This window comes from Oncorhynchus tshawytscha, unplaced genomic scaffold (assembly GCF_018296145.1).
Source record: "Oncorhynchus tshawytscha isolate Ot180627B unplaced genomic scaffold, Otsh_v2.0 Un_contig_2039_pilon_pilon, whole genome shotgun sequence".
NCBI classification, from domain to species: Eukaryota; Metazoa; Chordata; class Actinopteri; order Salmoniformes; family Salmonidae; genus Oncorhynchus; species Oncorhynchus tshawytscha.
Window position 1 is genome coordinate 2,053 of NW_024609351.1, and position 144,179 is coordinate 146,231.

At 43.7% G+C, this 144,179-nt stretch overlaps 4 protein-coding genes and 1 long non-coding RNA gene across 6 annotated transcripts; 1 reads left to right on the top strand and 4 right to left on the bottom strand.

Moving 5' to 3' along the window:
- Positions 1–16,138: 16,138 nt before the first annotated feature.
- Positions 16,139–18,012, bottom strand: LOC121844642. Its single transcript, XR_006082090.1, has 2 exons — positions 17,286–18,012; positions 16,139–17,236 (listed from the first exon to the last, which is right to left on the bottom strand). It is a non-coding gene; the product is annotated as an uncharacterized LOC121844642 (long non-coding RNA).
- Positions 18,013–20,896: 2,884 nt separating this feature from the next.
- Positions 20,897–84,724, bottom strand: LOC112239562 (tumor protein p53-inducible protein 11). 2 transcript variants are annotated; one of them, XM_042314956.1, is made up of 8 exons: positions 84,610–84,712; positions 83,550–83,612; positions 63,181–63,350; positions 44,955–45,013; positions 36,578–36,626; positions 34,134–34,224; positions 30,912–31,013; positions 20,897–21,127 (listed from the first exon to the last, which is right to left on the bottom strand). In XM_042314956.1, the coding sequence occupies exons 3-8, from the start codon at positions 63,307–63,309 to the stop codon at positions 20,970–20,972; spliced, it is 588 nt and encodes a 195-aa protein (XP_042170890.1). In that variant the 5' UTR covers positions 63,310–63,350; positions 83,550–83,612; positions 84,610–84,712; the 3' UTR covers positions 20,897–20,969. The 2 variants fall into 2 exon arrangements, with proteins under 2 accessions (XP_042170890.1, XP_042170889.1); XM_042314955.1 differs by lacking the exon at positions 83,550–83,612 and having other exon boundaries at positions 84,610–84,724.
- Positions 84,725–104,998: 20,274 nt separating this feature from the next.
- LOC112255835 (histone-lysine N-methyltransferase KMT5B-like) lies at positions 104,999–135,096 on the bottom strand. Its single transcript, XM_042314954.1, is given in 12 exon segments — positions 104,999–107,878; positions 107,881–108,680; positions 108,736–109,752; positions 110,001–110,206; positions 110,475–110,611; positions 116,750–116,769; positions 117,491–117,657; positions 119,333–119,442; positions 119,641–119,806; positions 121,630–121,777; positions 123,201–123,451; positions 134,894–135,096. Coding segments are annotated over 11 exon segments (3,081 nt in total). The 5' UTR covers positions 123,364–123,451; positions 134,894–135,096; the 3' UTR covers positions 104,999–107,731.
- Positions 135,097–136,418: 1,322 nt separating this feature from the next.
- Positions 136,419–141,156, bottom strand: LOC112256970 (heat shock factor-binding protein 1-like). The gene is made up of 4 exons (XM_042314958.1): positions 141,001–141,156; positions 140,442–140,508; positions 139,856–139,980; positions 136,419–136,836 (listed from the first exon to the last, which is right to left on the bottom strand). The coding sequence occupies exons 1-3, from the start codon at positions 141,046–141,048 to the stop codon at positions 139,859–139,861; spliced, it is 237 nt and encodes a 78-aa protein (XP_042170892.1). The 5' UTR covers positions 141,049–141,156; the 3' UTR covers positions 136,419–136,836; positions 139,856–139,858.
- Positions 141,157–141,557: 401 nt separating this feature from the next.
- LOC121844643 (solute carrier family 66 member 2-like) lies at positions 141,558–143,148 on the top strand. Its single transcript, XM_042314957.1, has 3 exons — positions 141,558–141,955; positions 142,203–142,470; positions 142,843–143,148. Exons 2-3 carry the CDS (start codon positions 142,253–142,255, stop codon positions 143,006–143,008), a joined length of 384 nt encoding a protein of 127 aa, XP_042170891.1. The 5' UTR covers positions 141,558–141,955; positions 142,203–142,252; the 3' UTR covers positions 143,009–143,148.
- The last annotated feature ends 1,031 nt before the right edge of the window (positions 143,149–144,179 follow it).

The following is a 144,179-nucleotide window of genomic DNA, read 5'->3' on the forward strand; positions in this document are numbered from 1 at the left end:
TTACTCATAGAAACAGAGTTCTACTAACTTTCTAGAATTCCATGTCTTACTCATAGAAACAGAGAGTTCCATGTCTTACTCATAGAAACAGAGTTCTACTAGAATTCCATGTCTTACTCATAGAAACAGAGTTCTACTAACATTCTAGAATTCCATGTCTTACTCATAGAAACAGAGTTCTACTAACATTCTAGAATTCCATGTCTTACTCATAGAAACAGAGTTCTACTAACATTCTAGAATTCCATGTCTTACTTATAGAAACAGAGTTCTACTAACATTCTACAATTCCATGTCTTACTCATAGAAACAGAGTTCTACTAACATTCTACAATTCCATGTCTTACTCATAGAAACAGAGTTCTACTAATTCCATGTGTTTCTAGTTCTACTAACATTCTACAATTCCATGTCTTACTCATAGAAACAGAGTTCTACTAACATTCTAGAATTCCATGTCTTACTCATAGAAACAGAGTTCTACTAACATTCTACAATTCCATGTCTTACTCATAGAAACAGAGTTCTACTAACATTCTAGAATTCCATGTCTTACTCATAGAAACAGAGTTCTACTAACATTCTAGAATTCCATGTCTTACTCATAGAAACAGAGTTCTACTAACATTCTAGAATTCCATGTCTTACTTCATAGAAACAGAGTTCTACTAACATTCTAGAATTCCATGTCTTACTCATAGAAACAGAGTTCTACTAACATTCTAGAATTCCATGTCTTACATGTGTTCATAGAAACAGAGTTCTACTAACATTCTAACATTCTAGAAACAAGTTTCCATGTCTTACTCATAGAAACAGAGTTCTACTAACATTCTAGAATTCCATGTGTTACTCATAGAAACAGAGTTCTACTAACATTCTAGAATTCCATGTCTTACTCATAGAAACAGAGTTCTACTAACATTCTAGAATTCCATGTCTTACTCATAGAAACAGAGTTCTACTAACATTCTAGAATTCCATGTCTTACTCATAGAAACAGAGTTCTACTAACATTCTAGAATTCCATGTCTTACTCATAGAAACAGAGTTCTACTAACTTTCTAGAATTCCATGTCTTACTCATAGAAACAGAGTTCTACTAACATTCTAGAATTCCATGTCTTACTCATAGAAACAGAGTTCTACTAACATTCTAGAATTCCATGTGTTACTCATAGAAACAGAGTTCTACTAACTTTCTAGAATTCCATGTCTTACTCATAGAAACAGAGTTCTACTAACATTCTAGAATTCCATGTCTTACTCATAGAAACAGAGTTCTACTAACATTCTAGAATTCCATGTCTTACTCATAGAAACAGAGTTCTACTAACATTCTAGAATTCCATGTCTTACTCATAGAAACAGAGTTCTACTAACATTCTAGAATTCCATGTCTTACTCATAGAAACAGAGTTCTACTAACATTCTAGAATTCCATGTCTTACTCATAGAAACAGAGTTCTACTAACATTCTAGAATTCCATGTCTTACTCATAGAAACAGAGTTCTACTAACATTCTAGAATTCCATGTCTTACTCATAGAAACAGAGTTCTAAACATTCTAGAATTCCATGTCTTTCTAGTTCTAACATTCTAGAATTCCATGTCTTACTCATAGAAACAGAGTTCTACTAACATTCTACAATTCCATGTCTTACTCATAGAAACAGAGTTCTACACATTCTAGAATTCTTACTCATAGAAACAGAGTTCTACTAACATTCTAGAATTCCATGTCTTACTCATAGAAACAGAGTTCTACTAACATTCTAGAATTCCATGTCTTCTCATAGAAACAGAGTTCTTACTCATTCCATGTCTTACTCATAGAAACAGAGTTCTACTAACATTCTAGAATTCCATGTCTTACTCATAGAAACAGAGTTCTACTAACATTCTAGAATTCCATGTGTTACTCATAGAAACAGAGTTCTACTAACATTCTAGAATTCCATGTCTTACTCATAGAAACAGAGTTCTACTAACATTCTAGAATTCCATGTCTTACTCATAGAAACAGAGTTCTACTAACATTCTAGAATTCCATGTCTTACTCATAGAAACAGAGTTCTACTAACATTCTAGAATTCCATGTCTTACTCATAGAAACAGAGTTCTACTAACATTCTACAATTCCATGTCTTACTCATAGAAACAGAGTTCTACTAACATTCTAGAATTCCATGTCTTACTCATAGAAACAGAGTTCTACTAACATTCTAGAATTCCATGTCTTACTCATAGAAACAGAGTTCTACTAACATTCTAGAATTCCATGTCTTACTTATAGAAACAGAGTTCTACTAACATTCTACAATTCCATGTCTTACTCATAGAAACAGAGTTCTACTAACATTCTAGAATTCCATGTCTTACTCATAGAAACAGAGTTCTACTAACATTCTAGAATTCCATGTCTTACTCATAGAAACAGAGTTCTACTAACATTCTAGAATTCCATGTCTTACTCATAGAAACAGAGTTCTACTAGAAACAGAGTTCTACTAACATTCTAGAATTCCATGTCTTACTCATAGAAACAGAGTTCTACTAACATTCTAGAATTCCATGTCTTACTCATAGAAACAGAGTTCTACTAACATTCTACAATTCCATGTCTTACTCATAGAAACAGAGTTCTACTAACATTCTAGAATTACTCATAGAAACAGAGTTCTACTAACATTCTAGAATTCCATGTCTTACTCATAGAAACAGAGTTCTACTAACATTCTAGAATTCCATGTCTTACTCATAGAAACAGAGTTCTACTAACATTCTACAATTCCATGTCTTACTCATAGAAACAGAGTTCTACTAACATTCTACAATTCCATGTCTTACTCATAGAAACAGAGTTTACTCATAGATTCCATGTGTTACTCATAGAAACAGAGTTCTACTAACATTCTACAATTCCATGTCTTACTCATAGAAACAGAGTTCTACTAACATTCTACTAGAAACAGAGTTCATTCTAGAATTCCATGTCTTACTCATAGAAACAGAGTTCTACTAACATTCTACAATTCCATGTCTTACTCATAGAAACAGAGTTCTACTAACATTCTACAATTCCATGTCTTACTCATAGAAACAGAGTTCTACTAACATTCTAGAATTCCATGTCTTACTCATAGAAACAGAGTTCTACTAACATTCTACAATTCCATGTCTTACTCATAGAAACAGAGTTCTACTAACATTCTAGAATTCCATGTCTTACTCATAGAAACAGAGTTCTACTAACATTCTAGAATTCCATGTCTTACTCATAGAAACAGAGTTCTACTAACATTCTAGAATTCCATGTGTTACTCATAGAAACAGAGTTCTACTAACTTTCTAGAATTCCATGTCTTACTCATAGAAACAGAGTTCTACTAACATTCTAGAATTCCATGTCTACTATTCTACAATTACTTCATAGAAACAGAGTTCTACTAACATTCTAGAATTCCATGTCTTACTTATAGAAACAGAGTTCTACTAACATTCTACAATTCCATGTCTTACTCATAGAAACAGAGTTCTACTAACATTCTAGAATTCCATGTCTTACTCATAGAAACAGAGTTCTACTAACATTCTAGAATTCCATGTCTTACTCATAGAAACAGAGTTCTACTAACATTCTAGAATTCCATGTCTTACTTATAGAAACAGAGTTCTACTAACATTCTACAATTCCATGTCTTACTCATAGAAACAGAGTTCTACTAACATTCTACAATTCCATGTCTTACTCATAGAAACAGAGTTCTACTAACATTCTAGAATTCCATGTCTTACTCATAGAAACAGAGTTCTACTAACATTCTAGAATGTCTTACATAGAAACAGTTCTACTAACATTCTAGAATTCCATGTCTTACTCATAGAAACAGAGTTTCTAACATTCTAATTCCATTCTAGAAACAGAGTTCTACTAACATTCCAATTCCATGTCTTACTCATAGAAACAGAGTTCTACTAACATTCTAGAATTCCATGTCTTACTCATAGAAACAGAGTTCTACTAACATTCTAGAATTCCATGTCTTACCATAGAAACAGAGTTCTACTAACATTCTAGAATTCCATGTCTTACTCATAGAAACAGAGTTCTACTAACATTCTAGAATTCCATGTCTTACTCATAGAAACAGAGTTCTACTAACATTCTAGAATTCCATGTCTTACTCATAGAAACAGAGTTCTACTAACATTCTAGAATTCCATGTCTTACTCATAGAAACAGAGTTCTACTAACATTCTAGAATTCCATGTCTTACTCATAGAAACAGAGTTCTACTAACATTCTAGAATTCCATGTCTTACTCATAGAAACAGAGTTCTACTAACATTCTAGAATTCCATGTCTTACTCATAGAAACAGAGTTCTACTAACATTCTAGAATTCCATGTCTTACTCATAGAAACAGAGTTCTACTAACATTCTAGAATTCCATGTCTTACTCATAGAAACAGAGTTCTACTAACATTCTCATAGAAAATTCCATGTCCTTACTCATAGAAACAGAGTTCTACTAACATTCTAGAATTCCATGTGTTACTCATAGAAACAGAGTTCTACTAACATTCTAGAATTCCATGTCTTACTCATAGAAACAGAGTTCTACTAACATTCTAGAATTCCATGTCTAGAATTCCATGTCTTACTCATAGAAACAGAGTTCTACTAACATTCTAGAATTCCATGTCTTACTCATAGAAACAGAGTTCTACTAACATTCTAGAATTCCATGTCTTACTCATAGAAACAGAGTTCTACTAACATTCTAGAATTCCATGTCTTACTCATAGAAACAGAGTTCTACTAACATTCTAGAATTCCATGTCTTACTCATAGAAACAGAGTTCTACTAACATTCTAGAATTCCATGTGTTACTCATAGAAACAGAGTTCTACTAACATTCTAGAATTCCATGTCTTACTCATAGAAACAGAGTTCTACTAACTTTCTAGAATTCCATGTCTTACTCATAGAAACAGAGTTCTACTAACATTCTAGAATTCCATGTGTTACTCATAGAAACAGAGTTCTACTAACATTCTAGAATTCCATGTCTTACTCATAGAAACAGAGTTCTACTAACATTCTAGAATTCCATGTCTTACTCATAGAAACAGAGTTCTACTAACATTCTAGAATTCCATGTCTTACTCATAGAAACAGAGTTCTACTAACATTCTAGAATTCCATGTCTTACTCATAGAAACAGAGTTCTACTAACATTCTAGAATTCCATGTCTTACTCATAGAAACAGAGTTCTACTAACATTCTAGAATTCCATGTGTTACTCATAGAAACAGAGTTCTACTAACATTCTAGAATTCCATGTCTTACTCATAGAAACAGAGTTCTACTAACATTCTACAATTCCATGTCTTACTCATAGAAACAGAGTTCTACTAACATTCTAGAATTCCATGTGTTACTCATAGAAACAGAGTTCTACTAACATTCTAGAATTCCATGTGTTACTCATAGAAACAGAGTTCTACTAACATTCTAGAATTCCATGTCTTACTCATAGAAACAGAGTTCTACTAACATTCTAGAATTCCATGTCTTACTCATAGAAACAGAGTTCTACTAACATTCTAGAATTCCATGTCTTACTCATAGAAACAGAGTTCTACTAACATTCTAGAATTCCATGTCTTACTCATAGAAACAGAGTTCTACTAACATTCTAGAATTCCATGTCTTACTCATAGAAACAGAGTTCTACTAACATTCTACAATTCCATGTCTTACTCATAGAAACAGAGTTCTACTAACATTCTACAATTCCATGTCTTACTCATAGAAACAGAGTTCTACTAACATTCTACAATTCCATGTCTTACTCATAGAAACAGAGTTCTACTAACATTCTAGAATTCCATGTGTTACTCATAGAAACAGAGTTCTACTAACATTCTAGAATTCCATGTCTTACTCATAGAAACAGAGTTCTACTAACATTCTAGAATTCCATGTCTTACTCATAGAAACAGAGTTCTACTAACATTCTACAATTCCATGTGTTACTCATAGAAACAGAGTTCTACTAACATTCTACAATTCCATGTCTTACTCATAGAAACAGAGTTCAACTAACATTCTAGAATTCCATGTCTTACTCATAGAAACAGAGTTCTACTAACATTCTACAATTCCATGTCTTACTCATAGAAACAGAGTTCTACTAACTTTCTAGAATTCCATGTCTTACTCATAGAAACAGAGTTCTACTAACATTCTAGAATTCCATGTCTTACTCATAGAAACAGAGTTCTACTAACATTCTAGAATTCCATGTCTTACTCATAGAAACAGAGTTCTACTAACATTCTAGAATTCCATGTCTTACTCATAGAAACAGAGTTCTACTAACATTCTACAATTCCATGTGTTACTCATAGAAACAGAGTTCAACTAACATTCTAGAATTCCATGTCTTACTCATAGAAACAGAGTTCTACTAACTTTCTAGAATTCCATGTCTTACTCATAGAAACAGAGTTCTACTAACATTCTAGAATTCCATGTCTTACTCATAGAAACAGAGTTCTACTAACATTCTAGAATTCCATGTGTTACTCATAGAAACAGAGTTCTACTAACATTCTAGAATTCCATGTCTTACTCATAGAAACAGAGTTCTACTAAGAATTCCTTGTCTTACTCATAGAAACAGAGTTCTACTAACATTCTACAATTCCATGTGTTACTCATAGAAACAGAGTTCTACTAACATTCTAGAATTCCTTGTCTTACTCATAGAAACAGAGTTCTACTAACATTCTACAATTCCATGTGTTACTCGTAGAAACAGAGTTCTACTAACATTCTACAATTCCATGTGTTACTCATAGAAACAGAGTTCTACTAACATTCTAGAATTCCTTGTCTTACTCATAGAAACAGAGTTCTACTAACATTCTACAATTCCATGTGTTACTCATAGAAACAGAGTTCTACTAACATTCTACAATTCCATGTCTTACTCATAGAAACAGAGTTCTACTAACATTCTAGAATTCCATGTCTTACTCATAGAAACAGAGTTCTACTAACATTCTAGAATTCCATGTCTTACTCATAGAAACAGAGTTCTACTAACATTCTAGAATTCCATGTCTTACTCATAGAAACAGAGTTCTACTAACATTCTAGAATTCCATGTCTTACTCATAGAAACAGAGTTCTACTAACATTCTAGAATTCCATGTCTTACTCATAGAAACAGAGTTCTACTAACATTCTAGAATTCCATGTCTTACTCATAGAAACAGAGTTCTACTAACATTCTAGAATTCCATGTGTTACTCATAGAAACAGAGTTCTAACACTAACATGTGTTTCTAGAAGTTCCATGTCTTACTAAGTTCTACTAACATTCTAGAATTCCATGTCTTACTCATAGAAACAGAGTTCTACTAACATTCTAGAATTCCATGTGTTACTCATAGAAACAGAGTTCTACTAACATTCTAGAATTCCATGTCTTACTCATAGAAACAGAGTTCTACTAACATTCTAGAATTCCATGTCTTACTCATAGAAACAGAGTTCTACTAACATTCTAGAATTCCATGTCTTACTCATAGAAACAGAGTTCTACTAACATTCTACAATTCCATGTGTTACTCATAGAAACAGAGTTCTACTAACATTCTACAATTCCATGTGTTACTCATAGAAACAGAGTTCTACTAACATTCTAGAATTCCATGTGTTACTCATAGAAACAGAGTTCTACTAACATTCTAGAATTCCATGTCTTACTCATAGAAACAGAGTTCTACTAACATTCTAGAATTCCATGTCTTACTCATAGAAACAGAGTTCTACTAACATTCTAGAATTCCATGTCTTACTCATAGAAACAGAGTTCTACTAACATTCTAGAATTCCATGTCTTACTCATAGAAACAGAGTTCTACTAACATTCTAGAATTCCATGTCTTACTCATAGAAACAGAGTTCTACTAACATTCTAGAATTCCATGTCTTACTCATAGAAACAGAGTTCTACTAACATTCTACAATTCCATGTGTTACTCATAGAAACAGAGTTCTACTAACATTCTAGAATTCCATGTGTTACTCATAGAAACAGAGTTCTACTAACATTCTACAATTCCATGTGTTACTCATAGAAACAGAGTTCTACTAACATTCTAGAATTCCATGTGTTACTCATAGAAACAGAGTTCTACTAACATTCTAGAATTCCATGTCTTACTCATAGAAACAGAGTTCTACTAACATTCTAGAATTCCATGTGTTACTCATAGAAACAGAGTTCTACTAACATTCTACAATTCCATGTGTTACTCATAGAAACAGAGTTCTACTAACATTCTAGAATTCCATGTGTTACTCATAGAAACAGAGTTCTACTAACATTCTACAATTCCATGTCTTACTCATAGAAACAGAGTTCTACTAACATTCTACAATTCCATGTGTTACTCATAGAAACAGAGTTCTACTAACATTCTAGAATTCCATGTGTTACTCATAGAAACAGAGTTCTACTAACATTCTAGAATTCCATGTCTTACTCATAGAAACAGAGTTCTACTAACATTCTAGAATTCCATGTGTTACTCATAGAAACAGAGTTCTACTAACATTCTAGAATTCCATGTCTTACTCATAGAAACAGAGTTCTACTAACATTCTACAATTCCATGTGTTACTCATAGAAACAGAGTTCTACTAACATTCTACAATTCCATGTGTTACTCATAGAAACAGAGTTCTACTAACATTCTACAATTCCATGTGTTACTCATAGAAACAGAGTTCTACTAACATTCTAGAATTCCATGTCTTACTCATAGAAACAGAGTTCTACTAACATTCTACAATTCCATGTGTTACTCATAGAAACAGAGTTCTACTAACATTCTAGAATTCCATGTCTTACTCATAGAAACAGAGTTCTACTAACATTCTACAATTCCATGTGTTACTCATAGAAACAGAGTTCTACTAACATTCTACAATTCCATGTCTTACTCATAGAAACAGAGTTCTACTAACTTTCTAGAATTCCATGTCTTACTCATAGAAACAGAGTTCTACTAACATTCTACAATTCCATGTCTTACTCATAGAAACAGAGTTCTACAATTCCATGTGTTACTCATAGAAACAGAGTTCTACTAACATTCTACAATTCCATGTCTTACTCATAGAAACAGAGTTCTACTAACATTCTAGAATTCCATGTCTTACTCATAGAAACAGAGTTCTACTAACATTCTACAATTCCATGTCTTACTCATAGAAACAGAGTTCTACTAACATTCTAGAATTCCTTGTCTTACTCATAGAAACAGAGTTCAACTAACATTCTAGAATGCCATGTGTTACTCATAGAAACAGAGTTCTACTAACATTCTACAATTCCATGTCTTACTCCTCCTAGTGACAGTGACCTTCGATGGCATCGTACTGGCAGAGATCGTGGTGTATTCAACCCCACTACTCCGGATTCTCCACTTGCACACTTCCTGCCATTGATTTAAAAGTATTGCATTGGTGGAAGAATTGGCTGGAGGGAGTTTCTGCCATTGTTAAATCCATGCGAGAAAATGTGCAAATGAATACTTTGGGTGAAGAGAGAATCAGGACGCAGCCTTTCTCTCCCTGCTCTCCCACTAGGGAACTTCTGTTGAGACTTAATGAACAGAAACACGACCATACTACCACACAGTCTAGTGTTGTGATGGAATAAAAAAAACATTGTCCCGGGGCCTCCCGAGTGGAGCAGCGATCTAAGGCACTGCGCTAGAGGCGTCACCACAGACCCGAGTTCGATCCCAGGCTGTATCACAACCGGCCGGTATCGAGTGTCCCAATGGGCAGCACACAGTTGGCCCAGCGTCGTCTGGGATAAGGGAAGGGTTTGGCCAAGGGGGCGGAGCTTTACTTGGCTTATCGCCCTCTAGAAACTCCTAGTGGTGGGCCGGGCAACTGCAGGCTGACTTCGGTTGTCAGTTGAACAGTGTTTCCTCCGACACATTGGTGCGGCTGGTTTCCGGGTTAAGCGGGCAGGTGTTAAGAAGGTGATTTGAGGGGTGATGTTTCGGAGGACGTATGACTTGACCTTCGCCTCCCGAGCTCGCCTCGTCGGGGAGTTACAACAAGACAATATCATAATTGGGGAGAAAAAGGGAGGGGGTACAAATATTGGTACAAATATTTTTTTTTAAAGGTTCCTAATATAAGTACACTGTGACACACAATGACCTCTGAACTGGGGCAGAATGTGTGAAACAATGACCTCTGAACTGGGGCAGAATGTGTGAAACAATGACCTCTGAACTGGGGCAGAATGTGTGTGATGTCATTTGAAGAACCTTGATGGAGACAAGATAACCCTTTCCTCTGACCTCTCATGATCCCATTTCCATTGGTGACTGTAGGTCCAACACACACACACACACACACACACACACACACACACACACACACACACACACACACACACACACACACACACACACACACACACACACACACACACACTGTTAGTTTCATCAGGACACTTTACTTTGCGAGGAGGAAAGAGGACTTTCCTGTACTGGAAACACAGATAATAAAACATACAGAGGAAGGAGTCATTACTGAATTACCCCTGGAGGGAGTCATTACTGTATTACCCCTGGAGGGAGTCATTACTGAATTACCCCTGGAGGGAGTCATTACTGTATTACCCCTGGAGGGAGTCATTACTGTATTACCCCTGGAGGGAGTCATTACTGCATTACCCCTGGAGGGAGTCATTACTGAATTACCCCTGGAGGGAGTCATTACTGTATTACCCCTGGAGGGAGTCATTACTGAATTACCCCTGGAGGGAGTCATTACTGTATTACCCCTGGAGGGAGTCATTACTGTATTACCCCTGGAGGGAGTCATTACTGTATTACCCCTGGAGGGAGTCATTACTGTATTACCCCTGGAGGGAGTCATTACTGTATTACCCCTGGAGGGAGTCATTACTGTATTACCCCTGGAGGGAGTCATTACTGAATTACCCCTGGAGGAGTCATTACTGTATTACCCCTGGAGGGAGTCATTACTGCATTACCCCTGGAGGGAGTCATTACTGTCATTACTGTATTACTGCATTACCCCTGGAGGGAGTCATTACTGTATTACCCCTGGAGGAGTCATTACTGTATTACCCCTGGAGGGAGTCATTACTGTATTACCCTGGAGGGAGTCATTACTGACCATTACCCCTGGAGGGAGTCATTACTGAGATTACTGCATTACCCCTGGAGGAGTCATTACTGACCATTACCCCTGGAGGGAGTCATTACTGACCATTACCCTGGAGGGAGTCATTACCATTACCCCTGGAGGGAGTCATTACTGACCATTACCAGAGAAGAGGAGTCATTACTGTGTTTACCCCTGGAGGAGTCATTACTGTTTTACCCCTGGAGGGAGTCATTACTGTATTACCCTGAGGGAGTCATTACTGCATTACCCTGGAGGAGTCATTACTGACCATTACCCCTGGAGGGAGTCATTACTGTTTTACCCCTGGAGGGAGTCATTACTGTATTACCCCTGGAGGAGTCAGTGTACTTCATTACCATTACACCTGGAGAGGAGACAGTGTGTTGACCATTACACAGAGAAGAGGGAGTCAGACAGTGTGTTGACCATTACACAGAGGAGAAGAGAGAGACAGTGTGTTGACCATTACACAGAGGGGAAGAGGTGAGAGACAGTGTGTTGACCATTACACAGAGAAGAGAGAGACAGTGTGTTGACCATTACACAGAGAAGAGAGAGACAGTGTGTTGACCATTACACAGAGAAGAGGTGAGAGAGACAGTGTGTTGACCATTACACAGAGGAGAAGAGGAGAGAGAGACAGTGTGTTGACCATTACACAGAGAAGAGGAGAGAGAGACAGTGTGTTGACCATTATACAGAGGAGAGACAGTGTTGACCATTATACAGAGAAGAGTGACAGTGTTGACCATTATACAGAGGAGAAGAGGTGGAGACAGTGTGTTGACCACTACACAGAGAAGAGAGAGACAGTGTGTTGACCATTACACAGAGGAGAGGGAGAGAGAGAGACAGTGTGTTGACCATTACACAGAGGAGAGAGAGACAGTGTGTTGACCATTACACAGAGAAGAGAGAGACAGTGTGTTGACCATTACACAGAGAAGAGAGAGACAGTGTGTTGACCATTACACAGAGAAGAGTGAGAGAGACAGTGTGTTGACCATTACACAGAGAAGAGAGAGAGAGAGACAGTGTGTTGACCATTATACAGAGGAGAGAGAGACAGTGTGTTGACCATTACACAGAGGAGAGAGAGACAGTGTGTTGACCATTACACAGAGAAGAGAGAGAGAGACAGTGTGTTGACCACTACACAGAGGAGAGAGAGAGAGAGACAGTGTGTTGACCATTACACAGAGAGAGAGAGAGACAGTGTGTTGACCATTACACAGAGAGAGAGAGAGAGAGACAGTGTGTTGACCATTACACAGAGGAGAGAGAGAGAGAGACAGTGTGTTGACCATTACACAGAGAAGAGAGAGAGAGAGACAGTGTGTTGACCATTACACAGAGAGAGAGAGAGACAGTGTGTTGACCATTACACAGAGAAGAGGTGAGAGAGAGACAGTGTGTTGACCATTACACAGAGAAGAGGTGAGAGAGACAGTGTGTTGACCATTACACAGAGGAGAGAGAGAGAGAGAGAGACAGTGTGTTGACCATTACACAGAGGAGAGAGAGACAGTGTGTTGACCATTACACAGAGAGAGAGAGAGACAGTGTGTTGACCATTACACAGAGAAGAGAGAGAGACAGTGTGTTGACCATTACACAGAGAAGAGAGAGAGAGACAGTGTGTTGACCATTATACAGAGAGAGAGACAGTGTGTTGAGAGAGAGAGAGACAGTGTGTTGACCATTACACAGAGAAGAGAGAGAGAGACAGTGTGTTGACCATTACACAGAGAGAGAGAGAGAGACAGTGTGTTGACCATTACACAGAGAAGAGAAGAGTGTGTTGACCATTACACAGAGGAGAGAGAGACAGTGTGTTGACCATTACACAGAGAAGAGAGAGAGAGACAGTGTGTTGACCATTACACAGAGAGAGAGAGAGACAGTGTGTTGACCATTACACAGAGAGAGAGAGAGACAGTGTGTTGACCATTACACAGAGAGGGAGAGAGAGAGACAGTGTGTTGACCATTACACAGAGAGAGAGAGAGAGAGACAGTGTGTTGACCATTACACAGAGAGAGAGAGAGAGAGACAGTGTGTTGACCATTACACAGAGAGAGAGAGAGAGACAGTGTGTTGACCATTACACAGAGAGAGAGAGAGACAGTGTGTTGACCATTACACAGAGAGAGAGAGAGACAGTGTGTTGACCATTACACAGAGTTGAGAGAGAGAGAGAGACAGTGTGTTGACCATTACACAGAGAGAGAGAGAGAGACAGTGTGTTGACCATTACACAGAGAGAGACCATTACACAGAGAGAGAGAGACAGTGTGTTGACCATTACACAGAGTGTGTTGAGAGAGAGAGAGAGACAGTGTGTTGACCATTACACAGAGAGAGACAGTGTGTTGACCATTACACAGAGAGAGAGAGACAGTGTGTTGACCATTACACAGAGAGAGAGAGAGAGACAGTGTGTTGACCATTACACAGAGAGAGAGAGAGACAGTGTGTTGACCATTACACAGAGGAGAGAGAGAGAGACAGTGTGTTGACCACTACACAGAGAGAGAGAGAGAGAGACAGTGTGTTGACCACTACACAGAGGAGAGAGAGACAGTGTGTTGACCATTACACAGAGAGAGAGAGAGACAGTGTGTTGACCATTACACAGAGAGAGAGAGAGACAGTGTGTTGACCATTACACAGAGGAGAGAGAGAGAGAGACAGTGTGTTGACCACTACACAGAGGAGAGAGAGAGACAGTGTGTTGACCACTACACAGAGGAGAAGAGGTGAGAGACCCATCCAGACATTAACTCTAAACATAACAACATCGCCCTCTGGAGGCGAACTACTGCACAACAGGGCTGTTTTCAGCAGGGCACAACGACGTGGAGTGTTCAGAAAGAAATAGATGACGTTTAAATCAAAACAGGAATAACAGACAATAGGAATAGCTTGGAGATAAGAACGGTTGAGTCTTGAGAAGTTAGAGCATCTCCTGGGCATAACGAGACCACACAAAGAAAAAGCAATGGAAAGAAAGAGATGTATTTATTTGTTGTTTGTCAATACATAGACACATCAAATACAGCATGTCTATACCTTTATGGTGCAATGTACATTTAAAATAGACCCCACAGTAACACGTAATCACATTTCCTAAAGCGTTGATGCCGTTCATGACGATAAATCCACCGTGGTCCCAAATGCACTGAAAGATAAAGACGCGCCTGGATGCAGAGACAGTAAACTTCCTCTATTCTAATAAGAGATATTCACATGGCTTGGTGTTCAGAGAAAGTTCAAATCAGACGTGATACCATACCACCACCCCAAAAAAAACTACATCTCTGTAGAAGTGTCAAAACAACCTTTATTTAAAGCACGTCAGATCCAACGTGTGACACAAAGTGTCCTAAACCTTCTGTTTTCTGAAGAACGCTTCTAGTATGTTCTCTCTACCTCGATGCAGAAGCAACGGCTCAGTTTCCACGACCCAAAACCTGAAGTACATCATGATTTTTAAAAAAAATGTACCTTTTTGATGCACTGCTGGAACATAAAATACCTGTTGAGTGGGAGGATTAAACTGAAACATTGTCCTGATTGATTCGTTTTCCTTGTGTCACATTATCCCAGACTGAAGAATTATCCTTCAGTCAGTCCAGCAAAAAAACATAAACACATGGAAGAATGTTTGAGTCTCACAAAACAAAACCAGTGTTATTGTCCTTTAATACAACATATATTAGTACAGAACAAAACCAGTGTTATTGTCCTTTAATACAACATATATTACAGAACAAAACCAGTGTTATTGTCCTTTAATACAACATATATTACTACAGAACAAAACCAGTGTTATTGTCCTTTAATACAACATATATTACAGAACAAAACCAGTGTTATTGTCCTTTAATAAACAACAGAACAAAACCAGTGTATACCTTCTGTTTTCTACAGAACAAAACCAGTGTTATTGTCCTTTAATACAACATATATTAGTACAGAACAAAACCAGTGTTATTGTCCTTTAATACAACATATATTAGTACAGAACAAAACCAGTGTTATTGTCCTTTAATACAACATATATTGATTCGTTTACAGAACAAAACCAGTGTTATTATCCTTCAGTCAACCAGTAAAAACAAAACACATTATTGTCCTTTAATACAACATATATTAGTCTACAGAACAAAACCAGTGTTATTGTCCTTTAATACAACATATATTAGTACAGAACAAAACCAGTGTTATTGTCCTTTAATACAACATATATTAGTACAGAACAAAACCAGTGTTATTGTCCTTTAATACAACATATATTATTACAGAACAAAACCAGTGTACAGAACAAAACCAGTGTTATTGTCCTTTAATACAACATATATTAGTACAGAACAAAACCAGTGTTATTGTCCTTTAATACAACATATATTAGTACAGAACAAAACCAGTGTTATTGTCCTTTAATACAACATATATTAGTACAGAACAAAACCAGTGTTATTGTCCTTTAATACAACATATATTAGTACAGAACAAAACCAGTGTTATTGTCCTTTAATACAACATATATTAGTACAGAACAAAACCAGTGTTATTGTCCTTTAATACAACATATATTAGTACAGAACAAAACCAGTGTTATTGTCCTTTAATACAACATATATTAGTACAAAACATATTAGTACAGAACAAAACCAGTGTTATTGTCCTTTAATACAACATATATTAGTACAGAACAAAACCAGTGTTATTGTCCTTTAATACAACATATATTAGTACAGAACAAAACCAGTGTTATTGTCCTTTAATACAACATATATTAGTACAGAACAAAACCAGTGTTATTGTCCTTTAAGTGTTACAACATATATTAGTACAGAACAAAACCAGTGTTATTGTCCTTTAATACAACATATATTAGTACAGAACAAAACCAGTGTTATTGTCCTTTAATACAACATATATTAGTACAGAACAAAACCAGTGTTATTGTCCTTTAATACAACATATATTAGTACAGAACAAAACCAGTGTTATTGTCCTTTAATACAACATATATTAGTACAGAACAAAACCAGTGTTATTGTCCTTTAATACAACATATATTAGTACAGAACAAAACCAGTGTTATTGTCCTTTAATACAACATATATTAGTACAGAACAAAACCAGTGTTATTGTCCTTTAATACAACATATATTACTACAGAACAAAACCAGTGTTGTGTTCATCAGGAAACACAACGGGGAAAAACTGACACGAGCGTTTCTTATTGGACAGGTAAGTACCTCACTGTTTCACTCTGGTTTTTTTCTTCTGTTTTGCACCAATATGAACATGACCCAGACCTACATGAAACAGGACATTAGACAACAGTAGTCGTTCTCTGACCCAGACCTACATGAAACAGGACATTAGACAACAGTAGTCGTTCTCTGACCCAGACCTACATGAAACAGGACATTAGACAACAGTAGTCGTTCTCTGACCCAGACCTACATGAAACAGGACATTAGACAACAGTAGTCGTTCTCTGACCCAGACCTACATGAAACAGGACATTAGACAACAGTAGTCGTTTTCTGACCCAGACCTACATGAAACAGGACATTAGACAACAGTAGTCGTTCTCTGAGCCAGACCTACATGAAACAGGACATTAGACAACAGTAGTCGTTCTCTGACCCAAACCTACATGAAACAGGACATTAGACAACAGTAGTCGTTCTCTGAGCCAGACCAACATGAAGGAGGACATTAGACAACAGTAGTCGTTCTCTGAGCCAGACCTACATGAAGGAGGACATTAGACAACAGTAGTCGTTCTCTGAGCCAGACCAACATGAAGGAGGACATTAGACAACAGTAGTCGTTCTCTGAGCCAGACCAACATGAAGGAGGACATTAGACAACAGTAGTCGTTCTCTGAGCCAGACCAACATGAAGGAGGACATTAGACAACAGTAGTCGTTCTCTGACCCAGACCTACATGAAACAGGACATTAGACAACAGTAGTCGTTCTCTGACCCAGACCTACATGAACAGACAAAGCTGTGTGTCTTAAAATATATATCATGTACTGCCAATTAAAGTATGTTCACTCTCTACACACAAGTTCTGCCCCCAACCCAGGGTTTTCCAAACTCGGTCCACAGGTTTATTTGGTTTTGTTGCCCCGAGCACTACACAGCTGACTCAAATGATCAACGCTTGTCCCAACCCATTAAAGTATGTTCACTGTCGACACACAAGTTCTGCCCCTAACCCAGGGTTCCCCAAACAGGCTTATACAAGTTCTACATGACTCACGCGACATGGTATCTACAGAAGAGACCGTCTGAAAACAACACTGTTCTCTGTCTGCAGGGCTTGGTATCTACAGAAGAGACCGTCTGAAAACAACACTGTTCTCTGTCTGCGGGTACATGGTATCTACAGAAGAGACCGTCTGAAAACAACACGGTTCTCTGTCTGCGGGTACATGTTCAGATCGCAAAATACAAATCACCTTATTTGGCAATCAGATTTAAAAAGATCCCTTTCCTAAACTAAATTAAACCAGAGCTTTATCTATGAACACAATGGATTTAAGTGGTTGGGGCTGTCTCAATGAAACTGGGATCGAAGTGTGCATGAAAAATGGCACCCTATTATCCCCTATATAGTGGTACAACTATAGACCAGAGCCCTATTCCCTATATAGTGGTACTACTATAGACCAGAGCCCTATTCCCTATATAGTGGTACTACTATAGACCAGAACCCTATTCCCTATATAGTGGTACTACTATAGACCAGAGTCTTATTCCCTATATAGTGGTACTACTATAGACCAGAGTCCTATTCCCTATATAGTGGTACTACTATGGACCAGAGCCCTAATCCCTATATAGTGGTACTACTATAGACCAGAGCCCTATTCCCTATATAGTGGTACTACTATAGACCAGAACCCTATTCCCTATATAGTGGTACTACTATAGACCAGAGCCCTATTCCCTATATAGTGGTACTACTATAGACCAGAGCCCTATTCCCTATATAGTGGTACTACTATAGACCAGAGCCCTATTACCTATATAGTGGTACTACTATAGACCAGAGCCCTATTCCCTATATAGTGGTACTACTATAGACCAGAGCCCTATTCCCTATATAGTGCACTACTTCTGAACAGAGTCCTATGTGGGGTAAGTATAGGGGGCCATTTGGGCAGCGTAAGCACCAAGCAGTCACGTTGACTGGAGTGCTGCTTTGGAGGCACAATCTAAAGGTTGGGTTTTATCTAAACAGACCGTCAAGGGGCAATCTGCAGTTGAAACAATAACGTGTCCACCCCACCACTGTTTTGGTTAAAAGCTGAGGGATGGGGTTGGAGATTTGTAAACACTCTCAAATTCATAAGACAGAGCTATGGATGCAAGGACTGACCATCCATGATATCAAATTGATAGTTCTAACACTGTTTGGGGAGAGAGGGTATAATAGGAACTGTATCTATGGTTCTGGGTCTAATCAGAACTATGTGTATGGTTCTGGGTCTAATCAGGACTAGATCTATGGTTCTGGGTCTAATCAGAACTAGATCTATGGTTCTGGGTCTAATCAGAACTAGATCTATGGTTCTGGGTCTAATCAGAACTAGATCTATGGTTCTGGGTCTAATCAGAACTAGATCTATGGTTCTGGGTCTAATCAGAACTAGATCTATGGTTCTGGGTCTAATCAGAACTGCAGTATCTATGGTTCTGGGTCTAATCAGAACTATGTGTAGAACTAGATCTATGGTTCTGGGTCTAATCAGAACTAGATCTATGGTTCTGGGTCTAATCAGAACTAGATCTATGGTTCTGGGTCTAATCAGAGCTATGTGTATGGTTCTGGGTCTAATCAGACTAGATCTATGGTTCTGGGTCTAATCAGAACTAGATCTATGGTTCTAGCTAATAGTATCTATGGTTCTGGGTCTAATCAGAGCTAGATCTATGGTTCTGGGTCTAATCAGAGCTAGCTATATCTATGGTTCTGGTCTAATCAGAGCTATATCTATGGTTCTGGTCTAATCAGAGCTGCTAATCTATGGTTCTGGGTCTAATCAGAGCTGCTATATCTATGGTTCTGGGTCTAATCAGAGCTGCTATATCTATGGTTCTGGGTCTAATCAGAACTATATCTATGTTTCTGGGTCTAATCAGAGCTATGTGATCTATGGTTCTGGGTCTAATCAGAGCTATATCTATGGTTCTGGGTCTAATCAGAACTAGATCTATGGTTCTGGGTCTAATCAGAGCTGCTATATCTATGGTTCTGGGTCTAATCAGAACTATATCTATGGTTCTGGGTCTAATCAGAGCTGCTATATCTATGGTTCTGGGTCTAATCAGAGCTGCTAGATCTATGGTTCTGGGTCTAATCAGAGCTAGATCTATGGTTCTGAGTCTAATCAGAGCTAGATCTATGGTTCTGAGTCTAATCAGAGCTAGATCTATGGTTCTGGGTCTAATCAGAGCTGCTAGATCTATGGTTCTGGGTCTAATCAGAGCTGCTAGATCTATGGTTCTGGGTCTAATCAGAACTATATCTATGGTTCTGGGTCTAATCAGAGCTGCTATATCTATGGTTCTGGGTCTAATCAGAGCTATATCTATGGTTCTGGGTCTAATCAGAGCTGCTATATCTATGGTTCTGGGTTTAATCAGAGTTGCTAGATCTATGGTTCTGTGTCTAATCAGAGCTGCTATATCTATGGTTCTGGGTCTAATCAGAGCTGCTATATCTGTGGTTCTGTGTCTAATCAGAGTTGCTATATCTATGGTTCTGGGTCTAATCAGAGCTGCTATATCTATGGTTCTGGGTCTAATCAGAGCTGCTAAATCTATGGTTCTGGGTCTAATCAGAGCTGCTAAATCTATGGTTCTGGGTCTAATCAGAGCTAGATCTATGGTTCTGGGTCTAATCAGAGCTGCTATATCTATGGTTCTGGGTCTAATCAGAGCTATATCTATGGTTCTGGGTCTAATCAGAGCTGCTATATCTATGGTTCTGGGTCTAATCAGAGCTGCTAGATCTATGGTTCTGGGTCTAATCAGAACTATATCTATGGTTCTGGGTCTAATCAGAGCTGCTATATCTATGGTTCTGGGTCTAATCAGAACTAGATCTATGGTTCTGGGTCTAATCCGAGCTGCTATATTTATGGTTCTGGGTTTAATCAGAGTTGCTAGATCTATGGTTCTGTGTCTAATCAGAGCTGCTATATCTATGGTTCTGGGTCTAATCAGAGCTGCTATATCTATGGTTCTGGGTCTAATCAGAGCTGCTATATCTATGGTTCTGGGTCTAATCAGAGCTGCTATATCTATGGTTCTGTGTCTAATCAGAGCTGCTATATCTGTGGTTCTGTGTCTAATCAGAGCTGCTATATCTATGGTTCTGGGTCTAATCAGAGCTGCTATATCTATGGTTCTGGGTCGAATCAGAACTAGATCTATGGTTCTGGGTCGCATCAGAACTGCTGTATCTATGGTTCTGGGTCGAGTCAGAACTAGATCTATGGTTCTGGGTCTAATCAGAGCTGCTATATCTATGGTTCTGGGTGTAATCAGAGCTATGTGTATGGTTCTGGGTCTAATCAGAACTATGTGTATGGTTCTGGGTCTAATCAGAACTATGTGTATGGTTCTGGGTCTAATCAGAGCTATGTGTATGGTTCTGGGTCTAATCAGCACTATGTGTATGGTTCTGGGTCTTCTTGGTCCTGCGACCCAGGTGGTAGTAGTAGAGGAGTGTGATGATGAGGAAGAGGACTTCACTGAGGAGGAGGAGGATGGCAGAGTTTGACATCAGACCCAGCTCCACCAGGGTGATGCTGGTCACTGCAACGAGAGAGAGAGGACACACCTTTTACAACTAGGGTTAATTAAGTACAGTGGGGCAAAAAAGTATTTAGTCAGCCACCAATTGTGCAAGTTCTCCCACTTAAAAAGATGAGAGAGGCCTGTAATTTTCATCATAGGTACACTTCAACTATGACAGACAAAATGAGAAAGAAAATCCAGAAAATCACATTGTAGAATTTTTTATTTATTTATTTGCAAATTATGGTGGATATATAGGGGACACAGTGACATCTGGGATACAGCCTATACAAATGTAATGTGTTATACTGATACAGAGGGGATATATAGGGGACATCTGGGATACAGCCTATACAAATGTAATGTGTTATACTGATACAGAGGGGATATATAGGGGACATCTGGGATACAGCCTATACAAATGTAATGTGTTATACTGATACAGAGGGGATATATAGGGGGGGACATCTGGGATACAGCATCTATACAAATGTAATCTGTTATACTGATACAGACGGTGGGATATATAGGGGGGGACATCTGGGATACAGACATCTGATACAAATGTACATCATACTGATACAGACAGGGGATATATAGGGGGGGACATCTGATATATAGGGGACACGGGACATCTGGGATACAGCCTATACAAATGTAATGTGTTATACTGATACAGAGGGGATATATATAGGGGGGGACATCTGGGATACAGCCTATACAAATGTAATGTGTTATACTGATATATAGGGGACATCTGGGATACAGCCTATACAAATGTAATGTGTTATACTGATACAGAGGGGATATATAGGGGACATCTGGGATACAGCCTATACAAATGTAATGTGTTATACTGATACAGAGGGGATATATGGGGGACACGGTGACATCTGATATATAGGGGACACGGTGACATCTGATATATAGGGGACATGGGGACATCTGATATATAGGGGACACAGTGACATCTGGGATGCAGCCTATACAAATGTAATGTGCTATACTGATACAGAGGGGACATATAGGGGACATCTGGGATACAGCCTATACAAATGTAATGTGTTATACTGATACAGAGGGGATATATAGGGGACATCTGGGATACAGCCTATACAAATGTAATGTGTTATACTGATACAGAGGGGGGATATATAGGGGACATCTGGGATGCCTATACAAATGTAATGTGTTATACTGATACAGAGGGGATATATAGGGGACATCTGGGATACAGCCTATACAAATGTAATGTGTTATACTGAGGGGACAGAGGGGATATATAGGGGACACGGTGACATCTGATATATAGGGGACACGGTGACATCTGATATATAGGGGACACGGGGACATCTGGGATACAGCCTATACAAATGTAATGTGTTATACTGATACAGAGGGGATATATAGGGGACATCTGGGATACAGCCTATACAAATGTAATGTGTTATACTGATACAGAGGGGATATATAGGGGACATCTGGGATACAGCCTATACAAATGTAATGTGTTATACTGATACAGAGGGGATATATAGGGGACATCTGGGATACAGCCTATACAAATGTAATGTGTTATACTGATACAGAGGGGATATATAGGGGACATCTGGGATACAGCCTATACAAATGTAATGTGTTATACTGATACAGAGGGGATATATAGGGGACATCTGGGATACAGCCTATACAAATGTAATGTGTTATACTGATACAGAGGGGATATATAGGGGACATCTGGGATACAGCCTATACAAATGTAATGTGCTATACTGATACAGAGCCAACAGAAAGTATTCAGACCGCTTGACTTTTTACACGTTGGTGGGTTAAAGCCTTATTCTAAAATGGATTATATCGCCCCCCCCCTCCTCTCATCAATCTACACACAATACCCCATAATGACATCACAATACCCCATAATGACATCACAATACCCCATAATGACATCACAATACCCCATAATGACATCACAGTACCCCATAATGACATCACAATACCCCATAATGACATCACAATACCCCATAATGACATCACAGTACCCCATAATGACATCACAATACCCCATAATGACATCACAATACCCCATAATGACATCACAATACCCCATAATGACATCACAATACCCCATAATGACCAAGCAAACACAGGTATATATATATATATATATATATATATATATATATATTTTAAACGGACATATTACATTTACATAAGTATTCAGACCTTTTACTCTGTACTTTGTTGAAGCACCTTTGGCAGTGATTACAGCCTTGAGTCTTCTTGGGTATGATGCTACAAGCTTGGCACACCTGTATTTGGGAAGTTTCTCCCATTCATCTCTGCAGATCCTCTTATGCTTTGTCAGGTTGGATGGGGAGCGTCACTGCACAGCTATTTTCAGGTCTCTCCAGAGATGTTCGACCGGGTTCAAGTCCAGGCTCTGGCTGGGCCACTCAAGGACATTCAGAGACTTGTCCCGAAGCCGCTCCTGCGTTGTTTTGGCTGTGTGTTTAGGGTCGTTGTCCTGTTGGAAGGTGAAGCTTCGCCCTAGTCTGAGGTCCTGAGTGCTCTGGAGCAGGCTTTCATCAAGGATCTCTCTGTACTTTGCACCGTTCATCCTTGCCTCAATCCTGTCTAGTCTTCCAGTCCCTGCCGCTGAAAATCATCCCCACAGTATGATGCTGCCACCACCATGCTTCACCATAGGATGGTGCCAGGTTTCCTCCAGACATGACGCTTGGCATTCAGGCCAAAAAGTTCAATCTTGGTTTCATCAGACCAGAGAATCTTGTTTCTCATAGTCAGAATCTTTAGGTGCCTTTTGGCAAACTCCAAGCGGGCTGTCGTGTGCCTTTTACTGAGGAGTGGATTCCGTCTGGCCACTCTATCATATTGGCCTGATTGGTGGAGCGCTGCAGAGATAGTTGTCTTCTGGAAGGTTCTCCCATCTGCACAGAGGAACTCTGGAGCTCTGTCAGAGTGACCATCAGGTTCTTGGTCACCTCCCTGACCAAGGCCCTTCACTGATTGCTCAGTTTGTCAGGGCGGCCAGTTCTAGGAAGAGTCTTGGTGGTTCCAAACTTCTTCCATTTAAGAATGATGGAGGCCAGCTGTGTTCTTGGGGACCTTAAATGCTACAGAAATGTTTTGGTACCCTTCCCCAGATCTGTGCCTCGACACAATTCTTATCTCTGAGCTCTACGGACAATTCCTTTGACCTCATGGCTTGGTTATTGCTCTGACATGCACTGTCAACTGTGGGACATTATATACAGGTGTGTGCCTTTCCAAATCATATCCAATCAATTGAATTTACCACAGTTGGACTCCAATCAAGTTGTAGAAACATCTCAAGGATGATCAACGGAAACAAGATGAACCTGAGCTCAATTTCGAGTTTCATAGCAAAGAGTCTGAATACTAATGTAGATAAGGTATTTCAGTTTAATTTGTTATAAAATTTGCAAAAATGTTCTAAAAACCTGTTTACGCTTTGTCATTATGGGGTATTGTTTTTTATTTTACCTTTATTTAACTTCAGTTAAGTTCAGCAAGTCAGTTAAGAACAAATTCTTATTTTCAATGACGGCCTAGGAACAGTGGGTTAACTGCCTGTTCAGGGGCAGAACGACAGATTTGTACCTTGTCAGCTCGGGGATTTGAACTTGCAACCTTCTGGTTACTAGTCCAACACTCTAACCACTAGGCTACCTGCTGGTTACTAGTCCAACACTCTAACCACTAGGCTACCTGCTGGTTACTAGTCCAACACCCTGCCGCCCCCCTACACTCTAACCACTAGGCTACCCTGCCACCCCTACACTCTAACCACTAGGCTACCCTGCCACCCCTCCACTCCAACCACTAGGCTACCCTGCCGCCCCTCCACTCCAACCACTAGGCTACCCTGCCACCCCTCCACTCCAACCACTAGGCTACCCTGCAGCCCCTCCACTCCAACCACTAGGCTACCCTGCCGCCCCTCCACTCTAACCACTAGGCTACCCTGCCGCCCCTCCACTCCAACCACTAGGCTACCCTGCCACCCCTCCACTCCAACCACTAGGCTACCCTGCCGCCCCTCCACTCCAACCACTAGGCTACCCTGCCGCCCCTACACTCCAACCACAAGGCTACCCTGCCACCCCTACACTCCAACCACTAGGCTACCCTGCCGCCCCTCCACTCCAACCACTAGGCTACCCTGCCGCCCCTCCACTCCAACCACTAGGCTACCCTGCCACCCCTCCACTCCAACCACTAGGCTACCCTGCCGCCCCTCCACTCCAACCACTAGGCTACCCTGCCACCCCTCCACTCCAACCACTAGGCTACCCTGCCGCCCCTCCACTCCAACCACTAGGCTACCCTGCCCCCCTCCACTCCAACCACTAGGCTACCCTGCCGCCCCTACACTCCAACCACTAGGCTACCCTGCCGCCCCTACACTCCAACCACTAGGCTACCCTGCCGCCCCTACACTCCAACCACTAGGCTACCCTGCCGCCCCTCCACTCCAACCACTAGGCTACCCTGCCGCCCCTACACTCCAACCACTAGGCTACCCTGCCCCCCTACACTCCAACCACTAGGCTACCCTGCCGCCCCTACACTCCAACCACTAGGCTACCCTGCCGCCCCTACACTCCAACCACTAGGCTACCCTGCCGCCCCTACACTCCAACCACTAGGCTACCCTGCCGCCCCTACACTCCAACCACTAGGCTACCCTGCCGCCCCTCCACTCCAACCACTAGGCTACCCTGCCGCCCCCCTCCAACCACTCCACCCTGCCGCCCCTACACTCCAACCACTAGGCTACCCTACCCTGCCGCCCCTACACTCCAACCACTAGGCTACCCTGCCACCCCTACACTCCAACCACTAGGCTACCCTGCCGCCCCTACACTCCACTCCAACCACTAGGCTACCCTGCCACCCCTACACTCCACTCAACCACTAGGCTACCCTGCCACCCCTACACTCCACTCTAACCACTAGGCTACCCTGCCACCCCTACACTCCACTCTAACCACTAGGCTACCCTGCCACCCCTACACTCCACTCTAACCACTAGGCTACCCTGCCGCCCCTACACTCCACTCTAACCACTAGGCTACCCTGCCGCCCCTACACTCCAACCACTAGGCTACCCTGCCGCCCCTACACTCCAACCACTAGGCTACCCTGCCACCCCTACACTCCAACCACTAGGCTACCCTGCCGCCCCTACACTCCAACCACTAGGCTACCCTGCCGCCCCTCCACTCCAACCACTAGGCTACCCTGCCGCCCCTACACTCCACTCTAACCACTAGGCTACCCTGCCACCCCTACACTCCACCAACCACTAGGCTACCCTGCCGCCCCTACACTCCACCAACCACTAGGCTACCCTGCCGCCCCTACACTCCACCAACCACTAGGCTACCCTGCCGCCCCTACACTCCACTCTAACCACTAGGCTACCCTGCCACCCCTACACTCCACTCTAACCACTAGGCTACCCTGCCGCCCCTACACTCCACTCTAACCACTAGGCTACCCTGCCGCCCCTACACTCCACTCCAACCACTAGGCTACCCTGCCGCCCCTACACTCCACTCTAACCACTAGGCTACCCTGCCACCCCTACACTCCACTCTAACCACTAGGCTACCCTGCCGCCCCTACACTCCACCAACCACTAGGCTACCCTGCCGCCCCTACACTCCACTCTAACCACTAGGCTACCCTGCCGCCCCTACACTCCACTCTAACCACTAGGCTACCCTGCCGCCCCTACACTCCACTCTAACCACTAGGCTACCCTGCCGCCCCTACACTCCACTCTAACCACTAGGCTACCCTGCCGCCCCTACACTCCACTCTAACCACTAGGCTACCCTGCCGCCCCTACACTCCACTCTAACCACTAGGCTACCCTGCCGCCCCTACACTCCACTCTAACCACTAGGCTACCCTGCCGCCCCTACACTCCACTCTAACCACTAGGCTACCCTGCCGCCCCTACACTCCACTCCAACCACTAGGCTACCCTGCCGCCCCTACACTCCACTCTAACCACTAGGCTACCCTGCCGCCCCTACACTCCACTCTAACCACTAGGCTACCCTGCCGCCCCTACACTCCACTCTAACCACTAGGCTACCCTAACCCGCTACCCCCCTCCACTCTAACCACTAGGCTACCCTGCCGCCCCTACACTCCACTCTAACCACTAGGCTACCCTGCCGCCCCTACACTCCACTCTAACCACTAGGCTACCCTGCCGCCCCTACACTCCACTCTAACCACTAGGCTACCCTGCCGCCCCTACACTCCACTCTAACCACTAGGCTACCCTGCCGCCCCTACACTCCAACCACTAGGCTACCCTGCCGCCCCTACACTCCACCAACCACTAGGCTACCCTGCCGCCCCTACACTCCAACCACTAGGCTACCCTGCCGCCCCTACACTCCAACCACTAGGCTACCCTGCCGCCCCTACACTCCACCAACCACTAGGCTACCCTGCCGCCCCCCTCCACTCCAACCACTAGGCTACCCTGCCGCCCCTACACTCCACCAACCACTAGGCTACCCTGCCGCCCCTACACTCCACCAACCACTAGGCTACCCTGCCACCCCTACACTCCACTCTAACCACTAGGCTACCCTGCCGCCCCTACACTCCACTCTAACCACTAGGCTACCCTGCCACCCCTACACTCCACTCTAACCACTAGGCTACCCTGCCGCCCCTACACTCCACTCTAACCACTAGGCTACCCTGCCACCCCTACACTCCACTCTAACCACTAGGCTACCCTGCCACCCATACACTCCACTCTAACCACTAGGCTACCCTGCCACCCCTACACTCCACTCTAACCACTAGGCTACCCTGCCGCCCCTACACTCCACTCTAACCACTAGGCTACCCTGCCGCCCCTACACTCCACTCTAACCACTAGGCTACCCTGCCGCCCCTACACTCCACCAACCACTAGGCTACCCTGCCGCCCCTACACTCCAACCACTAGGCTACCCTGCCACCCCTCCACTCCAACCACTAGGCTACCCTGCCGCCCCTACACTCCAACCACTAGGCTACCCTGCCGCCCCTCCACTCCAACCACTAGGCTACCCTGCCGCCCCTACACTCCACTCTAACCACTAGGCTACCCTGCCGCCCCTACACTCCACTCTAACCACTAGGCTACCCTGCCGCCCCTACACTCCACTCTAACCACTAGGCTACCCTGCCGCCCCTACACTCCACTCTAACCACTAGGCTACCCTGCCGCCCCTACACTCCACTCTAACCACTAGGCTACCTGCCGCCCCTACACTCCACTCTAACCACTAGGCTACCCTGCCGCCCCTACACTCCACTCTAACCACTAGGCTACCCTGCCGCCCCTACACTCCACTCTAACCACTAGGCTACCCTGCCGCCCCTACACTCCACTCTAACCACTAGGCTACCCTGCCGCCCCTACACTCCACTCTAACCACTAGGCTACCCTGCCGCCCCTACACTCCACTCTAACCACTAGGCTACCCTGCCGCCCCTACACTCCACTCTAACCACTAGGCTACCCTGCCGCCCCTACACTCCACTCTAACCACTAGGCTACCCTGCCGCCCCTACACTCCACTCTAACCACTAGGCTACCCTGCCGCCCCTACACTCCACTCTAACCACTAGGCTACCCTGCCGCCCCTACACTCCACTCTAACCACTAGGCTACCCTGCCGCCCCTACACTCCACTCTAACCACTAGGCTACCCTGCCGCCCCCACTCCACTCTAACCACTAGGCTACCCTGCCGCCCTACACTCCACTCTAACCACTAGGCTACCCTGCCGCCCCTACACTCCACTCTAACCACTAGGCTACCCTGCCGCCCCTACACTCCACTCTAACCACTAGGCTACCCTGCCGCCCCTACACTCCACTCTAACCACTAGGCTACCCTGCCGCCCCTACACTCCACTCTAACCACTAGGCTACCCTGCCGCCCCTACACTCCACTCTAACCACTAGGCTACCCTGCCGCCCCTACACTCCACTCTAACCACTAGGCTACCCTGCCGCCCCTACACTCCACTCTAACCACTAGGCTACCCTGCCGCCCCTACACTCCACTCTAACCACTAGGCTACCCTGCCGCCCCTACACTCCACTCTAACCACTAGGCTACCCTGCCGCCCCTACACTCCACTCTAACCACTAGGCTACCCTGCCGCCCCTACACTCCACTCTAACCACTAGGCTACCCTGCCGCCCCTACACTCCACTCTAACCACTAGGCTACCCTGCCGCCCCTACACTCCACTCTAACCACTAGGCTACCCTGCCGCCCCTACACTCCACTCTAACCACTAGGCTACCCTGCCGCCCCTACACTCCACTCTAACCACTAGGCTACCCTGCCGCCCCTACACTCCACTCTAACCACTAGGCTACCCTGCCGCCCCTACACTCCACTCTAACCACTAGGCTACCCTGCCGCCCCTACACTCCACTCTAACCACTAGGCTACCCTGCCGCCCCTACACTCCACTCTAACCACTAGGCTACCCTGCCGCCCCTACACTCCACTCTAACCACTAGGCTACCCTGCCGCCCCTACACTCCACTCTAACCACTAGGCTACCCTGCCGCCCCTACACTCCACTCTAACCACTAGGCTACCCTGCCGCCCCTACACTCCACTCTAACCACTAGGCTACCCTGCCGCCCCATTGTGTTTAGATTGGTAAGGATTTTTTTTTAATGACTCCATTTTAGAATAAGGCTTTAACGTGGCAAAATGTAGAAAAAGTCAAAGGGGTCTGAATACCCTCTGAAGGCTGTGTATGTGATCATCTGGACCACTAGATGGAGCTTCACTCTCAGTCAATTCAATTCAAGGGGCTTTACTGTCAGGGGAAACATGTGTTTACATCGCCAAAGCAAGTGAAATAGATAAACAAAACAATCAAAAAAATGAACAATAAACATTACACTCACAAAAGTTCCAAAATAATTTCAAAATGTCATATTATAATGTCTATATACAAGTGTTGTCACGATGTGCAAATAGTTAAAGTACAAAAGGAGAAAATGAATAAACAAACGTAAATAAGGGTTGCATTTACAATGGTGTTTGTTCTTCACTGGTTGACCTTTTCTCGTGGCAACACCCTCATCCTGGCAGTTCACTTCAGGGCTCATATATATCAAGCATCTCAGAGCGGGAGTACTGATCTAGAATCAGATCCCTCGTTGTCTCTGTGATCTTACTCATAACACTCTAAAAGGTTAAACTGATCCTAGATCAGCAGTCCTACTTTGATACAGTACATACGGCTCCTGGTCCCCTCGTCCATGTAATGTTATTCGTTACACTCTAAAAGGTTAAACTGGTCCCAGATCAGCAGTCCTACTTTGATACAGTACATATACGGCCCCAGACTTCCCTTCAGTCGACACTGCAGGACTGAACAGAGATTGATTTTCCACTGATGTGTGAATGTCTCTTATTGAAGTATTAGAGGAGACGGGAGGAGATAACATGGACTCGTCTGGACTCAGTCCCTCCCTAAATACACACTACTGTTACTGATCATAGACACTACTATTACTGATCATAGACAATCCTGTTACTGATCATAGACAATCCTGTAACCTACAGATCGTTTGTAAAGAACAACTCCGATAACATGTTCCAATCATAAACCAATAGGTGAAGCCCAGTACATCCTTACTGCACAGTCGTTAGTGTTGTTAGTAAATGGATATTAGGACAGAACAACGGATCCCTCACCCAGGAACTGGACAGACAAGAGGCAGGCCTCGGTCAGCAGGGTCCACTGGATAATGGCCTTCTCTGATGTGTACAGACCTTTCCACATGATCAATGAGACACCTGGTGGGGGGGGGGAGAAAAAAGAGAGAGCGAGAGAGAGACAGAGAGAGAGAGAGAGAGGAGACAGAGAGAGAGAGGAGACAGAGAGAGAGATGTTTAGCATTAGGGTGAGGACTACAGTTGTCTAGTGTAGCCAGCCTTCTAAAACCCTGTTGTCTCGATCACTCCACTACTGAAAGTACTGTGAGAAGTCTGGGTTTCCGAGGTCAGGTCCACATCGGTTCACATCAGAACGGATCCAGACAACCAGATCTCTCAGCTACTAATTCCTTCCTTCCTGGAAGTGGCTGGATTTTAACACTGTACTAGAGTAGGGAGGACATCCTGTCCATCAGGAAGTAGTGAGCCCTTCTGATGACCCCAGCCCACACAGAGCCTTGGATAGATACAGTATAATACTATATTTAGAACTATATAGTACATCTGTGGCTCCGCTCCAACCAAGGCCGTTACTGAACAGACAGTAGAGGAACTGTGTCTGTGTTCCAAAAGGCACCCTATTCCCTATTAGTGCGCACTACTTTCAACCAGAGCTCTATGGAACCTGGACAAAAGTAGTGCACTATAAAACATGGAATAGGGTGCCATTTGGGACGGACCCTGTATCTTCACCCCTTGTTTCCTACAGCCTTCCGCTGTTAAGGGATTATCCTCTCTTCCTTCCTGTCTTTCTCAGTCGGGTTCCGCCTTCCATCCATCCCTCTCTCTCTCCCTCCATCAGAGGGGGACTGTACAGTCACGCCTTGCTGTACTCAAATGCACTCACTCATCATGTAATACTGTAAAACATGGCGGACTGAATACGAACGTCTTAATACCCTGTGACAAAAACTATTAAAGCATTCATGATTATTACCATTTTATTACGCTAGGTAATTCCTCAGCTGGTCCTACCTGTTATTTAGCTAGGTAAGCCCTCAGCTGGTTCTACCTGTTATTTAGCTAGGTAAGCCCTCAGCTGGTTCTACCTGTTATTTAGCTAGGTAAGCCCTCAGCTGGTTCTACCTGTTATTTAGCTAGGTAAGCCCTCAGCTGGTCCTACCTGTTATTTAGCTAGGTAAGCCCTCAGCTGGTCCTACCTGTTATTTAGCTAGGTAAGCCCTCAGCTGGTTCTACCTGTTATTTAGCTAGGTAAGCCCTCAGCTGGTTCTACCTGTTATTTAGCTAGGTAAGCCCTCAGCTGGTTCTGGTCCTACCTGTTATTTAGCTAGCTAAGCCCTAAACTGGTTCTGGTTCTACCTGTTCCATCTAAAAGGAGATACAAAGTGAGATTCCATGACATAATGTATTCTCATTGTGATCTGGAGATGAACATGTTTGATGTATAATTGAATAAGGTTATATAGCAGGCGGTCTTTTCAACCCAGTTAAATAGATGTGTTTCTTTACCGGCATGAAAACCCCCTCTAGACATCTGAATGTTGTCCTCTTATCATACCTGGTGCCTCTTTCTGGGCCAACAAGTCACTCAACACGAACTACAGGATCCAGAATGCATTGCTTCATGTCCTCACTTTAACACTGTTCATCAACAACAAGTGTACTCTACCCTAGAGGAGTTAGTCAGGAACTCGACAGGACCATTAAATATTAAGAAGTACAGATGTTAAATCATTAATAGCTGCTAGAGTCTGATACTGTCACAGTAGACAGCCCTTACTGAGTAGTGCTCCTCCTCCCTAGAGTCTGATACTGTCACAGTAGACAGCCCTTACTGAGTAGTGCTCCTCCTCCCTAGAGTCTGATACTGTCACAGTAGACAGCCCTTACTGAGTAGTGCTCCTCCTCCCTAGAGTCTGATACTGTCACAGTAGAGAGCCCTTACTGAGTAGTGCTCCTCCTCCCTAGAGTCTGATACTGTCACAGTAGAGAGCCCTTACTGAGTAGTGCTCCTCCTCCCTAGAGTCTGATACTGTCACAGTAGAGAGCCCTTACTGAGTAGTGCTCCTCCATAGAGTCTGATACTGTCACAGTAGAGAGCCCTTACTGAGTAGTGCTCCTCCATAGAGTCTGATACTGTCACAGTAGACAGCCCTTACTGAGTAGTGCTCCTCCTCCCTAGAGTCTGATACTGTCACAGTAGACAGCCCTTACTGAGTAGTGCTCCTCCTCCCTAGAGTCTGATACTGTCACAGTAGACAGCCCTTACTGAGTAGTGCTCCTCCATAGAGTCTGATACTGTCACAGTAGAGAGCCCTTACTGAGTAGTGCTCCTCCTCCATAGAGTCTGATACTGTCACAGTAGACAGCCCTTACTGAGTAGTGCTCCTCCTCCATAGAGTCTGATACTGTCACAGTAGACAGCCCTTACTGAGTAGTGCTCCTCCCTAGAGTCTGATACTGTCACAGTAGACAGCCCTTACTGAGTAGTGCTCCTCCTCCCTAGAGTCTGATACTGTCACAGTAGAGAGCCCTTACTAAGTAGTGCTCCTCCTCCCTAGAGTCTGATACTGTCACAGTAGAGAGCCCTTACTGAGTAGTGCTCCTCCATAGAGTCTGATACTGTCACAGTAGACAGCCCTTACTGAGTAGTGCTCCTCCTCCCTAGAGTCTGATACTGTCACAGTAGACAGCCCTTACTGAGTAGTGCTCCTCCTCCCTAGAGTCTGATACTGTCACAGTAGACAGCCCTTACTGAGTAGTGCTCCTCCTCCCTAGAGTCTGATACTGTCACAGTAGACAGCCCTTACTGAGTAGTGCTCCTCCTCCCTAGAGTCTGATACTGTCACAGTAGACAGCCCTTACTGCGTAGTGCTCCTCCTCCCTAGAGTCTGATACTGTCACAGTAGAGAGCCCTTACTGAGTAGTGCTCCTCCTCCCTAGAGTCTGATACTGTCACAGTAGACAGCCCTTACTGAGTAGTGCTCCTCCTCCCTAGAGTCTGATACTGTCACAGTAGACAGTCCTTACTGAGTAGTGCTCCTCCATAGTCTGATACTGTCACAGTAGACAGCCCTTACTGAGTAGTGCTCCTCCTCCCTAGAGTCTGATACTGTCACAGTAGACAGTCCTTACTGAGTAGTGCTCCTCCATAGTCTGATACTGTCACAGTAGACAGCCCTTACTGAGTAGTGCTCCTCCTCCCTAGAGTCTGATACTGTCACAGTAGACAGCCCTTACTGAGTAGTGCTCCTCCATAGAGTCTGATGGAGATCCTGGTGGTCCTGAGCTCAAACACAAACTCATAGAGCTGACTGGGGAACACTAGAGCCTGTAGAGACAGACAGGGAGGAAGAGAGAGAGAAAGAGAGAGAGGGGAAAGAGGTGGGAGAGAGAGGAAGAGGGGAAAGAGGTGGGAGAGAGAGGGAGAGAGATGGGAAAGAGGTGGGAGAGAGGGAGAGAGAGAGGAAAGAGGTGGGAGAGAGAGAGAGCACAATATTAGAGAGACATATTTCCCCTCAGATTACACAGATCCACAAAGAATTCGAAAACAAATCCAATTTTGAAAAACTCCCATATCTACTGGGTGAAATTCCACAGTGTGCCATCACAGCAGCAAGATTTGTGACCTGTTGCCACGAGAAAAGGGCAACCAGTGAAGAACAAACACCATTGTAAATACAACCCATATTTATGCTTATTTATTTTATCTTGTGTCCTTTAGCCATTTGTACATTGTTAGAACACTGTATATATATATAATATGACATTTGTAATGTCTTTACTGTTTTGAAACTTCTGTATGTGTAATGTTTACTGTTAATTTTTGTTGTTTTTCACTTTATATATTCACTTTGTATGTTGTCTACCTCACTTGCTTTGGCAATGTTAACACATGTTTCCCATGCCAATAAAGCCCTTGAATTGAATTGAATTGAATTGAGTGGGAGAGAGAGGGAGGGGAGCGAGCGCAAGAGAGAGATTTGTTTTGAGAGAGGGAGAGAGAGAGCAAGAGAGAGATTTGTTTTGAGAGAGGGAGAGAGAGAGAGAGAGAGGGAGGAGAGAGTGAGGGAGAGAGCGGGAGAGAGAGAGGGGTAGGAGAGAGAGAGAGGTGGGAGAGAGAGGGGGAGGGAGGAGAGAGAGAGAAGAAGAGCTCAGTGTTACAGATGCTGTAAAATAATAATAACAACATGGTATAATAAGGCTTTTGATAGACCCAGAGACACCTGACAACCCATACAGCAGTAGTGTCTTCTGTCCTGGTTCTGGGTTCACCGGGGTTACAGGCTTTTCCCCCAACCAGGTAATAACACTCCTGATTCAACTAATCAACAAGCCCTTGATGAGTCAAATCAGATGTTGTTGTTGTTAGTGTGGGGCTGGAGAACAAGCCTGCACACCCTGTCCATTCCCCAGGACCAAGGAGATTGGGATTTCTATACAGTACAGCAGAGGTCAAGCTAAGTCCAGTTGACTAATGTACATTACTTACCAGTAAGGATATGGTTTAGTCCAGTTGACTAATGTACACTACTAAGGCTATGGTTTAGTCCAGTTGACTAGTGTACACTACTAAGGCTATGGTTTAGTCCAGTTGACTAGTATACACTACTTACTATTAAGGCTATGGTTTAGTCCAGTTGACTAGTGTACACTACTTACTATTAAGGCTATGGTTTAGTCCAGTTGACTAGTGTACACTACTTACTATTAAGGCTATGGTTTAGTCCAGTTGACTAGTGTACACTACTTACTATTAAGGCTATGGTTTAGTCCAGTACTTACTATTAAGGCTATGGTTTAGTCCAGTACTTACTATTAAGGCTATGGTTTAGTCCAGTACTTACTATTAAGGCTATGGTTTAGTCCAGTACTTACTATTAAGGCTATGGTTTAGTCCAGTACTTACTATTAAGGCTATGGTTTAGTCCAGTACTTACTATTAAGGCTATGGTTTAGTCCAGTACTTACTATTAAGGCTATGGTTTAGTCCAGTACTTACTATTAAGGCTATGGTTTAGTCCAGTACTTACTATTAAGGCTATGGTTTAGTCCAGTACTTACTATTAAGGCTATGGTTTAGTCCAGTACTTACTATTAAGGCTATGGTTTAGTCCAGTACTTACTATTAAAGCTATGGTTTAGTCCAGTACTTACTATTAAAGCTATGGTTTAGTCCAGTACTTACTATTAAAGCTATGGTTTAGTTCAGTACTTACTATTAAAGCTATGGTTTAGTCCAGTACTTACTATTAAAGCTATGGTTTAGTCCAGTACTTACTATTAAAGCTATGGTTTAGTCCAGTACTTACTATTAAAGCTATGGTTTAGTCCAGTACTTATTATTAAGGCTATGGTTTAGTCCAGTACTTACTATTAAAGCTATGGTTTAGTCCAGTACTTACTATTAAAGCTATGGTTTAGTCCAGTACTTACTATTAAAGCTATGGTTTAGTCCAGTACTTACTATTAAAGCTATGGTTTAGTCCAGTACTTACTATTAAAGCTATGGTTTAGTCCAGTACTTACTATTAAAGCTATGGTTTAGTCCAGTACTTACTATTAAAGCTATGGTTTAGTCCAGTACTTACTATTAAAGCTATGGTTTAGTCCAGTACTTACTATTAAAGCTATGGTTTAGTCCAGTACTTACTATTAAAGCTATGGTTTAGTCCAGTACTTACTATTAAAGCTATGGTTGTGAACAGAACAGCAGACATGAGAATCCATATCCTAGAAAAAAAACACAGAAGAAAGACATAAATACATTGTATTGATCAGAAACACAGGAGAGGAATAAACACAGATATTGATCATCAGAAACACACTAGACAGAGCTCAGAGAACAATGGGATCCGTTGGGCCATTCAGGACGCAGACAGAGAGAGACTGATCCAGCTGCCTGTACTTCATCCTGTATTCTCCCACAGTACAACTATCATATCAAATAGGTAACAGGAAGTAACTGCTGAATATTCTGTCTGTTGATGGTTCTATAAGGATTCTATATTCTGTCTGATGGTTCTATAAGGATTCTATATTCTGTCTATTGATGGTTCTATTAGGATTCTATATTCTGTCTGTTGATGGTTCTATAAGGATTCTATATTCTGTCTGTTGATGGTTCTATAAGGATCCTATATTCTGTCTGTTGATGGTTCTATAAGGATCCTATATTCTGTTGATGGTTCTATAAGGATCCTATATTCTGTTGATGGTTCTATAAGGATCCTATATTCTGTTGATGGTTCTATAAGGATCCTATATTCTGTTGATGGTTTTATAAGGATCCTATATTCTGTTGATGGTTCTATAAGGATCCTATATTCTGTTGATGGTTCTATAAGGATCCTATATTCTGTTGATGGTTCTGTAAGGATTCTATATTCTGTTGATGGTTCTATAAGGATTCTGTATTCTGTCTGTTGATGGTTCTATAAGGATCCTATATTCTGTTGATGGTTCTATAAGGATCCTATATTCTGTTGATGGTTTTATAAGGATCCTATATTGTGTTGATGGTTCTATAAGGATACTATATTCTGTCTGATGGTTCTATAGGGATCCTATATTCTGATGATGGTTCTAATAAAGATCCTATATTCTGTTGATGGTTCTATAAGGATCATATATTCTGTTGATGGTTCTATAAGGATTCTATATTCTGTTGATGGTTCTATAAAGATCCTATATTTTGTTGATGGTTCTATAAAGATACTATATTCTGTTGATGGTTTTATAAGGATCCTATATTCTGTTGATGGTTCTATAAGGATCCTATATTCTGTTGATGGTTCTATAAGGATCCTATATTCTGTTGATGGTTCTATAAGGATCCTATATTCTGTTGATGGTTTTATAAGGATCCTATATTCTGTTGATGGTTCTATAAGGATCCTATATTCTGTTGATGGTTCTGTAAGGATTCTATATTCTGTTGATGGTTCTATAAGGATTCTGTATTCTGTCTGTTGATGGTTCTATAAGGATCCTATATTCTGTTGATGGTTATATAAGGATCCTATATTCTGTTGATGGTTTTATAAGGATCCTATATTGTGTTGATGGTTCTATAAGGATACTATATTCTGTCTGATGGTTCTATAGGGATCCTATATTCTGATGATGGTTCTAATAAAGATCCTATATTCTGTTGATGGTTCTATAAGGATCATATATTCTGTTGATGGTTCTATAAGGATTCTATATTCTGTTGATGGTTCTATAAAGATCCTATATTTTGTTGATGGTTCTATAAAGATACTATATTCTGTTGATGGTTCTATAAAGATACTATATTCTGTTGATGGTTCTATGAGGATCCTATATTCTGTTGATGGTTCTATGAGGATCCTATATTCTGTTGATGGTTCTATAAGGATCCTATATTCTGTTGATGGTTCTATAAGGATCCTATATTCTGTTGATGGTTTTATAAGGATCCTATATTCTGTTGATGGTTCTATAAGGATCCTATATTCTGTTGATGGTTCTGTAAGGATTCTATATTCTGTTGATGGTTCTATAAGGATCCTATATTCTGTTGATGGTTCTATAAGGATCCTATATTCTGTTGATGGTTCTATAAGGATCCTATATTCTGTTGATGGTTCTATAAGGATCCTATATTCTGTTGATGGTTTTATAAGGATCCTATATTCTGTTGATGGTTCTATAAGGATACTATATTCTGTCTGATGGTTCTATAGGGATCCTATATTCTGATGATGGTTCTATAAGGATTCTATATTCTGTTGATGGTTCTATAAAGATCCTATATTTTGTTGATGGTTTTATAAAGATCCTATATTCTGTTGATGGTTTTATAAAGATCCTATTCTCTTCACACTACAACAACCATATGAAAGGGCCTACTGGTAGTAGAGAATGTAAGCCTACCAAATGGCACACCTATCCCCTTATTAAGTACACTACTTTTGAACAGGGTTCTTGTAAAAAAAAAGAAAGTAGTGCACTATATAGGGAATAGGGTGCAATTTGGGACACAGAAGGTGAGAAGGAACTAAATGAGAGAGTAAATCTAATGTCTGCAAAAGTCTGTATAATGGATCTTCTGTAAAGATCACAACACCTTTTTATGTCTGGCAGCTGAGAGCAGTAAACACTGGGAGCAGCCCAAATGGAATCCTATACCCTACATAGTCCCTTTGGGTCCAGGTCTGAAGTAGTGCACTATATAGGGAATAGGGTGGCATTTGGCCTGGAAGTCAGTGGACATTCATTTTCTTTTCATGTCCTGCTTCTCCATCACTCACGCTTTGATGTGTACACTTTCCATTACCTTAGTGGGGGGGGGGTACGGCCGGCGAGACATTTAAAAAAAAAGTATTAAATATGATTATATTTGAGTTAAAATTACTCATTCCATGATATACAAACTTCTTCCATTAGATGGCGCTGTAGCCTGGTAACGTGCACTGTGTTTCAGCCTACAGTCGGATTCAGAATGCGCTCAGTCATCGTGGCCACTTCATTGCTTGACGACTTTTGATGTGAAAAATAAGTGCTGCGAAAATGGACTCTGAATGTTGTATATTTAATAATTAAAGAAAAATGGACAGCAACATTTATTTTTTTTTCAAAACTAATATTGGACATAAGGCCTGATATGCCAAGAAAGTGTTGCCGTTTTTAAAGAATATAATCTCAAATCGTCATTTTTCAAGCAAGCATGCTAACTACGCTAGCTATCTGTCCTCTCAGGAACTAGCCAGGAAATAGCCAAAACTAGTTTTATACCATTATACAAGCATGCTAACTACGCTAGCTATCTGTCCTCTCAGGAACTAGCCAGGAAATAGCCAAAACTAGTTTTATACCATTATACCAGCATGCTAACTACGCTAGCTATCTGTCCTCTCAGGAACTAGCCAGGAAATAGCCAAAACTAGTTTTATACCATTATACCAGCATGCTAACTACGCTAGCTATCTGTCCTCTCAGGAACTAGCCAGGAAATAGCCAAAACTAGTTTTATACCATTATACCAGCATGCTAACTACGCTAGCTATCTGTCCTCTCAGGAACTAGCCAGGAAATAGCCAAAACTAGTTTCATACCATTATACCAGCATGCTAACTACGCTAGCTATCTGTCCTCTCAGGAACTAGCCAGGAAATAGCCAGTTTTTTTATAAAATGCCTAGCGCTAGCTATCTGTCCTCTCAGGAACTAGCCAGGAAATAGCCAAAACTAGTTTTATACCATTATACCAGCATGCTAACTACGCTAGCTATCTGTCCTCTCAGGAACTAGCCAGGAAATAGCCAAAACTAGTTTTATACCAGCATGCTATACTAGCAGTCCTCTCAGGAACTCCTACTAGCTATCTGTCCTCTCAGGAACTAGCCAGGAAATAGCCAAAACTAGTTTCATACCATTATACCAGCATGCTAACTACGCTAGCTATCTGTCCTCTCAGGAACTAGCCAGGAAATAGCCAAAACTAGTTTTATACCATTATACCAGCATGCTAACTACGCTAGCTATCTGTCCTCTCAGGAACTAGCCAGGAAATAGCCAAAACTAGTTTCATACCATTATACCAGCATGCTAACTACGCTAGCTATCTGTCCTCTCTGAAATAGCCAAAACTAGTTTTATACCTCAGGAACTAGCCAGGAAATAGCCAAAACTAGTTTTATACCATTATACCAGCATGCTAACTACGCTAGCTATCTGTCCTCTCAGGAACTAAATGAACTAGCCAGGAAATAGCCAAAACTAGTTTTATACCATTAACCAGCATGCTAACTATGGCTATCTGTCCTCTCAGGAACTAGCCAGGAAATAGCCAAAACTAGTTTTATACCATTATACCAGCATGCTAACTACGCTAGCTATCTGTCCTCTCAGGAACTAGCCAGGAACTAGCCAGGAAATAGCCAAAACTAGTTTTATACCATTATACCAGCATGCTAACTACGCTAGCTATCTGTCCTCTCAGGAACTAGCCAGGAACTAGCCAGGAAATAGCCAAAACTAGTTTTATACCATTATACCAGCATGCTAACTACGCTAGCTATCTGTCCTCTCAGGAACTAGCCAGGAAATAGCCAAAACTAGTTTTATACCATTATACCAGCATGCTTCTAGCTATCTGTCCTCTCAGGAACTAGCCAGGAACTAGGAAATAGCCAAAACTAGTTTTATACCATTATACCAGCATGCTAACTACGCTAGCTATCTGTCCTCTCAGGAACTAGCCAGTTTTATACCATTATACCAGCATTTAAAACTAGCCAGTAGCCAAAACTAGTTTTATACCATTATACCAGCATGCTAACTACGCTAGCTATCTGTCCTCTCAGGAACTAGCCAGGAAATAGCCAAAACTAGTTTTATACCATTATACCAGCATGCTAACTACGCTAGCTATCTGTCCTCTCAGGAACTAACCAGGAACTAGCCAGGAAATAGCCAAAACTAGTTGTATACCATTATACCAGCATGCTAACTATGCTAGCTATCTGTCCTCTCAGGAACTAGCCAGGAAATAGCCAAAACTAGTTTTATACCATTATACCAGCATGCTAACTACGCTAGCTATCTGTCCTCTTAGCCAGGAAATAGCCAAAACTAGTTTTATACCATTATACCAGCATGCTAACTACGCTAGCTATCTGTCCTCTCAGGAACTAGCCAGGAACTAGCCAGGAAATAGCCAAAACTAGTTTTATACCATTATACCAGCATGCTAACTAGCTAAAATCAGGAACTAGCCAGGAAATAGCCAAAATTTATACCATTATACCAGCATGCTAAAACGCTAGCTATCTGTCCTCTCAGGAACTAGCCAGGAAATAGCCAAAACTAGTTTTTATACCATTATACCAAGCTAATAGCTATCTGTCCTCTCAAATAGCCAAAACTAGTTTTATACCATTATACCAGCATGCTAACTACGCTAGCTATCTGTCCTCTCAGGAACTAGCCAGGAAATAGCCAAAACTAGTTTCATACCATTATACCAGCATGCTAACTACGCTAGCTATCTGTCCTCTCAGGAACTAGCCAGGAAATAGCCAAAACTAGTTTTATACCATTATACCAGCATGCTAACTACGCTAGCTATCTGTCCTCTCAGGAACTAACCAGGAACTAGCCAGGAAATAGCCAAAACTAGTTTTATACCATTATACCAGCAGGAATGCCTAGCCAAAACTAGTTTTATACCATTATACCAGCATGGCTAGCTATCTGTCCTCTCAGGAACTAGCCAGGAACTAGCCAGGAAATAGCCAAAACTAGTTTTATACCATTATACCAGCATGCTAACTATGCTAGCTATCTGTCCTCTCAGGAACTAGCCAGGAAATAGCCAAAACTAGTTTTATACCATTATACCAGCATGCTAACTACGCTAGCTATCTGTCCTCTCAGGAACTAGCCAGGAAATAGCCAAAACTAGTTTTATACCATTATACCAGCATGCTAACAACACTAGCTATCTGTCCTCTCAGGAACTAGCCAGGAACTAGCCAGAAAATAGCCAAAACTAGCCTCAAACTTAAAAGCCCAACAAAATCTGTTTACTTAAACGGTGCTCTCCTCCAGCCTCCGTAACTAAGGCAACCTACGTAGCGGCACATACAAATATAGTATAGCAAACCTTTTACTGAAGGGGAGTCTGTGGTAGAGACTGCTGGTATAATTTTGTCCTGAGAGAAAAAGCCAATTTGAGAAAATGAGTTTATCACGCAGAACCATCACCAGGCGCGCGTGGCAGTGATAGGGGAGGAGCTCATCTCCGAGTTGAAGAGAGAAAGGAAAGCAGATGGCTTTGATGAGATATGTATGAGAGTAGTGACATCAGAGACACCGCTCCACTTAACATGTTCCTCAGAGGAATTAAAACGAGAACTTTTGAGACAACAAGAGGAACTTCTTGTGATGGAATCAATGGTGGGAACAACCAGGGGGCTCTGACTTTTCTGACAGCGTGTCTTGTCTGCATGGGGGGGGGGAATAAAAACTGACAAACGTCACAACAGATGGATCACCAAATCTAACCGGTAAAAACATTGGGCTACTAAAAAGATTATAAAAGACAAAGTAAAAGAAGAAATATTGATATTTCTTCACTGTATTACAGTGGGGAGAACAAGTATTTGATACACTGCCGATTTTGCAGGTTTTCCTACTTACAAAGCATGTAGAGGTCTGTAATTTTTATCATCGGTACACTTCAACTGTGAGAGACGGAATATAAAACAAAAATCCAGAAAATCACATTGTATGATTTTTAAGTAATTAATTTGCATTTTATTGCATGACATAAGTATTTGGTACAGAAACCTTAGTTTGTAATTACAGAGATCATACGTTTCCTGTAGTTCTTGACCAGGTTTGCACACACTGCAGCAGGGATTTTGGCCCACTCCTCCATACAAACCTTCTCCAGATCCATCAGGTTTCGGGGCTGTCGCTGGGCAATACGGACTTTCAGCTCCCTCCAAAGATTTTCTATTGGGTTCAGGTCTGGAGACTGGCTAGGCCACTCCAGGACCTTGAGATTTTCCACCATAATTTGCAAATAAATTAATTTAATTAAAAATCCTACAATGTGATTTTCTGGATTTTTTCCCCTAATTTTGTCTGTCATAGTTGAAGTGTACCTATGATGAAAATTACAGGCCTCTCATATTTTTAAGTTGGAGAACTTGCACAATTAGTGGCTGACTAAATACTTTTTTGCCCCACTGTATATACATATAGTATGTGGCCCTTCAATTGGTCTCAAAAAGTCAATGTGGCCCTTGAGCCAAAAGGTTTGCCCACCCTGCCTTAGACTAAACCACTATACCACTTCATTACCTTAGACTATACCACTGTGATAAAACATACTTCATTACCTTAGACTAAACCACTATACCACTTCATTACCTTAGATTATACAACTATACCACTATACACTTCATAACCTTAGACTATCCCACTTCATTACCTTAGATTATACCACTATAACACCTCATTACCTTAGACTATACCACCTCATTACCTTAGACTAAACCACTATACCACCTCATTACCTTAGACTAAACCACTATTCCACTTCATTACCTTAGACTATACCACTATACACTTCATTACCTTAGACTAAACCACTAAACCACTATATTACCTTAGACTATACCACTTCATTACCTTAGGTTATACAACTATACCACTATACACTTCATAACCTTAGACTATACCACTTCATTACCTTAGATTATACCACTATAACACCTCATTACCTTAGACTATACCACCTCATTACCTTAGACTAAACCACTATACCACCTCATTACCTTAGACTAAACCACTATTCCACTTCATTACCTTAGACTATACCACTATACACTTCATTACCTTAGACTAAACCACTAAACCACTATATTACCTTAGACTATACCACTTCATTACCTTAGATTATACCACTATACCACTATAACACCTCATTACCTTAGACTATACCACTTCATTACCTTAGATTATACCACTATACCACTATAACACCTCATTACCTTAGATTATACCACTTCATTACCTTAGACTATACCACTTCATTATCTTAGACAGTACCACTATACCACTTCATTACCTTAGACTAAACCACTATACCACTTCATTACCTTAGACTAAACCACTATACCACTTCATTACCTTAGACTAAACCACTATACCACTTCATTACCTTAGATTATACAACTATACCACTATACACTTCATAACCTTAGACTATACCACTTCATTACCTTAGACTATACCACCTCATTACCTTAGATTATACCACTTCATTACCTTAGACTATACCACTTCATTATCTTAGACTATACCACTTCATTACCTTAGACTATACCACTGTGATAAAACACACTTCATTACCTTAGACTACAACACTATGATCAATACACTTCAGGGGGGCTGATCCTAGATCAGGAATCTTACTCTGAGATGTTTGTTATATACAATCTCCGGTCTTACCTGAGGACCAATGACTACAGTAGATCAGGAATCTTACTCTGAGATGTTTGTTATATACAATCTCCGGTCTTACCTGAGGCCTATTGGCTCTCGTACGCCAAACCTCATCTGATTTCCGAGCATCTGACTGATCTGTAAGATGAATAGAAAACACAATACATCTTGATTTAATAAACCATTTAAACATTCTACAAGCAAAGGGACTCATAAGCCCAACGTCAAGCACTTGGTGACAACTGTATCAGTTGAAAGTGCTATACAAATATACACTGATTGATGGACTTGCCTTTAACACAGCAACAAACAGTAATACTACTGTTATCTCTTCACTATTCAATATCCCTTTCAGCTCACGTCAACAGGGTGGAACCCCAGCTAGTAAGGGTCAGGGTTCAGCTGGAGAGACAGAGACAGTAACACAGACAGTAACAGAGACAGAGTAACACAAACACAGACAGAGTAACAGGCAGAGTAACACAGGCAGGGTAACAGAGAAACACAGGCAGAGTAACAGAGTAACACAGGCAGGGTAACAGAGAAACACAGGCAGAGAAACACAGGCAGGGTAACAGAGACAGAGTAACACAGGCAGAGTAACAGAGTAACAGGCAGAGTAACAGAGTAACACAGGCAGGGTAACAGAGAAACACAGGCAGAGTAACAGAGAAACACAGGCAGCGTAACAGAGACAGAGTAACAGAGAAACACAGGCAGAGTAACAGAGAAACACAGGCAGGGTAACAGAGACAGAGTAACAGAGATAGTAACACAGAGTAACACAGACAGAGTAACACAGGCAGAGTAACAGAGAAACACAGGCAGAGTAACAGAGAAACACAGGCAGAGTAACAGATAAACACAGGCAGGGTAACAGAGACAGAGTAACAGAGATAGTAACACAGAGTAACACAGACAGAGTAACACAGGCAGAGTAACAGAGAAACACAGGCAGAGTAACAGAGAAACACAGGCAGAGTAACAGATAAACACAGACAGAGTAACACAGGCAGAGTAACACAGGCAGAGTAAGAGAAACACAGGCAGAGTAACAGAGAAACACAGGCAGAGTAACAGATAAACACAGGCAGAGTAACAGAGATAGTAACACAGACAGAGTAACACAGGCAGAGTAAGAGAAACACAGGCAGAGTAACAGAGAAACACAGGCAGAGTAACAGAGATAGTAACACAGACAGAGTAACACAGGCAGAGTAACAGAGAAACAGGCAGAAAAACAGAGAAACAGGCAGGGTAACACAGGTAGAGTAACACAGGCAGAGTAACAGAGTAACACAGGCAGAGTAACAGAGAAACACAGGCAGAGTAACAGAGAAACAGGCAGAGTAACAGAGGCAGAGTAACAGAGAAACACAGGCAGAGAAACAGAGTAACACAGGCAGGGTAACACAGGTAGAGTAACACAGGCAGAGTAACAGAGAAACACAGGTAGGGTAACAGAGTAACAGGCAGGGTAACACAGGTAGAGTAACACAGGCAGAGTAACAGAGAAACACAGGTAGGGTAACAGAGAAACACAGGCAGAGTAACAGTGAAACAGGCAGAGTAACAGAGGCAGAGTAACAGAGAAACACAGGCAGAGAAACAGAGAAACACAGGCAGAGTAACAGAGTAACACAGGCAGGGTAACAGAGTAACACAGGCAGAGTAACAGAGAAACACAGGCAGGGTAACAGAGTAACAGGCAGGGTAACACAGGTAGAGTAACACAGGCAGAGTAACAGAGAAACACAGGTAGGGTAACAGAGAAACACAGGCAGAGAAACAGAGAAACACAGGCAGGGTAACAGAGTAACACAGGCAGAGAAACAGAGAAACACAGGCAGAGTAACAGAGAAACACAGGCAGGGTAACAGAGTAACAGGCAGGGTAACACAGGTAGAGTAACACAGGCAGAGTAACAGAGAAACACAGGCAGGGTAACAGAGAAACACAGGCAGAGTAACAGTGAAACAGGCAGAGTAACAGTGAAACACAGGCAGAGTAACAGTGAAACAGGCAGAGTAACAGAGTAACAGAGGCAGAGTAACAGAGAAACACAGGCAGAGAAACAGAGAAACACAGGCAGAGTAACAGAGAAACACAGGTAACAGAGTAACACAGGCAGAGTAACAGAGAAACACAGGCAGGGTAACAGAGAAACACAGGCAGAGTAACAGAAACACAGGCAGGGTAACAGAGACAGAGTAACAGAGAGAGTAACAGAGAGAGTAACAGAGAGAGTAACAGAGAGAGTAACAGAGAGAATAACAGACAGAGTAACACAGGCAGAGTAACAGAGAAACACAGGCAAAGTAACAGAGACAGAGTAACAGAGAAACACAGACAGAGTAACAGAGACAGTAACAGAGAGAGTAACAGAGACAGAGTAACAGAGACAGTAACAGAGACAGTAACAGAGAGAGTAACAGAGACAGTAACAGAGACAGAGTAACAGAGAGAGTAACACAGACAGAGTAACAGAGAGAGTAACAGAGAGAGTAACAGAGTAACAGAGAGAGTAACAGAGAGAGTAACAGAGAAACAGACAGAGTAACACAGACAGAGTAACAGAGACAGAGTAACAGAGAGAGTAACAGAGAAACACAGACAGAGTAACAGAGAGAGTAACAGAGAGAGTAACAGAGTAACACAGACAGTAACACAGACAGAGTAACACAGACAGAGTAACACAGAGAGTAACACAGACACAGACAGAGTAACAGAGAGAGTAACAGAGAAACAGACACAGACAGAGAAACAGGCAGAGTAACAGATAAACACAGGCAGAGTAACAGATAAACACAGGCAGAGTAACAGACTAACACAGGTAGAGTAACACAGGCAGAGTAACAGACTAACACAGGTAGAGTAACACAGGTAGAGTAACACAGGTAGAGTAACACAGGCAGAGTAACACAGTGACACAGGCAGAGTAACAGAGAAACACAGGCAGAGAAACACAGGCAGAGTAACACAGGCAGAGTAACAGAGAAACACAGAGAAACACAGGCAGAGTAACAGAGTAACACAGGCAGAGTAACAGAGAAACACAGGCAGAGTAACAGAGAAACACAGGCAGAGTAACACAGGCAGAGTAACAGAGAAACACAGGCAGAGTAACAGAGAAACACAGGCAGAGTAACAGAGTAACACAGGCAGAGTAACAGAGTAACACAGGCAGAGAAACACAGGCAGGGTAACAGAGAAACACAGGCAGAGTAACAGAGAAACACAGGCAGAGTAACAGAGTAACACAGGCAGAGAAACACAGGCAGGGTAACAGAGAAACACAGGCAGAGTAACAGAGAAACACAGGCAGAGTAACAGAGAAACACAGGCAGAGTAACAGAGCAACACAGGCAGAGAAACAGAGAAACACAGGCAGAGTAACACAGGCAGAGTAACAGAGAAACACAGGCAGAGAAACACAGGCAGAGTAACAGAGAAACACAGGCAGAGTAACACAGGCAGGGTAACAGAGTAACACAGGCAGAGTAACAGAGAAACACAGGCAGGGTAACACAGGCAGGGTAACAGAGAAACACAGGCAGAGTAACAGAGAAACACAGGCAGAGAAACAGAGTAACACAGGCAGGGTAACAGTGAAACAGGCAGAGTAACAGTGAAACAGGCAGAGTAACAGAGAAACACAGGCAGAGTAACAGAGAAACACAGGCAGAGTAACACAGGCAGAGTAACAGTGAAACAGGCAGAGTAACAGAGAAACACAGGCAGAGTAACAGTGAAACAGGCAGAGTAAGAGTGAAACAGGCAGGGTAACACAGTAACACAGGCAGGGTAACACAGTAACACAGGCAGGGTAACAGAGAAACACAGGCAGGGTAACAGAGAAACACAGGCAGGGTAACAGTGAGACAGGCAGAGTAACAGAGAAACACAGGCAGAGTAACAGAGAAACACAGGCAGGGTAACACAGGCAGAGTAAGAGAAACACAGGCAGGGTAACACAGACAGTACGAGAGACAGTAACAGAGTATTGGAACCAGGGACTGTAGTGATGCCTCTTGCACTGAGATGAGGTGCAGTGCCCTAGAAAGCTGCGCCACTGGGGAGCCCAGGGTTCCCTCCATCCCTGGTACAATCTAATACACCTGGTACAGGTCCCCTCCATCCCTGATACAATCTAATAGACATGATACAATCTAATAGACCTGGTACAGGTCCCCTCCACCTCTGGTACAATCTAATAGACCTGATACAGGTCCCCTCCACCCCTGATACAATCTAATAGACCTGATACAGGTCCCCTCCACCCCTGATACAATCTAATAGACCTGATACAGGTCCCCTCCACCCCTGGTACAATCTAATAGACCTGATACAGGTCCCCTCCACCCCTGGTACAATCTAATAGACCTGATACAGGTCCCCTCCATCCCTGATACAGGTCCCCCCCACCCCTGGTACAATCTAATACACCTGGTACAGGTCCCCTCCAACCCTGGTACAATCTAATACACCTGGTACAATCTAATAGACCTGATACAGGTCCCCTCCAACCATGATACAATCTAATAGGCCTGATACAGGTCCCCTACAACCCTGGTACAGTCTAATAGACCTGATACAGGTCCCCTCCACCACTGATACAATCTAATAGACATGATACAGGTCCCCTCCACCCCTGATACAGGTCCCTCCCCCCCACCCCTGATACAGGTCCCCCCCCCCCACCCCTGATACAATCTAATAGACCTGATACAGGTCCCCTCCAACCATGGTACAGGTCCCCTCCACCCCTGATAAAGGTCCCCTCCAACCATGGTACAGGTCCCCTCCAACCCTGGTACAATCTAATAGACCTGATACAGGTCCCCTCCACCCCTGATACAGGTCCCCTCCAACCATGGTACAGGTCCCCCTCCAACCCTGGTACAATCTAATAGACCTGATACAGGTCCCCTCCAACCCTGATACAATCTAATAGACCTGATACAGGTCCCCTCCAACCATGGTACAGGTCCCCTCCACCCCTGATACAATCTAATAGACCTGGTACAGGTCCCCTCCAACCCTGGTACAATCTAATAGACCTGGTACAGGTCCCCTCCACCCCTGGTACAATCTAATAGACCTGGTACAGGTCCCCTCCACCCCTGATACAATCTAATAGACCTGGTACAGGTCCCCTCCAACCATGATACAATCTAATAGACCTGGTTCCTGCTGTCTTCGTCCCCTGGTATAATCTAATAGACCTGGTTCCTGCTGTCTTCGTCCCCTGGTATAATCTAATAGACCTGGTTCCTGCTGTCTTCGTCCCCTGGTATAATCTAATAGACCTGGTTCCTGCTGTCTTCGTCCCCTGGTATAATCTAATAGACCTGGTTCCTGCTGTCTTCGTCCCCTGGTATAATCTAATAGACCTGGTTCCTGCTGTCTTCGTCCCCTGGTATAATCTAATAGACCTGGTTCCTGCTGTCTTCGTCCCCTGGTATAATCTAATAGACCTGGTTCCTGCTGTCTTCGTCCCCTGGTATAATCTAATAGACCTGGTTCAGTTGAAACAATAACAAAGTGTACTATTTCGGTAAGAAGCTGAGGGGCAGGGCTGGAGAAATGTACCTCCTCTCAAATTCGTAGACCGAGCTGTGGATGCAGGGACTAACCTGATCGTTTTAACCATGTTTTGAGTCTATACAGCAATTGTTTACATTAACTTTGTCTACCAACATTGGAGTAAAACAAGCTTGTATTTTGGGTTGAACTTTGGGCTGATGAGGCATTTATAAAAGTGATGTTCTTTTAAGAATCAAATGGGTACATGTCATTCACAATGGGTACATGTCATTCAAAACGGGTACATGTCATTCACAATGGGTACATGTCATTTACAATGGGTACATGTCATTCACAATGGGTGCATGTCATTCACAATGGGTGCATGTCATTCACAACGGGTACATGTCATTCACAACGGGTACATGTCATTCACAACGGGTACATGTCATTCACAACGGGTACATGTCATTCACAACGGGTACATGTCATTCATGTCAACGGGTACATGTCATTCACAACGGGTACATGTCATTCATTCACACATGGGTACATGTCATGTCATTCACAATGGGTACATGTCATTCACAATGGGTACATGTCATTCACAATGGGTACATGTCATTCACAATGGGTACATGTCATTCACAATGGGTACATGTCATTCACAATGGGTACATGTCATTATCAATGGGTACATGTCATTATCAATGGGTACATGTCATTCACAATGGGTACATGTCATTCACGATGGGTACATGTCATTAACAATGGGTACATGTCATTAACAATGGGTACATGTCATTAACAATGGGTACATGTCATTAATGTATAAGTTCACAATGGATGTAGCAACACTATTGAAGGTCAGGTCCAAAACCCCCAGCATGCATCTCTATCTGACTGGGCTAAATCACTTCTTTAGTCAATCTTCTCCTCCCATTTCCTCCATTATGTTTATTTCCAGATTTGGTGCCTGATATAACTCTGATATCAGGGATATCAGAGTATTTCTCAAGAGGAGTGAGGAGATTCAGACACAGTAGACGGAGGGATCCAGGATTGACGTGATATCCTCACAATTGGTTGTGAGGCTGAGAGAGAAAATAGTGAACAGGAAGTGGCACAAACAGTAAAAAAAATATAAAACTCAGAGCTGTTTGGCTTTGTGGACATGTTCACACACCCGTTAGATATTTATTTACAATGAGGTTTAGCAGCGTAGTATAATACCACATTTGTTTTATTTTATTTAAAATGTTTATTTAACGAGGCAAGTCAGTTAAAGAACAAATTATTATTTAGAATGACGGCCTACACCCGGCCAAACACGGACGACGCTGGGCCAATTGTGTGCAGACCCTATGGGACTCCCAATCACGGCCCGGTTGTGACTTGGAAGGGTGAGAAAATGAAATGGTGTGTGTTGAAAAGGGGCCACATCTCTCACAAAATAGAAGGAAACACAAGAGAGGTTTTGGCCTGATATAAGAGCCAAGAACATCTCCAGCTCTCAGGCAGAGAGAAGAACTACAGCATGTCAAAAACCATGTGATTCCTTCTGCGAATGTAAACATGTCCCCAAAGTCAAATACATATATTGTAGGCCTATCTGGGTGAAATACATTCCAGGCCTATCTGGGTGAAATACATTCCAGGCCTATCTGGGTGACTAAATACATTCCAGGCCTATCTGGGTGACTAAATACATTCCAGGCCTATCTGGGTGACTAAATACATTCCAGGCCTATCTGGGTGACTAAATACATTCCAGGCCTATCTGGGTGAAATACATTCCAGGCCTATCTGGGTGAAATACATTCCAGGCCTATCTGGGTGACTAAATACATTCCAGGCCTATCTGGGTGAAATACATTCCAGGCCTATCTGGGTGACTAAATACATTCCAGGCCTATCTGGGTGACTAAATACATTCCAGGCCTATCTGGGTGACTAAATACATTCCAGGCCTATCTGGGTGACTAAATACATTCCAGGCCTAAATACATTCCAGGCCTATCTGGGTGAAATACATTCCAGGCCTATCTGGGTGAAATACATTCCAGGCCTATCTGGGTGAAATACATTCCAGGCCTATCTGGGAAATACATTCCAGGCCTATCTGGGTGAAATACATTCCAGGCCTATCTGGGTGAAATACATTCCAGGCCTATCTGGGTGAAATACATTCCAGGCCTATCTGGGTGACTGAATACATTCCAGGCCTATCTGGGTGACTGAATACATTCCAGGCCTATCTGGGTGACTGAATACATTCCAGGCCTATCTGGGTGACTGAATACATTCCAGGCCTATCTGGGTGACTGAATACATTCCAGGCCTATCTGGGTGACTGAATACATTCCAGGCCTATCTGGGTGACTGAATACATTCCAGGCCTATCTGGGTGACTGAATACATTCCAGGCCTATCTGGGTGACTGAATACATTCCAGGCCTATCTGGGTGACTGAATACATTCCAGGCCTATCTGGGTGACTGAATACATTCCAGGCCTATCTGGGTGACTAAATACATTCCAGGCCTATCTGGGTGACTAAATACATTCCAGGCCTATCTGGGTGACTAAATACATTCCAGGCCTATCTGGGTGACTAAATACATTCCAGGCCTATCTGGGTGACTAAATACATTCCAGGCCTATCTGGGTGACTAAATACATTCCAGGCCTATCTGGGTGACTAAATACATTCCAGGCCTATCTGGGTGACTAAATACATTCCAGGCCTATCTGGGTGACTAAATACATTCCAGGCCTATCTGGGTGTGCCTACTGGGTGAAATACATTCCAGGCCTATCTGGGTGACTAAATACATTCCAGGCCTATCTGGGTGACTAAATACATTCCAGGCCTATCTGGGTGACTAAAATACATTCCAGGCCTATCTGGGTGACTAAAATACATTCCAGGCCTATCTGGGTGACTAAATACATTCCAGGCCTATCTGGGTGACTAAATACATTCCAGGCCTATCTGGGTGACTAAAATACATTCCAGGCCTATCTGGGTGACTAAAATACATTCCAGGCCTATCTGGGTGACTAAATACATTCCAGGCCTATCTGGGTGACTAAAATACATTCCAGGCCTATCTGGGTAAATACATTCCAGGCCTATCTGGGTGACTGAAATACATTCCAGGCCTATCTGGGTGACTAAATACATTCCAGGCCTATCTGGGTGACTAAATACATTCCAGGCCTATCTGGGTGACTAAACTATTCCAGGCCTATGACTAAATACATTCCAGGCCTATCTGGGTGACTAAAATACATTCCAGGCCTATCTGGGTGACTAAAATACATTCCAGGCCTATCTGGGTGACTAAAATATTATTCCAGGCCTATCTGGGTGACTAAAATACATTCCAGGCCTATCTGGGTGACTAAAATATTATTCCAGGCCTATCTGGGTGACTAAAATATTATTCCAGGCCTATCTGGGTGACTGAATGGGTGACATTCCAGGCCTATCTGGGTGACTAAAATATTATTGCAGGCCTATCTGGGTGACTAAAATACATTGTAGGCCTATCTGGGTGACTAAATATATTATTGTAGGCCTATCTGGGTGACTAAAATATTATTGTAGGCCTATCTGGGTGACTAAATATATTATTGTAGGCCTATCTGGGTGACTAAAATATATTGTAGGCCTATCTGGGTGACTAAATATATTCCAGGCCTATGACTGGGTGACTAAATAATTACAGGCCTATCTGGGTGACTGAATGTATTGTAGGCCTATCTGGGTGACTAAATATATTCCAGGCCTATCTGGGTGACTAAATACATTCCAGGCCTATCTGGGTGACTAAATACATTCCAGGCCTATCTGGGTGACTAAAATATTATTCCAGGCCTATCTGGGTGACTAAATACATTCCAGGCCTATCTGGGTGACTAAATATATTATTCCAGGCCTATCTGGGTGACTAAATATATTATTCCAGGCCTATCTGGGTGACTAAAATATTATTCCAGGCCTATCTGGGTGACTAAAATATTATTCCAGGCCTATCTGGGTGACTAAAATATATTCCAGGCCTATCTGGGTGACTAAATATATTATTGTAGGCCTATCTGGGTGACTGAATATATTGTAGGCCTATGTGGGTGACTGAATATATTGTAGGCCTATGTGGGTGACTGAATATATTGTAGGCCTATGTGGGTGACTGAATATATTGTAGGCCTATGTGGGTGACTAAATATATTATTGTAGGCCTATCTGGGTGACTAAATATATTATTGCAGGCCTATATGGGTGACTAAATATATTATTGTAGGCCTATCTGGGTGACTAAATATATTATTGCAGGCCTATCTGGGTGACTAAATATATTATTGCAGGCCTATATGGGTGACTAAATATATTATTGAATACATTCCAGGCCTATCTGGGTGATAAATACATTAGGCCTATCTGGGTGACTAAATACATTCCAGGCCTATCTGGGTGACTAAATACCTTCCAGGCCTATCTGGGTGACTGAATATATTGTAGGCCTATGTTGGTGACTGAATATATTGTAGGCCTATGTGGGTGACTAAATATATTATTGTATGCCTATCTGGGTGACTAAATATATTGTAGGCCTATGTGGGTGACAAAATATATTATTAGGCCTATCTGGGTGACTAAATATATTATTGCAGGCCTATCTGGGTGACTAAATATATTATTGCAGGCCTATCTGGGTGACTAAATATATTATTGCAGGCCTATCTGGGTGACTAAATATATTATTGTAGGCCTATCTGGGTGACTAAATATATTATTGCAGGCCTATCTGGGTGACTAAATATATTATTGCAGGCCTATCTGGGTGACTAAATATATTATTGTAGGCCTATCTGGGTGACTAAATATATTATTGTAGGCCTATCTGGGTGACTAAATATATTGTAGGCCTATCTGGGTGACTGAATATACTGTAGGCCTATCTGGGTGAATACATTTGTAGGCCTATCTGGGTGACTGAATATACATTGTAGGCCTATCTGGGTGACTGAATACTGTCCAGGCCTATCTGGGTGACTGAATATATTCCAGGCCTATCTGGGTGACTAAAATGTATTGTAGGCCTATCTGGGTGACTAAAATGTATTGTAGGCCTATCTGGGTGACTAAATACATTACAGGCCTATCTGGGTGACTAACTGTACATTCCAGGCCTATCTGGGTGACTAAAATGTATTGTAGGCCTATCTGGGTGACTAAAATACATTCCAGGCCTATCTGGGTGACTAAATACATTCCAGGCCTATCTGGGTGACTAAATACATTCCAGGCCTATCTGGGTGACTAAATACATTCCAGGCCTATCTGGGTGACTAAATACATTCCAGGCCTATCTGGGTGACTAAATACATTCCAGGCCTATCTGGGTGACTAAATACATTCCAGGCCTATCTGGGTGACTAAATACATTCCAGGCCTATCTGGGTGACTAAATACATTCCAGGCCTATCTGGGTGACTAAATACATTCCAGGCCTATCTGGGTGACTAAATACATTCCAGGCCTATCTGGGTGACTAAATACATTCCAGGCCTATCTGGGTGACTAAATACATTCCAGGCCTATCTGGGTGACTAAATACATTCCAGGCCTATCTGGGTGACTAAATACATTCCAGGCCTATCTGGGTGACTAAATACATTCCAGGCCTATCTGGGTGACTAAATACATTCCAGGCCTATCTGGGTGACTAAATACATTCCAGGCCTATCTGGGTGACTAAATACATTCCAGGCCTATCTGGGTGACTAAATACATTCCAGGCCTATCTGGGTGACTAAATACATTCCAGGCCTATCTGGGTGACTAAATACATTCCAGGCCTATCTGGGTGACTAAATACATTCCAGGCCTATCTGGGTGACTAAATACATTCCAGGCCTATCTGGGTGACTAAATACATTCCAGGCCTATCTGGGTGACTAAATACATTCCAGGCCTATCTGGGTGACTAAATACCTTCCAGGCCTATCTGGGTGACTGAATATATTGTAGGCCTATGTGGGTGACTGAATATATTGTAGGCCTATGTGGGTGACTAAATATATTGTAGGCCTATGTGGGTGACTAAATACATTCCAGGCCTATCTGGGTGACTAAATACATTCCAGGCCTATCTGGGTGACTAAATACATTCCAGGCCTATCTGGGTGACTGAATACATTCCAGGCCTATCTGGGTGACATTCCAGGCCTATCTGGGTGACTAAATACATTCCAGGCCTATCTGGGTGACTAAATACATTCCAGGCCTATCTGGGTGACTAAATACATTCCAGGCCTATCTGGGTGACTAAATACATTCCAGGCCTATCTGGGTGACTAAATACATTCCAGGCCTATCTGGGTGATACATTCCAGGCCTATCTGGGTGACTAAATACATTCCAGGCCTATCTGGGTGACTAAATACATTCCAGGCCTATCTGGGTGACTAAATACATTCCAGGCCTATCTGGGTGACTAAATACATTCCAGGCCTATCTGGGTGACTAAATATATTCCAGGCCTATCTGGGTGACTAAATACATTCCAGGCCTATCTGGGTGACTGAAATAATAGGCCTATCTGGGTGACTGAATGTCCAGGCCTATCTGGGTGACTGAATGTATTGTAGGCCTATCTGGGTGACTGAATGTATTGTAGGCCTATCTGGGTGACTGAATGTATTGTAGGCCTATCTGGGTGACTGAATGTATTGTAGGCCTATCTGGGTGACTGAATGTACTGTAGGCCTATCTGGGTGACTATTGTAGGCCTATCTGGGTGACTGAATGTATTGTAGGCCTATCTGGGTGACTGAATATAATATCTGGGTGATATTGTAGGCCTATCTGGGTGACTGAATGTATTGTAGGCCTATCTGGGTGACTGAATATATTGTAGGCCTATCTGGGGGACTGAATATATTGTAGGCCTACCTGGGGGACTGAATATATTGTAGGCCTACCTGGGGGACTGAATATATTGTAGGCCTATCTGGGGGACTGAATATATTGTAGGCCTATCTGGGGGACTGAATATATTGTAGGCCTATCTGGGGGACTGAATATATTGTTGGCCTATCTGGGGGACTGATGGATTCTGCCAAGTGAAACAGACTGTCTGGAAAACAACATCACATCTTCAGCCCGTATGATTGAGAGCAGAGAGTTGACTGTGACAGGCAACATGGTTGCCTTGGCTACCTGGGTCTTTAACACTCAGGGTTCTATGTTCCTCTGGAGCGAAGGAGGCGCACGTGGTCAAGCGCACATTAGTTTGCAATTTCATCGTGTGAAAAAAATTGCCGCACTTGCATTTTCCAGCCTTTACCTCAGGTTCGGAAACCCATCTGTCTAATATCAGCTTCTGCTGAGGTGGGACAGGTACAAATATGAGATATCTCCGAAAGAAAGAAAGATAGATATATATTTCAGTCAGCGCAACTAGAGATATTTAAGAACGACTAACAGCTGGTCTGAGCGGTAACTGGGTTAGTTACGTCATTGGTTTAGCCAGTCACAGGCCCACTGCGTTCCTCACAAATATTTTATTAAAACATCGCTAGCAGCAAAACAGTCAGACATTCCCCCCCCCTTTTTCATTCATAAATTGGGACATTATGTTTGTCCAGCATCTGGGAAAAGGTTCGGACTCATCATTGTGCGACGCCCATTGCATGAAAGGTGTCAGTGACCCGTCGGAAGCCGGTTGGCGAACATCAGGTTATTTAAACAGACGTCTTATTGTGTTTAGTTCTTCCTCCGTTTGACCCAACTGTCAAATCGCAGGAATTCTGATCTCTGTCCGTGGTGCTGAATCCACTTGTAAAGGCCTCAACTGAAAGCTTTGTTAAATAATACCCGCAAAACACCAGTCTCAACGTCAACAGTGAAGAGGCGACTCCGGGATGCTGGCCTTCTAGGCAGAGTTCCTCTGTCCAGTCTCAACGTCAACAGTGAAGAGGCGACTCCGGGATGCTGGCCTTCTAGGCAGAGTTCCTCTGTCCAGTCTCAACGTCAACAGTGAAGAGGCGACTCCGGGATGCTGGCCTTCTAGGCAGAGTTCCTCTGTCCAGTCTCAACGTCAACAGTGGCCAGGCGACTCCGGGATGCTGGCCTTCTAGGCAGAGTTCCTCTGTCCAGTCTCAACGTCAACAGTGAAGAGGCGACTCCGGGATGCTGGCCTTCTAGGCAGAGTTGGAAAGAAAAAGCCTTCTCAGACTGGCCAATAAAAATAAAAGATTAAGAAAAGGCAAAAGAACACAGACACTGGACAGAGGAACTCTGCCTAGAAGGCCAGCATCCCGGTGTCGCCTCTTCACTGTTAATGTTGAGACTGGACAGAGGAACTCTGCCTAGAAGGCCAGCATCCCAGAGTCGTCTCTTCACTGTTGACGTTGAGACAGGTGTTTTGCGGGTACTATTTAATGAAGCTGCCAGTTGAGGACTTGTGAGGCGTCTGTTTCTCAAACTAGACACTCTAATGTACTTGTCCTCTTGCTCAGTTGTGCACCGGGGCCTCCGACTCCTCTTTCTATTCTGGTTAGGGCCAGTTTGCGTGGTTCTGTGAAGGGAGTAGTACACAGCGTTGTACGAGATCTTCAGTTCCTTGACAATTTCTCACATGGAATAGCCTTCATTTCCCAGAACAAGAAGAGACTGACGAGTTACAGAAGAAAGTTTTGTTTCTGGCCATTTTGAGCCTGTAATCGAACCCACAAATGCTGATGCTCCAGATACCCAACTAGTCTAAAAAAGGCCAGTTTTATTGCTTCTTTATATCAGGACAACAGTTTTCAGCTGTGCTAACATAATTGCAACAGGGTTTTCTAATGATCAATTAGCCTTTTAAAATTATAAACTTGGATTAGCTAACACAACGTGCCATTGGAACACAGGAGTGATGGTTGCTGATAATGGGCCTATGTAGATATTATCCATTAATTTTGTATTATTTATTTTTTTAATCAGCCGTTTCCAGCTACAATAGTCATTCACAACATTAACAATGTCTACACTGTATTTCTGATATAATTTATGTTATTTTAACGGACAACAAATTTGCTTTTCTTTCAAAAACAAGCACATTTTAAAGTGACCCCACATTTTTGAAAGGGTAGTGTATATATATTTTTAAGTTGGTTGAGTGCCTTCTATTCCTTTCCCAATCGAATGCATTTACACTGTTGAGGAAGGGCAGTAGGGTATCTCACTGTATCGTTACACCCTCTGTGTTCTGTGCACGTGACAAACAAACTCAGATTGTGTCATAAAGACTTGATCTCCAGAAATATTTCAATAATAATTATATAACGAATCCAAAAATCACACCATGCTGACAGAGCATGAATATTCCTCCCAAAACTGTGTTCAGCATTTCATTTATTTATTTAATACCTGTTGTGTCTTTGGCCCTGGGAAGCTTTCATCATCACATGGTAGGAAAACATGTTTGTACTGTCAACAACATAATCCATAGGAGCGAGAGACAGGGAGAGGGAGCGAGAAACACAGAGAGAGATGGAGAGAAAGAGAGAAACAGAGAGAGAGATGGAGAGAAACAGAGAGAGAAACACAGAGAGAGATGGAGAGAGAGAAACAGAGAGATGTGGAGAGAAAGAGAGAGATGGAGATAAACAGAGAGAGAAACAGAGAGAGAGATGGAGATAAACAGAGAAACAGAGAGAGAGATGGAGAGAGAGAAACAGAGAGAGGTGGAGAGAAAGAGAGAGATGGAGAGAAAGAGAGAGATGGAGAGAAAGAGAGAGATGGAGAGAAAGAGAGAGAGATGGAGAGAAAGAGAGAGAGATGGAGATACACTGAGAGAAACAGAGAGAGAGATGGAGAGAAAGAGAGAGATAAACAGAGAGAGAAACAGAGAGAGAGAGATGGAGAGAAACAGAGAGAGATGGAGAGAAAGAGAGAGATGGAGAGAGTGTATGTACGTGCAGCGATAGAGGTGAGGTGACATGGAGTCAGGTGTTTGATGCCTGATCAAAGGCCATCTCTGTCCACAGAGAGCCATCTGCTGTGTCTGCTGTTGACACTATGAACATGTGTCCATGCTATCAAATTCACTTTCAAAAGGCTCTCTACAAGCAAGGCCACTGGATTGAATTCCATACCAAGTCTCCATGTCTGCTATGACTCTAACATGCAGACCACACCGCTCGCGTCGCAAAATAAATGGACACGTTATTCTAATCACCCACACTGCTCGCGAGCGTCTGGCACTAAAATAGTAATAGGTTCTATTTGTGACGCTCAACTCGCTGCAAGTCTGGCCTCTCCCATCTCCTCATTGGTTTTTAGGAGCATTTACCCACGTGGGTGATTGAAAGATGAACTGAGGTTCACACTCCAGGTCGGTTGTAGTAATGCGCCGTAAAGTTGGTTGCCAACCGCCATATAAAGTGCAAAGAAGAAAAAGAAGCCTGAAGGAAGGAGGAGAGATGACGAGAAACGAATTCAGTTGACAGTTTTATCTGTGGATTAATTGTCGGAGTAGAGGACCTTGTGCATTTCAGGTACATTAACAACCCAATGTTTATTTCCCAGGGTAAATTAGCTAGCAACAGCAAGCTAACTAGCGAAATTGCCACAAATGTTAACTGCTTTTTTGACCTGTCCCCAAATTAATAATTGGTTCAGAGTTTATTTTGATATTTCAACCTGTGTGTCCTGATCGCTTCTGTGGATGTGGATGTGTGGATGAACAAAATCAACTTGCGGACGCACGGGCGCGTGCGGATTGGTCAGCATGTAAGGAGGCAGGTATCCTAGCGGTTAGTGCGTTGCGCCAGTAACTGAAAAGTCGCTGGTTTGAATACCCACGCCACCAAAATCTGTCGACGTGCCCTTGAGCAAGGCACTTAACCCTTATTTGCGCCAAGGGTGCCGTGCTACCATGGCTGATACCATTTCACTGCACCTATCGGGTATAAAACAAAACAACTTTGGTATATGAGACGACAAAACACGTTTTGTTTTTCTATTGACACTCTCAGTAAGTGTTTTTTAAAGAAAATAAAATGTATAGCCTTCAGAAAGTATTCACACCCCTTGACTTATTTCACATTTTGCTGTGTTACCGCCTGAATTCAAAATATAATACTTTCTAAAATATTTGTTATACTAATCTACACAGTAATAACAAAGTGAACACGTCTTTTATTTTAGAAGCACCTTTGGCCTTTAAAGCTATGAGCCTTTTAGTCTCCTGGGTTGTGCAACATTTGCCCATCATTCTTTTTAAAAAATTCTTCAAGCTCTGTCAAATTGGTTGTTGATCATCGCTAGACAACCATTTTCAGATCTTATCGTAGATTTTCAAGTAGATTAAAGTAGATTTAAGTGAAAACTGTAACTTGGTCACTCAGGAAACATTCACTGTCTTCTTGGTAAGCAACTCTTTTTTTATTTTTTTTATCCTGAAAAACTCCCCAGTCCTTAACAAAAAGCATGCCCATAACATGATGCAGCCACCACTATGCTTGAAAATATGGAGAGTGGTACTCGGTAATGTGTTATATTGGATTTGCCCCAAACATAACACTTTTTATTCAGAACAAAAAGTAAATTTCTTTGCCACATTTTTTTGCAGTATTACTTTAGTGCCAGTATGCATGTTTTGGAATATTTTTATTATGTACAGGCTTCCTTCTTTTCACTCATTTAGGTTAGTATTGTGGAGTAACTACAATGTTGTTGATCCATCCTCAGTTTACTCCTATCACAGCCATTAAACTCTAACTGTTTTAAAGTCACCATTGGCTTCATGTTGAAATACCTGAGCAGTTTCCTTCCTCTCCGGCAACTGAGTTAAGAAGGACGCCTGTATCTTTGTAGTGAATTTGGTGTATTGATACACCATCTAAAGTGTAATTAATAACTTTACCATGTTCAAAGGGATATTCAATGTCTGCTTTTTGTTTTTACGAGCCATTGGAAAACCTCCCTGGTCTTTGTGGTTGAAACAGTGTTTGAAATGCTCGACTGAGAGACCAGACTGCATGTGTTAAAACACTATTATCACAGTGAGTCCATGCAACTTATTATGTGACTTGTAAAACACATGTTTACTCCTGATGTTATTTAGGCTTTTCAGCTTTTCATTTTTCTATTAATTCGTAAATGTTAAACATAATTACACTTTTACATTCTGGGGTAGTGTGTGTGTAGGCCAGTGACACCCCTCCCAACACTTTTACATTCTGGGGTATTGTGTGTGTAGGCCAGTGACACCCCTCCCAACACTTTTACATTCTGGGGTATTGTGTGTGTAGGCCAGTGACACCCCTCCCAACACTTTTACATTCTGGGGTATTGTGTGTGTAGGCCAGTGACACCCCTCCCAACACTTTTACATTCTGGGGTAGTGTGTGTGTAGGCCAGTGACACCCCTCCCAACACTTTTACATTCTGGGGTAAGGCCAGTGACACCCCTCCCAACACTTTTACATTCTGGGGTATTGTGTGTAGGCCAGTGACACCCCTCCCAACACTTTTACATTCTGGGGTATTGTGTGTAGGCCAGTGACACCCCTCCCAACACTTTTACATTCTGGGGTATTGTGTGTGTAGGCCAGTGACACCCCTCCCAACACTTTTACATTCTGGGGTATTGTGTGTGTAGGCCAGTGACACCCCTCCCAACAAAAAAAATATCTAAATTTGATCCGTTTTAAATTCAGGCTGTAACACAACAAAATGTGGGGAAAGAAAATGGGGTGTGAATCTGCATACTACTGACCTTCGACCTGTGTATCTCTCCGTCATCGTCCTCTCCTCCAACGCCCAGTATCTTCCTGGTCTTCAGCCGGCTCACCAGATCTGTCTGGCTGTGTTTCTTCATCAGAGGGGGTTGGGGTTTGCTGCTCATGGCTGATAGGGGGGGCGGTTACCACCTATGACTCCTAAAAACTACAACATAACAAGAAAAAGATGGAGAACATGGGTCATTTATGAACATTTGAACATCTTGGCCATGTTCTGTTATAATCTCCACCCGGCACAGCCAGAAGAGGACTGGCCACCCCTCATAGCCTGGTTCCTCTCTAGGTTTCTAATCTCCACCCGGCACAGCCAGAAGAGGACTGGCCACCCCTCATAGCCTGGTTCCTCTCTAGGTTTCTAATCTCCACCCGGCACAGCCAGAAGAGGACTGGCCACCCCTCATAGCCTGGTTCCTCTCTAGGTTTCTAATCTCCACCCGGCACAGCCAGAAGAGGACTGGCCACCCCACATAGCCTGGTTCCTCTCTAGGTTCACCAGATCTGTCTGGCTGTGTTTCTTCATCAGAGGGGGTTGGGGTTTCAATCTCCACCCGGCACAGCCAGAAGAGGACTGGCCACCCCTCATAGCCTGGTTCCTCTCTAGGTTTCTAATCTCCACCCGGCATAGCCAGAAGAGGACTGGCCACCCCTCATAGCCTGGTTCCTCTCTAGGTTTCTAATCTCCACCCGGCACAGCCAGAAGAGGACTGGCCACCCCTCATAGCCTGGTTCCTCTCTAGGTTTCTTCCTAGGTTTTGGCCTTTCTAGGGAGTTTTTCCTAGCCACTGTGCTTCAACACCTGCCTTGCTTACTGTTTGGGGTTTTAGGCTGGGTTTCTGTACAGTACTTTGAGATATCAGCTGATGTACGAAGGGCTATATAAATACATTTGATTTGAGTACACAAGTATATATTTTTAAACCAGCATATTCAGTTAATATTGCCTGCTAACATGAATTTCTTATAATTAGGGAAATTGTGTTATGTCTCTTGCGTTCCGTGCAAGCAGTCAGGGTATATGCAGCAGTTTGGGCCGCCTGGCTCGTTGTGAACTGTGTGAAGACCTTTTCTTCCTAACAAAGACCGTAATTAATTTGCCATAATTGTACATAATTATGACATAACATTGAAGGTTGTACAATGTAACAGCAATATTTAGACTTCGGGATGCCACCCGTTAGATAAAATACGGAACGGTTCCGTATTTCACTGAAAGAATCAATGACCAAAGGCTCGTATTTCTGTGTGTTATAATTAAGTCTATGATTTGATAGAGCAGTCTGACTGAGCGGTGGTAGGCAGCAGCAGGCCTGTAAACATTCATTCCAACAGCACTTTCCTGCATTTGCCTGCAGCTCTTCGCAATGCTTCAAGTATTGAGCTGTTTATGACTTCAAGCCTATCAACTCCCGAGATTAGGCTGGTGTAACCGATGTGAAATGGCTAGTTGGTTAGCGGGGTGCACGCTAATAGCGTTTCCAATCAGTGACATCACTCGCTCTGAGACGGAGTAGTTGATCCCCTAGCTCTGCAAGGGCTGCAGCTTTTGTGGGACGATGGGTAACGATGCTTCAAGGGTGGCTGTTGTCGATGTGTTCCTGGTTCGAGCCCAGGTAGGGCAGAGGAGAGGGACGGAAGCTATACTGTTACACTGGCAATACTAAAGTGCCTATAAGAACATCCAATAGTCAAAGGTTAATGAAATACAAATGGTATAGAGGGAAATAGTCCTATAATTCCTATAATAACTACAACCTAAAACGTATTACCTGGGAATATTGAAGAGCTTTCATATGTTCTCATGTTCTGAGCAAGGAACTCAAACGTTAGCTTTTTTACATGGCACATATTGCACTTTTACTTTCTTCTCCAACACTTTGTTTTTGCATTATTTAAACCAATTTGAACATATTTAATTATTTATTTGAGGCTAAATTGATTTTATTGATGTATTATATTAAGTTAAAATAAGTGTTCATTCAGTGTTGTTGTAATTGTCATTATTAAAAACAAATAAAAATCGGCCGATTAATCGGTATCGGCTTTTTTGGGTCCTCCAATAAATGGGTATTTAAAAATCATAATCGGTCGACCTCTATACAGTACTACCATGGATTTATGTGGAGAGAGAAATGGATCAATCTGGAGTGTTTGTCTGTGTAATCCCAAATAGAGCCCAACCCAACTCCACAGAAGGCTGAGTGTGTGTCAGTGCTTTCTGTAAAACAGAGCCAGGAGTTGTTTCACTCTTCAGTCTGATCTCTCTCGCTCATCAAACTGTCTCCATACAAAGCAAGTAGCAGCCTGTTTCCACTCCTAGAATAACAGAGGACCTACAACACATATCTACAGTTGAAGACATCTCATGTGTCATCAGATTCCCTCTGGAAAGCCAAAAACACCATGTTTACATTTATTTATTTTTAACCAGGCAAGTCAGTTAAGAACAAATTCTTATTTTCAATGACGGCCTAGGAACTGGTGGGTTAAACTGCCTGTTCAGGGGCAGAATGACAGATTTGTACCTTGTCAGCTCGGGGGTTTGAACTTGCAACCTTCCGGTTACTAGTCCAACTCTCTAACCACTAGGCTACCCTGCCTCCCCATCAGGACAACAGGTAGTTATTAGGGAAAACAAAGCTCGTATTTACTAAAGTAAAGTTCTCATTTCAATAATCCATGTTCAGTACTATTACCGATGGGGAAAGTATTTTTGGAGACTGGGGAATGTTTATGAGAGTGGGCCTGAGGTAAATGTTCAGTACTATTACCGATGGGGAAAGTATTTTTGGAGACTGGTGAATGTTTATGAGAGTGGGCCTGAGGTAAATGTTCAGTACTATTACCGATGGGGAAAGTATTTTTGGAGACTGCTTCTCAACGAGACGAAGGAAGGAAACTACTTCCATTTCTAGGGACAGTTTCTTTTCTTCTTAGAAACCATTTCTTTTCCCCCAGTCAGCCATCTTCACCTTTTCATAAAGGAGTGTTTTGATTTTTCTTTTTAACGTTTTCAAGTGCATGGAGTTGCTTGAATGGTTATGGAAACTATTGGAATTCAACATGTAATTAGATTGTACCGTGAATGATGAAAGGGAGTGTTTCTTCTGCCCTAGTTGTTGAAATGTAGGAGACGTTTCTAGATTACTCAGAGTAAACTTGCCCTTTAGGCTCTGTGTCTTTTCAACCCTGAACACATACGAGAACAAGCCTCTGGCCACGCTCCAAATACTGGTTCCCCTGCCTGGTTTCATTTAGAACACACACACACACACACACACACACACACACACACACACACACACAGAGGGCCCATGCAATATGCATGTCCCTGAATCCACCCAGATCAACGCTGACCTTTCAGCTGAGCGGAAACAGTAGTTGCCATGGTGTCGAGGGCGGTATGTGTGTGTGGTTTGGGATTGGGAACAGAGAATTTGACACATTAAAGATTAGGCCTAAAAAAAATCCACATGTTTTTCTCTTCTTAGTATAATTTAGTATAGCTGTTGTTTTAGTATTCGTTTTTCATACAGGAAGACATCGTTATGGTCCTGATGTTTTCCAGAAGTTCATCTGACCGACTTCAGTCAGACTTCCTGGGTCGGCAGCCGTGTTTAAACAGCAGCAGGAGGTTAATGACCAGATTACTGCCAACCTGTTTACTCCGGGTCAAGGTACCAATGGCACTGGGACTGCCCGTTACCAAGCAACCACAACCAAGGAAAAAAAGGGAACGCAGCACTCGTTCCTGTCCTCCCTGTCCCCCGTACCCTCTATCCTCCCTGTCCCCCGTACCCTCTATCCTCCCTGTCCCCCGTACCCTCTATCCTCCCTGTCCCCCGTACCCTCTATCCTCCCTGTCCCCCGTACCCTCTATCCTCCATGTCCCCCGTACCCTCTATCCTCCCTGACCCACCCCCCGTACCCTCTATCCTCCCTGTCCCCCCCCCCCCCCGTCCCCCTCTTCCCTCCCTGTCCCCGTACCCTCTTTCCTCCCTGTCCCCGTACCCTCTTTCCTCCCTGTCCCCCGTACCCTCTTTCCTCCCTGTCCCCCGTACCCTCTATCCTCCCTGTCCCCCCGTACCCTCTATCCTCCCTGACCCCCCCCGTACCCTCTATCCTCCCTGACCCCCCGTACCCTCTATCCTCCCTGACCCCCGTACCCTCTATCCTCCCTGACCCCCCGTACCCTCTATCCTCCCTGTCCCCCCCCGTACCCTCTATCCTCCCTGTCCCCCGTACCCCTATCCTCCCTGTCCCCCTACCCTCTATCCTCCCTGTCCCCCATACCCTCTTTCCTCCCTGTCCCCCCCCATACCCTCTTTCCTCCCTGTCCCCTGTACCCTCTTTCCTCCCTGTCCCCGTACCCTCTTTCCTCCCTGTCCTCCGTAACCCTCTTTCCCCCTGTACCCTCTTTCCTCCCTGAACCCCCGTACCCTCTTTCCTCCCTGTCCCCCCCGTACCCTCTTTCCTCCCCGTACCCTCTATCCTCCCTGAACCCCCCGTACCCTCTATCCTCCCTGAACCCCCGTACCCTCTATCCTCCCTGTCCCCCGTACCCTCTATCCTCCCTGTCCCCCCCGTACCCTCTATCCTCCCTGAACCCCGTACCCTCTATCCTCCTTGTCCCCCGTACCCTCTATCCTCCCTGTCCCCCCCGTACCCTCTATCCTCCCTGTCCCCCGTACCCTCTATCCTCCCTGTCCCCCCCGTACCTTCTTTCCTCCCTGTCCCCCCCGTACCCTCTTTCCTCCCTGTCCCCCCCCCCGTACACCATGACCCCCTTGTACTCTCTGACACAAGCCCCCCCCTCCCCTCTTTGCTGTAGTAACTACTACCACTGGGGTCTTTAGTGAAAGGATTGATCCATCAGGGAAATGGCTGTTATTCCATGGATCATTACACCTAAAGAGGATCCATGTGGACTCTCAGAATGGGACAATATATTGACCAAATGGCTGTGAGGGAGTCCCATATGGCACCCTATTCCCTATATAGCGCACTACTTTTGCCCAGGGCCTAATAGGACTCAGGTCAGAAGTAGTGCACTATATAGGGGCCCAGTTGGGACGTACCATGTACACAGACTGTAAACAGACTGCCATTAGTTGGTTCAGCAGTGTGACGTATAGCCACTACCACCCAGCCATACTGTATGGAAAATAGAAGGCTGCAATAGCTTGTATCCTAAATAGCACCATATCACCTATAAAACTAAACTGCCTTGATCCAATGCAGTGCACTATAAAGAGAAAAGGATGCTATTTGGAACACAGCCACTGGTTTAGTACACAAGCCTCTGGTTTAGAACACAAGCCTCTGGTTTAGAACACAAGCCTCTGGTTTAGAACACAAGCCTCTGGTTTAGAACACAAGCCTCTGGTTTAGAACACAAGCCTCTGGTTTAGAACACAAGCCTCTGGTTTAGAACACAAGCCTCTGGTTTAGAACACAGCCTCTGGTTTAGAACACAGCCACTGGTTTAGTACACAAGCATATTAATAATGCCCATCTAAACGCATGTTAGAGTGTTGAGCCGTCTAACGCACCTTGGCCTCCTGAGTGGCGCAGCGGGCTAAGGCACTGCATCTCAGTGCAAGAGGCGTCACTACAGTCCCTGGTTCGAATCCAGGCTGTATCACATCCGGCCACGATTGGGAGTCCCATAAGGCGGTGCACAATTGGCCCAGTTTCATCCGGGTTATGGTTTGGCCGGTGTAGGCCGTCATTGTAAATAAGAATTTGTTTACTTTGTTGCCTAGTTAAATACAGGTTTGAATAAATGTAAAAAAATATTGAGAAAGTCGTAATTATTATCGTTGAACCACAATGTATTTCAATCTATCTAAAGCTAGAATCAGAATGACAATCAGACATGTAGTCCACACACATTGTGCCTGGGTGTGTGTGTGTCTGTCTGTCTGTCTCTACCTGGGATGTGAATGGGCTCAGAGGGAAGGTAATGCAAGTTGGTTGGAGATGAATCACATTAATGCTTCTGTTAATGTTCTTCCCCTTGTTTAGAATCACCATCAAACACTACATGAACAAAAGTCCAAGGTGTTCCATGGGGGTTGAGGTCAGGGCTTTGTGTAGGCCAGTCAAGTTCTTGTGTGGCCTACCACTTCACGGCTGAGCCGTTGTTGCTCCTAGATGTTTCCACTTCACAATAACAGCACCTCCAGTTGACTGGGGGCAGCTCCAACAGGGCAGATATTTGATGAACTGACTTGTTGGAAAGGTGGCATCCTATGACAGTGCCACGTTAAAAGTCACTGAGCTCTTCAGTACGGCCCATTCTACTGCCAATGTTTGTCTATGGACATTGCATGGCTGTGTGCTTGATTTTATACACCTGTCAGCAAATGGATGTTGCTGAAATAGTCGAATCCACTAATTTGAAGGGGTGTCCACATACTTTTTTAAATTTATTGTTTATTTCACCTTTATTGAACCAGGTAGGCCAGTTGAAAACACCTTTATTTAACCGGGTAGGCTAGTTGAGAACACCTTTATTGAACCAGGTAGGCTAGTTGAGAACACCTTTATTGAACCAGGTAGGCTAGTTGAGAACACCTTTATTGAACCACCAGGAACACCTTTATTTAACCGGGAGGCTAGTTGAGAACACCTTTATTAACCAGGTAGGCTAGTTGAGAACACCTTTATTGAACCAGGTAGACTAGTTGAGAACAAGTTCTCATTTGCAACTGCGACCTGGCCAAGATAAAGCATAGCAGTGTGAACAGACAACACAGAGTTACACATGGAGTAAACAATTAACAAGTCAATAACACAGTAGAAAAAAAAGGGGAGTCTATATACATTGTGTGCAAAAGGCATGAGAAGGTAGGCAAATAATTATAATTTTGCAGATTAACACTGGAGTGATAAATGATCAGATGGTCATGTACAGGTAGAGATATTGGTGTGCAAAAGAGCAGAAAAGTAAATAAATAAAAACAGTATGGGGATGAGGTAGGTAAAAATGGGTGGGCTATTTACCGATAGACTATGTACAGCTGCAGCGATCGGTTAGCTGCTCAGATAGCAGATGTTTGAAGTTGGTGAGGGAGATAAAAGTCTCCAACCTCAGCGATTTTTGCAATTCGTTCCAGTCACAGGCAGCAGAGTACTGGAACGAAAGGCGGCCAAATGAGGTGTTGGCTTTAGGGATGATCAGTGAGATACACCTGCTGGAACGCGTGCTACAGGTGGGTGTTGTTATCATAAACGTATGACTGACTGAAGAGGCGTCTTTCTGGGTGAAGTGAACATGTCATTGTAGCAGACGCCTTTATCCATTCAGTCCATTCAGTCCATTTAGTCCACGTGACCCCAGGCAGAATCAAACCCACGACCCTGACGCCTTTATCCATTCAGTCCATTCAGTCCACGTGACCCCAGGCAGAATCAAACCCACGACCCTGACCTGGACGCCTTTATCCATTCAGTCCACGTGACCCCAGGCAGAATCAAACCCACGACCCTGACCTGGACGCCTTTATCCATTCAGTCCACGTGACCCCAGACGGAATCAAACCCACGGCCCTGACCTTGACGCCTTTATCCATTCAGTCCATGTGACCCCAGACGGAATCAAACCCACGACCCTGGCCTTGATGCCTTTATCCATTCAGTCCACGTGACCCCAGGCAGAATCAAACCCACGACCCTGACCTGGCTAACGCCTCGCGCTTACCAACAAAGCTACACAGGAGCACCACTGAATCCAGGGATTGACTACAGTGAGTGTGATAGAAGAGTTGCCACACAGTTCCACACTTCGGCCTAATGGGTTTGGCATATGAATATTTGGTCCATTAATATGGTCCATTAACAATGCATTTTCACTGTGAATGTATTTTTAACAAAACTAATGCATTTTCACTCTGAATGTCTTGCTTATAAAGTCTCCTGCCCCTCTACCTAACTTAAATCAATTGTTTTTTAGATGGAGAGGCTAGCCAGGGCTCCAGATATACCACTTTGTATCACATCTCAGAATGTCATTTTTCATCTCAGTAGGTCTCCTGTATGCTGCATGACGATGTCGCCACTCCTATTTGCCATAGCTTCTTCAATCTATGCCTACTAGAAAGTGTGTGCCCTCAGGCCTGGAGGGAAGCTAAAGTTATTCCCCTACCTAAGAATAGTAAAGTCATTTTACTGGCTCAAATAGCCAACAAATCAGCCAGTTACCAACCATCAGTAAACATTAGGAAAAAACATGGTGCTTGACCAAATACAATGCTATTTTACTGTAAACAAATTGACAACAGACTTTCAGCACGCTTAAAGGGAAGGACATTCAACAAGCACAGCACTTACACAAATCACCGATTGGCTGAGAGAAATTGATGATAAGAAGATTGTGGGGGCTGTCTTGTTAGACATTTTAGTGTGGCTTATGGCATTATCGATCATAGTCTTCTGATGGAAATACGTAAGTGTTATGGCTTTACATCCCCTGCTATATTGTGGATAAAGAGTTACCGGTCTAACAGAACGCAGAGGGTGTTCTTTAATGGAAGCCTCTCCAACATAATCCAGTTAGAATCAGGAATTCCCCAGGGCAGCTGTCTAGGCCCCTTAGTTTTTAAAATCTTTACTAATGACATTCCACTGGCCTTACGTAAAGCCAGTGTGTCTATGCATGCAAATTGGTGGCAAGGAATAAGTTTGTCCTAAATATTTCAAAAACTAAAAGCATTGTATTTGGGAGAAATCATTCACTAAACCCTAAACCTCAACTAACTCTAATTCGATAGAGTCCGCTCCGCTGGCCATTCGGTCAGTCCGCTCCGCTGGCCATTCGGTACAGTCCGCTCCGCTGGCCATTCGGTCAGTCCGCTCCGCTGGCCATTCGGTCAGTCCGCTCCGCTGGCCATTCGGTCAGTCCGCTCCGCTGGCCATACGGTCAGTCTCCTCTCCGCTGGCCATTCGGTCAGTCCGCTCCGCTGGCCATTCGGTCAGTCCGCTCCGCTGGCCATTCGGTCAGTCCGCTCCGCTGGCCATACGGTCAGTCTCCTCTGCTGGCCATTTGGTCAGTCTGCTCCGCTGGCCATTCGGTCAGTCTGCTCCGCTGGCCATTCGATTCAGTCTGCTCTGCTGGGCATTCGGTCAGTCTGCTCTGCTGGCCATTCAGTTACCTATTCTCTGTCTCACACCAGTGGACAGGGTTAATCCACACACAGTATCAGCACTTTTTCTCTCTCACTAACACCGTCACACTTCACTGTCCTCAGAGAGGCTTCAAAACCGGTCAGAATAACAGGTCTGCCAAGCACCACCATCCTGGCAGACACCTTGTGATTCACCTGACAACATTACCAACACCTCAGAGAAATAGAGAGACAGAGAGGGAGAAGGAGACAAGAGACAGAGAGAGGGAGAAGGAGACAGAGACAGAGAGAGGGAGAAGGAGACAGAGAGAGGGAGACAGAGACAGAGAGAGGGAGACAGAGTTTGTAAAAGAGAGAGAAATGAAAACAGAGAAATAAAGAGAGACATGGAGAGATAAAGAGAGTGAGACAGAGAGAGGAGAGAGAGAACAAGATTAAGAGAGAGAGAGACAGAAAGTGAAAGAGAGCAACGGAGAGAGATGCCACACAGCACTACACAGTCACTAAATTACTCTCAATAGGTTTGTCAAGTGGCAGAACTAGCAGCACTTGAATTGATAAGTCCTACTGTCTGTGAATGATAAAGACCTTTGTAAAGGGCAGTGACGACACAACGACTAGCCGAAGCAGAGATCAGAAGTATTTTAGTTGGTCCAATTCTAACCCACATTCACACTGATAGGTCGGTAGTAATGTACACAGAGTGGACGAAATATTAGGAACACCTGTTCTTTCCATGACATAGACTGACCAGGTGAAGCTATGATCCCTTATTGATGTCTCTTGTTAAATCCACTTCAATCAGTGTAGATGAAGGGGAGGAGACAGTTTGAAGAAGGATTTTTAAACATTGAGACAATTGAGACATGGATTGTGTATGTGTGTCATTCAGAGGGTGAATGGACAAGACAAAAGATTGAAGTGCCTTTGAACAGTATGGTAGTAGGTGTCAGAACACTGGTTTGTGTCAAGATCTGCAACGATGCTGGGTTTTTCATGCTCAACAGTTTCCTGTGTGTATTGAGAATGGTCCACCAACCAAAGGACATCCAGCCAACTTGACACAACTGTGGGAAGCATTGGAGTCAACATGGGCCAGCATCCCTGTGGAAGGCTTTCGACACCTTGTAGAGTCCATGACCCGACGAAGTGAGGCTGTTCTGAGGCTAAAGGGAGGAAGGTGTTCCTAATGTTTTGTACACTCAGTGTTGATGTCCACACTATGAGGTTGGAATAATATTGTGAATTGTAAAAATGATGATAATGCCCTTTTAGTTTAAGTGCTGTTTGAGTCTGGGATGGAGTTCTGGTCAGCCCGGTAACATCCTCTTTAACCATGATGAGACCATGCTGTTTGAGTCTGGGATGGAGTACTGGTCGGCCCAGTTACATCCTCTTTAACCATGATGAGACCAGGCTGATGGAGTTCTGGTCGGCCCGGTAACATCCTCTTTAACCATGATGAGACCAGGCTGATGGAGTTCTGGTCGGCCCGGTAACATCCTCTATAACCATGATGAGACCAGGCTGATGGAGTTCTGGTCGGCCCGGTAACATCCTCTATAACCATGATGAGACCATGCTGATGGAGTTCTGGTCGGCCCGGTAACATCCTCTATAACCATGATGAGACCATGCTGATGGAGTTCTAGGCGGCCCGGTAACATCCTCTATAACCATGATGAGACCATGCTGATGGAGTTCTGGCGGGCCTGGTAACATCCTCTTTAACCATGATGAGACCAGGCTGATGGGAGTTCTGGTCGGCCCGGTAACATCCTCTAAAACCATGATGAGACCAGGCTGATGAGAGTTCTGGTCGGCCCGGTAACATCCTCTATAACCATGATGAGACCAGGCTGTTTGAGTCTGGGATGGAGTTCTGGACGGCCCGGTAACATCCTCTTTAACCATGATGAGACCATGCTGTTTGAGTCTGGAATGGAGTTCTGGTCGGCCCGGTTACATCCTCTTTAACCATGATGAGACCAGGCTGATGGGAGTTCTGGTCGGCCCGGTAACATCCTCTTTAACCATGATGAGACCAGGCTGTTTGATGGGAGTTCTGGTGGCCCGGTAACATCCTCTTTAACCATGATGAGACCATGCTGTTTGAGTTCTGGTTGGCCCGGTTACATCCTCTTTAACCATGATGAGACCATGCTGTTTGAGTTCTGGTTGGCCCGGTTACATCCTCTTTAACCATGATGAGACCATGCTGTTTGAGTTCTGGTTGGCCCGGTAACATCCTCTTTAACCATGATGAGACCAGGCTGATGGAGTTCTGGTCGGCCCGGTTACATCCTCTTTAACCATGATGAGACCAGGCTGTTTGAGTCTGGGATGGAGTTCTGGTCGGCCCGGTAACATCCTCTTTAACCATGATGAGACCAGGCTGATGGGAGTTCTGGTCGGCCCGGTAACATCCTCTTTAACCATGATGAGACCATGCTGTTTGAGTTCTGGTCGGCCCGGTTACATCCTCTTTAACCATGATGAGACCATGCTGTTTGAGTTCTGGTTGGCCCGGTTACATCCTCTTTAACCATGATGAGACCATGCTGTTTGAGTTCTGGTCGGCCCGGTTACATCCTCTTTAACCATGATGAGAACATGCTGTTTGAGTTCTGGTCGGCCCGGTTACATCCTCTTTAACCATGATGAGACCATGCTGTTTGAGTTCTGGTCGGCCCGGTTACATCCTCTTTAACCATGATGAGACCATGCTGATGGAGTTCTGGTCGGCCCGGTTACATCCTCTTTAACCATGATGAGACCAGGCTGATGGAGTTCTGGTCGGCCCGGTTACATCCTCTTTAACCATGATGAGACCAGGCTGTTGCTGCTTCTTGTTCTCTGCTCCTTCAATACTGTAATATTTCAGTTCCAGAAGATGCAGAGGGAGTCGGTTATGGACCAGGGATACTACAGTTCAACTGACAAGGACCGACGGATAAAGAAAGAGAGACAAACAGAGAAAGACAGACACAGACAGAGAGAGAGAGACAGAGAGAGAGAGAGACAGAGAGACAAACAGAGAAAGACAGACACAGACAGAGAGAGAGACAGAGAGAGAGAGACAGAGAGAGAGACAGAGAGAGAGAGAGAGAGAGACAGAGAGAGAGAGCGAGACAGAGAGAGAGAGAGAGAGAGAGAGAGAGAGAGAGAGAGAGACAGAGAGAGAGAGAGAGAGAGAGAGAGAGAGAGAGAGACAGAGAGAGAGAGAGACAGAGAGACAGAGAGAGAGAGACAGAGAGAGACAGAGAGAGAGAGAGAGAGAGAGAGAGAGAGAGAGACAGAGAGAGAGAGACAGCTCCTTCAAGACAGAGACAGAGAGAGAGAGACAGAGACAGAGAGAGAGACAGAGAGAGAGAGAGAGAGAGAGAGACAGAGAGAGAGACAGAGAGAGAGAGAGAGAGAGAGAGAGAGAGAGACAGAGAGAGAGAGACAGAGAGAGAGAGAGAGAGAGAGAGAGAGAGAGAGAGAGAGAGAGAGAGAGAGAGAGAGAGACAGAGAGAGAGACAGAGAGAGAGAGAGAGAGAGAGAGAGAGAGACAGAGAGAGAGAGAGAGAGAGACAGAGAGAGACAGAGAGAGAGACAGAGAGAGAGAGAGAGAGAGACAGAGAGAGAGACAGAGAGAGAGACAGAGAGAGACAGAGAGAGAGAGAGAGAGAGAGAGAGAGAGAGAGAGACAGAGAGAGAGAGAGAGAGAGAGAGAGAGAGAGAGAGAGAGAGAGAGAGACAGAGAGAGAGAGACAGAGACAAACAGAGAAAGACAGACACAGACAGAGAGAGAGAGACAGAGAGAGAGAGACAGAGAGAGACCATGGGTCTGGGGTCCGCTCACCAACCAAGACTTCACAAAATGGGACAAACACCAAATTGAGACTCAGCACGCAGAATTCTGCAAAAATATCCTCCGTGTACAACGTAGAACACCAAATAATGCATGCAGGCAGAATTAGGCCGATACCAACTAATTATCAAAATCCAGAAAAGAGCCGTTAAATTCTATAACCACCTAAAAGGAAGCGATTCCCAAACCTTCCATAACAAAGCCATCACCTACAGAGAGATGAGCCTGGAGAAGAGTCCCCTAAGCAAGCTGGTCCTGGGGCTCTGTTCACAAACACAAACACACACTACAGAGCCCCAGGAGAAGCAGCACAATTAGACCCAAGCAAATCATGAGAAAACAAAAAGATAATTACTTGACACATTGGAAAGAATTAACAAAAAAAACAGAGCAAACTAGAATGCTATTTGGCCCTAAACAGAGAGTACACAGTGACAGAATACCTGACCACTGTGACTGACCCAAACTTAAGGAAAGCTTTGACTATGTACAGACTCAGGGAGCATAGCCTTGTTCTCAAGAGAAGACAGGCTATGTGCTCACTGCCCACAAAATTAGGTGGAAACTGAGCTGCACTTCCTAACCTCCTGCCAAAATTCGAAAACAAACCCGATTTTGATGAACTCCCATATCTATTGAGTGAAATTCCACAGTGTGCCATCACAGCAGCAAGATGTGTGACCTGTTGCCACAAGAAAAGGGCAACCAGTGAAGAACAAACACCATTGTAAATACAACCCATATTTATGCTTATTTATTTTCCCTTTTGTACTTTAACTATTTGCACATCATTACAACAATGTATATAGACATATAATATGACATGTAAAATGTATATTAATTTGGAACTTTTGTGATGTTTACTGTTTATATTTGATTGTTTTGTTTATCTATTTCACTTGCTTTGGCGATGTAAACATATGTTTCCCATGACAATAAAAACCCTTGAATTGAAAATGAGAAAGAGAGAAAGACAGACAGAGAGAGAGACAGGGAGAGAGAGACAGGGAGACAGAAGAGGGAGAGACAGAGACGAGACAGAGAAAGTGACAGAGAGACGAGGCAGAGAGACGAGGCAGAGAGATCAGGCAGAGAGATCAGGCAGAGAGACGAGGCAGAGAGATCAGGCAGAGAGACAGAGGGAGAGAGACAGAGGGAGAGAGACAGAGGGAGAGAGACAGAGGGAGAGAGACAGAGGGAGAGAGACAGAGGGAGAGAGATGAGGTAGCGAGACAGAGGGAGAGACAGAGACAGAAACAGGGAGCGACAGACACAGGGAGAGAGAGAGACAGAGACAGGGAGAGAGAGAGACAGAGCTAGGCTTTGTTTCCTGATCAAAGCTAATCAACAACAGAAGGTTATATGTCCTGCCAGTTTTAACGTATTTACTTCCTGGTCTTTGATGTTTTGACGGTGTTACTGTAGTTCTAACACATTCATCTATTCACGCTTCCACAACATGGTTCCTCAGAGAGCTCAGAGAGAAGCACTCAGGACGAGATGAGTAGGCAGACAGGACGTGTGAATCAATCAGTGAGAAGCTCTCTCCTCTCTCTCTTTCCTTCTCCCTCGTCTCCTGTCTCTCTGTCCTTCCTCCCTCTGTCTTTCTCCCCCCCATCCCATCTCTCTCACTCTCTCAATTCAAGGGTTTTTATTCACATGGGAAACATGTGTTAACATTGCCAAAGCAAGTGAGGTAGATAATATACAAAAGTGAAATAAACAATAAAAATTAACAGTAAACATTACACATACAGAAGTTTCAAAAGAATAAAGACATGACAGACGTCATATTACGTCTATATACAGTGTTGTCTCTCCCTTTCTCCCTGTCCTGAATGACGTGGCACCTTCAGCCTGCCAGACACGTGGCTAGTTGGCTCTATCAGACACATAATGAGTGGCTTTGTAAGAAGCACAAAGCCAAACACATTACTAGCTGTGTCAGAACCAGATGAATAGAACTGGCTCAGTTGGCACCAGAATACTGCTGCTATTGAGATTAAATTACAACCCAAGTCTGAGTCAGGATCATTTTTTTTTTTTTTACTTTTAAATTAATGATGTCTAGCCTAATAGATTCTTCAAGAATATGACTTCCAAATTCTTCACGAGCAAAAAGTGTATTTCACCACCAGAAACCATTATAATCTTAGTTCAACTGTAATTCCACCACCAGAACCCATTATAATCTTAGTTCAACTGTATTCCACCACCAGAACCCATTATAATCTTAGTTCAACTATATTCCACTACCAGAACTGGTACTGGGACTGGGACTCCCTGTATATAGCTCCACATTGATCTGGTACTGGTACTTCCTGTATATATCTCCACAGTAATGTGGTACTGGTACTTCCTGTATATATCTCCACAGTAATCTGGTACGGGTACTTCCTGTATATAGCTCCACAGTGATCTGGTACTGGTACTTCCTGTATATATCTCCACATTGATCTGGTACTGGTACTTCCTGTATATATCTCCACATTGATCTGGTACTGGTACTTCCTGTATATATCTCCAGTAATCTGGTACTGGTACTTCCTGTATATATCTCCAGTAATCTGGTACTGGTACTTCCTGTATATATCTCCAGTAATCTGGTACTGGTACTTCCTGTATATAGCTCCACAGTAATCTGGTACGGGTACTTCCTGTATATAGCTCCACAGTAATCTGGTACGGGTACTTCCTGTATATAGCTCCACAGTGATCTGGTACTGGTACTTCCTGTATATATCTCCACATTGATCTGGTACTGGTACTTCCTGTATATATCTCCACATTGATCTGGTACTGGTACTTCCTGTATATATCTCCACATTGATCTGGTACTGGTACTTCCTGTATATATCTCCACAGTAATCTGGTACGGGTACTTCCTGTATATATCTCCAGTAATCTGGTACTGGTACTTCCTGTATATATCTCCACATTGATCTGGTACGGGTACTTCCTGTATATAGCTCCACAGTAATCTGGTACTGGTACTTCCTGTATATATCTCCAGTAATCTGGTACTGGTACTTCCTGTATATAGCTCCACATTGATCTGGTACTGAGACTTCCTGTATATAGGTCCACATTGATCTGGTACTGGGACTTCCTGTATATAGCTCCACAGTAATCTGGTACTGGTACTTCCTGTATATATCTCCAGTAATCTGGTACTGGTACTTCCTGTATATAGCTCCACATTGATCTGGTACTGAGACTTCCTGTATATAGGTCCACATTGATCTGGTACTGGGACTTCCTGTATATAGCTCCACAGTAATCTGGTACTGGTACTTCCTGTATATATCTCCACAGTAATCTGGTACTGGTACTTCCTGTATATATCTCCACATTGATCTGGTACTGGTACTCCCTGTATATAGCTCCACATTGATCTGGTACTGGTACTTCCTGTATATATCTCCACAGTAATCTGGTACAGGTACTTCCTGTATATATCTCCAGTAATCTGGTACTGGTACTTCCTGTATATATCTCCACATTGATCTGGTACGGGTACTTCCTGTATATAGCTCCACAGTAATCTGGTACGGGTACTTCCTGTATATAGCTCCACAGTAATCTGGTACGGGTACTTCCTGTATATATCTCCACATTGATCTGGTACTGGTACTTCCTGTATATATCTCCACATTGATCTGGTGCTGGTACTTCCTGTATATATCTCCACATTGATCTGGTACTGGTACTCCCTGTATATAGCTCCACATTGATCTGGTACTGGTACTTCCTGTATATATCTCCACAGTAATCTGGTACGGGTACTTCCTGTATATATCTCCAGTAATCTGGTACTGGTACTTCCTGTATATATCTCCACATTGATCTGGTACGGGTACTTCCTGTATATAGCTCCACAGTGATCTGGTACTGGTACTTCCTGTATATATCTCCACATTGATCTGGTACTGGTACTTCCTGTATATATCTCCACAGTAATCTGGTACAGGTACTTCCTGTATATATCTCCAGTAATCTGGTACTTCCTGTATATATCTCCACATTGATCTGGTACGGGTACTTCCTGTATATAGCTCCACATTGATCTGGTACGGGTACTTCCTGTATATAGCTCCACAGTAATCTGGTACGGGTACTTCCTGTATATAGCTCCACAGTAATCTGGTACGGGTACTTCCTGTATATAGCTCCACAGTAATCTGGTACGGGTACTTCCTGTATATAGCTCCACAGTGATCTGGTACTGGTACTTCCTGTATATATCTCCACATTGATCTGGTACTGGTACTTCCTGTATATATCTCCACATTGATCTGGTACTGGTACTTCCTGTATATATCTCCACAGTAATCTGGTACAGGTACTTCCTGTATATATCTCCAGTAATCTGGTACTGGTACTTCCTGTATATAGCTCCACATTGATCTGGTACGGGTACTTCCTGTATATAGCTCCACAGTAATCTGGTACGGGTACTTCCTGTATATAGCTCCACAGTAATCTGGTACGGGTACTTCCTGTATATATCTCCACATTGATCTGGTACTGGTACTTCCTGTATATATCTCCACATTGATCTGGTACTGGTACTTCCTGTATATATCTCCACATTGATCTGGTACTGGTACTCCCTGTATATAGCTCCACATTGATCTGGTACTGGTACTTCCTGTATATATCTCCACAGTAATCTGGTACGGGTACTTCCTGTATATATCTCCAGTAATCTGGTACTGGTACTTCCTGTATATATCTCCACATTGATCTGGTACGGGTACTTCCTGTATATAGCTCCACAGTGATCTGGTACTGGTACTTCCTGTATATATCTCCACATTGATCTGGTACTGGTACTTCCTGTATATATCTCCACATTGATCTGGTACTGGTACTTCCTGTATATATCTCCATATTGATGTGGTACTGGTACTTCCTGTATATATATAAGAGAGAGAGATAAAGCCCTGAACATAGAGGATGAACAGCAGAGAGAGAAATAAAGCCCTGAACAGAGAGGGTGAACAACAGAGAGAGAGATAAAGCCCTGGAGAGAGAGATAAAGCCCTGAACAGAGAGGGTGAACAACAGAGAGGGTGAACAACAGAGAGAGAGATAAAGCCCTGAACAGAGAGTGTGAACAACAGAGAGAGAGATAAAGCCCTGAACAGAGAGAGAGAGAGAGAGAGATAAAGCCCTGAACAGAGAGGGTGAACAACAGAGAGGGAGATAAAGCCCTGAACAGAGAGGGTGAACAACAGAGAGAGAAATAAAGCCCTGAACAGAGAGGGTGAACAACAGAGAGAGAGATAAAGCCCTGAACAGAGAGGGTGAACAACAGAGAGAGAGATAAAGCCCTGAACAGAGGGTGAACAACAGAGAGAGAGAGATAAAGCCCTGAACAGAGGGTGAACAACAGAGAGAGAGAGATAAAGCCCTGAACAGAGAGGGTGAGCAACAGAGAGAGAGATGAAGCCCTGAACAGAGAGGGCGAGCAACAGAGAGAGAGAGAACAGCAGAGAGAGAGATAAAGCCCTGAACAGAGAGGGTGAACAACAGAGAGAGAGAGACAGAGAGAGAGATAAAGCCCTGAACAGAGAGGGTGAGCAACAGAGAGAGTGAACAGCAGAGAGAGAGAACAGCAGAGAGAGAGATAAAGCCCTGAACAGAGGGTGAACAACAGAGAGAGAGAGATAAAGCCCTGAACAGAGGGTGAACAACCGAGAGAGAGAGATAAAGCCCTGAACAGAGGGTAAACAACCGAGAGAGAGAGATAAAGCCCTGAACAGAGGGTGAACAACAGAGAGAGAGATAAAGCCCTGAACAGAGGGTGAACAACAGAGAGAGAGAGAGATAAAGCCCTGAACAGAGGGTGAACAACCGAGAGAGAGAGATAAAGCACTGAACAGAGGGTGAACAACCGAGAGAGAGAGATAAAGCCCTGAACAGAGGGTGAACAACCGAGAGAGAGAGATAAAGCGCTGAACAGAAAGGGTGAACAACAGAGAGATAAAGCCCTGAACAGAAAGGGTGAACAACAGAGAGAGAGATAAATCCCTGAACAGAGAGAGAGAGAGATAAAGCCCTGAACAGAGAGGGTGAACAACAGAGAGGGTGAACAACAGAGAGAGAGATAAAGCCCTGAACAGAGAGAGAGAGAGACACAGAGAGAGAGAGAGAGAGAGACAGAGAGAGAGAGTGACAGAGAGAGAGAGAGAGACAGAGAGAGAGACTGCCCACAAAATGAGGTGGAAACTGAACTGCACTTCCTAACCTCCTGCCCAATGTATGACCATATTAGAGAGACATATTTCCCTCAGATTACACAGATCCACAAAGAATTCGAAAACAAATCCAATTTTGAAAAACTCCCATATCTACTGGGTGAAATTCCACAGTGTGACATCACAGCAGCAAGATTTGTGACCTGTTGCCACAAGAAAAGGGCAACCAGTGAAGAACACACACCATTGTAAATACAACCCATATCTATGCTTATTTATTTTATCTTGTGTCCTTTACCATTTGTACATTGTTAAAACACTGTATATATATATGACATTTGTAATGTCTTTATTGTTTTGAAACTTCTGTATGTGTAATGTTTACTGTTAATTTGTATTGTTTATTTCACTTTATATATTCACTTAAAATATTATCTACCTCACTTGCTTTGGCAATGTTAACACATGTTTTCCATGCCAATAAAGCCCTTGAATTGAATTGATAAAGCCCTGAACAGAGAGGGTGAGCAACAGAGAGAGAGATAAAGCCCTGAACAGAGAGGGTGAGCAACAGAGAGAGTGAACAGCAGAGAGAGATAAAGACCTGAACAGAGAGGGTGAACAACAGAGAGAGAGAGAGAGAGAGAGAGAGGGAGAGAGATAAAGCCCTGAACAGAGGGGGGATAGTGTAGTATGACTTCACTCCCAGTCACAGTCAGTCTCACAAAGGGACATTGATTTGAGATGTAACCAATGAAAGGACTCAGCTCAGCATGGTCCAACAGTAGCCTACACTGTGACAATCTCAGAAGGTGCAACTGTTTGGATATGTCCCAAATGGAACAGTATTCCCTATATAGTACACTACTATAGACCAGAGCCCTCACTACCTGACTAAAAGGAGAGGCCAAACTCCCTACCCGACTAAAAGGAGAGGCCAAACTCACTACCTGACTAAAAGGAGAGGCCAAACTCACTACCTGACTAAAAGGAGAGGCCAAACTCACTACCTGACTAAAAGGAGAGGCCAAACTCACTACCTGACTAAAAGGAGAGGCCAAACTCCCTACCTGACTAAAAGGAGAGGTAAAACTCCCTACCTGACTAAAAGGAGAGGTAAAACTCCCTACCTGACTAAAAGGAGAGGTAAAACTCCCTACCTGACTAAAAGGAATCCACGGATTACGGTACATACTTCTGCGCGTGAAATCCTCTTGTCATACCTGAACAGCAGACATTTTGAACATATAAGCAATGGTTCATTGGATCAGTCTAAAACGTTGCACATACACTGCCGCCATCTAGTGGCCAACATCTCAATTGCGCCTGGGCTGGAATAATACATTATGGCCTTTCTCTTGCATTTCAAAGATGTTACAAAACAAATGTCTTTGGCCAATTTCTTTGTATTTTCTGTTACCAGATCTATTATGTTATATTCTACTAAATTAATTTAACATTTCCACAAACTTCTAAGTGTTACCTTTCAAATGGTACCAAGAATATGCATATCCTTGCTTCAGGTCCTGAGCTACAGTCAGTTAGATTTGGGTATGTCATCTCAGGCGAAAATAGAAAAAAATAAAAGGGGCGGATGCTTGGTTAATGTACATGACATGACATGATGACTGTATAGTGTTAATGTATAGGCAGCTGTCCAACATCATTGGATGTGGATGAGAGGAGGACGAGAAGGGGATGACAAGGAGGACATACCACATTATTAACCCGGAGATATCCGCCTCCTGGCTGTTGTAAAACACGTGGGAATGAGAACAATTCAGGCTGCGTAGTCTGGTGTAGTAAAGAGTAGACGGTTCTCCATAGTAAGAATTAGCCATTCAATTACAAGACAACAGCAAACAAGTGTACTGTAATATACACACGCGGGAAAACAGTCAAATGCGGATGAAAAGCCAAATGACATGTTGAAATCAATGAAAACCTATCAACAAAGATGTTGTTTTCTCTGTAATATTTAGGAGGATTTGATATATATTTACGAGTTGTTCAATGCGTAAATACAATCATTTAGTCCATGTCGCCCAGTCTGTATGAAAGTTAAGTCATGTGTGTACAAACACAACATTGTTTACATAAATCGTCAGTTCACTTCGTGTCTATAAATGAAACCTTGTAACGTTTCATAAAATAACACCACGAACACCTATTCTATTTTTTTTTAAAGTAGTAAACGTAGTTGTTTTTCGAGCGCCTTACCTTGTAGACAAGGAACTTTCCTTCCAATAGTTTACAGATCCAAGGCAGTATGTCTCTCGCAGAGCGCCACGCTGCCTACAGTCCAAACAGAACCCAACACGTTTACCGTAAAGGTATGACAACCGGATTGCGCGGCGCAAAGGTATGTACCGTAATCCGTGGACTACACAACGCCAAGGAATAATTATTGATTGACAGGTTGAATTAATGCCATATTTCACGAATCCATGTCGTCCATTTTAGTTTTTAATCTGAATATATACAGTTATAATACAGAAGTAATAGTACAGGTATATGCAATATATAGAGCTTACTTTGCATAAAAATATATTGACAACCTTGCTATGATTAACATATCCAGTATTATAGCTCGTTTTTTCAGTTCGCTGCAGCTAGCGACAGGAAAGAGCTGCAACAAAACACTCAAACTGGGCAGTTTTATCTCCATCTCTTCATTCAAAGACTCAATCATGGACACTCTTACTGACAGTTGTAGCTGCTTTGTGTGATGTATTGTTGTCTCTGCCTTTGTGCTGTGGTCTGTGCCCAATAATGTCTGTACCATGTTTTGTGTTGCCATGTGTTGTTGCCTTGCTATGTTGTTGTCTTGGGTCTCTCTTTATGTAATGTTGTGTCTCTCTTGTCCTGATGTGTTTTTATCCCAGCCCCTGGTCCCGCAGGAGGCCTTTTACCTTTTGGTGGGCCATAATTGTAAATAATAATTTGTTCAACTGACTTGCCAAGTTAAATAAAGATTAAATAAATCAAATAGCTTGTGGGGGAAAATTGATGTTGAGAAAGGGTAATGAAGGGAAGGTAGAAATATATAATAGATACCACAGATACAATATAGATTGTAGGTAAAATATATATATATATAATAGATATAATATAGATAATAGGTAAAATATACTATATATATATAATAGATATAATATAGATAATAGGTAAAATATACTATATATATATATAGATATAATATAGATAATAGGTAAAATATACTATATATATATATAATAGATATAATATAGATAATAGGTCAAATATACTATATATATAATATAGATAATAGGTAAAATATACTATATATATATATAGATAGATACAATATAGATAATAGGTAAAATATACTATATATATATAATAGATACAATATAGATAATAGGTAAAATATACTATATATATAATAGATACAATATAGATAATAGGTAAAATATACTATATATATAATAGATACAATATAGATAATAGGTAAAATATACTATATATATAATAGATATAATATAGATAATAGGTAAAATATACTATATATATAATAGATATAATATAGATAATAGGTAAAATATACTATATAATAGATACAATATAGATAATAGGTCAAATATACTATATATATAATAGATATAATATAGATAATAGGTCAAATATACTATATAGACATAGACAATAGATATATAGATATAATATACGATATACACTACCAGTAAAAAGTTTTAGAACACCTACTCAAGGGTTTTTCTTTATTTTCTACATTGTGTAATAATAGTGAAGACATCAAAACTATGAAATAACACATATGGAATCATGTAGTAACCAAAAAAAGTGTTAAACAAATATATATATTTTATATTTGAGATTCTTCAAAGTAGCCACCCTTTGCCTTGATGACAACTTTGCACACTCTCAGCATTCTCTCAACCAGCTTCACCTGGAATGCTTTTCCAACAGTCTGGAAGGAGTCCCCACATATGCTGAGAACTTGTTGGCTGCTTTTCCAACTCATCCCAAACCATCTCAATTGGGTTGAGGTCAGGGGATTGTGGAGGCCAGATCATCTGATGCAGAACTCCATCACTCTCCTTCTTGGTCAAATAGCCCTTACACAGCCTGGAGGTGTGTAAGGGCAAATGATAGTCCCACTAAAACAAATGATAGTCCCACTAAGCCCAAACCAAATGGGATGGCGTATCGCTGCAGAATGCTCTGGTAGCCATGCCGGTTAAGTGTGCCTTGAATTCTGTAGACTGTCTCATCGTCGCTGGTGATTAGGCCTACCACCGTCATGTCGTCAGCAAACTTGATGATGTTGTTGGAGTCGTCGTGGTTACACAGGGAGTACAGGAGGGGACTAAGCACATACCCCTGTCAGCGATGCCTACCCTCCCCACCCGGGGCCAGCCTAGCAGGAAGTCTAGCATCGAGTTGCAGAGGGAGGTGTCCAGCCCCAGGGTCTCAAGCTTGGTGATGTTGTTGGAGTCGTCGTGGTTACACAGGGAGTACAGGAGGGGACTAAGCACATACCCCTGTCAGCGATGCCTACCCTCCCCACCCGGGGCCAGCCTAGCAGGAAGTCTAGCATCGAGTTGCAGAGGGAGGTGTCCAGCCCCAGGGTCTCAAGCTTGGTGATGTTGTTGGAGTCGTCGTGGTTACACAGGGAGTACAGGAGGGGACTAAGCACATACCCCTGTCAGCGATGCCTACCCTCCCCACCCGGGGCCAGCCTAGCAGGAAGTCTAGCATCGAGTTGCAGAGGGAGGTGTCCAGCCCCAGGGTCTCAAGCTTGGTGATGAGCTTGGAGGGGACTATGGTGTTAAACACTCTGTAGTTAATGAACAGCATTCTCTCACGTAGGTATTTTCCTCTCATCTAGGTGGGTGAGGGCAGTGTGGAGTTGCAACTGAGATTGCGTAGTCAATGGGTCTGATGGGGCGGTATGCAAATCGGAGTGGGTCTGGGATGATGGAGTTGATGTGTGCCATAGCCAGCCTTCCAAAGCACTTCCTGATTACTGATTGTGAGTGCTGCTGTAGTCGTTGTGGCAGGAAGCCCTTAAAGAGCTCTTGGGAACAGGAACGAGGGTGGTCAACTTGAGGACGTGGGGATTAACAGACTGGGACAAGGACAGGTTGAAAAAAATGACCATGAATATGCCTGCCAGCTGTTTTCTTCGCGTGCTCTGAAAACGCGCCATGGGATACCGTCCGGCCTTGTGAGTGTTGACCTGATTAAAGCCTCACGGCCCCGCGGCCTTGTGAGTGTTGACCTGATTAAAGCCTCACGGCCCCGCGGCCTTGTGAGTGTTGACCTGATTAAAGCCTCACGGCCCCGCGGCCTTGTGAGTGTTGACCTGATTAAAGCCTTACGGCCCCGCGGCCTTGTGAGTGTTGACCTGATTAAAGCCTTACGGCCCCGCGGCCTTGTGAGTGTTGACCTGATTAAAGCCTTACGCCCCGCGGCCTTGTGAGTGTTGCCCTGATTAAAGCCTTACTTGTGAGTGTTGCCCCCCGCGGCCTTGTGAGTGTTGCCCTGATTGTGCGGCCTTGTGATTAAAGTGTGAGTGTTGACCTGATTAAAGCCTCACGGCCCCGCGGCCTTGTGAGTGTTGACCTGATTAAAGCCTGTTGCCACGGCCCCGCGGCCTTGTGAGTGTTGACCTGATTAAAGCCTTACGGCCCTGCGGCCTTGTGAGTGTTGACCTGATTAAAGCCTTACGGCCTTGTGAGTGTTGACCTGATTAAAGCCTTACGACACGTCGGCCTCGGAGAGTGAGATCACCCAGTCCCCTGGCTCGGGCCGGGGGGGGACCCTCATGCACGGTTCTGTGTTTTTTGTTCAAAGTGTGCGTAAAATTAATCTGGTAGAGAGGCCTTTTGGTAGATGACGGCTGGGTCTTCCTTTGAATTCCGTAATGGACTCTAGCCCCTGCCACATGGGTCGGGCATCAGGGCCTGTGTAATAGGATTCCACCCTTGTTCCTATACGGTCCTTTTGCTTGTTTGATGGCTCTGCGGAGGACGTAGAGAGACTTTTTGTACCTGTTCGTATCTTCAGCCGTAGCCTCTGGGTTGGCTGCGATAGCCTTGTGTGCAGTAGCAGTCCTGTAGCGTAGCCTCTGGGTTAGCTGCGATAGCCCTGTGTGCAGTAGCAGTCCTGTAGCGTAGCCTCTGGGTTAGCTGCGATAGCCCTGTGTGCAGTAGCAGTCCTGTAGCGTAGCTTCTGGGTTAGCTGCGATAGCCCTGTGTGCAGTAGCAGTCCTGTAGCGTAGCCTCTGGGTTAGCTGCGATAGCCCTGTGTGCAGTAGCAGTCCTGTAGCGTAGCCTCTGGGTTAGCTGCGATAGCCCTGTGTGCAGTAGCAGTCCTGTTGCGTAGCCTCTGGGTTAGCTGCGATAGCCCTGTGTGCAGTAGCAGTCCTGTAGCGTAGCCTCTGGGGCTGCGATAGCCCTGTGTGCAGTAGCAGTCCTGTAGCGTAGCCTCCCTAGCCCTGTGTGCAGTAGCAGTCCTGTAGCGTAGCCTCTGGGTTAGCTCTAGGTGTGCAGTAGCAGTCCTGTTGCGTAGCCTCTGGGTTAGCTGCGATAGCCCTGTGTGCAGTAGCAGTCCTGTAGCGTAGCCTCTGGGTTAGCTGCGATAGCCCTGTGTGCAGTAGCAGTCCTGTAGCGTAGCCTCTGGGTTAGCTGCGATAGCCCTGTGTGCAGTAGCAGTCCTGTAGCGTAGCCTCTGGGTTAGCTGCGATAGCCCTGTGTGCAGTAGCAGTCCTGTAGCGTAGCCTCTGGGTTAGCTGCGATAGCCCTGTGTGCAGTAGCAGTCCTGTAGCGTAGCCTCTGGGTTAGCTGCGATAGCCCTGTGTGCAGTAGCAGTCCTGTAGCGTAGCCTCTGGGTTAGCTGCGATAGCCCTGTGTGCAGTAGCAGTCCTGTAGCGTAGCCTCTGGGTTGGCTGCGATAGCCCTGTGTGCAGTAGCAGTCCTGTAGCGTAGCCTCCGATTCAGAGGACCATTTCTCTACGGAACATGTCACGGGTACTTCCTGTTTGAGCTTTTGCTTGTAGACAGGAAGCAGGAGACACGGTCATGATCTAACTTGCCCAATGGGAGACGAGATAGATGGGAAGATGGATAGATGGATAGACAGACTATAATGTGTCCAAGAGGACGAAGTGGCAAATATAAGCAGTCAAATAGATATTGGACAGAATACAAGTGTGGGTGAAGTACATCTATCTGCTTGTCCAGCTGCATCTTTACACTTCACAATAATTCTACACAGGTGGTTTACCAGCAGTCTCCCCGTGGATGAGTTCTGACAAGCATAGACGTGTTTGTTTTATATTGTGTGTGTGTGTGTGTGTGTGTGTGTGTGTGTGTGTGTCTTCTAGGAGATGTACTGTGATGTGAGTAGCCCCTCTTAATTGCATATGACTGTTCAGTTATGTCCCAAATGGCACCCTATTCCCTATATAGTGGTACTACTATAGACCAGAGCCCTATTCCCTATATAGTGGTACTACTATAGACCAGAGCCCTATTCCCTATATAGTGGTACTACTATAGACCAGAGCCCTATTCCCTATATAGTGGTACTACTATAGACCAGAGCCCTATTCCCTATATAGTGGTACTACTATAGACCAGAGCCCTATTCCCTATATAGTGGTACTACTATAGACCAGAGCCCTATTCCCTATATAGTGGTACTACTATAGACCAGAGCCCTATATAGTGGTACTACTATAGACCAGAGCCCTATATAGTGGTACTACTATAGACCAGAGCCCTATATAGTGGTACTACTATAGACCAGAGCCCTATATAGTGGTACTACTATAGACCAGAGCCCTATATAGTGGTACTACTATAGACCAGAGCCCTATATAGTGGTACTACTATAGACCAGAGCCCTATATAGTGGTACTACTATAGACCAGAGCCCTATATAGTGGTACTACTATAGACCAGAGCCCTATTCCCTATATAGTGGCACTACTATAGACCAGAGCCCTATTCCCTATATAGTGGCACTACTATAGACCAGAGCCCTATTCCCTATATAGTGGCACTACTATAGACCAGAGCCCTATTCCCTATATAGTGGCACTACTATAGACCAGAGCCCTATTCCCTATATAGTACACTACTATAGACCAGAGCCCTATTCCCTATATAGTGGTACTACTATAGACCAGAGCCCTATTCCTTATATAGTGGTACTACTATAGACCAGAGCCCTATTCCCTATATAGTGGTACTACTATAGACCAGAGCCCTATTCCCTATATAGTGGCACTACTATAGACCAGAGCCTATTCCCTATATAGTGGCACTACTATAGACCAGAGCCCTATTCCCTATATAGTGGCACTACTATAGACCAGAGCCCTATTCCCTATATAGTGGCACTACTATAGACCAGAGCCCTATTCCCTATATAGTGGCACTACTATAGACCAGAGCCCTATTCCCTATATAGTGGTACTACTATAGACCAGAGCCCTATTCCTATATAGTGGTACTACTATAGACCAGAGCCCTATTCCCTATATAGTACACTACTATAGACCAGAGCCCTATTCCCTATATAGTGGTACTACTATAGACCAGAGCCCTATTCCCATATAGTAGTACTACTATAGACCAGAGCCCTATTCCCTATATAGTGGTACTACTATAGACCAGAGCCCTATTCCCTATTTAGTGGTACTACTATAGACCAGAGCCCTATTCCCTATATAGTGGCACTACTATAGACCAGAGCCCTATTCCCTATATAGTGGCACTACTATAGACCAGAGCCCTATTCCCTATATAGTGGCACTACTATAGACCAGAGCCCTATTCCCTATATAGTGGCACTACTATAGACCAGAGCCCTATTCCCTATATAGTGGCACTACTATAGACCAGAGCCCTATTCCCTATATAGTGGCACTACTATAGACCCCATTCCCTATATAGTGGTACTACTATAGACCCTATTCCCTATATAGTGGTACTACTATAGACCCTATTCCCTATATAGTACACTACTATAGACCAGAGCCCTATTCCCTATATAGTGGTACTACTATAGACCAGAGCCCTATTCCCTTTATAGTACACTACTATAGACCAGAGCCCTATTCCCTATATAGTGGTACTACTATAGACCAGAGCCCTATTCCCTATTTAGTGGTACTACTATAGACCAGAGCCCTATTCCCTATATAGTGGCACTACTATAGACCAGAGCCCTATTCCCTATATATTCCCTAGTGGCACTACTATAGACCAGAGCCCTATTCCCTATATAGTGGCACTACTATAGACCAGAGCCCTATTCCCTATATAGTACACTACTATAGACCAGAGCCCTATTCCCTATATAGTACACTACTATAGACCAGAGCCCTATTCCCTATATAGTGGTACTACTATAGACCAGAGCCCTATTCCCTATATAGTGGTACTACTATAGACCAGAGCCCTATTCCCTATATAGTGGTACTACTATAGACCAGAGCCCTATTCCCTATATAGTGTACAGAATATGATGTATTTGTGAAGAACAGAATACGAGTTGTCCTTCTGTTTGTTACCTGGCTATGTTCCATGCCATATATGGGCTGTAGGCTGACAAGATGTGATTATAAGTCCCGGGACAATATTTTACTGTACTTCCACCGCCACGGGAGTAGGTCTCTGACCAGGGAGTAGTTCTCTGACCAGGGAGTAGTTCTCTGACCAGGGAGAAGGTCTCTGACCAGGGAGAAGGTCTCTGTGTAGCTGAGCGTCAGAAGATGGGTTGACCAGGGAGTAGTTCTCTGAGTATATCCTTGTCTGAATGGATGGTTCTCATACCCTGGTCTGATATTCTGGTCTGGATGGTTCTGATATCCTGGTTCTGATATCCTGGTCTGGACGGATGGTTCTGATATCCTGGTCTGGACAGATGGTTCTGATATCCTGGTCTGGACAGATGGTTCTGATATCCTGGTCTGGACAGATGGTTCTGATATCCTGGTCTGGACAGATGGTTCTGATATCCTGGTCTGGACAGATGGTTCTGATATCCTGGTCTGGACAGATGGTTCTGATATCCTGGTCTGGACAGATGGTTCTGATATCCTGGTCTGGACGGGATGGTTCTGATATCCTGGTCTGGACAGATGGTTCTGATATCCTGGTCTGGATGGATGGTTCTGATATCCTGGTCTGATATCCTGGTCTGGACAGATGGTTCTGATATCCTGGTCTGGACAGATGGTTCTGATATCCTGGTCTGGACAGATGGTTCTGATATCCTGTCTGGACAGATGGTTCTGATATCCTGGTCCAGATGGTTCTGATATCCTGGTCTGGACAGATGGTTCTGATATCCTGGTCTGGACAGATGGTTCTGATATCCTGGTCCAGATGGTTCTGATATCCTGGTCTGGACAGATGGTTCTGATATCCTGGTCTGGACAGATGGTTCTGATATCCTGGTCTGGACAGATGGTTCTGATATCCTGGTCTGGACAGATGGTTCTGATATCCTGGTCTGGACAGATGGTTCTGATATCCTGGTCTGGACAGATGGTTCTGATATCCTGGTCTGGACAGATGGTTCTGATATCCTGGTCTGGACAGATGGTTCTGATATCCTGGTCTGGACAGATGGTTCTGATATCCTGGTCTGGACAGATGGTTCTGATATCCTGGTCTGGACAGATGGTTCTGATATCCTGGTCTGGACAGATGGTTCTGATATCCTGGTCTGGACAGATGGTTCTGATATCCTGGTTCTGATATCCTGGTCTGGACGGATGGTTCTGATATCTTGGTCTGGACGGATGGTTCGGATATCCTGGTCTGGACAGATGGTTCGGATATCCTGGTCTGATATCCTGGTCTGGACAGATGGTTCTGATATCCTGGTCTGGACAGATGGTTCTGATATCCTGGTCTGGACAGATGGTTCTGATATCCTGGTCTGGACAGATGGTTCTGATATCCTGGTCTGGACAGATGGTTCTGATATCCTGGTCTGGACAGATGGTTCTGATATCCTGGTCTGATATCCTGGTCTGGACAGATGGTTCTGATATCCTGGTCTGGACAGATGGTTCTGATATCCTGGTCTGAACGGATGGTTCTGATATCCTGGTCTGAACGGATGGTTCTGATATCCTGGTCTGGACAGATGGTTCTGATATCCTGGTCTGGACAGATGGTTCTGATATCCTGGTCTGATTTCCTGGTCTGGACGGGTGGTTCTGATATCCTGGTCTGGACAGATGGTTCTGATATCCTGGTCTGGATGGATGGTTCTGATATCCTGGTCTGGACAGATGGTTCTGATATCCTGGTCTGGACAGATGGTTCGGATATCCTGGTCTGATATCCTGGTCTGGACAGATGGTTCTGATATCCTGGTCTGGACAGATGGTTCTGATATCCTGGTCTGAACGGATGGTTCTGATATCCTGGTCTGAACGGATGGTTCTGATATCCTGGTCTGGACAGATGGTTCTGATATCCTGGTCTGGACAGATGGTTCTGATATCCTGGTCTGATTTCCTGGTCTGGACGGGTGGTTCTGATATCCTGGTCTGGACGGATGGTTCTGATATCCTGGTCTGGACAGATGGTTCGGATATCCTGGTCTGGATGGATGGTTCTGATATCCTGGTCTGGACAGATGGTTCTGATATCCTGGTCTGGACAGATGGTTCTGATATCCTGGTCTGGACAGATGGTTCCGATATCCTGGTCTGATATCCTGGTCTGGACAGATGGTTCTGATATCCTGGTCTGATTTCCTGGTCTGGACGGGTGGTTCTGATATCCTGGTCTGGACGGATGGTTCTGATATCCTGGTCTGGACAGATGGTTCGGATATCCTGGTCTGGATGGATGGTTCTGATATCCTGGTCTGGACAGATGGTTCTGATATCCTGGTCTGGACAGATGGTTCGGATATCCTGGTCTGATATCCTGGTCTGGACAGATGGTTCTGATATCCTGGTCTGGACAGATGGTTCTGATATCCTGGTCTGGACGGATGGTTCTGATATCCTGGTCTGAACGGATGGTTCTGATATCCTGGTCTGGACAGATGGTTCTGATATCCTGGTCTGGACAGATGGTTCTGATATCCTGGTCTGATTTCCTGGTCTGGACGGGTGGTTCTGATATCCTGGTCTGGACGGATGGTTCTGATATCCTGGTCTGGACAGATGGTTCTGATATCCTGGTCTGGACAGATGGTTCCGATATCCTGGTCTGATATCCTGGTCTGGACAGATGGTTCTGATATCCTGGTCTGGACGGGTGGTTCTGATATCCTGGTCTGGACAGATGGTTCCGATATCCTGGTCTGATATCCTGGTCTGGACAGATGGTTCTGATATCCTGGTCTGGACGGGTGGTTCTGATATCCTGGTCTGGACGGATGGTTCTGATATCCTGGTCTGGACAGATGGTTCTGATATCCTGGTCTGGACGGATGGTTCTGATATCCTGGTCTGAACGGATGGTTCTGATATCCTGGTCTGAACGGATGGTTCTGATATCCTGGTCTGGACAGATGGTTCTGATATCCTGGTCTGGACAGATGGTTCTGATATCCTGGTCTGATTTCCTGGTCTGGGCGGGTGGTTCTGATATCCTGGTCTGGACGGATGGTTCTGATATCCTGGTCTGGACGGATGGTTCGGATATCCTGGTCTGGACAGATGGTTCTGATATCCTGGTCTGGACAGATGGTTCTGATATCCTGGTCTGATTTCCTGGTCTGGACGGGTGGTTCTGATATCCTGGTCTGGACGGATGGTTCTGATATCCTGGTCTGGACAGATGGTTCTGATATCCTGGTCTGGACAGATGGTTCTGATATCCTGGTCTGGACAGATGGTTCTGATATCCTGGTCTGGACAGATGGTTCTGATATCCTGGTCTGGACGGGATGGTTCTGATATCCTGGTCTGGACAGATGGTTCCGATATCCTGGTCTGATATCCTGGTCTGGACAGATGGTTCTGATATCCTGGTCTGGACGGGTGGTTCTGATATCCTGGTCTGGACGGATGGTTCTGATATCCTGGTCTGGACAGATGGTTCTGATATCCTGGTCTGGACAGATGGTTCTGATATTCTGGTCTGGACAGATGGTTCTGATATCCTGGTCTGGACAGATGGTTCTGATATTCTGGTCTGGACGGATGGTTCTGATATTCTGGTCTGGACGGATGGTTCTGATATCCTGGTCTGGACGGATGGTTCTGATATCCTGGTCTGGACGGATGGTTCTGATATCCTGGTCTGGACGGATGGTTCTGATATCCTGGTCTGGACGGATGGTTCTGATATCCTGGTCTGGACGGATGGTTCTGATATCCTGGTCTGGACGGATGGTTCTGATATCCTGGTCTGGACGGATGGTTCTGATATCCTGGTCTGGACGGATGGTTCTGATCTGAACAGCCAGTAGAATGCTGGGCTTTATGACCAAAGCCATTCTACTCAGAGATGTCTGGCTGACGGTAACATACACGTCTCTCTCTCTGCTTCTGTTTAAGATATAACACATACAAGCCAGTGGATCTTATATGAATGCTTCCTGTGACCTTTCCACTTTGAAAACGCAGTTTACCATCTCTTTTCATCCGTTTTCCTCTGAGATGGCGACAAATTGATGCTTTTTTAAAAACTTTGTGGTCCGATGATTCTGTATCTACTGCTGGGCAAAGGCCATTTATTAGATTCAGTGTTAATCTGTTTTATTACATCTTACAAAGAAACATCTGCCGACAGTTTCCCCCCAACCATTATTTTTACAGGTTACTCTACTGGGAGGCAAGAGATGGAGGGAGGGCTGTCTGTCTCTGTCTGTCTCTAGGAGAGAGGGCTAAGTACATGTGTCTGTCTGTCTCTAGGAGAGAGGGCTAAGTACATGTGTCTGTCTGTCTCTAGGAGAGAGGGCTAAGTACATGTGTCTGTCTGTCTCTAGGAGAGAGGGCTAAGTACATGTGTCTGTCTGTCTCTAGGAGAGAGGGCTAAGTACATGTGTCTGTCTGTCTCTAGGAGAGAGGGCTAGTACATGTGTCTGTCTGTCTCTAGGAGAGAGGGCTAAGTACATGTGTCTGTCTGTCTCTAGGAGAGAGGGCTAAGTACATGTGTCTGTCTGTCTCTAGGAGAGAGGGCTAAGTACATGTGTCTGTCTGTCTCTAGGAGAGAGGGCTAAGAACATGTGTCTGTCTGTCTCTAGGAGAGAGGGCTAAGAACATGTGTCTGTCTGTCTCTAGGAGAGAGGGCTAAGAACATGTGTCTGTCTGTCTCTAGGAGAGAGGGCTAAGTACATGTGTCTGTCTGTCTCTAGGAGAGAGGGCTAAGAACATGTGTCTGTCTGTCTCTAGGAGAGAGGGCTAAGTACATGTGTCTGTCTGTCTCTAGGAGAGAGGGCTAAGTACATGTGTCTGTCTCTAGGAGAGAGGGCTAAGTACATGTGTCTGTCTGTCTCTAGGAGAGAGGGCTAAGTACATGTCTGTCTGTCTCTAGGAGAGAGGGCTAAGTACATGTGTCTGTCTGTCTCTAGGAGAGAGGGCTAAGTACATGTGTCTGTCTGTCTCTAGGAGAGAGGGCTAAGTACATGTGTCTGTCTGTCTCTAGGAGAGAGGGCTAAGTACATGTGTCTGTCTGTCTCTAGGAGAGAGGGCTAAGTACATGTGTCTGTCTGTCTCTAGGAGAGAGGGCTAAGTACATGTGTCTGTCTGTCTCTAGGAGAGAGGGCTAAGTACATGTGTCTGTCTGTCTCTAGGAGAGAGGGCTAAGTACATGTGTCTGTCTGTCTCTAGGAGAGAGGGCTACGTACATGTGTCTGTCTGTCTCTAGGAGAGAGGGCTAAGTACATGTGTCTGTCTGTCTCTAGGAGAGAGGGCTAAGTACATGTGTCTGTCTCTAGGAGAGAGGGCTAAGAACATGTGTCTGTCTGTCTCTAGGAGAGAGGGCTAAGAACATGTGTCTGTCTCTAGGAGAGAGGGCTAAGAACATGTGTCTGTCTGTCTCTAGGAGAGAGGGCTAAGAACATGTGTCTGTCTGTCTCTAGGAGAGAGGGCTAAGTACATGTGTCTGTCTGTCTCTAGGAGAGAGGGCTAAGTACATGTGTCTGTCTCTAGGAGAGAGGGCTAAGTACATGTGTCTGTCTGTCTCTAGGAGAGAGGGCTAAGTACATGTGTCTGTCTGTCTCTAGGAGAGAGGGCTAAGTACATGTGTCTGTCTGTCTCTAGGAGAGAGGGCTAAGTACATGTGTCTGTCTCTAGGAGAGAGGGCTAAGAACATGTGTCTGTCTGTCTCTAGGAGAGAGGGCTAAGTACATGTGTCTGTCTCTAGGAGAGAGGGCTAAGAACATGTGTCTGTCTCTAGGAGAGAGGGCTAAGAACATGTGTCTGTCTGTCTCTAGGAGAGAGGGCTAAGAACATGTGTCTGTCTGTCTCTAGGAGAGAGGGCTAAGTACATGTGTCTGTCTGTCTCTAGGAGAGAGGGCTAAGTACATGTGTCTGTCTCTAGGAGAGAGGGCTAAGTACATGTGTCTGTCTGTCTCTAGGAGAGAGGGCTAAGTACATGTGTCTGTCTGTCTCTAGGAGAGAGGGCTAAGAACATGTGTCTGTCTGTCTCTAGGAGAGAGGGCTAAGAACATGTGTCTGTCTGTCTCTAGGAGAGAGGGCTAAGTACATGTGTCTGTCTGTCTCTAGGAGAGAGGGCTAAGTACATGTGTCTGTCTCTAGGAGAGAGGGCTAAGTACATGTGTCTGTCTCTAGGAGAGAGGGCTAAGAACATGTGTCTGTCTCTAGGAGAGAGGGCTAAGAACATGTGTCTGTCTCTAGGAGAGAGGGCTAAGAACATGTGTCTGTCTCTAGGGAGAGGGCTAAGAACATGTGTCTGTCTCTAGGAGAGAGGGCTAAGTACATGTGTCTGTCTCTAGGAGAGAGGGCTAAGTACATGTGTCTGTCTCTAGAAGAGAGGGCTAAGTACATGTGTCTGTCTCTAGGAGAGAGGGCTAAGTACATGTGTCTGTCTCTAGGAGAGAGGGCTAAGTACATGTGTCTGTCTGTCTCTAGGAGAGAGGGCTAAGTACATGTGTCTGTCTGTCTCTAGGAGAGAGGGCTAAGTACGTGTCTGTCTGTCTCTAGGAGAGAGGGCTAAGTACATGTGTCTGTCTCTAGGAGAGAGGGCTAAGTACATGTGTCTGTCTCTAGGAGAGAGGGCTAAGTACATGTGTCTGTCTCTAGGAGAGAGGGCTAAGAACATGTGTCTGTCTGTCTCTAGGAGAGAGGGCTAAGTACATGTGTCTGTCTGTCTCTAGGAGAGAGGGCTAAGTACATGTGTCTGTCTGTCTCTAGGAGAGAGGGCTAAGTACATGTGTCTGTCTGTCTCTAGGAGAGAGGGCTAAGTACATGTGTCTGTCTGTCTCTAGGAGAGAGGGCTAAGTACATGTGTCTGTCTGTCTCTAGGAGAGAGGGCTAAGTACATGTGTCTGTCTGTCTCTAGGAGAGAGGGCTAAGTACATGTGTCTGTCTCTAGGAGAGAGGGCTAAGAACATGTGTCTGTCTGTCTCTAGGAGAGAGGGCTAAGAACATGTGTCTGTCTGTCTCTAGGAGAGAGGGCTAAGAACATGTGTCTGTCTGTCTCTAGGAGAGAGGGCTAAGTACATGTGTCTGTCTCTAGGAGAGAGGGCTGTACATGTGTCTGTCTCTAGGAGAGAGGGCTAAGAACATGTGTCTGTCTCTAGGAGAGAGGGCTAAGAACATGTGTCTGTCTCTAGGAGAGAGGGCTAAGAACATGTGTCTGTCTCTAGGAGAGAGGGCTAAGTACATGTGTCTGTCTCTAGGAGAGAGGGCTAAGTACATGTGTCTGTCTCTAGAAGAGAGGGCTAAGTACATGTGTCTGTCTCTAGGGAGAGAGGGCTAAGTACATGTGTCTGTCTCTAGGAGAGAGGGCTAAGTACATGTGTCTGTCTGTCTCTAGGAGAGAGGGCTAAGTACATGTGTCTGTCTGTCTCTAGGAGAGAGGGCTAAGTACATGTGTCTGTCTGTCTCTAGGAGAGAGGGCTAAGTACATGTGTCTGTCTCTAGGAGAGAGGGCTAAGTACATGTGTCTGTCTCTAGGAGAGAGGGCTAAGTACATGTGTCTGTCTCTAGGAGAGAGGGCTAAGAACATGTGTCTGTCTGTCTCTAGGAGAGAGGGGTACATGTGTCTGTCTGTCTCTAGGAGAGAGGGGTACATGTGTCTGTCTGTCTCTAGGAGAGAGGGGGTACATGTGTCTGTCTGTCTCTAGGAGAGAGGGGTACATGTGTCTGTCTGTCTCTAGGAGAGAGGGGACATGTGTCTGTCTGTCTCTAGGTCTGAGGGCTAAGTACATGTGTCTGTCTGTCTCTAGGAGAGAGGGCTAAGTACATGTGTCTGTCTCTAGGAGAGGGCTAAGAACATGTGTCTGTCTGTCTCTAGGAGAGAGGGCTAAGGATGTGTCTGGCTAAGAACATGTGTCTGTCTGTCTCTAGGAGAGAGGGGAACATGGTCTGTCTGTCTCTAGGAGAGAGGGCTAAGTACATGTGTCTGTCTCTAGGAGAGAGGGCTAAGTACATGTGTCTGTCTCTAGGAGAGAGGGCTAAGAACATGTGTCTGTCTCTAGGAGAGAGGGCTAAGAACATGTGTCTGTCTCTAGGAGAGAGGGCTAAGAACATGTGTCTGTCTCTAGGAGAGAGGGCTAAGTACATGTGTCTGTCTCTAGGAGAGAGGGCTAAGTACATGTGTCTGTCTCTAGAGAGAGGGCTAAGTACATGTGTCTGTCTCTAGGAGAGAGGGCTAAGTACATGTGTCTGTCTCTAGGAGAGAGGGCTAAGTACATGTGTCTGTCTGTCTCTAGGAGAGAGGGCTAAGTACATGTGTCTGTCTGTCTCTAGGAGAGAGGGCTAAGTACATGTGTCTGTCTGTCTCTAGGAGAGAGGGCTAAGTACATGTCTGTCTGTCTCTAGGAGAGAGGGCTAAGTACATGTCTGTCTGTCTCTAGGAGAGAGGGCTAAGTACATGTGTCTGTCTCTAGGAGAGAGGGCTAAGTACATGTGTCTGTCTGTCTCTAGGAGAGAGGGCTAAGTACATGTGTCTGTCTGTCTCTAGGAGAGAGGGCTAAGTACATGTGTCTGTCTGTCTCTAGGAGAGAGGGCTAAGTACATGTGTCTGTCTGTCTCTAGGAGAGAGGGCTAAGTACATGTGTCTGTCTGTCTCTAGGAGAGAGGGCTAAGTACATGCTAAGTCTGTCTGTCTCTAGGAGAGAGGGCTAAGTACATGTGTCTGTCTGTCTCTAGGAGAGAGGGCTAAGTACATGTGTCTGTCTCTAGGCTAAGTACAGAGAGGGCTAAGAACATGTGTCTGTCTCTAGGAGAGAGGGCTAAGTACATGTGTCTGTCTGTCTCTAGGAGAGAGGGCTAAGAACATGTGTCTGTCTCTAGGAGAGAGGGCTAAGTGCCTTTCAAGGCCTTGTAACTGTAGTTTTACTCTAAACCATGTTAAAAAAAATACCAATAATTACTTTTTTCCTTGGAAAAATCCCCCCATTTTGGAATGTCCCATGTCATTTTCCTGACTTCTAGGAAGATTTTAACCCAGTTAACCCCAAACTTCCAACTTTCCACCATCATCTCCATCTCCCCGTGCAGCCCGAACAGAGGGTCTAGAGACCTAACAGAGGGTCTAGAGACCTAACAGAGGGCCTAGAGGCCTAACAGAGGGCCTAGAGGCCTAACAGAGGGCCTAGAGGCCTAACAGAGGGTCTGGAGGGGTCTAGAGGCCTAACAGAGGGTCTAGAGGCCTAACAGAGGGTCTAGAGGCCTAACAGAGGGGATGGAGGCCTAACAGAGGGGATGGAGGCCTAACAGAGGGGATGGAGGCCTAACAGTGGGGATGGAGGCCTAACAGTGGGGATGGAGGCCTAACAGTGGGGATGGAGGCCTAACAGTGGGGATGGAGGCCTAACAGAGGGGATGGAGGCCTAACAGCCTAACAGTGGGGATGGGGATGGAGGCCTAACAGAGGGGATGGAGGCCTAACAGTGGGGATGGAGGCCTAACAGATGGAGGCCTAACAGAGGGGATGGAGGCTAACAGAGGGGCTGGAGGCCTAACAGAGGGCCTAGAGGCCTAACAGAGGGCCTAGAGGCCTAACAGAGGGCCTAGAGGCCTAACAGAGGGCCTAGAGGCCTAACAGAGGGGATGGAGGCCTAACAGAGGGGATGGAGGCCTAACAGAGGGGATGGAGGCCTAACAGAGGGGCTGGAGGCCTAACAAGAGGGGCTGGAGGCCTAACAGAGGGGATGGAGGCCTAACAGAGGGGATGGAGGCCTAACAAGTGGGGCTGGAGGCCTAACAGAGGGGCTGGAGGCCTAACAGAGGGTCTGGAGGCCTAACAGTGGGGTCTAGGCCTAACAGTGGGGATGGAGGCCTAACAGAGGGTCTGGAGGCTAACTAACAGAGGGGATGGAGGCCTAACAAGAGGGGGATGGAGGCCTAACAGAGGGGATGGAGGCCAGGGGATGGAGGCCTAACAGAGGGGATGGAGGCCTAACAGAGGGGATGGAGGCCTAACAGAGGGGATGGAGGCCTAACAGATGGGGAGGGGATGGAGGCCTAACAGAGGGGATGGAGGCCTAACAGAGGGGATGGGATGGAGGGGATGGAGGCCTAACAGAGGGGATGGAGGCCTAACAGAGGGGATGGAGGCCTAACAGAGGGGATGGAGGTCTAACAGAGGGTATAGAGGCCTAACAGACGGTATAGAGGCCTAACAGAGGGTCTAGACGCCCAACAGAGGGTCTAGATGCCCAACAGAGGGTCTGGAGGCCTAACAGTGATCCCCAGATTTATAAAGAGGGTATGAACTGCCAGGAGATGCTCCAGTCTGAGGAGGGTGGGTAACAATGTTCACACAATTAAGAACAACAAATCTCAATGGTCACAACACACACACACAATCAATTAAGGGCAATCAGTAGGTCAACTAAGGTCAATCAGTAGGTCAACTAAGGTCAATCAGTAGGTCAACTAAGGTCAATCAGTAGCTCAACTAAGGTCAATCAGTAGCTCAACTAAGGTCAATCAGTAGCTCAACTAAGGTCAATCAGTAGCTCAACTAAGGTCAATCAGTAGCTCAACTAAGGTCAATCAGTAGCTCAACTAAGGTCAATCAGTAGGTCAACTAAGGTCAATCAGTAGGTCAACTAAGGTCAATCAGTAGGTCAACTAAGTTCCATCATAAGTGAAAACATGCATCAGATTATTGAAAAGTCTTGAAGCTGAAATCCCCCCCCCCTTCTGTTACACAGGTTCATTATAGGAGGATGCAACCTGTGTGGTAAAGACAGAGACTGCTCCCTCCATTGGGTAAGGTTGTCCTTTCCTCCTGAATCCTCACTATTCTGGAATTAAACCTCCCTCTTTCTTTGGACTGACAAGTCCATTGTATTTCAGCTGTCTGTCACAGCCTGATCATTATAAATACAGGATCAACATGGCAGACTGATTGACAGGTCCAGTTGTTTGGCAGTTTCAGATTAAGATGTTCTCTGTTCCAGGAACATTTGAGTCATTTAGTATAATGTTCTTATCCAGAGTGACTCACAGTCAGTGTATTGAACTAAGCTAGGCTACCACAGTCATTGTATTAAACTAAGCTAGGCTACCACATATCACAGTCAGTGTATTAAACTAAGCTAGGCTACCACATATCACAGTCATTGTATTGAACTAAGCTAGGCTAGGCTATCACAGTCAGATATATTAAACTAAGCTAGGCTAGGCTACCACATATCACAGTCAGTGTATTGAACTAAGCTAGGCTACCACATATCACAGTCAGTGTATTGAACTAAGCTAGGCTAGGCTATCACAGTCATTGTATTGAACTAAGCTAGGCTAGGCTATCACAGTCAGTGTATTGAACTAAGCTAGGCTAGGCTATCACAGTCAGTGTATTGAACTAAGCTAGGCTAGGCTATCACAGTCAGTGTATTGAACTAAGCTAGGCTACCACATATCACAGTCAGTGTATTAAACTAAGCTAGGCTAGGCTATCACAGTCAGTGTATTGAACTAAGCTAGGCTACCACATATCACAGTCAGTGTATTAAACTAAGCTAGGCTACCACATATCACAGTCAGTGTATTAAACTAAGCTAGGCTAGGCTACCACAGTCAGTGTATTAAACTAAGCTAGGCTAGGCTACCACATATCACAGTCATTGTATTAAACTAAGCTAGGCTAGGCTACCACATATCAGTCAGTGTATTAAACTAAGCTAGGCTACCACATATCACAGTCATTGTATTAAACTAAGCTAGGCTACCACATATCACAGTCATTGTATTAAACTAAGCTAGGCTACCACAGTCATTGTATTGAACTAAGCTAGGCTAGGCTACCACAGTCATTGTATTGAACTAAGCTAGGCTAGGCTACCACAGTCATTGTATTGAACTAAGCTAGGCTAGGCTACCACAGTCATTGTATTGAACTAAGCTAGGCTAGGCTACACACAGTCATTGTATTGAACTAAGCTAGGCTAGGCTACCACAGTCATTGTATTGAACTAAGCTATTGGCTAGGCTACCACAGTCATTGTATTGAACTAAGCTAGGCTAGGCTACCACAGTCATTGTATTGAACTAAGCTAGGCTAGGCTACCACAGTCATTGTATTGAACTAAGCTAGGCTAGGCTACCACAGTCATTGTATTGAACTAAGCTAGGCTAGGCTACCACAGTCATTGTATTGAACTAAGCTAGGCTAGGCTACCACAGTCATTGTATTGAACTAAGCTAGGCTAGGCTACCACAGTCATTGTATTGAACTAAGCTAGGCTAGGCTACCACAGTCATTGTATTGAACTAAGCTAGGCTAGGCTACCACAGTCATTGTATTGAACTAAGCTAGGCTAGGCTACCACAGTCATTGTATTGAACTAAGCTAGGCTAGGCTACCACAGTCATTGTATTGAACTAAGCTAGGCTAGGCTACCACAGGCATTGTATTAAACTAAGCTCGGCTGAGTTGCAGCTAAGACATGGTCAGTTCCAGGAGGTGATACATTAGTCATGTAAAACCTGCCAGGGGCTGTTGTTATGGAATAGGTCAAACCAGACTAACATCCCCACTCACTACATAGAAAACAACTTCCTGCTTAACCGCTGTATCCAGGCAACAGAGCCTAGTGAAAAATACATTAGTCCCAAGACTTAAAAAAAATAAAAAAAATTAAAGCCCTTTCAAAAAGACCTCGATCATGAATGCCAGGGGTACTCCGTACAACTTAGACGTCCACTTCTACAGTCCTACTTAGTGTTCATTCTCCCTGGTAGTTTGATCATATATATTGATTGGCTGGGAAGTGCATTCACTTGGGGTAGTATTCATTAGTGTACACCATAGGGAAAAACGTTTCTTATTGGATAAATTTTGGTAGATCCCTGCCGTTTGGTTCCTAGTGAATACGAGACCCAGGCTCCACGCTCAGTAGGCTTAAAAGTATTGGAAACATTTCAGATTTAAAAAAATATATAAAAAATGAGTTGAATAATTCCTTATTCTAACATGTTTAGAAGCAAGACATTAACCACAGAAAAATAGTTTATTCTCACAAAGAAACTTTATGTTTTCAAGTATTCCAAAACGGTTAAATAAGTACAGGGTGTGTTCACGTGATTTTTGTTTTACATACTGGACATAAAAGCACTGCTCTGGTTTAAAGGTCTGTTTTAAGTGTTTTTCCCCCACTAACCCAACGCAACACTAAAAATGTCTGCAAACGATTCACATTTCTTTCTTTCATTTGTTTGTTTGTTGTTATTATTGAACTTCATCAAATCAGAAATGTCGACAGCTGGCTATTGAACAAAGATCACACAGTAACACCTGGAACAGTACAGAATGGAGAGTGACTGGCGTCCATACAGGGGGAGGTACACGTATAGCCAGGGTTGTGTTCATTAGGGCACACAACAGAAAATGTTTTGCAATAGAAAAAAAAAAAAAAAAAAAGTGACAATTTCTTATTGGACAAGTCATGGAAGCCCCGCCCCTCCCCTCCCCTCCCCTTTTTGTGCCTAAATGAACACAACCCTTGTTTATCACTGTGATTCGCTGCTTGCTGGTGATATGAACAGTACAGGACAACAGAAAGTGGAGTTAACATTCATCTCCAGTTGATCCCTTGATTAAATTTGGCAGTTCAGTACTTCCACACTAAAAAGACTAGTTTCCCAGACAATGATTAAAGACTTTAAAAAAAACACGGTCGATGGAGAATAGCTTGGTAGTTCGAGGCTAGTCTGAATATGTCTGGGAAACCAGCCCTAAAATAACTCAAATAGAAAGACTATACAGAAAGACTGGGGGGGAGAGAGAAAGTGTTCCCGTAGTTACAGTTACCGAGGGACGACCTACAGTTCTTCACCTTCTGATAATATTTTTTTCTAAAAACTAGGCCTTCAACAGATACCCCAAGAGTTGTTGGTAAAGCACCTAATACTGTTTGTGAAAATGACTATTTTCGTTGGGGATAATATTCTATGAAGTTGTCATGTGTTCATTATGTATGATTTGGATCTAAGAAAAACAACAACTAAATAGTCTAGTGAGTTTGAACTCGTTTTCCAGAACATGATTCAGTCTTTCTGTCACATGACTTCTGGGTCTTCTTCGTGTTACTTCCTGATGACGTGTTTAAAAACAGCGTACACGCCGTGTATCTATTTAACTGATTAGTGTTTAAAACGTTAAACCTCTTGTGGCTAGACGGTATACAGCATGTGTCCTACCTACGGAGGGCTAAAGTGTATGCAGGTTTTCGCTCCTCCACTTGTACTCGATTGATGAATCAAGGTCACCTAATTAGTAAGGAACTCCCTTCACCTGGTTGTCGAGGTCTTAAAGGAACAACCAACAAAAACAGCAGACACTTTGGCCCTCCGTGGAATGAGTTTGACACCCCTGGTATACAGCAACAGTAAAAAAATTCAACGTTGCACGTTGGAGTCGGGTAGAAAATTAGCATTTCAGCTAACCCCAACCCTTTTTCTAACCTTTAACCTAATTCTCCTAACTTGCTAGGAAGTTAATTCTGTCCGTAGCTGTATACAATCTAGTCAAAACCAATCAGAGACTCCAGAAATCAGAAATGAAGCTTAAAAATGACCAAAATATTGGTCCATTTGTTGGCTTGTCAATGACCCATTACCCATGTTGCTGTAAACAGTACTGTGTGAGCTTTAAACACATTTGGGATATTGCAGCCAGGGTCAACGTTCTCTTAGAGAATAACAAAAAACACAGCCAGGAGGACAGGAGGAGCAGGGTTGGACTCAATTCCATTTCAATTCAGACAAGGAAGCAAACTGAGATTCCAATTCCAATTCGGAATTCCTGTTTGTTTCCGGAATTGGAATGGAGCTCAACCCTGATGAGCAGCTGATAGAATCCACTATGATTCCAGTGTGTTGGTGGGACTGAGTTCATTCATAAGTTGAACAGTTATAGAAACCTGTCATTATTACTACAACTGAACTGTTTGATCCCTATCAGAACGTTACTGGACCCATATCCCCATATCATATGGGTTTTTACAAAAACTAAATTAAAAATAAAACAAAACAAAAAAAGTCTGGTTTGCCAACAGAGTTTAGAATTGCGTACTGTGAGACAAAATCTAAAATAAAAAGTTCAATAAGTCTGTCTGTGGGACAGAGGATAGTCACCATAATAACTGTACACCTTCTACAATATTCATGTTCATTATGAATATTAATCATGACAGAAGTGCATTCACTTTTCATTTATACAAACATCTTCCTTCTGATTCTCTTAGTTTTTTTTTTGCAACTTTTTAAGTTTTTTAAAATTTATTTTTTAAATGACTGTACTTCTTTAAACATCATCAACACAACAGTTGATTAGTGAGTCAGTGTTCTCTGTACATATAAAGGTGGAGTGATGGACTGCACCCTATTCCCTACCTAGTGTCCTGCTATTTACAACACATACAAAGTAGTGCACTGCACAGGGAACAGTTTGACATTTGGGACGCAGATATGAACTCCATTCAGAGAGCTTTATCAGGCGTTTAGCCTCAGAGACTGGTCCTCTCTCCTCCGGGATGAGATATCAGATATGAACTCCATTCAGAGAGCTTTATCAGGCGTTTAGCCTCAGAGACTGGTCCTCTCTCCTCCGGGATGAGATATCAGATATGAACTCCATTCAGAGAGCTTTATCAGGCGTTTAGCCTCAGAGACTGGTCCTCTCTCCTCCGGGATGAGATATCAGATATGAACTCCATTCAGAGAGCTTTATCAGGCGTTTAGCCTCAGAGACTGGTCCTCTCTCCTCCGGGATGAGATATCGATGTCTATTGAGTCTTTTCCCACGATGAGACGTAACCGCTTCGCCGGCGGGAGTGGAATGAAATCGTCCTCAAACTCATCGTCAAAGTAGTCATCGTCGTCATCCTCTCCTCCTCCTCATCATCATCAGACGAAGACTCATCTACCACAATGTTTTGTATCCTGTGCCCTCCGTGGTTCCCACCATTCCTGGCTTCCAGGCCGAAGGCCCCGTCACCCAGACCGCAGCCCTCCGTGTCCCCCCTGTTGTCGGTGTGCGTCTGGGCCCGTCCGTCGTCCTCCCTCTTCAACTGGATCTTCAGCTTGGTGGAGCTGCTGGTGCTGTGGAGCCCGGGAGGCCCAAACCCGTTCAGCTTGGACACGTGGTAGGAGCTGCAGGAACTGCCCTTCTCCCTGTCCTGAGACGGGTCCTTCCTGAACATAATGCTGATCTTGGACGTTGATGAGGAGGAAGATGACGAAGAGGAGTTGACCGAGGGTTGGGCGGTAGGCTGCGGCGTGGTGGTGGTGCTGCTAGCCTGCTGCTGCGTGCTGATTGGCTCGCTGGGCTCGTTGGTCTTGCTGCTGCTGCTGTCTCTGCGCCGGCGGAGCGTCAGTTTGGGGATCCCTCCACTGTTCTCCAGGATCAGCTGGGCGTCGTAGCGCGTGATCCTCTGTTTCTTCTTCCCTTTGCTCTGCGCTCTGTCCCCCCTGTGGCTCCGGTAACCTCCCTTCCCTTTATGCCGACGCCCTTTCTCCCTCCCCTTGTTCCTGTTCCTGTCCTTCCCCCGCAGGGCCTCCCTCCCCTTGTTCCTGTCTCTGTCCTCCCCCCGCAGGGCCTCCCTCCCCTTGTTCCTGTCTCTGTCCTCCCCCCGCAGGGCCTCCCTCCCCTTGTTCCTGTCTCTGTCCTCCCCCGCTCCTTCCGGAGGGCCTCGCTCCCCCTGTCCTCCCTCCCCTTGTCCCTGTTCCTGTCCTCCCCCGCTCCCTCCGGAGGGCCTCACTCCCCCTGTCCTCCCCCCGGAGGGCCTCACTCCCCCTGTCCTCCCTCCGGAGGGCCTCACTCCCCCTGTCCTCCCCTCGCTCCCTCCGGAGGGCCTCGCTCCCATTGTAGTCCCAGTGGCGCTCTGGGACAGAGAGGCCCAGCAGCATCTTGTCGCAGTCTGCCGTGTCGGCAGTACTGTGGTGGTGACGGGGTTGTTGGGAGGACGCCACCGGGGCCACCGCTACCGGCGGGAACAGCTCGCCGTACGATGAGTCCTCGCGCTTTATCGTCCGTTCGGGCCGGAGCTGGGTGAGCTGGCTGCGTCTGGTACAGACCCCTCTGCTCGTGTAGCCAGCACCCAGACCTCCGCCCAGCTCCGAGCCCAACCCGTGGCCCAGGTACTGCTCCAGGTCAGCAGGCTCCGTTTTAATTTCCACCCCTCCAGGGATGGTGCCGTGGCCCTCCAGGCCCCCAGGCTCCAGTTTAACCCCAGCTGACCCGGGTACAGCGTCCTGGACCTTTACCAGGGTCCTGGTAGACCTGCGAGTCCTGTAAGTGCAAGGCTGGTTCTGGCTGCCCTCGCGGACTGCCGGGGTGTTGTTCTCCTTAGCCGCATGGCGGGTCAGACACCCCCGCTGGCCCAGTGCTGTCTGGACCGGTCCCTGTGCATCCTTCTCCTTTTTCCCTGACACGCCTGCCTTACACAGCGACGACGTTCTCGGCTCCCGGAGACCCAGGCGACCAGGCCCAGTGGTACCCAGCACCTCCCCTCGGGCCACCACAGACGCTTTGGGCTCCGAACCTCTGCCCCTGCTGCATCTACTGCGCAACCGGACCTTGGAGAGCGAAGGCGTGGCAGGTTTGGATCGGAGTCTCTTTGGTATCCTGCCAGTGTTTCTGTGACTTTGTTTAGAAGGTGAGGTAGAGGTTAGTGCTCTGGAAAGAGACGATCTGCTTTGAGTTCTGGTTCTGCTGAACTTCATATTGGAGGAAGTCCTTTTCCTTCCAGCTGAGGGGGGTAGAAGAGTGGGAAACTAAACATCAGATAATTTCTAAATTCAATTTAAACGTCATTCTTGAAGTAACTGTTAAAATTGTGGTTCGTTTTACACATTTCAAATAAAATGTAAAAAAAATCCCCAAATTCAGCATAGAGAATTCTAACAATACAAGGGGAGGGGATCCACCTAAAACCCCAAACTGAATGAACCCCAAACCTCAGCCCTAATTTCAACCCTGGTTTCAACCTGTTCTTACATGTGTGTGTGTTTGGTATGTCCTGAGAGTCTATGTCGGTGTGGGAGCCCACAGAGTGGCTGTCGGAGTTTCTGCTGCCCTCTCCTGCCTCCATCTTCTTCAGCCGGTTCAGACGCTTGTCCGTCTCCCGTAACCCGTACGTGCTGTTGATCACCGGAGCCTCCGCCGGGAGCCCGGCCTTGGATTTGAACGCGCCAGTGAGACGTCTGAAACAACAAACAAACAAACAAACAAACAAAGGAACAGTAAAGGTCACAACATGTTCCTTGGGTAACACCTTGTTTTCATATTCCTCCAGCCAAATGAATAAACACTGCTTATTAAAAAAAGTGTTTTTATGGTTGTTTTTTTTGTATTTAATTGTGCCGTTACGTCGCATTACCTCAAACGATGTACAAAAAAATGGAGAGATGGAAAACCAGATGTTTGTTGTTATTCAAAGCAATAGAAAACGGACGTCAAGACCATACGTACCGTTCACACGTGTAGCATTCACAATATTCGTTGTTCTCCCCGAAGAATCCGTCACCGTAGTAACAGGAGATCTCCTCTCCCGGTTCGATGTCCCGTAGCACCTTGACACAGGCCGTGTCACGGCCCGTCGACACAAACTGGAACACACCAAGACACTCATTAAAGCCATCAGCCATCTAGACACACAACTAAAACGGTTAGAGATTCATTAAACACCTTCAGCCATCTAGACACACAACTAAAACGGTTAGAGATTCATTAAACACCTTCAGCCATCTAGACACACAACTAAAACGGTTAGACACTCATTAAACACCTTCAGCCATCTAGACACACAACTAAAACGGTTAGACACTCATTAAACACCTTCAGCCATCTAGACACACAACTAAAACGGTTAGACACTCATTAAACACCTTCAGCCATCTAGACACACAACTAAAACGGTTAGACACTCATTAAACACCTTCAGCCATCTAGACACACAACTACTTTTACTGTCTGTTTATTATCTATACATAGTCACTTTACCCCTACCTACACTGCTGTTACTGTCTGTTTATTATCTATATATAGTCACTTTACCCCTACCTACACTGCTGTTACTGTCTGTTTATTATCTATATATAGTCACTTTACCCCTACCTACACTGCTGTTACTGTCTGTTTATTATCTATAGTCACTTTACCCCTACCTACACTGCTGTTACTGTCTGTTTATTATCTATATATAGTCACTTTACCCCTACCTACACTGCTGTTACTGTCTGTTTATTATCTATATATAGTCACTTTACCCCTACCTACACTGCTGTTACTGTCTGTTTATTATTATATATAGTCACTTTACCCCTACCTACACTGCTGTTACTGTCTGTTTATTATCTATATATAGTCACTTTACCCCTACCTACACTGCTGTTACTGTCTGTTTATTATCTATATATAGTCACTTTACCCCTACCTACACCTACACTGCTGTTTATTACTGTACACTGTTTATTATCTGTTTATTATCTATATATAGTCACTTTACCCCTACCTACACTGCTGTTACTGTCTGTTTATTATCTATAGTCACTTTACCCCTACCTACACTGCTGTTACTGTCTGTTTATTATCTATATAGTCACTTTAGTCACTGTTTATTATCTATATATAGTCACTTTACCCCTACCTACACTGCTGTTACTGTCTGTTTATTATCTATATATAGTCACTTTACCCCTACCTACACTGCTGTTACTGTCTGTTTATTATCTATATATAGTCACTTTACCCCTACCTACACTGCTGTTACTGTCTGTTTATTATCTATATATAGTCACTTTACCCCTACCTACACTGCTGTTACTGTCTGTTTATTATCTATATATAGTCACTTTACCCCTACCTACACTGCTGTTACTGTCTGTTTATTATATATATATAGTCACTTTACCCCTACCTACACTGCTGTTACTGTCTGTTTATTATCTATATATAGTCACTTTACCCCTACCTACACTGCTGTTACTGTCTGTTTATTATCTATAGTCACTTTACCCCTACCTACACTGCTGTTACTGTCTGTTTATTATCTATATATATAGTCACTTTACCCCTACCTACACTGCTGTTACTGTCTGTTTATTATCTATATATATAGTCACTTTACCCCTACCTACACTGCTGTTACTGTCTGTTTATTATCTATATATATATAGTCACTTTACCCCTACCTACACTACTGTTACTGTCTGTTTATTATCTATATATAGTCACTTTACCCCTACCTACACTGCTGTTACTGTTTATTATCTATATATAGTCACTTTACCCCTACCTACACTGCTGTTACTGTCTGTTTATTATCTATATATAGTCACTTTACCCCTACCTACACTGCTGTTACTGTCTGTACTGTTATCTGTTTATTATCTATATATAGTCACTTTACCCCTACCTACACTGCTGTTACTGTCTGTTTATTATCTATATATAGTCACTTTACCCCTACCTACACTGCTGTTACTGTCTGTTTATTATCTATATATAGTCACTTTACCCCTACCTACACTGCTGTTACTGTCTGTTTATTATCTATATATAGTCACTTTCTGTTTATTATCCTACCTACACCTACTGTTACTGTTCTGTTTATTATCTATATATAGTCACTTTACCCCTACCTACACTGCTGTTACTGTCTGTTTATTATCTATATATAGTCACTTTACCCCTACCTACACTGCTGTTACTGTCTGTTTATTATCTATATATAGTCACTTTACCCCCCTACCTACACTGCTGTTACTGTCTGTTTATTATCTATATATATATAGTCACTTTACCCCTACCTACACTACTGTTACTGTCTGTTTATTATCTATATATAGTCACTTTACCCCTACCTACACTACTGTTACTGTCTGTTTATTATCTATATATAGTCACTTTACCCCTACCTACACTGCTGTTACTGTCTGTTTATTATCTATATATATATAGTCACTTTACCCCTACCTACACTGCTGTTACTGTCTGTTTATTATCTAGTCACTGTTACCTACACTGCTGTTACTGTCTGTTTTTATTATCTATAGTCACTATACCCCTACCTACACTGCTGTTACTGTCTGTTTATTATCTAGTCACTTTACCCCTACCTACACTGCTGTTACTGTCTGTTTATTATCTATATATAGTCACTTTACCCCTACCTACACTGCTGTTACTGTCTGTTTATTATCTATATATAGTCACTTTACCCCTACCTACACTGCTGTTACTGTCTGTTTATTATCTATATATAGTCACTTTACCCCTACCTACACTGCTGTTACTGTCTGTTTATTATCTATATATAGTCACTTTACCCCTACCTACACTACTGTTACTGTCTGTTTATTATCTGTTACTGTCTGTTTATTATAGTCACTTTACCCCTACCTACACTGCTGTTACTGTCTGTTTATTATCTATATATAGTCACTTTACCCCTACCTACACTGCTGTTACTGTCTGTTTATTATCTATATATAGTCACTTTACCCCTACCTACACTGCTGTTACTGTCTGTTTATTATCTATATATAGTCATCTTTACCCCTACCTACACTGCTGTTACTGTCTGTTTATTATCTATATATAGTCACTTTACCCCTACCTACACTGCTGTTACTGTCTGTTTATTATCTATATATAGTCACTTTACCCCTACCTACACTGCTGTTACTGTCTGTTTATTATCTGTTTATTATATAGTCACTTTACCCCTACCTACACTGCTGTTACTGTCTGTTTATTATCTATAAATAGTCACTTTACCCCTACCTACACTGCTGTTACTGTTTATTATCTATATATAGTCACTTTACCCCTACCTACACTACTGTTACTGTCTGTTTATTATCTATATATAGTCACTTTACCCCTACCTACACTGCTGTTACTGTCTGTTTATTATCTATATATAGTCACTTTACCCCTACCTACACTGCTGTTACTGTCTGTTTATTATCTATATATAGTCACTTTACCCCTACCTACACTGCTGTTACTGTCTGTTTATTATCTATATATAGTCACTTTACCCCTACCTACACTACTGTTACTGTCTGTTTATTATCTATATATAGTCACTTTACCCCTACCTACACTGCTGTTACTGTCTGTTTATTATCTATATATATATAGTCACTTTACCCCTACCTACACTGCTGTTACTGTCTGTTTATTATCTATATATAGTCACTTTACCCCTACCTACACTGCTGTTACTGTTTATTATCTATATATAGTCACTTTACCCTGAACCCTCCGCACACTGAATTGGTTCCCATGTATATAGCCTTGTTATTGTTATTTTTTCTTTAGTTTATTTTGTTAATATTCTTTATCCCCTTACACTAACATTGAGTGGCTGCTGCCAACACACTGACACTGACTCAACTCCAGCCACTTTAATAATGGGAATTGATGGGAAATGATGTAAATATATCACTAGCCACTTTAAACAATGCTACCTTATATAATGTTACTTACCCTACATTATTCATCTCATATGCATACGTTGATACTGTACTCTATATCATCGACTGTATCCTTATGTAATACATGTATCACTAGCCACTTTAACTATGCCACTTGGTTTACATACTCATCTCATATGTATATACTGTACTCGATATCATCTACTGTATCTTGCCTATGCTGCTCTGTACCATCACTCATTCATATATCCTTATGTACATATTCTTTATCCCCTTACACTGTGTATAAGACAGTAGTTTTTTTGGAATTGTTAGTTAGATTACTTGTTGGTTATTACTGCATTGTCGGAACTAGAAGCACAAGCATTTCGCTACACTCGCATTAACATCTGCTAACCATGTGTATGTGACAAATAACATTTGATTTGATTTTGATTTAATATTTTGTTAAAACTGCATTGTTGGTTCAGGGCTTATAATATAATTATAATTAAGCATTTAACGGTAAGGTTGGTGCTGGGTAACGGTGCATTTAACGGTGCTGGGTACCGGTTGTATTCAGCGCATATGACAAAATACAATTTGATGAATAAAATTATATGGAGGGGAAGGACATGATCCTAAAGTCAGCACTCTATAAATATGGACCCTGAGGTAACCTTTAATCATGGTGGGTAGCAGAATTATATGGAGGGGAAGGACATGATCCTAAAGTCAGCACTCTATAAATATGGACCCTGAGGTAACCTTTAATCACAGGTGGGTAGCAGAATTATATGGAGGGGAAGGACATGATCCTAAAGTCAGCACTCTATAAATATGGACCCTGAGGTAACCTTTAATCATGGTGGGTAGCAGAATTATATGGAGGGGAAGGACATGATCCTAAAGTCAGCACTCTATAAATATGGACCCTGAGGTAACCTTTAATCATGGTGGGTAGCAGAATTATATGGAGGGGACATGATCCTAAAGTCAGCACTCTATATACCAAGTATATTGTGTTAACCTCATTCCACACCAAGGGTAGCAGCCTATTGTATTGAGCCCTGGGCTTCATCACTCTCACCAAGGGTAGCAGTGATCCTAAAGTCAGTACTCTATATACCAAGTATATTGTGTTAACCTCATTCCACACCAAGGGTAGCAGCCTATTGTATTGAGCCCTGGGGGCTTCATCACTCTCACCAAGGGTAGCAGCCTATTGTATTGAGCCCTGGGGGCTTCATCACTCTCACCAAGGGTAGCAGCCTATTGTATTGAGCCCTGGGGGCTTCATCACTCTCACCAAGGGTAGCAGCCTATTGTATTGAGCCCTGGGGGCTTGGTCACTCTCACCAAGGGTAGCAGCCTATTGTATTGAGCCCTGGGGGCTTGGTCACTCTCACCAAGGGTAGCAGCCTATTGTATTGAGCCCTGGGGGGTCACTCTCACCAAGGGTAGCAGCCTATTGTATTGAGCCCTGGGGGCTTGGTCACTCTCACCAAGGGTAGCAGCCTATTGCATTGAGCCCTGGGGGCTTCATCACTCTCACCAAGGGTAGCAGCCTATTGTATTGAGCCCTCACCAAGGGGGCTTCATTGAGCCCTGGGGGCTTGGTCACTCTCACCAAGGGTAGCAGCCTATTGTATTGAGCCCTGGGGCTTGGTCACTCTCACCAAGGGTAGCAGCCTATTGTATTGAGCCCTGGGGGCTCACCAAGGGTAGCAGCCTATTGTATTGAGCCCTGGGGGCTTGGTCACTCTCACCAAGGGTAGCAGCCTATTGTATTGAGCCCTGGGGGCTTGGTCACTCTCACCAAGGGTAGCAGCCTATGTATTGAGCCCTGGGGGCTTGGTCACTCTCACCAAGGGTAGCAGCCTATTGTATTGAGCCCTGGGCTTGGTCACTCTCACCAAGGGTAGCAGCCTATTGTATATTGTAGCAGCCTATTGTATTGAGCCCTGGGCTTGGTCACTCTCACCAAGGGTAGCAGCCTATTGTATTGAGCCCTGGGCTTGGTCACTCTCACCAAGGGTAGCAGCCTATTGTATTGAGCCCTGGGGGCTTGGTCCCTCACCAAGGGTAGCAGCCTATTGTATTGAGCCCTGGGCTTGGTCACTCTCACCAAGGGTAGCAGCCTATTGTATTGAGCCCTGGGCTTGGTCACTCTCACCAAGGGTAGCAGCCTATTGTATTGAGCCCTGGGCTTGGTCACTCTCACCAAGGATAGCAGCCTATTGTATTGAGCCCTGGGGGCTTGGTCACAATCACCAAGGGTAGCAGCCTATTGTATTGAGCCCTGGGCTTGGTCACACTCACCTTGCAATTTGGCCGGCAATCTGAAAAAAAGCAAAGCAACACAGAAGATTAGGATCCTCGTTTCCTCACAGAGAGAGAGACTGCAGCATAACTTCAATGGTTCTTCTGGAACACTTGACAAAGGACCCGCCCCAAACAGCACCCTAGTACTTATTTAGTGCACTACTTTAGACCAGGGTCTGATATTAAACACCTATTATCTGTTTCCGTGTTGGAGACGGACCCAAACATCCATTGTAACTACCCAGAATACATCTGTCCATTGTAACTACCCAGAATACATCTGTCCATTGTAACTACCCAGAATACATCTGTCCATTGTAACTACCCAGAATACATCTGTCCATTGTAACTACCCAGAATACATCTGTCCATTGTAACTACCCAGAATACATCTGTCCATTGTAACTACCCAGAATACATCTGTCCATTGTAACTACCCAGAATACATCTGTCCATTGAATACATCTGTCCATTGTAACCCAGAATACATCTGTCCATTGTAATCTGTCCATTGTAACTACCCAGAATACATCTGTCCATTGTAACTACCCAGAATACATCTATCGGTAAACTCTATTTGGGAGTGCTGGCTGTATTTTTTCATTTAAGTTGTTTTACTTGTTATATTTTGATTAATTTAAAATGTGGTGTAGTAATTTATACAGGTAAGAGAATGAAGATCCCCGTTGGTATTTCCAATGACAACCTGTACTGTGTTGGCAGTGGAGACGGTCGTACCGTGGTTGATGAAGGCTGCAGGCCCCAGCCACAGCTGAGCACAGTTCTTGCGTGTGGAGTACATGACACTGAAGTCATTCTCCCCGTGACGCAGCAGCATGTTCTCCTCGCTCTCCGACAGCTCGGCGATGCAGCCCACCAAGTACTCTATCTTATCGGTCCTTTTCCTGAAGTACAACAGACAGGAAGAGAGAAAGGAAGGAAGAGAAGGAGAAATAAAGAGAAATAAATAAAGAGAAATAAAGAGAGAAAGAGAAGGAGAAAGAAAGAGAGAAAGAAAGAGAAAGAAAGAGAGAAAGAAAGAGAAATAAAGAGAGAAAGAAAGAGAAATAAAGAGAAAGAGAGAAATAGAGAAAGAGAGAGAAATAAAGAGAGAAAGAGAGAGAGAAAGAGAAATAAAAGAGAAATAAAGAGAGAAATAGAGAAAAGAGAAATAAAAGAGAAATAAAGAGAGAAAGAAGAGAGAGAAAGAGAGAAAGAAAAGAGAAAGAAAGAGAGAAAGAGAGAAATAAAGAGAGAAAGAGAGAGAGAAAGAAAGAAAGAGAAAGAAAGAAAGAAAGATGGAAGAGAGAAAGAGAAGAGAAAGAGGAAAGAAAGAAAGAAATGTCGATCCAAATAAGGGACGTGATCAATACGACACAGAAAATCAAGGACTAAAGAGCATAGTGATTTTAGTGGTTTGAAAGAAGATCGGTCCATTTCAATGATGAAGATGTCAGAACAGTGGGGAGTGTAGGTCGGTCCATTTCAATGACGATGATGTCAGAACAGTGGGGAGTGTAGGTCGGTCCATTTCAATGATGAAGATGATGTCAAAACAGTGGGGAGTGTAGGTCGGTCCATTTCAATGATGACGATGATGTCAGAACAGTGGGGAGTGTAGGTCGGTCCATTTCAATGATGAAGATGATGTCAGAACAGTGGGGAGTGTAGGTCGGTCCATTTCAATGATGAAGATGATGTCAGAACAGTGGGGAGTGTAGGTCGGTCCATTTCAATGATGAAGATGTCAGAACAGTGGGGAGTTTAGGTCGGTCCATTTCAATGATGAAGATGATGTCAGAACAGTGGGGAGTTTAGGTCGGTCCATTTCAATGATGAAGATGATGTCAGAACAGTGGGGAGTGTAGGTCGGTCCATTTCAATGATGAAGATGTCAAAACAGTGGGGAGTGTAGGTCGGTCCATTTCAATGATGAAGATGATGTCAGAACAGTGGGGAGTGTAGGTCGGTCCATTTCAATGATGAAGATGATGTCAGAACAGTGGGGAGTGTAGGTCGGTCCATTTCAATGATGAAGATGATGTCAAAACAGTGGGGAGTGTAGGTCGGTCCATTTCAATGATGAAGATGATGTCAAAACAGTGGGGAGTGTAGGTCGGTCCATTTCAATGATGAAGATGATGTCAAAACAGTGGGGAGTGTAGGTCGGTCCATTTCAATGATGAAGATGATGTCAGAACAGTGGGGAGTGTAGGTCGGTCCATTTCAATGATGAAGATGATGTCAGAACAGTGGGGAGTGTAGGTCGGTCCATTTCAATGATGAAGATGATGTCAGAACAGTGGGGAGTGTAGGTCGGTCCATTTCAATGACGATGTCAGAACAGTGGGGAGTGTAGGTCTGTCCATTTCAATGACGACGATGTCAGAACAACAGGAAGTGTGAAGGTCGGTCCATTTCAATGACGACGATGTCAGAACAACAGGACGTGTGAAGGTCGGTCCATTTCAATGACGACGATGTCAGAACAACAGGACGTGTGAAGGTCGGTCCATTTCAATGACGACGATGTCAGAACAACAGGAAGTGTGAAGAAGAAGAAAACCCAGCGTTCCTCACCATTCCTTTGTGGCCACGATCTTGGCTCCGTTCTGCTCAGAGGAGTAGCGATTACACGGGAGAATCTCAAACCCACTGTCAGCCGCAAACATCCTCAGATACACAAACACCTGGAACAAAATGGAAAAAAAAACAAACAAAGTTACAAGGAAAAGAAGGGACTGGATCTTGTGGATAACCAACCTAATAAAAGATATGTTGTTCGATCAGTTGATTGAAGTAGAGTCTGCACCACTTATTATTCTTTGTTCAACCTTTGTGACCTGGCATAGAGTGTAATTTGTGACTCTGTGGTGTTGTAATCTCACGTGCTGTTTGAAGAGCTTCTCCTGGGCTTTAGACTTGTGTAGGAAGTGGTGTCTGGACCAGTCTCCAGAGGTGAGTGCTCTGAAAGCCTTCTCCAGGTTGTCGTGCTTCTTGAACCGCTCGATAATCTCCTTCAGCTCTTCCTGTCTTCCCTTGATTGGTCGAAACCTGTCACGACATCACAGGTGTCGTCGATAACAACAAAACATTCCGGTTTCCGAATACCATTCATATTATCTAGCAAAAAGGTCTAGAAGGAAGACTATAAAGTGAATAAGAGACAACATTTCACATACAAAAACATTTCCTGATCATTCTATAGTGCTCATTGTGAGTAACTGCAATTGATTCGATATCTGTACTGCTTTTCCAGACAGTAGCACTCTGACAGAGATGAGAGAGGAGGTCCAGACCTGGCTCAGTGATGAGAGAGGAGGTCCAAACCTGGCTCAGTGATGAGAGAGGTCTAAACCTGGCTCAGTGATGAGAGAGGAGGTCTAAACCTGGCTCAGTGATGAGAGAGGAGGTCTAAACCTGGCTCAGTGATGAGAGAGGAGGTCTAAACCTGGCTCAGTGATGAGAGAGGAGGTCTAAACCTGGCTCAGTGATGAGAGAGGAGGTCTAAACCTGGCTCAGTGATGAGAGAGGAGGTCTAAACCTGGCTCAGTGATGAGAGAGGAGGTCTAAACCTGGCTCAGTGATGAGAGAGGAGGTCTAAACCTGGCTCAGTGATGAGAGAGGAGGTCTAAACCTGGCTCAGTGATGAGAGGAGGTCTAAACCTGGCTCAGTGATGAGAGAGGAAGAAAGAGGAGGTCTAGGCCTGACTCAGTGATGAGAGAGGAGGAAAGAGGAGGTCTAGGCCTGACTCAGTGATGAGAGAGGAGGAAAGAGGAGGTCTAGACCTGGCTCAGTGATGAGAGAGGAGGAAAGAGGAGGTCTAGGCCTGACTCAGTGATGAGAGAGGAGGAAAGAGGAGGTCTAGGCCTGACTCAGTGATGAGAGAGGAGGAAAGAGGAGGTCTAGGCCTGACTCAGTGATGAGATGAGGAGGAAAGAGGAGGTCTAGGCCTGACTCAGTGATGAGAGAGGAGGAAAGAGGAGGTCTAGGCCTGACTCAGTGATGAGAGAGGAGGAAAGAGGAGGTCTAGACCTGGCTCAGTGATGAGAGAGGAAGAAAGAGGAGGTCTAGGCCTGACTCAGTGATGAGAGAGGAGGAAAGAGGAGGTCTAGGCCTGACTCAGTGATGAGAGAGGAGGAAAGAGGAGGTCTAGACCTGGCTCAGTGATGAGAGAGGAGGAAAGAGGAGGTCTAGGCCTGGGTCCATATTCGCAGTGTCCCCGAGTGCTGATCTAGGATCAGTTTGGCCTTTTAAATCCTATTGAATAAGAGGGGGAACCTGATCCTAGACCAGCACTCCTACTTTGAGATGCTTTGTAAATACAGTTCGGGATATAGGCAGGTTGCCTGGCAACACCACACAAATGATGCAAAGATCTTCTGGGGACTTTTTAAAACGCACATTCTACTTCAAAAACACATGAAAAATGTAATGATGTCGACACCATCTGGAATCTGTGATGCGACCCGCCGCGCTGCCGGGGAGACGAGGCCCGCCGCGCTGCGGGGAGACGAGGAGGAGCATGCGGTGGCTGGATACTAACCTGTTTTGGGAAACTTACCCAGATGAACTCATGGACAACCATGTTTATGTCTCTGCGTGCAGCTGGAAGGAAGTGGAAGGCTGTTTCAGGAGCCGTTGCTAACTAGTGTTAGCACAATGACTAGAACTCCATAGACATCCAGTCATTGAGCTAACGCTAGCTAGCAACCTTCAAACTGCACACAGACATAAAAATGATATCCATGAGTTTAATTGCAAAAATCTCACACTCTTTAAAATCAGTCTAGAGTTTAGCAGGGGAAGCCCAGGTATTGGATGAGGATGAGGGTCAGAGTCAGGTTTAAGGTTAGGGTTAAGGCCCCAGACTGACCTGGTGTTCATCTTGTGTGTCTGGAAGCCCAGATAAGGGTCGAGGATGAGGCTGGTGGTGAGGTCATCGTGCTCACACAGCTCCTTGGCGGTCATCCCAGAGGACGGGATACAGCGTCGCTCCGCCTCCAGGCTGGCCGCACTGAACCCTGGGAAAAACATGAGAGTAAATGAGTACGGTGAAGTTACCCCTAAGACCAGCGGTTCCCAACCTTTCCCATTCCGGGGAACACACAAATCAATATTTAAAAGCTCGAGGACACCATACTCGGAACCATTTTAACATGTCTTGGCGGTCATATTATGATTAACAATTTGCATTGTGAAGCGTAATGTAATATCGATTATAATACGATTAAAACTCCCAACTGTAATTAATTTAAAAAAGAACAATAAAAAAAATTAGGGGGTAAAAATAAATCATTTAAATCGCGGACCACCTGCAGCACCACTGTGGACATTGGTCAAATTATTATTATGATTTATAAATGTTTTCTTCCACAAAATGAATAACAATTGGGAGTATAAAATCATAAGCAATGTTACATTACTTTTCACAATGCGAACTGTTAATAATAATAATAAACCTGTAATTTGTTATATTCACTGCAAAAATTGACAAAATTTGACCGCCAATATATGTTGTTAAGATGGAGAATCGTTATTGTCTTTACTGGAGAAAAATACCAAAGAACGCGCTCTCTTCCACGTGCTTGGAAACACTACAGCCAAAATGGGAGCCACCTAGAAAAACTACAATTTCTGTCTCATTTTTCCAAAAACCAGCATGAAACTCTTTCTAAAGACTGCAGTTCCTAGGGCTTCCACTAGATGTCAACAATCTGGGAGGATTTTGCCTTATAATTAAAGTGACATCCATTGAAAACAGTGGTAGGCTGAACATTTTTTGGGGGGGATGGTTTGTCCTCAGGGTTTCGCCTGCCATATCAGTTCTGTTCTACTCACAGACATCATTTTAACAGTTTTAGAAACTTTAGAGTGTTTTCTATCCAAATCTACCAATTATATGCATATCCTAGCCTCTGGGCGTGAGTAACAGGCAGTTTACTTTGAGCACACTTTTCATCCGGACGTGAAAATACTGCCCCCTACCCAAGAGAGGTTAAAATGGTTCCGTGAATGGTGGAGCTTTTGACAGTGATTTGGTGTTCCCCGGAAACGGAAAAAGGTTGGGAACTGCTCCCAAGACGCTAATCTCGTTGCATTTTCCCCACTATTGGTTAAGGTTAGGATAAGTGGGTCATTCCATAGCGAAACATTTTGCAACAGAAAGCTAAAAACCTGTGCTGTTATTGGACAGTATCAAGTACACAGTAGGCCTACGGCTCCGTTTCAAAATGTTGTGTCCTAACTGAACTAGGCCCAGGGTCATTCACGAGGAAACAAACTGAAGCCAACGGACTGAAAATGGGACAGGATTACCTGACCGTGTCCAATAAGAAACACTTTGTTTTTGCAAAATGTTTTCCCATTGTAAAATGTTTTGATACGGTGTACACTTATGAATATGACCCACATATGATAGAATATAGTCCCAGTCCCAGTACTCACGGCGGCTACATCTCCTGCTGCCAGTCCCTGGTCGGAGAGAGCTCCTCTGTGGGTGTAGCTGCTGCTGGGAGCGGGTCTGGCTCTGGCTCACGGGCTGCTGCTCACTGGTGGAGTACCTGCTGCCATTCAACACCATGCTCTTGGATTGGCCCAGCCACTTCATACCCACAAGCCCCCTGGTCCAGTTGCATTGAGTCTCTGAGTTGAGGGAGCACTCAGAGTGGGGAAGACTGGAAGCTAGGGGCTGTCACCTGGGGTGGGAAGAGGAATGGATGAAGGCCCGGTTAGAGACCACACACACCATCTCATTACATCATCCAGTCATACTGAAGACATGGTCTCCACCCTGAAGAGATGGGTGTGGGCCCGATCAAAGTGCCTGCGTACCCATATTTTCAGTCCAAGCCAGCCCTAGCATTTTGGGACCCCTACAAGAAATTGTTGCCCCCCACCTTGTGAGCAAATCACTTTAGCCCCCCCCTCCGGACAGCAGAGAAGAAAATGTTTTAGAATTAATTTCCAGACATTCTACACATTTTGCCATGGGGCGAAGAGAAGATTTAGCAATTTTATAACTCCATGCAATTATATATATATATTGCCAGGTGAAACCTGATTATTTCCAGAATTATCCGTTTCGATAACCGAGACACCAGACCAGCTTGTAAGTGTATACGGAGAAGCCAGATGGAGGAGCCCCTGAGAAGAACCAAGGGATGCGGGCTGTCCTGGACGGGACACAGGGACTGGACGTTTAACATGTTTTACCTTGCCACAAAGTAGCCTAGGCAAAATCCGACCATGTCAAAGGAGGCAATTATTTTTTAGAAAGACTCCCATATGCCATTGAAACCAGTAGTCTATTGTTTTCTAGACATCTACCATTGAAACCAGTAGTCTATTGTTTTATAGACATCTACCATTGAAACCAGTAGACTCTTTCTCTCAGGTTCTGTTGGTTTTCAACATTCTCTCATTGTCTGGTAGCCAGATGCCCATTCACCCATACCCTACTGCACTAATAATGTTAACAAATAATAGTTGCTCAACATTTGAAGCTAAAACGTTCTGATCATTTTAATTTTATGTAGCCTAGGCCTACTGGTTGTATGAATTTGTGATCTATCATCCCAGAGTCTGGTTGGGCCATTTCTTTCTGAACAATAGAATAGAGCAACTTTTCTACAATGGGGGGGTGGTAGATTGACATAGCTTTCCCTATGAGTCTTTCTTATAGACACACCGCCTAAGTAAATTGAATTAAATTGCCAAAAATCACAGCCTAATTAGCCTACTCCTGTCTGTACAGAACTAAATCCAATCACTCATATAAGCTACTAGAGCATGATTTGGCCACAGAGGGTCATTAGCTTCCCCTAGCCGTAATTAATATATTTTAAATCACATTGCCTACAGTTGGAAGGAAAGGCAGCCCGTTTGGTAGATACCTTAATAGATGATTGAGTTGTGACAGTCAGTGTAAAGTAAAAGACAGCCCAGCCAGGCATATCGCAATATTTAACAATTCAATGGCGGGAAAACCCGAGTTTGGAAAGCAAAATGGCTACTGTTTTAAAAAGAGAAGAAAATGAAAAGACCAACCTATCGTTTAGTTCTAAACTTAATAGATGGGAACAACAGTAGGCCTATAGCCCATCTCCCAAGCACCAGCGGAGAGCATCGGCCATATCCCCGGATGAGTGCTTACTGAGCATTATTCATCATTGTGGGGTCGGTGCCATTTAAAATGTTATAATATATATATATATATAGAAAGAAAAAAAAATTATGCACACATATGCAGTAAACATTTTGGGATTACATAATGAAATATTGGACAGCAGAATTACGCAGCATTGACGCGTTAGTTCCCTCCGGTACTTCCTGTTCACCCCATGATTGCGTCGCCAGGCACGACTCCAAAAACACCATCATCAAGTTCTCTGACGACACGACGGTGTTAGGCCTGGTCACCAACAACAAGACCGGGTGTTAGACCGCCTGTAGGGGAGGTGGTCAGTGACCTAGCAGTGTGTTTCCAGGACAACAACCTTTCCTTCAACGTGTCAGCAAGACAAAAAGGAGCCGATGGTGGACTACAGGAAACGGAGGGCCGAGCCACGCCCCCAATCTACATCGACGGGGCTGTAGTGGAGCGGGTTGAAAGTTCCTGTGTCCACGTCACTAATCAATTATCATGGTCCACACACACCAACACGGTCGTTAAGAAGGCACGACAACGCCCCTTCCCTCTCAGGAGGCTGCAAAAAGATTTGTCATGGTTCATCAGATCCTCCAAAAGTTCTACAGCTGCACCATTGAGAGCATCTTGACTGACTGCGTCACCGCTTGATATGACAACGGCTTGGCATCCGACCACAAGATGCTACAGGGGGTAGTGTGTACGGCCCAGTACATCCATGGTGTCGACCACAAGGTGCTACAGAGGGTAGTGGGTACGGCCCAGTACATCCATGGTGTCGACCACAAGGTGCTACAGAGGGTAGTGTGTACAGCCCAGTACATCCATGGTGTCGACCACAAGGTGCTACAGAGGGTAGTGTGTACAGCCCAGTACATCACTAGTGTTGACCACAAGGTGCTACAGAGGGTAGTGTGTACGGCCCAGTAAATCCATGGTGTCGACCACAAGGTGCTATAGAGGGTAGTGTGTACGGCCCAGTACATCCATGGTGTTGACCTCCCTGCCATCCAGGACCTCTATATCAGTTGGTGTCAGAAGGCCCTAAAAAATGTCAGACTCCTGCCACCCAAGTCATAGACTGTTCTCTCCGCTACCGCACGGCAAGCAGTACCGATGCACCAAACCTGGAATAGGGCGGTATCCATTTCTCCCCAATACCTTCATACCATCCTTGGGTTTACGCTATTACCAAATGTTTATATAAACTAGAAGACCGCAGATAGGGTGGGAATCAAAGCTTTAACTCAGCATGCTGGCAAACGAACAAACAGCATTACGTTTCTTCAAAACACGCAACTTCCTATTGCAAATAGATAGTAAATATTTAATAAGGAAAACAACTAAGTGAGAGAAAGTTTAGAATGGAATGGAAATGACTAGCAGTTGCTGCTTCCAAAAACAGGACAAAACAGTGTAGCCTGCGACACAAGATACAAAATATAACAAAACTATTAAATAAGAAATAACACAGAGACCTGCAATCAGACTTTTGTTCAGCAGCATGAATATTGCACCTATTGATCAACAATAATATATAAATAAAAGACTCAGGCCTTTGAAATTACCAGCAGCTTAGATGCCAGGTACAATAGGACAGTCAAAATAGCTAATTGTTAGCATGTTCACCGACCGGTCTTAAAAACAAATAATACCAAATAGTAGTAAACAATAAGAATAGTTCAGCACTGAATTGCACAGAGGAATTACACATGTTGAGGTATATAAAAGCTACTATATAAGGCTATCAAATTCCTGAAAGAAATTGCACAAGTAGACTAACGGAAGGTTGCGAGTTCAAACCCCCGAGCTGACAAGGTACAAATCTGTCGTTCTGCCCCTGAACAGGCAGTTAACCCACTGTTCCCAGGCCGTCATTGAAAATAAGAATGTGTTCTTAACTGACTTGCCTGGTTAAATAAAAGGTAAAATTAAAATCTACATTCACTGCTGCTGGATGCAGCTAAAAACCATCCAAGTTCTTTACCAGAAAGACCAGCACGTCCACCTTTCAGGAATCGATCCCTGAAGAGTGACGACATTCCCTGCCGTGCCAAAAGACTCGCTCTGAAGCTGAGCGTGTGGCACATCTACACAATGACTTGTGGGCAACCTTTCTGCGAGTAAAAGGAAAACTGTGTTCATTTCTCTGCCACCAGAGCAGTGGGTCCTCCTCTCCTTCAATGGATGGTTCATGCAGGTAAGCTGTCAGTTTCTTCAATGGCGGGAGGCAGCTAGTGCAACAGCTGAGCCCTTCTTCCCAATTAGACTGCCCAACCCCTTCCACCCTTATTCTGACAGGAGCTCGTCCGAGGATGATTACCTCATGCTCAACCTTTTGTTTTCAGTCTCGTCCAGTGTGCTATCATTGTCCCAACGGCAGCGAGGGTCGATGAAGGTGATGTTTTTTGTCCCCCCCACCACCACCAAGCCTTCAGATCAGTGCAGTGCCTCCATCTTTGTCCACTAAGATTTCTTCCTTTAACAGGGTGAGCATTGGGATGGAATGAGGAGATGGTGACATATTGCTCTGTGGCTTCAGCGCTTGGTTGATGGGACTCGGGTTACGTACCTCGCCTACCTTACGGTATACGGGTTACGTACCTCGCCTACCTTACGGTATACGGGTTACGTACCTCGCCTACCTTACGGTATACGGGTTACGTACCTCGCCTACCTTACGGTATACGGGTTACGTACCTCGCCTACCTTACGGTATACGGGTTACGTACCTCGCCTACCTTACGGTATACGGGTTACGTACCTCGCCTACCCTACGGTATACGGGTTACGTACCTCGCCTACCCTAATTACAATATAGCAATTAAACACTGGAATGGTGGATTGGCAGAAGATGAATGTGCAGGTAGAGATACTGGGGTGCAAAGGAGCAAAATAAATAAATAAATACCAGTATGGGGATGAGGTAGGTAGATAGCCTATCTGTAAACAGCCCATCTATGTACAGGTGCAGTGATCTGTAAGCTGCTCTGACAGCTGGTGCTTAAAGATAGTGAGGGAGATATGAGTCTCCAGCTTCAGAGATTTTTGCAATTTGTTCCAGTCATGGGCAGCAGAGAACTGGAAGGAAAGACAACCAAAGGAGGAATTGGCTTTGGGGTTGACCAGTGAGATATACCTGGTGGAGCGCGTGCTACGAGTTTGCAGCGCGTGCCAGAAGTATACAGAATGGTGTCGTCTGCGTAGAGGTGGATCAGAGAATCACCAGCAGCAAGAGCGACATCATTGATGTATACAGAGAAGAGAGTCGGCCCGAGAATTGAACCCTGTGGCACACCCATAGAGAATGTCAGAGGTCAGGCCCTCCGATTTGAAACACTGAACTCTATCAGAGAAGAGTACATACATACATTTACATAAGTATTCAGACCCTTTACTCAGTACTTTGATGAAGCACCTTCTCTGCAGATTCTCTCAAGCTCTGTCAGGTTGTATGGGGAGCGTTGCTGCACAGCTATTTTCAGGTCTGTCCAGAAATGTTTGATTGGGTTGATTGTTCTTTTTGGAAGGTTCTCCCATATCCACAGAGGAACTCTGGAGCTCTGTCAGAATGACCATCGGGTTCTTGGTCACCTCCCTGACCACGGTCCTTCTCTCCCGATTGTTCAGTTTGGCCGGGCGTCTTGGTGGTTCTAAACTTTTCCCATTCAGAATGATGGAGGCCACTGTGTTCTTGGGGACCTTCAATGCTGCAGAAATGTTTTGGTACCCTTCCCCATATCTGTGCCTAAACAAAATCCTGTCTCGGAGCTCTACTTGGTTTTGGCTTGGTTTTTGCTGTGACATGTACTGTCATCTGTGGGACCTTATTTAGACATGTGTGTATCTTTCCAAATCATGTCCAGTCAATTGAATTTACCACAGGTGGACTCCAATCAAGTTGTAGAAACATCTCAAGGGTGATCAATGGAAACAGGATGCACCGGAGCTCAATTTTGAGTCTCATAGCAAAAGGTTTGGATACATTTGCTAAAATTTCTATTAAAAAAACGGTTTTCACTTGGTCATTATGGTGTATTGTGTGTAGACCGAGGGAACATTTTATTTGAAAATGTTATTTAATCCATTTTAGAATAAAGGCTGTAACGTAACAAAATGTGGAAAAAGAGGGTACTGAATACTTTCCAAATGCAGTCTAAATAAAAAAGCCAATATGTCAAAAAAGTGTAGGTGATCTGCATATTGGCTACAAGCCTCATGTCCAAAGAGATGCAGACATGAGGGCGGTGCCATAAAATGAGGGCGGTCCCAGAAAATGAGGGCGGTCCCAGAAAATGAGGGCGGTGCCAGAAAGTGCAGTTAATCTTTAATGAGACTTTTAATGACATAAATATAGGCATGTTAGACGAATATAACAAAGGATAATTACTGTTAACGTCTTTCGGATGGGACGTTAAACCGGTGTCCTGGCTCTGTGGTTACTTAAAGATCCCATGGCACTTATAAAGAGTAGGGGAGTTAACCCTGGTGTCCTGACTCTCTGTGGTCACTACAGATCACATGGCACTTATAAAGAGTAGGGGAGTTAACCCTGGTGTCCTGACTCTCTGTGGTCACTACAGATCACATGGCACTTATAAAGAATAGGTGTGTAAACCCTGGTGTCCAGGGGCAGAACGACAGATTTTCACCTCGTCAGCTCGGGGGATCCCAATCTTGCAACCTTACAGTTAACTAGTCCAACGCAATAACGACCTGCCTCTCTCTCGTTGCACTCCACAAGGAGACTGCCCGTTACACGAATGCAGTAAACCAAGGTAAGTTGCTAGCTAGCATTAAAATGATCATATAAAAAACAATCAATCATAATCACTAGTTAACTACACATGTTTGATGATATTACTAGATATTATCTAGCGTGTCCTGCGTTGCATATAATCTGACTGAGCGGTGGTAGGCAGAAGCAGGCGCGTAAACATTCATTCAAACAGCACTTTTGTGCGTTTTGCCAGCAGCTCTTCGTTGTGCGTCAAGCATTGCGCTGTTTATGACTTCAAGCCTATCAACTCCCGAGATGAGGCTGGTGTAACTGAAGTGAAATGGCTAGTTAGTTAGCGCAGGCTAATAGCGTTTCAAACGTCACTCGCTCTGAGCCTTCTAGTAGTTGTTCCCCTTGCTCTGCATGGGTAACGCTGCTTCGATGGTCACTGTTGTCGTTGTGTTGCTGGTTCGAGCCCAGGGAGGAGTGAGGAGAGGGACAGAAGCTATACTGTTACACTGGCAATACTAAAGTGCCTATAAGAACTAGAGGTCGACCGATTCTGATTTTTCAACGCTGATATCGATTAAGCTGTACCGATTATTGGAGGACCAAAAAAGCCGATACCGATTAATCTGCTGATTTTTTTATATTTATTTGTAATAATGACAATTACAACAATACTGAATTAACTTATTTTAACTTAATATAATACATCAATAAAATCAATTTAGCCTCAAGTAAATAATGAAACATGTTCAATTTGGTTTAAATAATGCAAAAACAAAGTGTTAGAGAAAAAGTAGAAGTGCAATATGTGCCATGTAAGAAAGCTAACATTTCAGTTCCTTGCTCAGAACATGAGAACATATGTAAGCTGGTGGTTCCTTTTAACACGAGACGTCAATGTTCCCAGGTAAGATGTTTTAGGTTGTAGTTATTATAGGAATTATAGGACTATTTCCCTCTATTTGTGCACTTCACAAAATGAATGGCATCATGAGGGAGGAGAATTATGTGGATATATTGGAGCAACATCTCAAGACATCAGTCAGCTTGGTCGCAAATGGGTCTTCCAAATGGACAATGACCCTAAGCATACTTCCAAAGTTGTGGCAAAATGGCTTAATTAAGGACAACAAAGTCAAGGTATTGGAGGGGCCATCACAAAGCCCTGACCTCAATCCTATAGAAAATGTGTGGGCAGAACTGAACTGGCCAAAATTCACCCAACTTATTGTGGGAAGCTTGTGGAAGGCTACCCGAAACATTTGACCCAAGTTAAACAATTTTAAGGCAACGCTACCAAATACTAATTGAGTGTATGTAAACATTTGACCCACTGGGAATGTGATGAAAGAAATAAAAAGCTGAAATAAAATCACTCTACTATTATTCTGACATTTCACATTCTTAAAATAAAAGTGGTGATCCTAACGGACCTAAGACAGGTTATTTTTACTATGATTAAATGTCAGGAATTGTTAAAAACAGTTTAAATGTATTTGCCTAAAAGGTGTATGTAAACATCCAGCTGTACATACCCCAACCAGAAGACATGGATTACAGGCAACATCCGCACTGAGCTAAAAGCTAGAGCTGCCCCTTTCAAGGAGCGCGACTCTAACCCGGAAGCTTATAAGAAATCCTGCTATCCCCTCTGCTGAACCATCAAACAGGCAAAGCGTCAATACAGGACTAAGATTGAATCGTACAACACCGGCTCTGATGCTCGTCGGATGTGGCAGGGCTTGCAAACTATTACAGACTACAAAGGGAAGCACATCCGAGAGCTGCCCAGTGAAACGAGCTTACCAGATGAGCTAAACTACTTCTATGCTCGCTTCGAGGCAAATAACATTGAAACATTCTTGAGAGCACCAGCTGTTCCGGAAGACTGTGATCATGCTCTCCGCATTCGATGTCAGTAAGAACTTTAAACAGGTCAACATTCGCAAGGCGAACATGTGCTGACCAACTGGCAAGTGTCTTCACTGACCTTTTCAACCTCTCTCTGTCCGAGTCTGTAATACCAACATGTTTTAAGCAGACCACCATAGTCCCTATGCCCAAGAACACTCAAGTAACCTGCCTAAATCTGTAGCCATGGAGTGCTTTGAAAGGCTGGTCATAGCTCACTTCATGACCATTATCACAGAAACCCTAGACCTACTCCAATTTGCATACCACCCTAACAGATCCACAGATGATGTAATCTCTATTGCACTCCACACTGCCCTTTCCCACCTTGACAAAAGGAACACCTGTATGAGAATGCTATTCATTGACTACAGCTCAGTGTTCAACACCATAGTGCCCTCAAAGCTCATCACTAAGCTATGGACCCTGGGACGAAACACCTCCCTCTGCAACTGGATCCTGGACTTCCTGATGGACCGCCCCCAGGTGGTAAGGGTAGGTAAGAACACATCTGCCATGCTTATCCTCAACACAGGGACCGGGGTGCATGCTCAGGCCCCTCATGTACTCCTTGTTCAGTCATGATTGCCCGGCCAGGCACGACTCCAACACCATCATCAAGTTTGCCGATGACACAAGTGTGGTAGGCCTGATCACCAACAACGACGAGACAGCCTATAGGGAGGAGGTCAGAGACCTGACCGCATGGTCAGTGGAGCAGGTTGAGAGCTTCAAGTTCCTTGGTGTCCAAATCAACAAGCTAAGTAGGTGAATGCATGATCTCTGCATGTGTGGTTCCCACTGTGAAGCATGGAGGTGGTGGTGTGATGGTATGGGGGTGCATGGCTGTGACACTATTGGTGATTTATTTAGAATTCAAGGTACACTTCACCAGCATGGCTACTACCGCATTCTGAAGAAACATGCCATCCCATCTGGTTTGCGCTTAGTGGGACTATCATTTGTTTTTCAACAGGACAATGACCCAACACACCTCCAGGCTGTGCAAGGGCTATTTTACCAAGAAGGAGAGTGATGGTGTGCTGCATCAGATGACCTGGCCTCCACAATCACCCGACCTCAGCCGAATTGAGATAATTTGGGATGAGATGGACCACAGAGTGAAGGAAAAGCAGCCAACAAGTGCTCAGTATATGTGGGAACTCCTTCAAGACTGTTGGAAAAGCATTCCAGGTTAAGCTGGTTGGCACAATTCCAAGAACGTGCAAAGTTGTCATTAAGGCAAAGGGTGGCTACTTTGAAGAATCAAACATATATTTTGATTTGTTCAACACTTTTTTGGTAACTACATTATTCCATTTGTTATTTCATAGTTGATGTCTTCACTATTATTCTACAATGTAGAAAATAGTTTAAAAACAAATAAAAACCCTTGAATGAGTAGATGTCCAAACTTTTGACTGGTACTGTATATCTTATTGTCCCAGGGAAGACAGGATGGCCTCAATTTCAAGCCCTGGAGGGTATTATTTTAGAAAAAGACCAAAAGCATTTAGGTGTAATTGTAACGTTGCAATATTTCACAGGCAACAGAGGGTGGTGCACTAACCTACAGGCAAGTCTTAAAGGGGCCATGTTGTATTTTGAGACAGGCTTACATTGTCTGATGCTCTATGGGAAGAAAGATAGTAATGCATTTGATTTGTGTTAGACCTTTTATATGTGTGTGTGTGTGTGTGTGTGTGTGTGTGGGGGGTGGGGCTTGAGCTTTCGGACAAGTAAAAAAAAAAAAAAATCATATTTCCTACTTGCTAAAAACGTTAAACCCTGATAGCTTTCTATAATTCTTCTATTTTTCTCTCTGCATTGTTGGGAAAGTCCATAAGTAAGCATTTCACTGTTAGTCTACACCTGTTGTATTTACAAAGCATGTGACAAATAAAAAAGTTATTTATAGTTTAACTCTCAACAGTAAATTGAGACCCAGACTGAGTGTCCCCCCCCAAAAAAAATCGATATAATAATCTAAAATATAAATGGTGTAGAATCTTCAGATTCTGATTTAGATTATATCTGCAGCGCCACTTAGTGGTCGAATGAGGGAAGCCGCTTTGGCCGACTCAAATTTGATACGTTTGAGACGTGCGTGATGATGTCTTATTTGCCAGCCAGATACACACATAACAATACAATATTGATCGGAAGTTAAACTAAAGGGCAATAGAAGCCATGCATTTATGTTATGGAACAATGGATTTGGTAACACTTCTTTAGCTAGCTACACCCTTGAACACTTAGCAACTGAAATACGCCCCGGCGTAACGTCAGTACAAGCTAACAACAACACAAGAGGTTGTGCTGACAGGGCCTCGTCAAAAACCAGCTGGCAAATGTAGTGCAACACCTCATTCTGAGGGGTATATCAATGTCAGAAACGTTACCACATCATGTGCGAGTTAACGTTCGCTAGTTAGTGGACTGTTTTGAGAAAAGTGTTCAACGAGGAACCCGGAAGGACACCACTGATACATGTTTGCCAACTTTCCATTTCAAACAGAGGCCTGATGATAGCCAACTCGCCGTTAATGTAGTCTATTTGCATGTCAGAGGGTGGATATTACACAATATTTAGCGATGTTACATAGCTTATGTAGGTTGGCCCGGCATTAGTTTAACAAATTATGGATGGCTTGAAAACTTGAAAGCGACTGACGATTTACAGAAAGTTGACATACACATCTCACTCACCGGCACTGACAATATTCGTTTCAATGCCTTGGTGTTAACAGGGTTTAGTAATGTCAGTTAGCTAACATTAATCAATAACAGTAAAGTAAAACACCCGTGTTAAGTAGCTAAAGCAAATCATCTGTATAGCTAGCTAATTATCTACCAGTTAAGATAGGTACCGAAACAATCTAGCTAAGTGATTTTCAACACAAAAGTCGAGCGTAAATACACCTCTAAATATACAAACAATGTACGATAAACACGTAGCTAAACGTTAACTATCTGTTTTTGAAAAGCAAACTAGACAAAACACTCGCCCAGGCCCAACAACCGAGGTTAGCTAGCCAGCTAGCATCGCTAACGCTAGTTCAGGAAAACGGACTAGCTTGTCCACATCTCGTTTGTTTTCTTTATTACTAGGTAACTTACTATCATGGCTGAGTTTGGATGTTTAATAGCACTCTAGTTATCTACATTATCTGACAACAAAAAAAAAATGTTACAGTAACTAGCTGGCTACAAAACGGTACAGTTGTTAGCGAGGTTAACTTACGTTCTGAAAAACGTTTTTTTTTCCACCCATAGAAAAGTGTCAGGGACGTCTTGCAACGACCATTCACCGATTGAACAAATAACGTTAAAAAAAAAAAAAATACTCACTAAATATTTATTCCAAGATGAGCAGGAACATTAGAATAATCCTTCAACAACAACAAATAATCCAGAATTGGTACGATAAAACTGTAATCGGGAAAAGAAAAAAAAATATCGTCGGAAACAAAACATTTCAGAAATTAAGATTAAAATTCAAGATGGCGGCTATAAGCACAGGGAGCGAGGAGAAAGGCGAAGCACTGCCATCCAGAAGAAATAGACCCGAGGAATACTCCAGCCATTCGGCATCAATCATGTCCAATAGTTTAACATTAAACATAATGTAATTGTCAAAACGACTTTAATATAAGTTAACTGATGATTTCGAGAAATAAAACACTATTAATTCCTGACTTTGTAAAAAAATATATATCGGATGTACACAAAAGTAGTGCTGCATAAACAAACCTCTAAAGCGCATCCTAAGAATCCAAACGACAGCTGATAGGATCTACACTCTTCTGCAATCACACTCCGATAGAAAGCAAGTGAAGAGCAGCAAATATCGTGCAATAAGTCTATCTGCATAAAGATGGCATGTGAGCACAAAGGACTATTCTATACGGCAATACTACATTGACTCTCACCACTACTCTTTTTTTTTCTTCCCCCAAGTACAATTTAACCAGTTGTTCAGAAACCGGTTTCCCGGTCGACCTATCTATGGCACAAGTTGATGTGCGGTAGCTATTGGTTCTAAGGTACTTGTAGTTAAATCCATACACGACAGCAAACGATATATCTATAAATCTGGGCACAGAGGGGCAATACAGAAATCTGCAATATAAACGACATTATTTGTCTAATCTCAGCTGTAAAGACACCTCTGCTGATGTCATGTTCAAAGCATAATATTCTTAATCATACAAACCATAAAGAAGCTAACGCTGCCACCTGCAAGACTTTCTCTCACACACACAGCCGGGCCGATTTGGCTACAATGGGTGAATTGCCCTGTCCTTGATGGACTTGCAAGACATCCTGCATCACATTTTCAAACGAAGCAAGATATTTCAGGGTTGTTGTCCTTTCTTATTTGCCAGTGTAGATCAGTGCCCAAACCCATGTAATTCAATGGTAGTCGGAGTAATGACACATTTGTAACATGTACCAGTTTGCAATGTGTCATACAATGACTTTCCAATTGAAAATATTAGAATAAATTGCAGTAGCATACAAGTTGGGCATTTCCATTTCACGCTTCGCTCTGTTACATTTTTAAAACCCAACTCCTTGAGTATGGTGGATGTGGGTGTTCACTGCTTTTTAAACTGGGCATTATATCCTTCCCTCTGTTACATTTTTAAAACCCAACTCCTTGAGTATGGTGGATGTGGGTGTTCACTGCTTTTTAAACTGGGAATTATATCCTTCCCGAGGGGGCATTTATTCAGAGATATTGACAGCTTCTTTGAAAATAGGAAAATATACAGTGCCTTGCAACAAACATAAAAAAATGCACATTTTGTGCACAACTCATGTCCTCGAGGCACTGCCCTTTTCAACCTGTATGAGAGAAGAGGAACAAAAGTGTATGCAAGCCCTGGTTTATTGTGAAAAACACTGAAAGTAAATACATCTTAACACACAACATGTTTTTAGAACATTTGAATAGCAGTAAATGTTTTGTGTTGAAATATTGTTAAAAAATGTTCAATTGGCTAAGTTGACATAATCAAGTTACTGGCCCAGCGAGTCACCTGAGTGAGAGCCCGAGTCACCTGAGTGAGCCATTATTCAGGATAGTGTCTCAAGTTAAGTTAAATATCAATTCAAAAAAAAAAAAAAAAAAGTCAAGAGTGAACATTATTACAAGAGTTAATATAAAACATGTTACGTACACAGTAAATTAAAATACTAATAATTCAAACAAAAACACTTAAATATACAATACTCCTGAAAAATGGTCTGTTTCCCATTTAGTCTCCACCATCCTGTTACATGGAAACCTGAGGGTGGAAAGAGAAGAGGCCATGTTAAATAAACCAAAGATCTTTCAAATCACACACAAAAAAAAGTAGTTACTAGAGCCTGACCGATACAGTGCCATCAGAAAATGTTCAACATTTGGTTGCGTTACAGCCTGAATTCAAAATGGATTACATGACCCCTCCCCCGACCCCTCCCCCTCTCCTCATCGACACACAATACCCCATGGTGACAAAGTGAAAACATGTTTAGAAGTTTTTGCTCATTTATTTAACATGAAATACAGAAATCTAATTTACATACATATTAACAGCTGAGTCAATACTTTGTGGAAGCACGTTTGGAGGCAAATACAGCCTTGAGTCGTCCTGGGTGTGTCTGTATCAGCTTAGAGTCGTCCTGGGTGTGTCTGTATCAGCTTAGAGTCGTCCTGGGTGTGTCTGTATCAGCTTAGAGTCGTCCTGGGTGTGTCTGTATCAGCTTAGAGTCGTCCTGGGTGTGTCTGTATCAGCAGCTTAGAGTCGTCCTGGGTGTGTCTGTATCAGCAGCTTAGAGTCGTCCTGGGTGTGTCTGTATCAGCTGAGTCGTCCTGGGTGTGTCTGTATCAGCTGAGTCGTCCTGGGTGTGTCTGTATCAGCTGAGTCGTCCTGGGTGTGTCTGTATCAGCTGAGTCGTCCTGGGTGTGTCTGTATCAGCTGAGTCGTCCTGGGTGTGTCTGTATCAGCTGAGTCGTCCTGGGTGTGTCTGTATCAGCTGAGTCGTCCTGGGTGTGTCTGTATCAGCTGAGTCGTCCTGGGTGTGTCTGTATCAGCTGAGTCGTCCTGGGTGTGTCTGTATCAGCTGAGTCGTCCTGGGTGTGTCTGTATCAGCAGTCGTCCTGGGTGTGTCTGTATCAGCTGAGTCGTCCTGGGTGTGTCTGTATCAGCTGAGTCGTCCTGGGTGTGTCTGTATCAGCTGAGTCGTCCTGGGTGTGTCTGTATCAGCTTTGAGTCGTCCTGGGTGTGTCTGTATCAGCTTTGAGTCGTCCTGGGTGTGTCTGTATCAGCTTTGAGTCGTGCTGGGTGTGTCTGTATCAGCTTTGAGTCGTGCTGGGTGTGTCTGTATCAGCTTTGAGTCGTGTTGGGTGTGTCTGTATCAGCTTTGAGTCGTGCTGGGTGTGTCTGTATCAGCTTTGAGTCGTGCTGGGTGTGTCTGTATCAGCTTTGAGTCGTGCTGGGTGTGTCTGTATCAGCTTTGAGTAGTGTTGGGTGTGTCTGTATCAGTTTTGCACATCTGGATTTTGGGCATTTTCTCAAATTTTTCCTTGCAGATTTTCTCAAGCTTTCTTAAGTTAGATGGGTAGTGGCGGTGAACAGCAATCTTCAAGTTTTTCCACAGATTTTAAATGGGACTCAAGGCTACGCCACTCAAGGACTTTCACATTCTTGTTCTGAAGCCATTCAAGCGTTGCTTTGGCTGTATGCTTGGGGTCCTTGTCCTGTTGAAACGTAACTCTTTGCTCCCAGTCTAAGGTTGTTTGCACTCTGAAGCAGGTTCTTATCACAGATTTTCTTGTATTTGGCTCCATTCATTGTTCCCTCTATGCTTACCAGTCTCTGCTACTGAAAAGCATCCCCATAGCATGACACTGCCACCACCATACTTCACAGTAGGGGATATGTTAGACAGGTGATGAGCTGTGCCTGTTTTATTCCAGACACTGATTTACATTCACGCCAAAGAGTTATATATTTTATCTCATCAGACCACAGGATATTTTGCCTTATGCTCTGTCTTTTACATGCCTTTTGCAAACACCAGGTCATGTACCTTTTCCTCAGGAGTGGCTTCCATCTGACCACTCTCCCATATAAAGCCCAGATTGGTGAAGTGCTGTAAAGACTGTTGTCCTTCTGACAGGTTCTCCCATCTCAGCCAAGAAACTCTGTAGATCTGTTAAGAGTGGTCATTGGGTTCTTGCCCAATTGCTCAGTTAGGTCAGACAGCCAGCTCTAAGCAGTCTGGGTAGTTCCATATTTTTTTCAATTTCCTATGATGGAGACCACTGGGCTCATGGAAACTTCTTCAACATTCTAAACATTCTTTATACCCTTTTCCCCCAGATAGAATTGTGATTAAGCCTACAGTATATCTCAGAGCACTACGGACAGTTCCTTGGACTTCATGCTACAGTTTCTGCTCTGTCAACAGTGGGACTTTATTTACACATACAGCTGTGTCTCTTTCTAAATCATGTCCACATGTAGACTTCAAATCGAGTTGTAGTGACAAACCCAAGGATGATCAAAGGACATTGGATGCAATTTGTAGCGTCATAGCAAAGAGGTGTGAATACTTATGTAAATTAGATATATTTCCGTATTTCATTTTTTCAATATATTTTCAACATTTAAAAAAAACAAAAATAAACATGTTTTGACTTTGTTATTATAGGGTATTGTGTGTAGATAAATGGATTAGGAAAAATACATTAAATCCATTTTAAATTCAGGCTGGAACACAAAATGTGTAATAAGTCAAGGGGTACCAGTACTATCACCGATATTGTCCTTTTTAACCGCTAAATCAGTACGGGTGGATATTCACTGATAACCGATATTGAATAAATAGAATGAAACGAGGGAATCTCATGCTGATCGGAACACCTGCAGCCATTTTGCGTGACATTATTATCGTCACAAAGTATGAAATCAACATTTGAAGCCTAGTTTATTGGACAATTTTCTTTTGGATCGAAATGTCTGAGAATTTAGAGTAGAAAGATGACACGTTTTCATTTCCCACTCTAAAAAAAACAATATACCGGCATCGGGAACTTTTGACACCCCAAAAATCGTAATCAGACCCCCCAAAAAAAACATATGGATCTGGTTCTAGTAGTTACAATCTGAAAACATACACATTGTTGTTGACAAATATTGGACAGTTTAATTGGAAAAACCCTTAACACACACACACACACACACACACACACACACAGAGATCTATAGGAGATGACAAAAACAAGCAAGAACGCTCAGTGGACTCCATGTTGATTACCTTTTAAGCAGAGCCCTGTTCCTCCTTGACCTTGTTCTCCGCCTCCATCTCCTCCACGCCAGCCTGGGTCATCAGGTCACCAATGTTCTTCTCCAGGTCATCGATGCGGCCACTCATCTCATCGAGTACTCTTGTCAAGGAAGTGGGAACAACATTCAGGTACCATGCCTACTATACAAAACATCCCAAACTCCTATCCATAGAACCATGTAGCACCAATCCCTTTGGCCCAATCTGTCTGCTTGTTACAGCGGTCCATCAGTAATACAACGCCAATATTAATGTTCTGTATTTGGAAATGTTAGCAAAAGTTGTACATTTCACTGTTAGTCTACAACTGTTGTTTAAGAAGCACGTGACAAATACAAGTGATTGATTTACACAATTTGCTTCAAACCCAGGATGACAAAACCTCCAGGATTGAGTGCATTACATGTATCTGAATGATCAAGTCATTGATATCATTAGACTACGCTATGAGCAATCCAATTCAATTGTAACATAAAACGGTGTCATTCTAAAAGTCTGTCTTTGAGAGCATTGAAATGGTGAAAAATAGCATTGAAATTGTAAAAAGGCAGGATATTTCTTCCAATGATCTGGTCTGACATGGTCTGGAATTTATCCTGCATCTGCTGCAGCAATGTCTGGACCTGTAAGAGAGGAGGACAGAACATGTAATCACTGTTGCAATGTGTGGGTGGACACCTTTATATCCTGTAGCATAGCAGAATCGTATTGCATGCATGCTATTGAACTTTGTGGGCGTTGAAGCTGCCTCTGATGCCTACACCCAGGATACCATGGAAACCATGGGGATTTGCAGTTTTGTCGTCCAAAAAAACAAAAGTCAAGCTTTACAAACCGGGAACACAATTACATTTAGCCATCTATCAGTTACATTTCAATAATAATAGCTGTAGCTAGCTAGCTAAACAGGACTAAAACAAAAAGGTAATGTAGCTAAACAGAATTTGACTGCAACTATTTCATTGAGATAAAAAAAAAAAAGTTAATGTTGCTACAAAAACGATTGGGGGAGAAAACAGTAACTTTAGCCAGCCTGCTAGCTAACGCTAGCTAGTTCTCAGGTTTTGAAATGGGATAGGATATGGCAAGGATTTGGGTCTAATAATAAGACTCACCACCCCAGTCAGGTCCTGTACAGATTTCGGATCCTGGATCTCTGACATTACACTAAATTCGTGGCGTTGCTGTACTTATAAACCACTGGTTCGTCCGAGACGTCTTCTTCCTTCTCTGCAGTCGAAGCGAAACAACCTTGAATTGATTGAGGGAATTATTTTACACTGGCCTGGGTTGAACCGGGCAATGGCCGTTTACCTCATCGGGCAAAAACGGAGAGGGAGGAGCGCCCTTCTCAAATGGAACAGTAATCTGCACCGCTTGGTCATGTTGTCAACAAGGCAAGCATGGTGCATCGTCTAGAAACAAACAACATATATTTTCCAATAAAATACATTTTCTAATTAGTTTTAATTGGGATGGCAGATAAAGCGTTTTTCTTTAAATCAAAAGCAATCACATGGGAAAATACATACTCTAACTAATTACTACACGTGCTTGATTACCAAACTTTTGTCTTGAGCCGATTTCGCAATCTGACGGTCAGAGCATGGCACCTGGCTCATGCCCATAAAGCAGCCCGGTTCCAAATGCAATCAACTTTGAGCCGGTGTAAAACACGCTAACACGGGCGCCAGAGCGAGATTAATCGAATCCCTCACTGACGAGCTACAGACCCCCCAACGAGTAAACAGTGAAGCATGCGCATGATAAATCTCGCGAGTTTACCAAAACGGGAAACGAGCAAAAGGTATTGGATTAGAAGCGTTTATAATATAATGCAACAACATTAGTGAGTATTTGGAAGAAATAGAGCAGAACCTGGAACATGATGCATGTCGGACAAGCATTTAGTAGGAAATATATATTTCAAAGGAAATTGCATCCTCCTCGATTTGGTTTATGAAACGCACATTTATTTAATCGCCATTCATTTTCTGCCGGTTGAATTCACTCAACTCTTGACTTTTTCTTCTCCTGGCTTTGATTAACAAAAGCCTCCCTGTCATATAGGTAGGTTGGCTACAGTCCGTTTTTATTTCTCACCTCGTGTTGATTTTGTAATTCATGCCAGAATACGGGCTCAGTAGAAGTTTCCGCTTTGAAATAGGTTACAGTTTACCGTCTGACTGATTGGCAGTTTAAAAGTAAATAAACAAAACTACAACAACATCTTACAGATTCTGTTTAAGGCCTACCTATATGCACTATTGAACTAACGGAACTAAAGTCTGACGTTATGTTCGGTGCATTGGATCAGAGCCTACTGGTGGAAAGCTGTGCTGTGGTGTCCTATTCGTTGTGAGAGACATGGACAACAGACTGGGTCTGGGTGATGAAGAGGAGGGAGATGTGGGGACCCTGTGGCACTCTTTGGACTGGCTGACGTCCTGTGTGATGGTGGTTGGAGGGGCTCTGCCCTACGCCTCACAGTACCAGCAGATCCTTCGGACCAAGAACACAGACGGCTTCTCTACACGCGTCTGCCTGGTTCTGCTGGTTGCTAACATCCTCCGCATCCTCTTCTGGCAAGTGGGTTTGGGTGTTTGGGGGTAAGGTTTACCTGGAGGTAATGCAGTGTCAGGATTTCCGCTAATGTGTGTGTATGTGTGTGTGTGCGTCTTGTTTATGTGTGTGTGTGTGTGTATGTGTGTGCGTCTGCCTGTTTGTGTGTGTGTGTGTGTGGGTGTGTGCATCTGTCTGTTTGTGTGTGTGTGTGTGTGCGTCTGCCTGTTTGTTTGTGTGTGTGTGTATGTATGTGTGTGCATCTGCCTGTTTGTTTGTGTGTGTGTGTGTATGTATGTGTGTGCGTCTGCCTGTGTGTGTGTGTGTGTGTGTGTGTGTCTGCCTGTGTGTGTGTGTGTGTGTGTGTGTGTGTGTGTGTGTTTTCACACCTGCAGGTTTGGGAAGCAGTTTGAGGTGACTCTGCTCCTGCAGAGTGTGGTGATGATTCTCACCATGCTGGTGATGCTCAACCTCTGCTGCTCTGTACAGAACACCAACCGTATCAGCACCAAACAGCACCACATCACAGGTAACAGCAACCATATAGCACCCGTAGAATAACTATCTAACAGCCATCTGACTTCGGCTCCAGGCGTTTGGTTACGTTGAAAGATGATAGCAAAGGCTAACAACATCCTTTTAAAAACCATAAGACAGCCATCTATCACCCATCTATCCACCATTTAATAACCATCCAGCCACCTCTGCAGCTGTTCTATTGTTTTACCACTAGAGGGAGGTATTGGGGAGGAAAGGGGAAACAAAAACCTTCCATTATTTACCTTCTGTCTGTGTCTGTATCTCTCTCTCTGTCTGTCTGTGTCTGTCTCTGTCTCTCTCTGTCTGTATCTCTGTCTGTGTCTGTCTGTGTCTGTCTCTCTGTCTCTCTGTCTGTATCTCTCTCTCTGTCTGTCTGTGTCTGTCTCTCTCTCTCTGTCTGTATCTCTCTCTCTGTCTGTCTGTGTCTGTCTCTCTCTCTCTCTGTCTGTATCTCTGTCTGTGTCTGTCTCTCTCTCTCTCTGTCTGTATCTCTCTCTCTGTCTGTCTGTGTCTGTCTCTCTCTCTCTCTGTCTGTATCTCTGTCTGTGTCTGTCTCTCTCTCTGTCTGTATCTCTGTCTGTGTCTGTCTCTCTCTCTGTCTGTATCTCTGTCTGTGTCTGTCTCTCTCTCTGTCTGTATCTCTCTCTCTGTCTGTCTGTCTGTCTATCTCTCTCTCTGTCTGTCTGTGTCTGTCTCTCTCTCTCTGTCTGTATCTCTCTCTCTGTCTGTCTGTGTCTGTCTCTCTCTCTCTGTCTGTATCTCTCTCTCTGTCTGTCTGTGTCTGTCTCTCTCTCTCTGTCTGTATCTCTCTCTCTGTCTATCTCTCTCTGTCTGTCTGTGTCTGTCTCTCTCTCTGTCTGTATCTCTCTCTGTCTGTATCTCTCTCTCTGTCTGTCTGTGTCTGTCTCTCTCTCTCTGTCTGTCTGTGTCTGTCTCTCTCTCTCTGTCTGTCTGTATCTCTCTCTCTGTCTGTATCTCTCTCTCTGTCTGTCTGTGTCTGTCTCTGTCTCTCTGTCTGTATCTCTGTCTGTCTCTCTCTCTGTCTGTATCTCTCTCTCGGTCTGTCTGTGTCTGTCTGTCTCTCTCTGTCTGTATCTCTCTGTCTGTCTGTGTCTGTGTCTCTCTCTGTCTGTATCTCTCTCTCTGTCTGTCTCTGTCTGTCTGTATCTCTCTCTCTGTCTGTCCGTCTGTG

Excerpts from the sequence above, each read along its gene's own strand:
- LOC112239562 (XM_042314955.1), bottom strand. The coding sequence starts at position 63,309 with ATGAGCAGCAAACCCCAACCCCCTCTGATGAAGAAACACAGCCAGACA. Across the intron at positions 45,014-63,180 it reads GAGAGATACACAGGTCGAAG|ATCAGTCAGATGCTCGGAAA; the intron begins GTCAGTAGTATG and ends TTCATCTTACAG. Across the intron at positions 36,627-44,954 it reads CGAGAGCCAATAGGCCTCAG|GATATGGATTCTCATGTCTG; the intron begins GTAAGACCGGAG and ends TTTTTTTTCTAG.
- LOC112256970 (XM_042314958.1), bottom strand. The coding sequence starts at position 141,048 with ATGTCAGAGATCCAGGATCCGAAATCTGTACAGGACCTGACTGGGGTG. Across the intron at positions 140,509-141,000 it reads TACAGGACCTGACTGGGGTG|GTCCAGACATTGCTGCAGCA; the intron begins GTGAGTCTTATT and ends CCTCTCTTACAG. Across the intron at positions 139,981-140,441 it reads AGACCAGATCATTGGAAGAA|TCGATGAGATGAGTGGCCGC; the intron begins ATATCCTGCCTT and ends TGACAAGAGTAC.
- LOC121844643 (XM_042314957.1), top strand. The coding sequence starts at position 142,253 with ATGGACAACAGACTGGGTCTGGGTGATGAAGAGGAGGGAGATGTGGGG. Across the intron at positions 142,471-142,842 it reads ATCCTCCGCATCCTCTTCTG|GTTTGGGAAGCAGTTTGAGG; the intron begins GCAAGTGGGTTT and ends TCACACCTGCAG.